This window comes from Pongo abelii, chromosome 5 (assembly GCF_028885655.2).
Source record: "Pongo abelii isolate AG06213 chromosome 5, NHGRI_mPonAbe1-v2.0_pri, whole genome shotgun sequence".
Lineage (NCBI taxonomy): Eukaryota > Metazoa > Chordata > Mammalia > Primates > Hominidae > Pongo > Pongo abelii.
This window is the reverse complement of record NC_071990.2, coordinates 117,578,735-117,705,902: the sequence shown is the minus strand read 5'-3', so window position 1 is coordinate 117,705,902 and position 127,168 is coordinate 117,578,735. Positions and strand designations below refer to the sequence as shown.

The following is a 127,168-nucleotide window of genomic DNA, read 5'->3' as shown; positions in this document are numbered from 1 at the left end:
TCCTATAAAATGGTGGTTCCCCAAGCTCATTGTTCTCTCCAGTAATGCAACCTGCTGTGTATGCAAATATCCATCTTAGCCATCTCTGTTGCCCCTGTAGGGCTTAGGAACGAGGGGAATCAATGCAAACATGATACTCATGCTGTTTGTGCTGTTGTGATTAATACAATTTTTGTCACTGGGCTAGACATTTCATCTCTTCTGCCAATTTTCATGATACAGTAATAGACTATTAGCTTGTAAATAGGGTAAAATAAAATCCCAGACCTGACATTGGGGTAATGAGAGATTAGTATGTTTTAGAAAGCACTGTTCAGTAGGAATGTAATGGAAGTGACCGTCATTGGGGGCTCTGGGTAGCCAGCAAGTTTATGAGGTTAGACTTTCAGTAGACTTGACTTTTCAGCCCTGGTTATTGGAATTTAACTCATTCTCAAGCCTTAGCTAAAATATTTCCTCTTTAATAAAATTTCTGTGAATCTTCCTAGGCAGATCTGTATTCTGAAAACACTTTGCTTATTCTTTTATTATAGTTTATTTTTTATTCCAATTATGGCTAATTGTTTACATATTTGCCTACTGATTCTTTGAGAGTAGAAGTAACATCTTATTTCTCTCCTTTTCTCTGATCCCTTTAGCCTACTGCCTTATAATAATAACAATAAATTTTGTTTATTGAGTATTTTCTAGGCATTGTCTCATTTAATCCTCACAAAATCATCTGGGTAAATAATATGATTATTCCACATTTTACAAATGCTGAAACTGAGATTTGGAGAGGCATTTGAAGTCACATCCTTAGCAGAGGCCAAGCCATAAACCCAGTGTTATCTGCCTCTAGTGTCTGAGCTCTGAATCATGGGATTATAAAGATTCCCACAAACAGTATCCCCTCTCAATACAATCAGCTCTCCATATCCATGGATTCAACCAACTAACTATAGGTCAAAAATATTTGGAAAAAAATTTCGATAGTTGCAACTGTACTGAACATGTACAAAGTTTTTTCTTGTCATTATTCCCTAAACAATACAGTATAACAACTATTTACATAGCATTTTCACTGTAGTAGGTATTATGAATAATCTAAAGATGATTTAAAATACATAGGAGGATGTGCATAGGTTACATACAAATGCTACACTATTTTATAGAAGGGACTTGAGTATCCATGGATTTGGTGTCCATGGAGGGTCCGGGAACCAATCCCCCACAGATACTGAGGGATATTTCTTGAATGGTTGAAAGTAAATATATTAAGGAGTACATGGTGACCCTGAGGGCATTAGTTAATAGGGCTCAAAACTTGACAAGGAGGGTCACTGAAAAGTGAGTTGCAGAGTTTTAAAAGCAAACTGTGACTACTGAATATACAAGTTCATTTCTCACCATTATCAATAATTTTATCAAACCAAGTTTCTCATGTAATATTCTCCTAGCAAAACAAACTATAAAAAAAAAAGTACTTAAAGTACCATAAGGAAACTCATGCACGACACGCATGCATGCCCATACACTTACCATCTGACTTTAATTCCACAGTAACACATGCTATTTGGTCTTAGGTATCTTTCCTTAGCTCAAGGGTTATGGCTACCTACATTCTAAAAGGGAGCATCACTTCTTGTCTTTTAAGTCAGTATGTTCTTATCTTCTGTTGATTATCCCAGAAAGTCCAATGGTCAGCTTCAGTCACCAGATCATTTAAGTGTTGTAGGGCAGGGGTCCCTAACCCCTGGGCCATGGATTGGTATCAGTCCATGGCCTGTTAGGAACTGGGCCACACAGCAGGAGGTGAGTGATAGGCGAGCAAGTGAAGCTTCGTCTGTATTTACAGCTGCTCCCCATTACTTGGATTACTGCCTGAGCTCCACCTCCTGTTAAATCGGCAGCATCTAGTGAGGGATCTAAGTTGCATGCTCCCTATGAGAATCTAATGCCTGATGATCTGTCATTGTCTCCCGTTACCCCCAGATGGGACCATCTAGTTGCAGGAAAACAAGCTCAGGGTTCCCACTGATTCTACATTATGGTGAGTTGTATAATTATTTCATTATTACAATGTAATAATAATAGAAATAAAGTGCACAAAAAATGTAATGCACTTGAATCATCCTGAAACCACCCACCCCCACCCCTGTCTGTGGAACAATTGTCTTCCAAGAAACCAGTCTCTGGTGCCAAAAAGGTTGGGGACTGCTGTTGTGGGGAATGTGTGAGGTAGTTGTTCAGCTCATTCAGAATGAAAGCTAGAGTGCTTACAGTGGTCCAAAGGCTTACATGATCTGTCCCCACCCCCTTTATCTCTCTGACTTCATGGCCTATTTCTGTCTCCTAATTTGCCATGCTCAGGCCACTTTGATTAACCCTTCATCCCTTCAATCTTTGCTCAAAGGTCGCTTTTCATGAGGGCAACAACTCTCCTATCTCCAGTCTTTCTAATGCTTCTTGGGGTGCTCTCCTTTTTCTTTTTTTCATGTATTAATCTTCTCCTTACATACTCAATTATTTATTATTATTATTATTATTATTTATTGTGTCTGCTCTTTCTTCCTCTGCTTCCCCCTAGAATGTAAGCTCCATGAGGACAGAGCTTTGGTTTTGCTTCATTGACATATGCTAGAACATGCCCAGAATGTATCAGACACTCAATAAATATTTGTTGGTTTAAGTGAATGAAATACTAATGAAATCCCATGAATCAATAAGGAAAAGACAGACAAACTAAATATAGAAAATGGGCAAAAGGTTTGAATAGGCATTTCATAAAACAGGATATCCAAATGGCTAGAAAAGAGATGTATAGATGCCTAAAGTCTGTAATGATTAGGGAAATGTCAATTGAAACCACAATGAGAGATACCATTACATAGTCCCCTGACAAAAATAAGTAACTAAAAATACCAAATGTTGCAGAAGCAAGAAGCAATGCGAACTCTTATAGTAGTATAAATGGATACAATCCTTTATATTTGATATGATATAACAAACTGGAATATGTGCATACTCTCATGTTACCACTTATTCCCAGAAATACACTCTGAAGAAACACTTGCTCATGTTTATCAGAGTACAAGTCCATGAATGTTCATACCAGCAGTGCTGATAAGAGCCAGAACTGGGAACAACCCAAATGTCCATCAGCAGTTCAATGGACTACATTATGGTATATTTGAACAATAAAATACCACACAGCAAACAAAATAAACAAATTGTCCTAGACAAAATATGGATTAATCTCTTAAAGACAAAAAGAATATCACAAAACAATTATTACAGCACGACTGTATTCATTTAAAGTTCAAAAACCAGCAAAACTAAGCATGGATAGTTTAGGAATGCACACTTATGTGGTAAAACATTAGCAAAAAGAAAGAAATGATCACTTCTCACTTCTAAGTGGAAAGAGTTGGAATTGTGAAAGGATGTATGAGGCAGGGGTTTCTGGGGTGCTGGAAATGTACATTTCCTTCCACTGTTTGGTGGTTCCATAGATGTTTGCTTTGTAATAATTATTAAATTGTACATAAATGTTGCATATACTCTTCTCTGTGATTTATTTCTCATAATTTTTAAAATGACAATAAATTGACAGATCTTGTAGGGTATTCCTTTCATTTGGAACTTTTTAATGTTCTAGTCCGTGTGGCAAACCATCTTGAAAGAATATACCCTTTTTTGATTTGGATCTTTTAAAAAATCATTTTATGTATGTATGTATTTATTTATTTAGAGACATGTCTTGCTTTATCACCCAGGCTGGAGTACAGTGGCACAATAATAACTCACTACTACGTCAAACTCCTGGGCTCAAGTGATCTACCCACCACAGCCTCCAGGGTAGCTGGTACTACAGGTGCACAGCACCACACCCAGATAATTTTTTTTTTTTTTTTGGTAGAGATAAGATCCTGCTATGTTTCTCAGGCTGGTCTCAGAACTCCTGGTCTCAAGCAATTCTCCTGCCTTAGCTTCCCAGAGTGCTGGGATTACAGGCATGAGCCACTGTGCCAGCCCTGATTTCAGTCTTTTTCACTGGATAAGAATATAATATGATCAATTCCACAGTCCTTCCGTTGCAATTTACAAGAGATATTTCATAAGTAGGTAATGAAGAGGAAGGGACAAAATTAAGTCAACTAAAGGCTTTGCTTTTGGGGTAGGCTTAGTGTGTGAGGTGTGCTAAACACTCAGTGGGAGTGCGCTGCTGTCAAAATAGGCCCTGGCTGCTGCTGCTGGGGCTGACTCAGAGAGGGAGGGTGTCTCCATCTTTTGTCTTGGGAAGAATAATTTATTGTAGGCCACCTGGTAGATAAGATGCAGGATGCTGTGAAATTTAGAGTTCCAAGATGTTTTTCAGCCAGAGACATTTGAGTATTTGGCTAATTCTATTTTCAGATACTCCCCTCAGGACTTGCTTCTTTCGTCAGTTCATTGAGCATTGATACTTCTAGCCATGGCTTTGGTTAAAGCAAGGAGACCATTCTTAATCTTATGCCTTGCTATTATCTTGCCAGTACTCGATACAATGTGGAATCATCTCTTATAACAATGTGGTTGTTTTTCAGCAAATATTAATAGCGGATTCTGCATCTGAATCTCTTTAAACGTTAAGGGTTCAGGACAGCATAAAGCTGAGGATGATGATGAAGAATCATTTGGTAAACCAGCAAATAAATACACACTGAGTGTAGAAATGCTTCTTTAGCCCATGATGCAGCCTGTTTGGGCCAGGCCCAGAGGAGTGGTGACTTCTGCCAAATAGCAGTGACCTTGTTCCCACCAAGAAATAACTTACTGTGTCTCAGGCTCACCATGTTTATTCAAAGCGGTCTTTGCTATTAGTAGTTGCTGAGTTTCAAGATAAAATGTCAAATATTGAGAGTCACTAAGGAGATCTGTATCTCTTCTGCCCACAAAGTCACATGGGCTAGGAAGGGAAAAATCTGACCCAGTAATAAAAACAGCCAGTGGCCACATTAAACTACATCATCTAGGGAGGAACCGTACCCTACGTTTGGTTTTGCCTTTATTGTCATGTAACTTTGGATTAATAATGTAACCTCTTTAACTTTCGATTCCCGTTTATAAATGTGAGTGAGGTGTTTCATGGGTAACCTGGAAACTTGTGAAAATGAAATGAAATAAAAGATGCAAAACTGCTTTTTTGACTGTAAAACTCTACACCAGGGTAAGGTTACTTTTAAAAATTTTCCAATTATACTTTTAATATTTATTATTCATTATAACAACCCCAAAGATCAAAAGTGCATGAAATTAAAAAAAATTCCTGCACCAATCTTAGTCCTCAGAAGGGACCACATTTGATAATTTAGTGCTTACCTTTCTACACTTTATGAATGTGTGTGCATGTGTGTGGGGGCTAGTGGGTGGGGTTAACAAAAAAGGGATAATATCCTACTAACCAGTAAAATACTATGTAGCAATTTTTTCAATGAGGTAAATTGTCATATACTGACATGGAATAATTATATTTTATGTGTAAAAGTTACAGAACAATGCTTATGATAGAGTTTATGCAGACACAGAGTTTATACATGGCTACTTCTGAGAAGAATATATTGCAAAGGAATGAGGTAATTTTATTTTACTTCTCACCATTCTCTACCATTACAATTATTTTCTTAAGCATATATATTTTCACAATAATTATTAAAGACTGTGCAAGAGGAGGTGGAGCATAAATCAACACAATGGAGACAATATGGTACTACTGAAGATGCAAGTATAAGTGATAGAACATAAAAAAAGTTTTGGAAGGAAAGAATGCACAAAAAGATATTGGAGGCTGGGCGCAGTGGCTCACATCTGTAATCCTAGCACTTTGAGAGGCTGAGGCAAGCAGACTGCTTGAGCACAGGAGTTCGAGACCAGCCTGGGCAACATGGCGAAACCCCATTTCTACAAAAAGTACAAAAATTAGCTGGGCATGGTGGCACATGCCTGTGGTCCCAGCTACTCAGGAGGCTGAGGTGGGAGGATCACTTGAGTCAGGGAGGCAGAGTTTGCGGTGAGCCAAGATCTTGCCACTACACTCCAGCCTGGGTGACAGAGTGAGATCCTGTCTCAGAAGAAAAAGGAAGAAGCAATTGGAAAATGAAATAAAGGAAGTAAAAATGAAAGTAGGCATGATATGATTTTGAAAAGCATTCTTCTAGGGAATAAAAAAAGCTGACGACGCTGCTTCTGCTGCCAACTTTCTTGTTACGCATGACTCTCAACAACAGGATATTCCGCCCTGCAAGTTAGTTCTTTTTAACGGCCTTATGCAGGAAACGTAAACAGAAATCAGCATAAGCTTTTGCCAAAAGAGGAAGAAGGGCTAAATATGACCAAGTGCTCAATTATTTTATAGTTTAAAGTTTTTATATCTCATTTTTTAAAATTCAGAAAACAGCCACAAATTTGGGGAATGGGCAGGAATGACAAGCTAATGGAAGACAAGGATCGCTGAAAAGTCCTGGCATTATAAAGTTACAGAATTTTATCTGTAGATACAATTGCTCTCACTAAGTCTCTAGAGACTTTCTATCAACAAATCCTGCCACGTCTATGTACAAAGTCTACCTTGAATCTATCTACTTTTTCCATTTTGGTCCCCATCCTCTCAGTTCAAGTTCACTCCCACCTATTTCCACTGTAGTGGCCTCCTGATTAGCCTCTCCCCTTGCACCCTGGCTCTCCTGCTTCCCGTGTCATTCCTTTTCTCTCAAGAAAAGCAAACCATCTTCCTAAAATGCTCACATGATGAAAACCAAAATCCTTCTCATGGTTTCCGGGCATTGCACACTCAGTCCCTTGCTCAATTTTTTCAGTCGCCTTTCAGGCTTCCAACTCTGCTAACATCTTTTTCACCCTAGTCTTTGCACATACTGTTCCTTCAGTAGGACTGAAATGCTCCTTCTTGCTACCCTACAGGATTCAGTTTTTAAAAAGCTTCCCCAAATCCCTTCTCCCCTAATCTAAATCAGGTCACAATTTGCATTTGTTTGTATGGTATTGGTTTTATCTGTATGACTGAAATGCTCAGTATGACTTTCAGTAGGACCGAAATGCTCCTTCTTGCTACCCTACAGGATTCAGTTTTTAAAAAGCTTCCCCAAATCCCTTCTCCCCTAATCTAAATCAGGTCACAATTTGCATTTATTTGTTTGGTATTGGTTTTATCTGACTTCCCAACTCTGTTGAAGCTGTGTAACAACTACTTGGAGGCTCATACAACTATCCTCTCTACTTTTGTGTTTATTTTAAATTTACCATGACATATAAGCTTTAACACTTTTCCTCTGATCCTATAAACTAAAAACAACAGTTGTTGCCTGCAATTCTCTTAACTACTTTTTCAAATTTCGTATTTTACAAAGTTTATTTTCCTTTTCATGATTAATTTATTATTGTAACCCTATTAGAGTCATAAAACGCTCTAATTTTTGAATGACCACAGCAGGCTCAGCTAGAAGCCCAATGTGCCATCAATTGTGCTATAGAACCAGCTAGAATGCCATAATTTTAAAGTTCCTAACAAGATGTTGTGGGCAAGAAAATGAACTTGAAATTAACATCAGATAACCTAACAGAAATGTCTGAAGTTCAATTGTTCTGCCACTGTTTTTGCTCCAAAAGTCTTTTATTTGAAAAGGACTCTAGAACAAGAATATAAGACTTCTTTTAGTTCTAGTTTTGCTTTGAATGAATCACTTTCTTTGTTTGTTTGTTTGTTTGTTTTAAATAACATTATAAAGAGGTTAAGCTCTATATTTTAATTTCAGTTATAAAATTCCACAATTTGGAAGAAAAAAAGCACTCAAAAAATACCAACGTTTATTTTTTAATAAAGCAATAATTCAAAACAACTTTTTTTTTCTATTCATTCAAAAGGTCATAACCCAGGAGTGCTGTTTATACCAGATGAATCTACAAAGCCAAGAACAGGTATCACCGTATCTCCTTCAGTAGACCTGATACTGTGAGTCTTCTCTTTTCTGTTGACATATTTGTGCAACATGCTGTAGTACTGGCCCTTCGGATTGAAAGTATACAGTGATGAAATTTGCTGCCACTCTTCAATGCTTGGAGTGTTACATTCTTTTGGATGCGAGCCCTCAAAGAAACATTTAATATTCTCTTTCGCCAATTCAGTTGCATGCTCTGTGGCTTTACTTTTAAGGATCTGCTGCTCCTGTTCCAAATAGATTTTCCAGAATTTCAGCTGCAGAAAACTAACTGGAGATAGGCATCGGATGACAGACGTAAAAATCAGAAGAATGATGATAACAACTGCTATCAAGATCCAGCCCAACACCTTAAGAAAACACAACAAAATAGTAATTTAGTTACTTGTTTTTTACAAGAAATTTAAAAATCCTCAGATAAAGTTTCAACTACTCGCCAGTTATGATGATGAACAAGCAACAGTTTTAGGTTTTAATTCCTTAAGAGTAAGGTGTCGCAGTAACCTCCCTAGCCCCCCAGTACAACTGCTTGCTTGGAAAGTCAACTGTAGTCCAAGTTATGCACTATGATTCTGCCCAGGGAGGAGCTCATACCATTCCCTTAGAACTCAAAATGTGGAATTTCTGCAAATCCTGGGAAAGAAGTGTTCATTTTAAAGAACCTCTGAGCTTTCTAAGTCCAGTGGTGGCTTTAGAGCCAGACAAACCCATTTTATTGTATAGACCCCTTTAATTGTAACAATTCTGCTTTCTATTGGCTGGGCAAACAACTTTACTTAGACTCAGTGAAGTCGCTATATAGTGCAGAAACGAAACTATTACTTGTAATGGCAAAACCGCAATTTTGCACCCAACAGAGCTGTTGTGAGACGTAAAAATAATGTAGGAGGTCAAGGGCCTTAGCGCAATATCTGGCACAGAGTAGGCGTGCCCACTCTCACTCCCACTTTCCACGATTCATGTACAGTGCCAGATACTACGGGAATGCTTTTTTCTCCTTTTCATTCGTTTTATTCAGATATTCGCTTGACGGCAAATTAGATGCAAGGAGCCATTCTAGATTTTCTTAGGGCATTGTATATCTGGAGAAAAGTCACCGATTTTTCCCTCACCCCAGCGGCCCAGCGAAAGCTCGGCCCCTCGGCTCCTCCCAAACGCCCCCAGCGCCAGCGGCAGACCTGCGACTGAGCCTTCAGATCCTTCAGGAGGTCCTGCACGTCCGACGCCTTGGCCTCGTGGCACGGCACCAGCGGCAGCTCCGCGGCGCAGTTGCGGTCGCGGCCGAGGCACAGGCGCTGCGCGAAGGCCGCGCTGCCGCTGGCCGCGCACTCGTAAAAGGCGCCCCCGAGCAGCGCCACGGCCACCCAGGTGAGGGGCGCGAGCGTGGCGGCCGCGCTGAGCTGCATGCACACACAGGAGGCGCGCAGCGCCGATCCGCAACTCGCGCGAGCGCTGGAGCAGCAGCCGGTGAGCAGACGCCACGTGCGTGTGCTCAGCACGTAGCACAGTAGGAAGAGCGCGAGCGCCGGCACCAACAAGAAGACCAGGCCGTAGGGCAGGTTCCAGGCGGCGCTGCACGGGCACTGGAACACCACGGCGGAGAAGATGCGCTCCCCGCCCGCCGTCAGCAGGGTCACCAGGCCGTAGCCCAAGGCACTGTGGTGCTTGAGGTGCAGGTCCAGCACCGCCCGAAACTTCTCCATGAGCCTCGTCCCCCGGGGCGTTGCGCACAGGCCCAGATCCTTCTGCCTCTTCGCTGTCCTGCTTGTCAAATGGTTTTGGTGGGATGGGGACCGGGGCTTTCCACTCTGCGAGAAGCAGCTTTTTCTTTTTTTTTTTTTTTTAAAGGGAAGAGGGCTTCTCAGACCTTCCTAAAGTTTCACTTTCTCATTTCAGCCACACCACCTCTGGTTAACAAAGAGAACCAGGCAAACAAACACCCCCAGGACCCTTGACCTCTCTGGCACCTACCCCGTTCCAAAGGCAGAGGCACCAGTTATCTTCCTTGTTCCTTTATTACCTTGTTCCTTTATTACCACCTTGTTCTTTATTACAAAGAAGATTGACCTTGTTCCTTTATTACCACCAATCTGACAGCGAACCAGGAAACTACCCTTCTTAACCCACGGCCGCCAGTTGGAAAAACTGGGAAATACCAGATTTTCCTCTATTGCAGCCACCCTAGTTACTAAGCCAGATCACAGTAAAACCAAATAATTATCAAAAAACTGGTTACTTACGGGAAACATTATTCAAGGACAAATTTCTGGTTCCTCTTTCATAAGCTAAATCAGCAAAGTCCAGCTCAAGTTCTGGTACTTCTATGATGTGCGGCACCCTTTCTGTCTCCCTCCTGGACAGAACCACCAGCCTAGTTCACATTGACTCTTCTCTCCTCTGCCTGATCTCCTTCAGGACATTAGACCAAATATACTGTATTGATTTACTCATCAATACAATGTTCTTTTCTTTCAGATATGTCATAACACTGTCAATGCCTGGAGGAGGGTAAAATTCTGACTCTGACCACCAAGCTGATCTGCACAGAAGGGGATACATGATTATTCAAAGAATACTAGTTGAACCCAAAATTTCAAACTGCAGCTACATCTATCTAACGTTGTTTCTTCCACCTTCAGTTTTCTCAAGGCAGCGTTGTTCTGACACAAACACTGTAACCACTTCTGTGATATTGAGCCTTACTCTGTGTGACTCCAGAGTGAGCTGAGGTGTGCTTGAAAGAACTGAGCTGAGGTGTGCTTGAAAGAACATGGGCTTTGAAGTCAAGTGCATCTTGTCTGTGGTGTGTTTAACAAGTATGCCCCTCTGAGACACAGCATCCTTATTTGTAAAAGAAGGATAATAGTGCCCACTTTTCAAGATTATTGACATGAGTAGATTGAGTAGCATATGTAAAGTGCCTTTACATATAGGGTATGTCTGTTAAATGAATGATCAGTGTGAGAGTTTTCCCCTTAAAATGCAATTTGGGGAATAGACAACAAATAATTACATTGTACATAACTTAAGAATCTTGATGAATACCGAATTTTGAATTTTAAACGAGGATCAATTCAGTGGATAATATTAAGTGACTCAATGACTCTGCTACCTTAAGAGAATTGGTGTACACCTTAGCTGTCTGCTTCACCACAAGGAGAGTATTTGGATATGGAGCTTGGGTGGGCAGTTCACAATGAAATGGTTCTTATTGGTGCCCATCCACTAGGCTTGCCTTATTTTATCTGGGAAGAATAGGTAGCCCATGGAACCAAGTGAATTTTTAGAGAATGGACAAGAAATGTATTATTCTTTTCTTAGTCCAACTTGCCTTCTTAACTACTCCCTCTCCAACACCACCAGCAGGGTGCCAAAAGCGTAGTGCCAAAAGCTGTCATTCCATAGTGATGTGGTAAATAGACATCTTTTTTCTGTGTGTTTAGAGGCCAACCCCAGATGAGGGTCTTCATGGTCATGCAGGAAAGTTGGGGCCCTCTTCTCTGAGATTAGACCAGATACTGCTAGGCTTCCTGTCAACTTGCAGCAAAGTTGCATGTTTGAAGCGAATCACTTCTGCTCTATTATCTTTGAAATTTTTCATCTCCCAAGATAAATTTCTTCCCTTGTGCCTTGAGTAACTCTCCTCTTACTGCTGGACTCTTCTTCACCTCTACCATAATACTCTAAGATGTGTCCTCCCTCCTCCACCCTTCCCATATTCCATCATGCACAAACATCACTATATCCACAACCTTTGTGCAGATGGCTTTATCCAAATCTCCCCTAACCGAAACCTAATAAAAATGCATCCTTCTGTCTTCTTGAGTGAGATTAATTTATTCTCCCACATCTCTCAAACCAAGAAGGATGGCTGGCATTTTCCTGGTTACCTGCTGATAGCCATACCAGGGTTTTACCACTGTGCTGTAATAGTTTATCATCCACTGAGGCTCAAACTAATCAGCACCATCTCCTCTCTCACCTCATTCCTATGGTCTGTTTTCATTCCCTTCATTTATTAAGACTCTAATGAAGTCCATCACCTTCTCTTCTCTGGCTTCTGTATTTAGTCAAGGATTTGTTTGAAATATGTTTACTTACAGAAACTTTTATCTATCAGCCCCCTTCCCCAACTAGATTAATTCATTTGTTAACCAGTTATTAATTAGTTCATTTGTTCATTCAGTCATTCATTTAAATGTTTAATAAACACTCAGAATATGTCAGGTACCTATCAAAAGTGCCTGGTATTTCTGGATACAACAAGGAAGAAGACACAGGTATACTGCCGTCTTTGAACTTTAGTAGAGATGATATAGGAAATGGAGAGGAGGGGTCCTAAAGATTATGCACAGGATAAATTGGAGTTAGAGAGTGTCCTGAAAGAGCCTCTATGAGAAACTGACATTTAATCTGAATGAGTCTGGGGTACAAAGGAGCTTGGTTAGAAAGAAGGCCAGAGTGATGGGAGCATTGAGAATGACAGGCAAGTTGGCACATCATGAGGCCAAAGCTGCAAGTGGAAGGTCAGGTTTAGGTGCTTCATAGACCAGAATATGTAGTCTGCAATTCTGCCTCTGAAACTTATCACAGACTGAGCTGCATCCTGACACATTGTCTTGTCAGCTTGTGTCTCTAAACACCACCTCCTGGGTTTGCTACTTCTGTGCTCTCCCAAACCCAAATCTCCCAGATGCGGTGATCATTCAGAACTTAGTACAGGTTTCTGTAATTGAGAGTCCAGGTTTTGCCTGCCAGTCTGAATGTTTCCCCAGCACTTGGCCTTGAGTCTAGTACCCTGCCATCCACTCCCACCACCACTGGATTGACTGGTTCTAGCTCTGGGTCTATTGAAGGTTCCCAGCCCTCCATACCCAGCTCTGTTCTGAGAGGATATTGCTCAGAAGTTCAGCCCTTAGTGGAAATTGACTAACACCCTAATGGTGTGGAGAGGTAGACTAAATAGTATTTTAAATGTCTTTACACTTTTGAAAGCCTGTGATTTGCTTTAGCTGTTAAGAAATGAGTAGTAGAATGTCGTCAGCAAAGCCTGAGTCCTGTTCTCTTGCTCTCCTCCCTGGACAGCATGAGCTTCACCACTTGCTCCATCTTCTCCACCAACTACCATTCCCTGGGCTCTGTCCAGACACCCAGCTTCATTGCCCAGCTAGTCAGCAGTGCAGCCAGTGTCTATGCAGGCACCAGGGACTCTGGTTCCTGGATCTCTGTGTCCTGCTCCACCAGCTTCTGGGGTGGCATGGGATCCAGGGGCCTGGCTGCAGGGATGGCCAGGGGTCTGGCAGGAATAGCAGGCATCCAGAATGAGAAGGAGACCATGCAAAGCCTGAACGACTGTCTGGCCTCCTACCTGGCCAGAGTGAGGAGTCTGGAGACCGAGAACTGGAAGCTGGAGAACAAAATCCGGGAGCACCTGGGGAAGAAGGGACCCCAGGCCAGAGACTGGAGCCATTACTTCATGACCATCAGGACCTGAGGGCTCAGATCTTCACAAATACTGTGGACAATGCCCGCATCGTTCTGCAAATCAATGCCTGTTTTGCTGCTGATGACTTCAGTGTCAAGTATGAGACAGAACTGGTCATGTGCCAGTCTGTGGAGAGCGACATCCATGGGGTCCACAAGGTCATTGATGACACCAATGTCACTCGGCTGCAGCTGGAGACAGAGATCGAGGCTGTCAAAAAGGAGCTGCTCTTCATGAAGAACCATGAAGAGGAAGTAAAAGGCCTACAAGCCCAGATTGCCAGCTCTGGGCTGACCGTGGAGGTAGATGCCCCCAAATCTCAGGACCTTGCCAAGATCATGGAAGACATCTGGGCCCAATATGACAAGCTGGCTCGGAAGAACTAAGAGGAGCTGGACAAGTACTGGTCTCAGCAGATTGAGGAGAGCACCACAGTGGCCACCACGCAGTCCACCGAGGTTGGAGCTGCTGAGATGACGCTCATAGAGCTGAGATGTACAATCCATTCCTTGGAGATTGACTTGGACTCCATGAGAAATCTGAAGGCCAGCTTGGAAAGCAGCCTGAGGGAGGTAGAGGCCTGCTATGCCCTGCAGATGGAACAGCTCAATGGGATCCTGATGCGCCTGGATTCAGAGCTGACACAGACCCAGGCAGAGGGACAGCACTAGGCCCAGGAGTACGAGACCCTGCTGGACATCAAGGTCAAGCTGGAGACTCAGATCACCACCTACCAACGCCTGCTGGAAGATGGCGAGGACTTCGAACTTGGTGATGCCCTGGACAGCAGCAACTCCGTGCAAACCATCCAAAAGACCACCACCCGCCGGATAGTGGATGGCAAAGTGGTGTCTGAGACCAATGACACCAAAGTTCTGAGACATTAAGCCAGCAGAAGTAGGGGACCCTCTGAGGAGCAGGAGGCCAATAAAAAGTTCAGAGGTCAAAAATAAAAACTTAAAAATTAAAAAATAAAAAGAAATGAGTAGTAGAGTCTCACATTAAGCACAGTGTAAAGCCAATGGTTATGGGTTCCCTTTGGTTTCCTTTAACTGTAGTACTTTGTTTTTCAGCACTATCATTTTCAATGTCAGGAATGGGTTTCAGAAACCACAGAACATTTCTTAGAAAAGAAACTTCTTGAAAGGAAATGCACATACACACTGTGAATCTGAAAGTGTCTTGCAATTGTCTTCATGTGTGCTAGTTCTCAAACATTGTTCTCTGCAGCTCTCATAAGAATACAGACTAATAGCATGACCCTGCTTGAAATATGACTGCTAGATTCTAATACAACATTAATCTTGGACCCAAGACCCTCCAGAAAGAGTAAAATCAAATTAATATTCAAATATCTTAGGTAACATGTGCAAGAAGAAATGCCAGATGCCAAATTAAAAAGTTAGTTTACAAAATCTGACACTCCTACTCCTAAAGGGAATATCTTTCTGAATGTTAAAATTTGTGGATATATTGCTCATGTTAGATAACATATTTGAAAATCTGGAACATGCTATTGTCTTGAGATATTTTAAATGTTTATAAAAGTTTTTCCAATGGAAGTGTAAAGCAGAAGGAGGGAAAGATCAGACCCTTTCCTTGGCACAGAGATGTCATTTGCTAAATGGCAATCCCATGACATTTCAAAAAAGCCTTTTAAAGGTTTTTATTCCTCTCTTAGTGTGAATTTCCTAAGCCTATCACAAGAGTTGAAGTACTTAGTGATTAACACACTAATTTTTGTTCTTGCAGCAGATAATTATTTTAACTCTGTTAAAAGAAAAACCATAGCCAAATTAAATTTAACAGAGTTTAATTGAGCAAAGAATGATTCATGAATCTGGCAGCCTCTTGAGCCAGAGTAGGCTCAGAGAGAATCCCGTGGAAGATTTATAGACAGAAAAAGGAAAGTGACGTACAGAAAACGGAAGTGAGGTATAGAAACAGCCTGATTGGTTACAGCTTGGCATTTACCTTATTTGAACACAGTTTGAACAGTTGACCCCCTTTGATTGGCCAAAACTTGTTGACTGGCACAACAGTAGGTTACAGTCTGCTTACATTACAGAGAAACCTTTAGGCTGAACTTAAGATACGTAAGGAGGCTGCTTTAGGATAAACTTGATTTAACAACTTAGAGAAACTAGATATGGCCAAGTCTTTGTTGACATCATCGTTGCTACCATTGTTGTTGTCACCGCCATCATCAACATCATCTGATACTCTGAGGCTATTAAAGGTCCTAGTTAGTTTTCCTTCTGTGCTTTTTACGACCTATGTCTATTAGCAATTTTGGTGAAACAATGTTTTCTCATTGTCTTAGTCTTTCAGTCTGCTATAACAAAATACCTTAGACTGGGTAATTTATAAACAAAAAATTATTTCTCACAGTACTGAAGGCTGAGAAGTCCAAGATCAAGATGCTAGCGGATTTGGTGTCTGGTAAGAGAGCCTATTCCTCATAGATGGCAACTTTCCTGTGTCTTCACATGGTGGAAGAGACAAGGCACCTCCCTTCAACCTCTTTTATAAGGGCACTAATCCCATTCACGAGAGTGAAGCCCTCATGATTTAATCACTTCTCAACAGACCTCACCTCTTAATACTATTGTATTGGATATTAAGTTCCAACATAGGATTTTTGGGGGGACACCAACATTCAGATCATAGCACCCATCAAATCAAATTGTTATTTCAAAGGTGAGAGAGGATGGAGAGAGAGACAGAGAGACAGACATAGAAAGAGAGAGAGAGAGCCACAATATGTATGTACAAATTTATATATCCACAATATATATCCAGAATATATCCACAAATTTTAACATTCAGAAATATATTCCCTTTGGGATTAGGAGTGTCAGATTTTGTAAATCAACTTGTTAATTTTGGCATCTAGCATTGCATCTTGCACATGATACCTAAGATATGTGAATCTTAACTTGATTTTACTCTCTTTGGAGGGTCTTGGGGCCAAGATTAATGCTGTATTAGAATCTAGCAGTCATATTCCAAGCAGGGTCATGTCATTAGTCTGCATTCTTATGAGAGCTGCAGAGCACAATGTGTGATAGTGTGTAATAGAGCTTTGTTGTCAATGGGCACTTATCGTCACAATCCCAGTTCTCCTGAACTCAAATTTCCTTTACTAATTTATGATATGTGATCAAAGATATGAATTTCCAAAGAAAACAATAATAAATAACAAACAAGATTGAAGAATAAGAATGAAGAAAATAAAAATAACTTAATAAAACAAAATTTTGAGTTCTTCAAATTATAGATGACACTATTATAAAATCTCAGAAATTTAAAGGAACTCTGTGGAGAGGATAAACTGTCATGGAAGATCTTCCCAAAAGGAATGCATCACTTTGAAACTTGCTACATTGTCAAGTTGTAGAGTACTATTTAAATAAGTTATGTAGTATTGATGCATAGAATACAAAGTAGATCCATACCGTTGAGGTAGATCTGTATGTGCTGGTATGGATGAAAAGACATGGAAGACATACTAATTGGAAAATAAGCAAGAACATTTCATGCAATCCATTTGTATACAACAGAAAATTTACTTTTCAAGAAAGCAGAAGAATGGAATCATGTATTGAAAAGAACTGTGGCTATTGACAAATATAGCTCAGAACTGTGGCTATTGACAAATACAGCTTGCTGGAATCAAAGAGGTAAGAAGCTTACTAAAATTTGGGAGAGATTTACAGTCAAAGGAATCACAAGCCCAAGTAGACCTATGGTCTTCTGACATTACGTAGGAAGGACACGCACTAAGAGAATTACACAGTCCCCAAGATGAATATATGCCCATTAGTACATGGCAAAGGAAGATAACAGAAGACCTTCCAGAGAGTGGAGTCCTGAAAATCAAGGAATATTTCTGTATACTCAAGGTAGGGACTTTTATGGCTTTTGCCAAGTGGTAATTTAGTAAGCTTCTTATTTCTTTGATTCCAGTAAACTGTATTTGCCAATATCCACCATTCTTTCCGAGATGTGGTTCTCAGATATACTCTATCATTTTGTTTTCTTGCCCCATCCTCCGTGTCTCTCTCTCTCTCCATCTCTGTCTCTCTGTCCCTCTTTCCCTGGTCCTCCTATCCACCCTATCTTCCTCTGTCTCTTCCTCCCTCTCTCTCTAGATCTTCATGTCTCTCTATCTCTCTCTTGCCATTACTGGTACCTTGAATATACACGAGTCTATGATTTTCTGTGGAAAAGCTACAACTTTAATTTGATCTTTGCCATGTGTATTTATCCAATTGAATACCCTAATTTTATCTGCCCTGAAATTCCTTAATCTATTGAAAGGCATTATCAATAGGTGGAGACACCATACTTTTAATTTTACCTTTCCACAGGTTATTTTACTAGGCTTCATCTTTCAGGCTTTCTCAATTTCTGACTTAGTATTTGGAGTTTAAAGCCTGTTAGGATTTCCAATTTTGCAAGGCCCCAATTTTCTGAAATAGTTCCATTCCTTCTCATGTTTGTTAACAAAGCAACCAATTCTTTTCTTGAGTTTAAAAAGCCTTGTCAAAAAAAAAATAGCTAGTAGTGGTAGGCACGCAGGACTGGAGACGCTGCAGACCGGCGACCCGGAGCAGCTCGGAGACAGTGAATAATAGCTCTTAAAGTCTGCTATAAAAAATGGCCTCTAATAAAACTACATTGCAAAAAATGAGGGAAAAAAACTGAATGGAAAAAGTAAAAAAGTTGAAGAGGCAGAGCCTGAAGAATTTGTGGTGGAAAAAGTACTAGATCGACATGTAGTGAATGGGAAAGTGGAATATTTCCTGAAGTGGAAGGGATTTACAGATGCTGACAATACTTGGGAACCTGAAGAAAATCTAGATTGTCCAGAATTGATTGAAGCATTTCTTAACTCTCAGAAAGCTGGCAAAGAAAAAGATAGTAAAAAAGAAAATCTTTATCTGACGGTGAATCTGATGACAGCAAATCACAGAAGAAAAGAGATGCTGCTGACAAACCAAGAAGATTTGCCAGAGGTCTTGATCCTGAAAAAATAATTGGTGCCACAGACGGCAGTGGAGAATTGATGTTTCTCATGAAATGGAAAGATTCAGATGAGGCAGACTTGGTGCTGGCGAAAGAGGCAAATATGAAGTGCCCTCAAATTGTACTTGCTTCTTATAAAGAGAGACTAACTCGGCATTCTTGTCCAAAAGATGAAGCTCAATAATTGTTCACATTTTTTTATATGTATTTATATATATATAAAATTTGGGTCTTGGATTTTGATTTACTAGTGTGATGAAATAACTACATCCTAATGAAAATCAAGTTTGATATGTTCATTTTGAAAGTAGTGTTGGAAGAGTTGTTGGGGGGTTTTTTGAATCCATAGCACTGGTTACTTTGAACAAACAAAAGCTTTCTGTAGTTGCTTCCTTTATCAGAAAAGAACATTTGATAGCATGGTATATTATTTCCTCTTCATTAAAGAACAGCTTTTCTAAATGTTGGGGGAAATGTCCATAGTCATTACTCAATCAAAACTTGTGTTCTCATAAGCCTAAGGACCATTCTAGATTTTTTACATTTTTTGTGTGTGTATCCATAAAATGCATATGTAAATTTTTTGTTCATTTGTTTTTAAGCATTCACACAAAAAATCACAGGTAAACCCATGTTTCTGAGATGCCACTATTCCAAGCAAAATAAGAGATAATCACTTCAAGTTAAATTGAAAATTTTCCTGAAGCCATACATTTCAAGTGAAATAAGTAATTCTAAATAGGACAATTTAAATTGGATAATTTTAAAGCATCTATAATTGCAGTGGTTTGTTTGCAAAATTCCTAAAAGGAAAAATTTTATCACTGCCATCACAGCCGGTTTCCTCATCCAGATGAGGAAACTAGACAAATGCTAGTGTGTTTTAACTAGCTAAACAAAAGTAAATTAAATGAACATTTAAAAATTTCCCTAGTGTGCCATTCCTTAACAAAATGTTGAAATCCCTGTTGCTACATTGACTAAAAGGTCATGATGAATGGAATATGTAAGACTTGGCTCATTGAAACCTACTCAGATGGTTAGAGATGTTGGCAGTTTAGGACCTGCTGCTACAAATGTGTGAACAACCTTTTGTAATCTAACCTATTGACCTGCATGTTTTTTCTTTACCCCAACTCATTCCTTACATGTAGGCTCAATCTTCAGTTTGCTTTACTGGTTCAGCAAAAGCCAGGAAGAACAACTTTGTAGTAATTAGAATGTTATTTAACTGTATATTGTTTACTTTATTGTAAATACTGGTGAACACTGGTTAATAAATAGTTTTATATTCCTTTAAAAAAATAGCTAGTAGTTGCCAACATACAGTAGACACATTATTTTCCAATCCTTTCCCCTAGAGTCATATTTTCTTTAGCTACATAATCTTCCTCCAAGTTAATACAGAAGTTGGCTTTACCAACCACCACATAACAAGAATTGTCATCTATCTAGCCTCCATTATCAATTTCTATGCTTCCACCACTGAATTGCCAAGCCCATGCTCATATTTTAGGGTTTTTTAATTAATAAAGCACCCTGCTTCAAATACCAATATCTGTTCAGAACTAGCCACAAGGTTTCACCTAAATGGAATGGAAAGAGGAGGTATGGTTCTTTCCCATGCCTTAAAGGCAGAGAACCTGACATGGACAAGTACAGGAAGTCTCCACCACATCTTCTATGACCAGTCTTTCTAAATAGTTCCCCATCCACCCCTTCACCTTTTTTAGCTGCATTTTTTCCTCATTACATGTAGCAGTTTTATCTTTCATTTGTTGCTTGTTAATTTTTGTTCATCTCCTCCACTAGATTATACATTCCAAGAGGGCATGGATAACACCTGACTTAATCCTCTTTTAGTTACACAGGTCTTGGCATAGTGCCTAGGACTTCGTAGGTGTTCAGTACATATTTGTGGGAATAGTGAGTGAATCGATGAATGAATGAATGAGAAGCAGGCTTAGATTTTCTCTTCTCTTACTGCAGAGCCAGCACCATGCCTATTTTATTCAGCTCAGAATGTGAGCCCTTCGGCACAGGCCATGACTGTCTGAGCACATCACACAGCTCAGAATAACGTAAGGAATCTTGAATTGCCAACCCTGTGGAAAACAGTAGGTAGCTTATCCACGGAGGAACAAGGCAACACCAGGAAGAAACAAGGTCATGGGTTAGGATCCAGGTGCAGCTGAAGGGCCACCTGGACACCTACTCCCATCCATTTTAATCAGTCACCAAGCCACAGTGGGGGATGGTGGAAGTGCAGGCCTGGGCAGAACAGGGACTATCGCAGACCTCTTCCTGTTCTCCTTCCTACTCAGCTCAACTGCTTTTGTCTTGTTTACTCAGCACAGTTCTCTTCCCCACTACCCCCACTCCCCATTGTCCACCATCTTTCCATACTCACACATAACTGAATTATTTATGGGAGGGATTTTTCTTTTTACTTTAGCTGAGAAAGCAACCCAAGGGCAAGAAATTTTTTTTTATATTTTACTTTTAGATTTCTTTTAAAAGTTCAAAAAAAAAAAGTTCACCTCCTTTCTTGGAAGCAATGAACCAATCTTGAGTAAGTTTCATTCACAGGTGGATTCAGAGCTTGATGATCTGTGACTGTACTTTGGCATGATACCTGACCTCCTCTGGTAGTGCCAGGCACCTGCAGTACTTACCTTATTAAGGTAATTTAAGTTTGGCTGCTAATAACACTCCCTGGCTCTCCTCCAGACTCCATGACTATTATTCATCCAAGCCTCCTTCAGAGGCTCTCCCTCCTCCTCCCAACCATTAATATTGGTACTCACTAAAATTCGGTATTTTCCGCATACACACCCTGAATAATCTCCTCTTGGCACCACCATCGACTAGACATTGACCTTCAGCAAGCTAATAGATCTCTCTGTGCCTCAGTTATCTGTAAAATGAAAATAATATTACCTGCCTCATTGGGTTGTTGTGAAAATTAAGAGTTGAAACATACAACATTCTTCTAATAGTGCCTGGCACATAGTAAATGCTCAAAAGTGTTGGTAATGATCATTATTCTCTTTTCCTATGGCTTCAACAACCAACTCTGTGTTAACATTTCCAAATATTCATCTCCCTTTCCCAAGTTCTACATGGGCATTTTTAACTGCCTAGAAGATATTTCACTTATTTGTCTAGCAATCACTTCAAACATAAAATAGAACTCAGCTTATGTTACAACTTATTTTTCCTGAGTTTTGATGTCAGATAAGGATATTAATCTTTCAAGCTAGAAAACTCAGGGTCACTGGCGATACCACTCCATTTCTTGTGCAGCTTAAGTCTGCTTCAGGTCCACCCCTCAGTGTGGACCTCTCCTCTCCAACCTCACTGAATGTGGTCCACATTCTCATTACATCACCTCACTACAGTTTATGCCACTCAGTCCTGTCAGATGACTTCCTGACAAATGAATATGTCATTTGTTGTTGGTGGGGATGCAAAATGGTGCAGCCACTTTGGAAGGCAGTTTGGCAGTTTCTTACAACACTAAAATACTCTTACGATATGATCCAGCAATCATGCTCTTTGGTATCTATCCAATTGATACCAATTGATATTTCAATTGAATTTAAAACTTACGCCGACACAAAAACTTGCAAATGGATGTTTATAGCAGCTTTACTTGTAATTGCCAAAAGTTAGAAGCAACCAAGATGTCCATCAGTAGGTGAATGGATAAATGGTAAATAAACTATCGCACATCCAGACAATGGAATATTATTCAATGCTAAAGAGAAATGAGCTATCAAGCCATGAAGAGACATGAAAGAAACAAATGCATATTACTAAGTGAAGGAAGCCAATCTGAAAAGGCCACATACTGTATAATTACAACTATTCTGGAAAAGGCAAAACTCTAAAGACAGTAAAATAATCAGTGGTTGCCAGAAGTTGTGGGGCAAGAGGAATCACCAAGCAGAACCTAGAGGATTTTCAGGGCAGTGAAACTAATCTGGATACTATAATGGTGGACAAATGTCATTATACATCTGTCCAAACATTTAGAATGTACATAAGAGTGAACCCTAATATAAACTGTGGACTTTGGGTGATTATCATGTGTCAGTGTAGGTTTATCAGTTGCAACAAACGTATCACTGTGGTGGGGTGTGTTCATAATGGGGGAGGATATGAATGTGTGGGAGCAGGAGGTATGTGGGAAATCACTATACCCTTCTCTGAGTTTTGCTATGAACCTAAAACTGCTCATAGAAAAATAAAATCTTTTAAAAAGTGAATTTGAGTATATCCTAGAGACTGTTATGTACCATGTGAACGGGATACAGAGTACAAAAGCTCATATTGTTCATAATTGCTATTTTTAAAAAGCTGGTATAAAAGAACTGGTAATAAACATAAAAACTGATCAAATAAACATAAGAATGATTTTAAAAACCAAAGAAAAAATATACAACACACAAGATAAACTGTGAAATAGTCAAACAAGAAAATACTATATAGCAATGTAAATAAATAAATATTGCTACTGGAACAATCAACAAGGATGAATCTTTAAAACAAAACATTGAGCAATAAAACTTAAACACAAAGAATATGTGCAGTATGATTCCATTTATAAAAAGTTCAGAACTAGTCTAAATAGACTGTCTTTTCTGAGTACGTATACATAAGTGAAAAAACTAAGGAACAACAAAGAAGTGATTAAGAATCAGGACAGTGGTTATCATTTTTGGGGCTTCCATGACATATGACTGGGGAGGAGATGAAGGGTTTTCACAATGTTATATGTTACAGAGGTGCTTATAATTATGCTTTATACACTATATCTGTTTTAATGTTTCAGTATTTTTTCCTCATTAAGGATTATATTTCTTAATTTTTATGGCAAGAAAAAGAAAGCAATCCAATTACATTATTTTCCAACTGAAAACTTCCAATACTTCCAGTTTTCCAGAGGACAACTTCCATATCCCTACATTGGCACAGAAGCTTGTCCCAGACTTGCTCCACACACCCCACCCCACACATCTCCATCCCATGCACCCCGGTTTCCAGCACCACTGGCCCCCTTACATTTCGTGTGCATACACATCACAGTCTTCCTCAATACCATGCCTTCTCACTTGTTTTTCTTGCTTCCTTGAATGACATTTCTGTTTTTCACCTGGCAAACTACTCTCTTCCTTTAATACTCAGTCTGATGTAACTTCTTCATTCAAGTTATCTTCAAAACCCCCAGAGTTAGCATTTCTATTTTTTTGCTCTCACACCATTTAAAAAGAAATAACTGTGCGATAGTTCTTGACATGCCTATTGCAACATTCCTTTCCAGAGATCTGTCTCTCCTACTATGGTGGGAGCTCCCAGGGATCCAGGGCCTCTTCTCATTCATCATTGCCTCCCTCAGTGGAGTCAGCTGCTCTCTGACCACAACTATCTTCCCACACACGAAGCAGCCCTGACTACATTGTATATTATCTTTACCTACTTACAGAGCTGTCTCAAGCTATGTTGTACAATTTTATGAGAATTAAAAATGAGATAGTATGATAAGCCCAGCACAGTGTTTAGAATATTTTAGTTTCAGTTACATTTTTTAAAAGGTTTTTTTAAAAAGTAGTGACTCAGAAATGTGCTAGAGGGCGCTGATTCACTGTTTTGTAATAGACGATTGTACTCAGGTAGGTTGTTAACATTTGACTTGCTCATCTAACCAGGAGCCAAAGAAATAATCAGATTTTTAGTAAGCAAAATATCAGCCATTTTAATAAATAAATTAATACAATTTGAGTGTTTATGTCTATAGTTGACTTGAAATTATTTTGGGGAAGAATAAGACAACAACCAGATTGATGGCTGATGGCATGATGTTGCTTGTTTTAGTCCCTGTTTGTATATATCCTCCAACCTAGGGTTTGTACGACAAGCAGTGAAAAGTCAAACAAAGCAGGCAGTGTTGATTTTGGCAGTGCCCCAACTTTCCTTAAAGTAAAGAAATGCCAAACAAAGTGTTTCCTCAACTGTCAAATGGGAAGGCTGAACTAGATCATCTTTGGGGTCCCTTTCAATTCTAACATTCTATAATATATACTTCTAGTTCGTTAAAAAAAAAGAAACAGGTATGACCTCTTTAAAAAACACACACATACATACATTCGACCAAGAATTGACAAAATTCAATGAAAAGTAAACCAAAAAAAATTTTAAATCTGCCTTAACAGAAAAAAAAAAAGAAGAAAAACCAAACTCGAGTTCCGTTTATTCCTTCCATGTAAGGCTGGGTTTAAAAAAGCAATACGAGTGACAAATGACTGACTGCTTGAAAGATGTATTGATTGTGAAATATTTTCTAGTTGCTTCTATATCTCCACATCTTCTGTTAATAATTGTTCTAGCTAAATCTTCTCTTCTTTAGGAGAGGATGATAAAGTAGGTTTATGTTATATAAAGCATTGGTCAGCTGATTGAAAGCGTTTTACAATGACTCCATTCACTTCAACCACCTGAAAAACCACAAACATTTATGACAGAGTCTTAAAAGTCCAGGAAACAGTACTAAATTAAGAGATGGAGACTGTAGACAAATATATTAGTAAATAATTTGTTTTTATGTTTATGAAGCTCAATCAAAGTGACTCACAGTTTAGGTGCAAGATGAGAGTAGACACAAAAAGCGGAAGTCTGGTTTTGCAACTGATTATTTTATGATGTCTGTAGGCTGTGCTGCAAGATCCTAAACTATGACAAATAGTTACAGTAATTTCTAAAATGTGAGGATGTTCAGTAGTCTTTTCTTATTTATTTATTTATTTATTTTTGAGATAGGATCTGACTCTGTGCCCAGGCTGGAGTGCAGAGGCCTGATCTTGGCTCACTGCAACCTCTGCCTCCTGGGACTCAAGCAATCTTCCCACCTCAGCCTCCACAGCAGCTGGCACTACAGGCGTGCACCACCACACCCAGCTAATTTTTGTATTTTTAGAAGAGACAGGGTTTCACCATGTTGCCCAGGCTGGTCTCGAATTCCTGGGCTTAAGCTATCTGCCACCTCAGCCCCACAAAGTATGGGATTACAGGTGTGAGGTACATCACCTGGCCCAGTAGCCTATCTTTAACAAAGATAATCTACTTTGACAATTTGTTTGCTTGTTCACTTAAGTTTCATGAGATTAAAGGCAAACAATTATGGTGAAAGTTTAATAGTTTTGATGTAACTATGCTTATAACTCAATATTTTTAATGATTATAATGTAGCATTTTGAGCACTCTAAATAATCAAAATTCAAGTTTAGAACATTGTTTTGAGTTTCATGCTCTTTTTCATAATTACTGTTGGCTGTATGTCTCTGCTCACAGTTCTTAGCCTCTCTGAACCTAGCTTCCTAATTTATAAGATGGGGCTGTAGCTATTATCTTCCTTACAGTATGCAGAGGTGTACAAATTTCTTCAAACTTTGCTAGGGTTCAGTAAGACTGCTATTATCATTGCTATCTAGTAAGCTCTAGCATAATAATGGTGTAAATTTGGACTAGGCAATGTTTTTATGAATTTTAGCACATTTTATAAAATAAGCCTGCATATGGGCTCATTACATACCACTTAAGAAACAAAACTTCTTTTACAGAATTATAAAATATTCTTTCATTCCCTACTTCTTCCTCTGACATCCAAATTATTTTTTTTAATTAAAAATGACCTATCTTCAGTAGTGAATTCACAAAGGTCCTCTCATCATCCATAAGACTCTTAAAACATGCACTAGGCAACAGGTGCCATGGTTGACTCTCCACGTGTGCAGGTGTGGCAGAAAAGCCAGCTGAATAACCAACTCTCCCAACCACACTGCTTGTCCACACCCTTGACACCCACACCACATTGTCCTATGTTCTCTAGGAAGTCTGCTTTGCTGGCATGGCCATGCTTTCTCAATTGCACAGTGTCAAGAACTCACAAGGCATTCTTATGGGCAATGGCTGAAGTTTAGCAATAGCCTGCTGATTACTGGTGGTTTACAACATCCCACACAAATGGTGTGTTATTTTAAGTTGTGCTTTGGAATCTGGGCTCTCGATCCCACTTGGGACCACGGTGTGTTTAGCAATCATATAAGCAGCTGCTTGCTTACCTTGTTAACATCTGTCTTTCACATGTACCCTGTCCTGGAGATTGAATTTTAGGCCTCCACATAGCTCAGAGGTGACAGTGTTGAAACAGCTCTAGGATCTAGTTGGAGCATCTCTCAGGGCCACAGTTCACAGCTGAGAGGTTAGTGATGTTAGCTCATTATAAGAACTATGTTCTATCTTATCTCATTCAGGCTGCTATAACAAAAACACCATAGACTAGGTGGCTTAAAAACAACAGAAATTTGTTTACCACAGTTCTGGAGACAGGGAAATCCAAGATCAAAGCACAGCAGATGTGGTATCTGGTGAGGACTCACTTCCTGGTTCACAGATGGCCATCTTTTCACTGTAGCCTCACATGTTGGAAGGGACAAGGGACCTCTCTGGGGTATCTTTTATAAGGATACTACTCCCATTCACGAGGGCTCCACCTTCATAACCTAATTACTTTCCAAAGGCCCCACATCCTAATACTATCACATTAAGGATTAGGTTTCAACATATTAATTTTGAGAGGAGGCAAACATTCAGTCTGCAGCAAGCTCAATGTTAAGGTCTTCTGGGACCACAGTCTTCTGTACTCCATTCAGTCATTAATCCACCAATTTATTTATTCATTCAGGCAGTCAATCAGTCAATTCATTAAGCATTTTTTGAAGACCAAATTTTTTTGATTTTGAATGCCAGGCACTGTGTAAGAACCATGTATATACAACGAGCAAGAGACACAATCCCCGCCCTAAAGAATTGTAGTCCAGTGACTTTGTGTCTCCTAAGAGTGAGACACCTAAGGACAGTGTTCAGTAATAGCAATCAGTTTTCAGTTGTTATTGCAATTGATATTTCAACTGTGACAAAAAATTCTGTGAATTAATCTTTCAAAAGAATCACGTCTTCCTTTCATCAGTCCTTTTTGTATCAAAAGATACGGAGGTTTGAATATATAGAGTGCTCTAAGAACTTTCTTCAGAACTCTACTAAATGACCTGGATCCATTCTTTTGTCAGTAACACAAATTCCTTCAAGAGAGGAGTAAAGGAGTTTAGAAATCAAGATTATCAAGGAGACAATAAATAGAAATTCCTTTTATTTTACTGGAGGTCTCTGATCCTGGACAAAAATGGTAAAAGCAGAGACTGAAAAATACAAAGTAAGGAAAACTGACAAGATGTTCGCTTTACACAGAAAGGTACTTCTAGTGTCCTGTTATTACCATTTCTTTGGAAGAAAAAGGAAGTGCCTAGACCACTGAAAACGTTTTTTTGTTCAGAAAAGAATTCCTAATAAATACTAAACACACTTCTCATTATTTAATTTGGAATGTGCTGGGCTGACTGAATGTTTTTAGAAGCTCTTTTCTTAAGAAATTCTACTGAAATCATAGGAACATTCTTTGATAAAGACTTCCCCATAACAAATTTCTACAGATATGTAGAAGGAGCAGCACTTTCACTTTTCTGATTTAGAAAGTACTCCAACTGCCTGCATTAATCACAGGGCTTATATAATTGAAACTATTTCTTTTTTAAATTAAATGGAGTGAGGAAAAGAGACCCTCCTGGCCTGGAGCCTGGTCTACTTTTCCAGTCTCATTTTCTATCACCTGCCACTACATACACACCCTGTACTCCAGCTATACCATTCTAGGTGAAGTCCCTGAACAAGGCAAGCTGAAAATACAAATGGCAGAAATATTTGAACAATTTCCTGGGCTTATTAAGGGATAGCCAGGGTGACTGGAGCAGAGCCATGGAGAAGAGCCATGCTCTTCTTATAATAAATAAGACTCAGACACATATACCATTAGGGATCCTTGACTCATTATCTTTCTGATCAATACTTTCACCAAATATGCATTCCTTTGGCCACACATTTCGCCTGTGGGCTAGGAGTCAAACATTCTTTCTCCAGACTTATTCAAGGAGCAATTGTCTTCTACCCAGACTACGGAAATGGCCTCCTAACCTCTTCCCCATTGGGTTCACTCTCTACACTGAAGCTAAAATTGCCTTTCTAAAATGCAAATCTGATTATTTAAAAAGAAAATTCTTTAATGGCTTGCCATTGCTTGCAGTGATTTCTAAGTAGAGGGTATCCCCTCCCTGCCCCACCTTGCCCCAGGGAGTAAACATATGGAATATGGGGGGCATATCAGAACCATCTCAGGGATTTTTCAAAGCTTCACACACACACAGGTATATGTGGCATCATCACCACCCCTCATCCATGTCCCTTTTGCTCCCATACACATTTCCTATCCCATGAAAATTGCTGCCATGCTTGTCGAGTGATGGGTGTTATGTTGTAGCCCTCACTTATGCTGAGGCATAAAAATGGTTGAGCAGCCGTCATGACAGAATAAAGTCCAGATTCCTTAGCATGTCCTACAAAGTCCTGCACAATAGTCTCCCTGCTTGCCTTTTCAGTTTCATCTTCACCCATTCTCCGTCACACACCCTGTGGGCCAACACCACCGGTCTGGAGAATTCCTGAACCAGGTTTGCTTTTTCATACTTTTTTCTTTATTCTATTCCATTTACCCAGAATGCACTTCTCCCCTCACACAGCTAGTAAATTTCTGTTTAACCTTTAAGAAGGCACCAACAATTACATCTTCAGCCAGAGCCTGCCCCTGGATTCTAGGCTGGTACATCTCCACTTGGATTTTTAGAAAGTATCTTAAACTTAACATGGCTAAAACAACCTCCTGGACCCACTTCCTACTACTTATTCCTCCTGCAGTCAGCCACATCTCAGTTCATTGCAACTGACTCCCCAACTCATAATCCAAGTCTTTGCTGCAGTCTGTGAGGGCATGTATGATCTGATCCTATTCCTATCACCCTCCCCTCCCCCACTCTGCTCTAGCCACACTGGCCTTCTAGTCCTGAATACACCAAACACATACTGAGCTCAGGGCCTTCGAACTGCTGTTCTATCTGGAATGCTCCTCTCTCTAAGATGTCCCTGTGATTCATTCCCTTATTTCTTTCAAGTGTCTGATCATAAGTAATCACATCAGAAACCACTGTTTATGGGACAGTACCAATTCACCACCACCTTACATCCCCTCCCCTTGCTTCATTCTCCACGGTACTTACCACTACTTGACATCCTGCACTATTACTGTTATTATTTGCTCCCACTGGAACATAAACTATACGAGGGCCAGCTTTTATTATTCCTATTCTCTACCATATCTTCAGTTCCTAAAACAATACTTGGCATATAGTAGATGCTCTGTAAACATGTTATTATCATTCGTTATTTGTTAACTCAACTGAAAAGTGATGTGGGACTTCCATTTAAACATACTGCACTCAATATATACATTTCCTTCAGTTGCTTCCTAAAACCCCATTAAATTAACAGCAAATAGATTTTCAAAATGACACATAGAATGGAAGTGGAGACATCAATAAAGCCTAGCCTGATCACCACATTTAAAATTATGGCCTCCTCTTCCCAGTCTCCTTACCCTGACTTTTCCCTCCATAGCACCTATTATCTTCCAGTAAGTATAAAGAATGGGTAAGAGAGCTAGATCTTCATTAGTAGGTAGTTTTAGACCTTATTGTAAACAAGTACACAATATATGTAACAGCCAAAAGAATTAGAAATTGGTTACTTCTGGGAAGTACAAACTAAGAATGAGAAGGGAAGGGACAGATAATTTATTGTTTTGTTTTTTAAATAAGCCTTCTAGTACTATTTTACTTTTTCAATCATGTATGTTTATAATTTATGCCAAATAAAAATTCAATTAAAAAAATCCCAAAACCAAGAGGGAAACTGTATATCCAAGAAGAAAAGTCATAATGCAACTTTGTCTGTTTTTATTCTTCACATAGTGACTACCTGTCTTATTTAACAGAATTTGAACATATTAAAATAGATGACCAAAAACTAAATATTTAGACTATGTAGTGGAACATATGATTTATATCAGTCATTTCTTGAAAACTTATGAGTACCATTGACATTACATGCATAAAGCAAATATCTAGCTGAAACATTGCTGAAAAAAAATACGTCATTTTGCCAGCAAATTAAATAAACTGCAGAAAGAAACTACTTCTCAACATGAAGCTAAAGAGAAGAGAATCAAGCCAATGGGCTTTGCCACGGACAGGGAATACACAGGGAACAGGGAAAGGATCAGGCCCCCCTTGCTTGAGGCTTGCTTTCCTCATCTGTAGATTTAGGGGTCTCAATCAGGTCATCTCAAGTTCCTTAAACTTGCTTAAAAAGCACCAAACTTTGAGTTAGACCTTCACACTTCCCTAACTCCTTTTTTCCTGAATTAAGCTATGACAAAGATGACCATATGTCCCAGTTCACTTAGTATAATCTCGATTTATATCTGTTGTCCTGGAATAACAATTAATTGCTCCTCCTTTAACTCTCAAAGGTATCTCCAGTTGGAAGATAAATTACATGCCCCTCATACCTATGACTATATTCATTTTAATCTTGTTTTATATTTTTAAGAAAACACACGAATTTACTTTTAAGCTTACAAATATAGCATTTCATAGCTTGCTTTCTCTTAACACTTGGAGAAATTTCAGATTCTTTTGTGAGTGGTTTGTGAACTATCAAAAATTTTTTTAACTTGGCTGGGTGTGATGGCTTATGCCTCTAATCCCAGTACTTTGGAAGGCCGAGGCAGAAGAATTGCTTAAGATGGGAAGTTTGCGGCTGCAGTGAGCTATGATCACGCCACTACACTTCAGCCTAGGTGATGCAGAAAGGACCGTGTCTCTAGAAATAAAAATAATTTTTTAAAAACTGAGTAAGTCAAATGTAATTTTTCCTTTTCAAAAACAAATTATTCAGTATGCAAAACATTCTGTTAAGACATATTTTCTTTTTTTTTTTTTCTTTTATTATTATTATTATTATTATTATTATTATACTTTAGGTTTTATGGTACATGTGCGCAATGTGCAGGTAAGTTACATATGTATACATGTGCCATGCTGGTGCGCTGCACCCACCAACTCGTCATCTAGCATTAGGTATATCTCCCAATGCTATCCCTCCCCCCTCCCCCCCCCACAACAGTCCCCGAAGTGTGATGTTCCCCTTCCTGTGTCCATGTGTTCTCATTGTTCAGTTCCCACCAATGAGTGAGAATATGCGGTGTTTGGTTTTTTGTTCTTGCGATAGTTTACTGAGAATGATGATTTCCAATTTCATCCATGTCCCTACAAAGGACGTGAACTCATCATTTTTTATGGCTGCATAGTATTCCATGGTGTATATGTGCCACATTTTCTTAATCCAGTAAGACATATTTTCTGATAACCTTAGAATACGTGGTACTTAAAAACTATGACTAAAATATTTGTGGAAGAATTCATTATCTTAGGTGATACGTTTTAATAATTAAAATAGTTCCAGAACACGGTCTTCCACCTGACTTTGACAATTAAAACAATGTTCTCAAAAGAATGTTCTCTCTGAAGATTCTGGGTCTCATCCACCACCATAGGTCTCATCTACCATCAATTGAAATAAGCTAATCAGTTACAAACAAGGGAATATACTTAAAAAAAAAAAAAAAAAAAAAAAAAAGAGAAACAGGGTCTCACTCTGTCTCCAAGGCTGGAGTGCAGTGGCACAGTCATAGCTCACTGCAGCATAGAACTCCTAAGCTCAGGCAATACTCCCACCTCAGCTTCCCAGGAATATACCACTTTTACTGCACTGACAAGCTCTGTATGCTAGTGATTCTCAAATTTTCTTTAAGGCTAGGACCAAGAGTCCTGCCAATCCCCTGAACAACAGCTCACACATTATCAAATGAACTTGAAACACTCCTGTCATAGTGAGCAGCACTGAAACAGATTCCATAATTGATTACTCAGTTTCAAGGGAGATTTAACATTGCTTTGTTTTCAAGTTACAAAAAGTTCCCTAGTTTTACTCAAATATGCACTATTCCTGATAAAAAACATGTTTCATTATGAAGAGCTGTGATTTGTTTCAGCTTTTTTTTTTTTTTTTTTTTTTCCACTTAACCACTTAAGTCACTGCCTGAGGAAGTTTCTTTTTAAGGAAATAAATACCAGGTTCATTAGAAGAAAAAAAAACCCACATAATTTTAATTCATTTTGTTTTAAAGATGCATATTTTTAAAAAACTGCTTTAAAATGAACTAATACGTTACACTGGATCATGCTGTGGTGACTAACATTGTCTAGCCTTAACCTAATGAAAACAAAAGAAAAGCGAGTTTGGCACTCACTTGCATTTTTCATCTCTGTTAGAAAGTATGTCTCAGTTTGGATCCGAGATCAGGTTTGCTTGGTTACCTCAAAAAGTAATTTTCCCTTTTTTTTCTTTCAAAATTTCCTTTTGATCATTTCAGACAGTTCATCCTTTTGAGTGAGAAAGAGTAAAAGAGAGGAATGTTGAGTGAGGTTAAGTAAACGGAGAATCTGTCACATAAAGCAAGTTTAAATCCTAGTAAGAGCATCCATGCAGGACAAACGGAAGCATTATTCTTTTGAAAACATTATTCTTTTAAACAGTGTGTAATGACATCCTCCCTAGAGACTTTCCATAAGAGGGGAAAAAAATTACTTCCTCAGAAGTCGATTTCTAGATTCCAAGCATAATAAGTGAAGCACAGTTAAAAGTCAAACTTGTGTTTTCTTTATGCAAGAAGGTTCAAATTAGAACTGCAGAAAGGTACTTATAAGTTTCTGCAACTTGTCTTTTGGTTACATACTGGTATTGCTGTGAACTAAAAGAGCAAGTAAGAGGAAAGGTTACTGTTGTTACTTTACACCTATAAATCAGTGAGTGTGTCCTTACTGTAAAATTTGAGCTGAACATATTTTCTGTTTCAAAGGAGAAATATATGACTCAAATATGCTGAATGTATGATAATTTATTAAGTTCCTTTTTCTTATGCTCAAGTAGAAACTATGGATTATTTTTCTAGTATTCTATGCTACTGTTACCTTCTGAGGAGTTGATTGAAAATTTTATGCTTTTAAAAGTCGGGTGCTACTTAAATATCAGAAGTTGGCTATTGTTTTAAATATTTAAAATATGTTTAAACAACAATTAAGGTTAATAAGCAGAGAAAATACTTCTTTTGATTCAAACACTACTTTATATATTTAATGAATACACGTCCAAATAAAGATCTCTCTTCAAAAATTTTGGAAAATGTTAATGCATTTTGAATATAATGGAACAAAGAAGAAGAATACTAGAGAAAATTCACAATTATGATGTTTATTTAGGAAAATAAACTTGAAGAAGGTTTTCTATTAAAAAAACATAAGAATCATATCCAAATTTTAGATTCTCCATCTTCTTTGGTATGAAAATCAACATTCATAATAGAAAATATTTTATTTTGAAAGGTTTAGTTGTTATTGGGTCTACAACGGTTTTCCATATAAGGAAAATACAGTATTAAGTTATCTGTAATCATCTCACTTATTGAACAACCAATGAATGCATACAAGTAACCAAGTATATGTGTGCAGAGATCAGCATCAAGGAAATATTCATTCATAGATAAATGTTTTCTAATAAAATATATTTTAAGTTTTTAATGATCTTCTGCTATCATTTTTTGCTATGTTATCTGAATAGCCATCCAGATCTGTAGTAAAAGATCCTGCTAGTTACATAACTCAAGAAGTACGTCCCCAAGGAAGCTGACACCATCATACCAGGACTTAGCAACATTTATCTTTCAACATGACTATACCATTAAAATTTTTTTTATATTTCTCAGAATTGTATTCTTCAGTCTTTTCCATAATATAGTATATGGAAATTGCTAATAGCATTAAATTAATATTAATAAAACCCAATTCTATCTAAACCTTTTTCTCATAAGAAAAAACATTACTTTAAAAAACAGACTTTTTGTTTCTTCTAAAAGTAGTACTATATGGACTGCTCAATTAGCAATGCCAAATACTTCCAAAAACACCATAGGACCACCAAGCTATTTCTATTGCTTTGATAAATTCTTTTCCTGCTCCGATTTCTCCATGTTCCTGCTTTCTTGTGTCAAAATATCTTCCCTTAGTTTGTTAAAATGAATCCGAGGGAAAAAAATCTGATAATCTGGGGTAAAGAAATTTTTTTTTTGCATAGACTCTTGTGATCACAAAATGACCAGGTAATTTATAGCTTCAGTGCTAACACTGTGATTGGGAACAAGAAGAGTACAACCATAATAAAATACAGCTATCTATTAGAAGAACTGCATAAAGACATCTTTGGCCATGTAGGCTCTGGGCCTTCTGGAAATAAGTCAGTTGCATTGCCAACATGACAAAGAAAATAGCAATGTTCAGAATCAGGAACAACCTGGTATAGGAAGCAGACAGTGATGGGGCCCTGCTGTGAGTAGTTGTCACCATCCGTGCCTGTCCAAACCGGCCTTCAATCAAGCCCCCATTTTTATGTTTCTCGTATGTTACATCTGCAAAATCTAAAAGGTCTTTCATTTCTTCATCTTCATCTATGGGTAGTTCTTTCTGTGCCAAAATCTGAGCTTTCTGTCTAATCTTTTTCTCATTGACTTCAATCTGTGCAAAAATATCAGGGACAGCATCCACAAATTTATAGCGTTTGCCTGCCCTTCGGTTTTTCTTTGACTTGCTTTGCTGCTGCTGTTGCTGTGATATGGCAAAAATCCTGTCAATGGCCTCCTCAGTCTGTCTCTTATCTGAAAATCTCAGCAGGCGCTCAGCAGTCTTCCTAAAGCTAGCTGTGTTCCGGACTCGGGACAGTATCTGCTTCTCCAGCAGCTGAAACACTGGTTTAAAATGCTGCAAGTTCTGTTCCACAATAGCAGCATAGTCCTTCACCTCAGGGACAATGCTGCTCTTGATGGCTGAATTCCGGTCAAACAGAATTTTGTGACGATCAGCAATGACCTGTGCAAAGGCAGACTGTCCTGTGGCCTCACCTGTCCACAGGTACGTGGCGTAGGCATGTTTGCTGGTGGCTACGAACACATCCAGTTGCTGAGAGTCTCCGTGGACGGTGAAGCTCTGAACATCTATAGATGGCCCTATGAAGAGGTAAGCTGCCCTGGTGATGGGACTTCGGAGGTGCATGGTGACATTCACATAGTTTGTCCCGTTGTAGGGATAGCCCCGAGGATATGTCACTGAGGCAAAGGTTGCTTTCTCACTGTAGCCAGTATCGTCCATCCAGTACATTTTATAGAGACCATCTCTCTGCCTGATGAAAGCCCCATGGACACCGTCTACCACAGTCTCCTCAAAAGGAACATCCACATTGTGGAAGAAGCTCGCTGCTGTCTCCAGGGGACTCTCCTCTCCCAGGTGTATTTGGTCTACAAGGAGAAGCAGCTGTGGATGTAGGAGGATGAGATTCCTCTGAACATTCTTCAGGTTGAGCTGGGGGTTATAAGCTCCCACACCTTCTCCTCGGATAAAAACCACCCCATTTTTCTCCTCTGCTGCAATCACCCTCCCCTGACAACTAGCTGCCAGGTCATGCTTGTACTTAGACCATTTTGATGAGCAGTCTTCTGTGACCTGACCCTCCCAGGGAGAAAAGCAGCTCTTTGACACAGCTGGGGAAAACATCAAAACATTGTTGAAGAAGGTGTACTTTGGCCCATACAGAGCCTCAGTAATGAAAGGCACACCATTGGGAGCAAAAGTAAATGAGTTTTGATCAGGATGTTCATGCCCTGCATTAAAATTTCTCCATCCTTTGATCCAATCTTTGTATTTGTTTCTGTGGACAATATCATATATTGCACGTCCCCCCAGTTTTCCAGACTTGAAGGAAAGGAAAGATCTATTGATTTCTGCAGGTAGTGCACTTCCATAAGTCACGACACCCCAGTCTTCAAAATAATGCAGTGTAGGGGTGCCAAAGTCTGGAGGAGGAACCGATTTCAAGCTGGCATCATACCTGAAATTAATTTTTAAAAATTAAATGGTTTTCTGATGGCAGTGAAAGTAACACATAACATGGTAATGTGGAAGATGCGACACACAAATGCTACCCAGAGCACTGGCAGTGCGGAGTGTATTAGGGACAAGTCTAAAAATATCCAAGGACAATCAGTATGCACAAAGGGAAACCCTTGGTGACTGGAAGAGGAATATTTCTTTATCATTTGTGATCCTTAGGTTTGGGCCCGAAATGATTTCTGCTCTAATCTCTACATGGACCATCTTCACTTGATGATGTCAGAGCGACCATTCAAACTACTGGGCCTCATGGATTTAAGCACTTCATCCAGATTTCTGGTTGAGGGGCTCCTCTTCTAGAAATGCCATGTTAGAATCTGGACTCTAACAAGCCTTGAGTTGTAATGAAGTATAGTTCTGCAGTAACTGATATTATTGAATGTTTGGTATTGAAAAGAGTTCTCCCTCAAGATTTTTTTCCTTGAAAAAATAAACTGAAATAGAGGAGAACTTCACATATTAGATAAAATGTATCACCAACACCACATCTCAGAATATAAATGGATGAAGTTTCAGCAAACTGTCTTATATTGAGGGATTTATAATTGTGCCTACTACTGACCAGCCAGATCCAAAGGTTTGGTTTTGTTTTAATCTGCAGATGATGCCATGCTTCTTGGACAATAAATGACTTCTTATTTTCATTTATGATAAATGCTTATTATTAGCACTATGTACTTTTTCCTAAAGTGAATCAATCACCTAGAGTTAATCTTATTGGTGTTTGATATTGACTGTTTCATCTGCTGTTCTAGAGTCTCAGTTTCAAGACATCAGAAATTATATCTCTACTTAGGTCTAGTATAATGTTGGCTTAATTAATGTGATTTAACAAGTGTAGATGTGAGCTGAATTGGCCATCTTACTCTCAGTTTTTGGTCAGTTTGCATATTACCATAAAGGCAGATTTTTAAGTTAGACTTAGCATTAATCTGACCTATTAATCCTGTAGTTAGCTTTTAGAACTCTCTTCGTTGAATATTTAGGAGTAACTTATTTATGGGTTACAGTATTAAGTAATTATGTCATACTCCTGAGAGAACTCAAGGATGGTTGCATCTTAATATGTTTAGTTTATCTATGAAAATAATCTTAAATTGTTGGTTAAACTATAGACACCATTTTACTAATATTTTTTCTTCCTTAATTTTTTGTATTTTGAAAAAAAAGAATAAAGAGAAGCAAACCACAAGAAAGCTTGTTTTGGAGTTGAATGCAAATTTCAACAGCTTGAAAAGACATCAGGGATTAATGATTAGTCAGTTCCCTGTAATTTTGATTTTAACTTATTGGATGCCAACAACATATTTGGCAATACTTTAAAAAGGAGACCCAAGCTCCTCTTTCTGGGCTTAAAAGATTAAGGCAAAAAAATTTACACGGTCCTTTTATTATCAAAGTGAAGCTGTCAAATACTGTCAAACACTTTTAAACACTTTTGAAAATTTAGTAACAGCTTTGCTATTAGAAGATTATAATGCTCCGTTTACCAAAACAAAATATTTTACTACCTTTTTTTGGTGTGATTATCAGAATAACCTAGTCTAAATTTTGTGTTTTGTTTTATATGATTTCAAAAAATGATGTAAAATCAAAACATGCTTATTTATGAAATAGTGCAAGTGTAGGACATCTCTAATATGAGAACCAAAAACTGAAAACAGTAATTAGATGTTAAACATAAAGAAATGTTTCTAACACTACCTATTAGGTACTATGCTCACTACCTGGGTATACTGCACATGTACCCCTGTATCTAAAAGTTGAAATTTTTTTTTAAAAAAGAAAAGTTTCTAAGAGTTTCAAAAACAGTGGTATGAGTTGAATTGAAACTTCATATACTCAGGTGGCATGGAGAAAAGATTTAAAAAGTGTTTTAGTTTTTCTTTTTAAATGCCAAAAAACAAGTGCATAGCATGAATAGTACCCTTGGGTACCATTTCTCTTTAAAGCTAGCCCAATGTGTCATACCAGAGAAATTCCGTGTGCAGAGTGCACCAGCGCTGCCCTTTGGATGGTGTTCCTGGACCTTCCACCACACGGTTCCTTCTGATTTGGTCAGCTAGCCAGTTACCACTGCCGTTACGCATGACAAATTTATCAAGGAACACTAATTGGCTTTCTGGACCATAAAACCAGTTGTAATTTGAGTCCGCAATAGCCACAGTCCTTTGAAACCCTAGGGAAATAAGTTGGAAAGAATTAAGATACATTGAAAACTTCATACTCCTATATAGGTCTAAACAATGATTTTTCAAATCTAGTTGCAAATTAGAATTGCGTAATGGAAGGGATAAAATAAAAGAAAAATCACAATCCTCACATTTTATTCCAGATCAGTTAGTCAGAATCCCTCAAAAGGTCTTCCACATATGTTGTGTGCAAGCTTGTATTTATTATGTGGTAACCTGTCCTTGGTAACATTAGTGCTACACCTATTCCCTGCCTTCCTCATTTTCCAATGTTCGTGCTATACATGATTATATTTGCATATATACATGGGACATCTTCTTGTGCAGTTTGGGCTCCTGAACCTGGAATGAACACTAGCTCTCCCACAACTCAACATACATTCTAGGCCAAGATAATAAAATAACATGCTTCAATTTGGCTTCAATAAGGTGTAAGTTATACTATATATAAAGTTCAGGGGAGAGACTGAGTTTCTACAGGAAGAAAATTTAATTCCTGGAGTAGCTCCTGGCAGTATGTACTGCTGGAAGTTAAAGGACAGAAAATGCAAGGATCATAAAGCCATATATCATTTTTGGAACAGGGAAGAAAAATAAAAGCAGGTAAGACTGGATATGCTCCATGTGTTCATGAAAAAGGAAGCAGCATGGGAGAAAACTCAGCCAGACAAAAAAATTGCTACTAGAGTATCAACTGTAGAAAAAAAAAAAAGAGAGAAATTTAGTTGAAAACGGATTGCTTTAACATAGAACCTCTTCTAAAATGTTACCACAATTATATTTATGTAATTTACAGCTAATGTTTTTGTTCCTAATAATTTAGTAAATGATCTTGTAAGTATACCTTATTTTAAAATGATATTTTTTGATCTTCTACTAGTCTGTGAATTCTTTGAAAGCAGGAGATGTGTTTTATTCCTCTTTGAATCCTCTGCCTAGTACAGTGCCTGGCATACAGATGTTCAATAAAAGTTTGTTTAATTAACACAAACATATAAATGCTGCTCTTAGACATGTTCATACTGTATTTTCCACTTTAGGAAGCAGCCACAGACACAGCTCACAGCAAACACAATTCCTGATGGAGTTAGCCTTTAGATCTCAGCTTAAATTACAAAGCACTGAAACCTCTTAAAGGTCCCTTGCTTTAGGTAGCCTTTGTTTACTAAGATGAATTGCAAAACAGGCCTCTCCTGCATGTCTAAGAAAAAGCAACAAAGCAATATTTTTTTGAATGTAAGTCTAAACTAAATCTTAAAATGGTTCTTATGTTCTGCAATATTTTTTGAACTAGTCCAATAATGGAGATTCTATTAATCTGTAGGTATACTACCAGAGCCAAAAGATTTAAATACTGAATTATTTGTTGTAGGTCTAGAATCACCATCTAAAAATTGCATTTCCTTGGGGAAGGAAGAGGAAGGGGGGGAATCTATCCCGATAAAATTTTTCTTTACAACTTGTTCTAACATCTCAGTCCTGTTTTAGAAATAAAAAAAGTTACAAAGTTCTCTAGAAATGAATACATTATTAAATCATGTATATATTTTTTTAGAGCTAGTTCTCTTAGAAGGCTAAACGACACAGCAATAAAGAAATTACAAGTTTTACAGCAATTATTTTTTGTTTACTTTTCTATACTATACTATTTACTTCAATAAAATATTAAAATACTAAAGATCCAACTTAAATGTGTAGGTGTAATCTTTCATTTTGAATCATGTCTGTATAGTTTGAAAGAAAAGACTGAAAACCAAAAATTAAAATAGGATTGATCAGGGATCACATATAAAGGAAAACTGACGGGTAATCACAAATGTTTATATTTTGCTTGCAATGATGAAGATGAGTTCGGATATATAAAAAAAAGTACTGAGGGGCCTAGAAATTGTATTTAATCCATAACCCTCCAAACTTTAAAATACCTAAATCATAAATACATTAGCCTCCAAAATGTTCTGGCTATATGCAACTCTTGAATTCAGTTTTTCTTTGATTAAAAAAAACTATTTAATTTCAATATGACAAACTCTAAAGGACCTAATTTCTCTGCCTAGTCTAGCTCATTTTCATAATCAGAAAAAATTACAATAGTTTAATGTTTTCACACTTCTGACTCCTTACTATACCTGGCAGGATGGTTCTATACATAAATGCAAAGTGTTGTTTAAGCCACGGATGGCCAAAGTGGTTGATGTTGAAGTGCCTCTGGACGAGAAACATGTATTGGAAGAGTGATCTAGTGGTGTAGCTGCCATACGCAACTCCTTCATAGAGGGAGCCATCCGTCACCTCCCTGAGCAAGACCAGAGATTTCTCCATGATGGTCAGAACTTGTTTGGTCCATAAGTAGGCTTCTTGAAGATATCCTAAAGGATGAAAACACATGGAAGCAATGACTAAAGCCTGTGACAAAGCATAAACAAAAATATGGCCAATAAAACCCTCTGAGTTATCTAACTAGTTTATATTACAAATCGCATTTTGTAAAACTCCAACTTGTCAGTGTATAAATAACATCTTGCAATCCAGGTTTGTGATGGTCCATGATGTAAGTTAAGAAGTTCTTCCTGGCTAATATGGTGAAACGCTGTCTCCACTAAAATTACAAAAAATTAGCTGGGTGTGGTGGCAGATGCCTGTAGTCCCAGCTACTTGGGGGGCTGAGGCAGGAGAATGGTGTGAACTCGGGAGGCGGAACTTGCAGTGAGCGGAGATTGCGCCACTGCACTCCAGCCTGGGCGACAAAGCGAGACTCCGTCTCAAAAAAAAAAAAGTTCTTGACTCTATAAATGAAGAGAAACCCTTAAATGAGTATCAGTCACTTTCCAGTCTTTAATAAACTGTATCACATGTAAGATCACAAATGCATATAACTTTATGTTGGCAAGAGAGGATTTGTATATTAAGATTTTTATTCAGTGTTCCTAAAAATATAATACTTGAAAATATTTTTAAAAGTTTATCTCTTCACGAAACTTGCATCATTATTTTATAGAATTTGTAATAGGCTGCACATATTATAAATGCTAAACAGATAGTCTTCAATTTGTATTGTCATTAGAAGGCAACCTCTTATCCTTTATGTGCTTTAGATTCCAGACGATCTGAAAAGGCAGCACAGTGGGGCTGAGAAATCACTGGAAAGGCAAACTAATAATGAAAAAATCAACTAGGAATCCTGAATCTGCCAAAAAATGAGCTACATGATTTTGTCCAAGCAATTCTTCCATCTGTCACATTTTAATCTCCCCACTGAAAATTAAGTCTATAACAAGTTATAAAACCTTTTAACTCAGAAATGCTAGCTTTCTAGAACTGTTGCACTTAGTTGACAATAACAACACCTCATATTTCTGTAACATTTATAACTTACACAGCACTGAACAGAATCTTAGTTAATCCTTTTAACAACCCAATTATGTACTATTGCCCCAAAACAGAAAGGCTGACTTGTTCAAGACCTCTGGCACATGACTAAAAATGAACACAACTTTAATCTCAACCTAGGTCTTTAGATTTAAGGTTTCGCTTTAAAACATGCAACCCTTGAGAATAAAATTAAGCCCAATGCCTCCTGGTGTGGGTGCAGCCACATTGCTTTACTTCCACAAGCATGTTGACCACGCTACCATGGCCTATTATGTGGCAGGTGTGGGGCTTCCAGAGGAAGCCTAAATATAGGTCCCAGGCTAAGACTTGGCTCCTGACTAATAGGGGCAACTCAGCTGTCAGGCTTGGGTATGCAGAGGTGACTGTTCATCATACCCTGGCCTCTTCTGCCACCCAGCATCATACCTGATATGTCAATATTCTGGGTAGTTTTCAATTTCCATTCTCTACCATTCTGGCTTAAAATTCTAATTATCTTCATCCTTTTCCTTTGTGTCTTCCATCTCCCACCAGATACCAATGTGACTGATGCCTAAAATCAGGTCACTGTTCCCAGGATACCACATTACCTAAATTTCCTTATTTGTTCCTTACAACAACCCTCTTCAGAAGATATGAGGCAATGTCCACCAAAATACTTTGTAAACTGCAACTCTCTGTGAATACAAGGTACTGATATTGTTAACTGAAGCTATACCCTGTATTTTTTTTCTGCCACCCGAATACCTTGCCTGGAATGTTCTTTAATTTCCCCTTAGGTTCTCCTATCTATCTTCAAAGTTACATGAAGAAAATTACTGAAGGAACACTGCTCTCTTGAATTCCAAGTTAATATACTCATTTTATATTTAACCATAATACTTTTCATGGTATCTTTTATTTCACTCTCTGGGGTTACTGTAACTACGGTGTAATCATTTAAACATTTCACACCTGTCTTCTTTCCAACTGATTTCTACCTCCTTCTGTCCAGTCTTGTCATAAGTGTGTGTACTTATGTGGGGGCTCTGGAAGAGTGTCTGCCAGGGACACCATAACTTTAATCAGAAAATAAATGCATAGGAAAATTCCTGCCAGGGCAAAATGACATATTTTGATTCAATCCAAACCAGTATTTTGGGTCACTGCTTATTATTTGGAATAATGTTATTTACAAAGACTGAAGAAATAAACTCTACTCCTTCCCTTAAATAAATACAAATTTATTTAAGGAAATAAAACTCTAGTAGATTGAATTTAGGACCTGAAGCAGCAATTTGGCTCACCTGAGAGATCCTTTCACCATTTCATGATGGCGTCTTTTCACAGGCCTGGGGGTCTATAAATGGTTTGTTAGTGGATTCTCACATTGTTTGCATTTTGATGTTTTAATTTTCTTTTCCTTTCTATTTTATTTATTTATTTATTTATTTAAGACTGAGTCTCACTCTGTTGCCAAGGCTGGAGTGCAGTGGTGGGATCTTGGCTCACTGCAACCTCTGCCTCCCGGGTTCAAGTGATTCTCCTGCCTCAGCCTCCTGACTAGCTGGGATTACAGGCACACGCCACCACGCCCGGCTAATTTTTGTATTTTTAGTAGAGACGGGATTTCCCCATGTTGGCCAGGCTGGCCTCGAACTCCTGTCCTCAAGTGATTCGCCTGCTTTGGCCTTCCAAAGTGCTGGGATTACAGGTGTGAGCCACCACGCCTGACCTGATGTTTTAATTTTCTTTATGTTTTTGTGACAGTAGGGGACAAGGGGAGCTAGCATGAAAATTCACTCTCATAATTAAATTTTGCTTAAGTTATTATAAACGGAATTTCCCTTCTGACAGAGATAACAAAATACAGTAGAAAGAGACTGAACTTTATGGATGGCCAGAAGTGGGTCCAAATCCCAGCTGCCTATATGGTTGATGTGAGAATTGAATAAAATATGGAAAAAGACTAGCACATGTCATATGCTCAGTTAATGTTAGTTTCTTTTCCTCTAAGACCTAATTAAAAGTAAAGGTAGGTTGATGTGACAAGGGAGAAAGCTAGATTTGGGTAAAATCTGATGTTGGATAATCAACAAAATGCTTAATAATTCTCATGGGGAATATAATCGAGTTAAATTCTGTTAGATTTCCAAGCTCCAATTATATATTTAATATTCTCATAATTCCCTGTGATCTTAGAGCTGCTTTTCTTAAACACAGTCTTAATCAGTCATTTATAGATTTCTACAGAAGTTGTAATTTAGAGTTAAAAGAACAAAGAAAATGTATTATTGGCAATTATGCAATATGTTGAAGCAAAGTAGCTACACAATCCACAAAAATTGCTTCCAAGTTGGATGTAAATAATCCAGTTTGGTTGTTTTAAATATTCAGAGGAAAAAATAGTAGTGGTGTTATGATTCACATCTGTGTGCTGGAAATCTTCATTTCAAATAACCAACCATCTGTTTAGCTTTTTAAAATTTCACTTATTCCAGGATGGCTGTCTTCACCGTCAAAATTCTCTGGAAAAATGAATATTTATCACTGACCCTGAGCTGTGAGGATTTGTTCTGGGATAATCATAAGCCATAATTAGATAACGTGCCGGCTAATATACTAGCAGAAAATAAGGAGGAGATGTCCCTCAATTAACTAAGAGATATTGTAGGGACTACTTCATCTCATGGGTTTAGTTAGGATCCAAGTATGAACATGTACTAAGAATGGTTATAAAAATGCTTTGCTCACAACATGGCAACTATGACCTCTGTCAGCTCAGGCATCACCTTGGCTGTGTCCACACACACCTTGATTCATCAGGACTAGGCTTCCTGTGAGCAAAGCCATACAGTTGGTGGGCTGATGATTGTGCAGGTATTGAAATCCCCATCCTCTCCTGTATGAAGTTTCATACATATACCCTGAGGCATTGGCAATCACTTCAAGAAACTTCTCCTGTTGTGTCTTGCTCAGGTAGTTGTACAAGAAGTCATAAGCAGTGGCAAAACCAACCAGGGAGTGAGCAAGCGGGACCTCATCCCAAGGAGCATCTTTCACCAACCTGTAAAGGAAAATAAATCATAGAAATGAGTTCATCAGACTCACAGCTTTCATCACATTTCTAAAGTGTCTATTTCTCAGAACTAAAGGGCACAATTGAAGATATAATCCAAGGGCTTAATGACACACAACTGACTCCCCTCCACATTAGAAACAAACATAAAGTTTGTCTAAAATGTGAAAATTATACAGTAAACAGTTTTCTCTCTCAGGATTCTGGCAACATCAAGATGTTGAGAATTTTTACTTTTGATTTTTTATCCATGACAAGAAGTAGTAGAATATATTCAAAGAGATCTAAAGCATAGAACATGTGTTGGCAGGGCAAAATTCTCTGGAGTACCCATTTAACCAGTGCTCACCCTACTCCTCCTTTTCACTTGAATAAGATTCTCTCAGTTCTATTCTTATGGCCACCTTGCTAAGACAGTTGAACATACGTTATTTCTTCTTATTTTCCACAGCTGGTCAATGCGAAGGTATCGTGTTCCATAATCCATGACTTCTCAATCTGCACAGACCCACCTGGTCGTCACCATGGCGGGAAGCGTGGCAAACGTGAGTAGGAGCTGATTCTAACTCAGAATTTTTACATCCCTCTTTCCCATAAACTGAACTGCACTGCCTTAAAGGTCCTTCAAATATCTTTCTAAGAAGTCTAAAAGTTGATCTTCTGTTAAGAATTACATTGTCATTTTCCAGGAAGCCAAACTTCTGTTTGACTAGCTATATTATTCTGCAAATTAGTGTGTGGCTTGCATTAAGCAGGAAGCAAACAAAGGATCTTTCACAATCAGAATTCTAAGGAATTATCCAGAAAGCCCTTCCCATCTGTTCGGGATGTATTTGAGTAATCTCCGAGTGAGGGAAACAAATCAAAAGTGTGCTGTACCTGTGGGAGGTAGAAGAAAGCACTTAATTAGGGATGAAGCTAAAGCTTAACAATTCTATGCCATGGACCTCTTTTGGCAATCTAGCGAAGCCTTGACCTCTTTCTCAAAATGTTTTAAAATTCATAAGACATAATACGTAAGGATACATGGAAATCTATTATTTTGAAATATAATTATCAATACACATATGTAAAAAATAATAATACAGACTTTTTAAAATTAAGGCATGAAATACCAATATTTAATAGCAGGGATAATAACTACTACAATTTATAAGTGGTAATAAGCATAAATTTTGAGATGTCTATAACAACTGTAATGTGGTATGAAAATATCTGTGATACCTATCTGTAACTTTGCTACAGATCCTCCCAATATCATCGAGATTGGTTATCTCTACTCATGATTGGAAGAAATGTTGGATTTCAGTTAAAGTTAGTAAAAGTTAAGATGTATTAGTTCTCTCAAACAAACCTTATAGACCTCAGTTTAAAAATACTTTAAAATGTTCTGAGACTACCTCTTCCAGATTATGTTTTTCCTTTAGAATTTTATGCTAAAGAAATGGCCTAGGTGAGGCCTTCCCTGGTTACCCTATCAGAATTTCATCATCCTCCCAAAATAATATTTAATTCCCCTTTTCTTTTCTCCCTTTAGTAAATATATGTATGAATATGTCTATGTATATGTTTCCCCTCCTAGAATTTAAGTTCTACAAGGGCAGGACTTTTTTCTTCACTACTGTATTCACAATTGGATCCTCAATCATAGAACAGTGTGGCACACAGTAGCTGCTCAATAAATATTTTCAGAAAGAAGGAAAAAGTGAAGGAACAAACCTATAACTCACTGTCAGCCACACTTCTGGCAGTGATTATGTGATCATTATGAAATCAGGAACTTGGAGAGATCCCTTTATATTTAGTAATAACTTCAGCGTTTGGTTACCATTCAGTGTTTGGTGCTAAAAAGACTGGTGCTAAAAAGATTGATGAGTTTCTTAGCAATTTAGTAACAGACAAAGCTCCCTTGCTCTAGCCAGTCAGCTTGCCAGTGTGTGTATTGTTTGTAAACAGACTATGAGAGTGTGAATGAATTCTCCACTTTTAGGAGGAAAGCAATTCATACTGCACACTCATTGCCAGGGAGTTGGAAATATCATCTTCACTGACTCATGGTAACTGGTGGGCCAGGCAGGGAAGCCAGGTCATTTGTTTCCCAACTTGTGTCATTGTACCATGTCGCGATGCATCTATAAATGGCACTATATACACTGACCCATGATAAAGCTGATGTCAATGAATCGCTACCAGCCAGCAAACCCTCACGTGTGATTAACCAATAAGCTTATTTTTATAGATAACCAGAACATTTGACATAATTCTCATCCTTCATGAAATGTTATGCAAATTTCTGTGAAAATGTCCAAGCCCCAACATGCAGTTTGTTTATTTCAAACAGTTTCCAATTCAATGAAACACTGGCACCCCAAAAGAAAAAAGTTTATGGCACCTTCAGATCTGTCCCTATATCATTAGAAAAGCTGACCTGTAATAGCTGTTATTTCTAAAAAGTTATCTAAATCTTTTACCAACACGAACTTACCCAGCCTTAGATACAAAGTGAAATAATGGAAGAGACTATATTTTACAGTCATAAAAACCAATGGAAATTTGCTCTTAATTCATGGATGGCAGCTGAGAAACTATCTTATTCAATGTGATCCTGACCAGTAATAAATCAGTTCACTGGGAATGGTGGTTAAGTGGGAAATTATTTTTTAAAAAACCATACAGACATTAATTTATGAATTGTGCTTCAACTTAAAATATATCCATGTGTACACAGATTCACCAATCTTTTGAAGGTGAGCCAAAACCTATTCTCTGAATATGGGTCTACAGATGGAGTTTCATTGTTCTTTCCTGCAAAGAACACACATAACACATCACCACAATTTCCAGCTTTGTTTTCTTTATTATATAGGAAGAAATTAAAGATACCTGTGAGGGAATGCAGAAGCCTTCTAGATTTTTATGAGTTTTTCCCTAATATTCTACAAATCTCAATCATACTATATCATGACAGCAATTTTTTACAGTAAGTTATTCCAAAGCTTTTAGGTTGGTTCTAGAAATATTAGCTTTTTCTTTTTGAACTCACACTTTATCTATTTATATTATTAAAACTGTCTCATTACAGGTATTAGGGAAACTGTATTACCTGGTTTGAGAACAAATACAGCTGATAGTTGCTCAGCAGGTTAACTCCACTAGGGGGAACAGAAATAAATGTAAAGTAAAGGGTAACCTACAAGTCGTCCTGACATTCAGCTACCGTGTTACACAAGGAATAGAAGCTAGGTTCACTGGCAAGTTAGTTAAGAGGAGGTTAATTGAGGAAATATTTATGCTATCCCTCTTTTGTAAACTACACTTTCACCCCTTAGAGCAGCTGTTCTCAAAGTAAGGCCCGGGGAGGGGCTTCTGAGACTATTACATTTTAGAGAATTCACAAATAAGAATCATTTTCATAATAACGTAAAGATGTTATATGTTGATATTTGCACTGATGGTACAAAAGCAGTATTAAGTAAAACTGCTGTAACCTTAGCAAGAATCCAAGCAGGAGCACTAAACTGCTCTAGTAGTCCTTGTATGATTTTGCACTGCCATGCACTCAGGTTTTTGTTGTTGTTGTTGTTGAATTTTTAAAGCCAATTTTATTTAAAAATGTCCTTGATGAAGTGGTAAAAATGATTAATCTTTATAAAATCTCAACTCTTTGAGTATACATCTTTCTAATATCCTATGTGATTAAACAGAGTACCAAAGTACAAGAACGTTACAAACAAAAGAAATCATGCACTGAGTTGAGAGCTGAGCTAGCTGGGTTTTTTCATGAAACATCATTTTTACGTGACAGAATGATCAACTGACAAATTATAGTTATTTTGATTTGGGTGTTAGCACAGAAATTTTCTTGAAAATAAACAAGGAAGGCCTGCCAGTTCAAGGAAGGCTGAAAGCCTTTGTTGCCAATGACAAACTTGGAGCTTTCAACCGGAAATAAGAATTTTGGAAAATTTGCATCCACTACCAAGAGCTTAACAGCTTACCAATACTTAAAGATTTTTCTGATGAAATCAGTGAGAATATCAACAAACATGATTTTTATATTGTATAATTAAATGTGTCAACATTCGGTAGACTGAAATAACTCAGTGAACAAACATGCAAAATAACAAAGGCATGATGTTATAAAACCATGCATGGATAAGACAGCCACTCCTAAGTGTAAAATATGCCAATGGATTTTAATGTAAAAAGAGTATGAAGAGTTCATTAACATGGCTTCAGATTCTATACTGCAATTAATTTTTATGGAACCACTACCAGTCAAGTTTTAGTGTAGCGTCAAAGAAGAATATTCACAATTATTTGAAAAGATTATTAAAATACTCCTCCCTTGTCAATCACATATTCCTGTGAGGCTGGATTTTCTTCATATACTTCAACCAAAAAAACACATAGCAACAAATCAAATGCAGAAGCAGACACATAAGATTTGCAAAAATGTAAAACAACACCTTCCTTCTATTTTTTGTTTTAAAAAATATAGTTTGGCTGGGTACAGTGGCTTATGCCTGTAATCCTAGTGCTTTAGGAGGCCAAGGTAGGAGGATTGCTTGAGCCCAGGAGTTCCACATAGCAAAACTGTCTCTACACAAAATAATTTTTTAAAAATTAGCTGGGCCTGGTGGCATGCACCTGAAGTCCCAGCTTAGGAGGCTGAGGCAGGAAGATTGCTAGAGCCCAGGAGTTCAAAGCTGCAGTGAGCTATGACTGCGCCACTGCACCCCAGCCTGGGTGACACAGTGAGACCGTGTACCTAAAAAAAAAATATATATATATGTATATATAGTTATTTATTCCTAAAAATATGTTTATGTTAATATGAAATGAGCTTTAAAAATATATAAATATGAGTAAATGAACAAATAAATGTTTCAAACTTCTCAGTTTTAATTTCTAATATGGTAAACTTTGATAGATACAGCCCAAATAAACAAAGCTGTTTGATGTCCTCATTAATTTTTAAGAGTACAAAGTGCTTCCAAGTCCAAAAAGTTTAAAAACTGATGCTTTGAATATTTTCAAAGCTGAATTTATGTGAAATAAATTAATCTGAACACAGGAAAGAGCTACTGATTTTCTGAGTGTAAGGGTGGAATGTTGGTGGGGAAAGGCATACAGCTTGGTCATGATGTGCTGTGTCTATGAATTAAGTTGTGATTCTGAAAGGAAGAATGAGCCATAACTATTTTTCTAAAGTTGAGCAGTCTCATTAATCCAAACTTTTGTACAAATTTTAAATGGATAGACTGCTTCTATTATCATAAATGCTTTTTAAAATATTATGTACGGAGTATAATAGTAGGCAAAGAAGTCTGTATCACTAAAAATGTGACAGTTTATTTGATTAAATAACCATTACAAGGAACCCTAAAAACAATGTTGCTATCTATTTTTATTGGTATAGATTTGAACTACGAGTGATTAAATGCTTCTATTTTTAAATTTTTCATGTAGTTTTGATATAGACAGTCTATAGAAAATAATTGCCTGTGAAAAGATTAAAATTTAACATTGCAAGGTTCACAGAATATTATTTAAATTTGTATACTGTTGTCTTAGCCCAGGCTGTCACAACAAAATGCCATAGAATGGGTAGCTTAAACAACAGAAATTTATTTTTTACAAGTTCTGGAAGCTGAAGGTCTGACATCAGGGTGCCCGGATGGTCAGGTTTTGGTGAGAGCTCTGTCCCTGGCTTTTAGAAGGCCACCATCTTACTGTGGGCTCACCTGGCCTTTTCTAGATGTATGGTGTGGGGATAGGGCAAGCGTGAGGGAGAGTGCACAAGAGTACAAGCTCTCTGGCACCTCTTCTTATCAGGGCACTTATCCTATCACGACAGCCCCACCTTTAGGACCTCCATCTAAATCTAATTCTCTCCTATAGGCCCTTTTCTCTAAATACTTCCACATAAGGGGTTAAAGCTTCAATATGAATTTTGAGGAGGGTCCCATTCAGTTCATAGCAACTGTCTATTTCATTTACACAAATACTGCTAAAATAAACACTTAGAATAAAAAGAAATTAGGTCTTTGAAACCAAAGATGTGCCAAGAGATCACGCATATTTATTTAAATTAATCAACAGTATACAAGAAACAAATACTAGAAACAATAGGAGAACTCATAATTCCCTTTATAATTAATCCTATTTCCTAGTACTTTTCAGAACCTAACAATTTTATAGCAGGCTTTTTCACATGTAGCTATGCTCCAAAGATCACAATTTGATCCACAGTATAGGTACATCTACATATTTTTTTAAAGTGTATTTAAATGAGACTTTATGATTTGTCAGACCTTTCCAACAAAGGAGGATAACTCCAATAAAATGATCCATCTTCTTTTTCTCATTTTCAGAAAAACTATAGTTTTACCAACCTATAAAATATTTACTTAGTAAATTCATAAAGTAGAAGATTTGTGTTTAAAATCTGATTTTATACAGTAGATAGTTATGGAACTACAAATTTAAGTTAAAATGAAACAAGCTTTACAAAAATTATAAATTTACATTCAGAACACAACAGTGAACTCCTTAGAAATTGCAAACTCTAAAAGTACCAGGGTAGTGCACCACCAGCTTCCCATTTGCCAGCTTTGCTGCAGCTGTGTCTACTGTACATATGCCACACCTCTGTTCACGTGCACTTGGGCACACCATTAAAATACGCCAGAATTAGGTCAACTCTATTTTAAAAAGGTAAATTAGTCTATTCATTCTAAAAGTCTCCTGAACACAGTAACTTGATAGAAAACCATTTAACTTTCAACCAAACACCTTTGTGTGTTTGGAAACAACCTCCAATAAGTTAAGACAGTCATGTATTACCACTCCTTTTAAAAACATGACTAATGCAGTAGTGATTCATCTTTTTTCCCTCCATTTTAAATGTGAAAACTAACCATGAATGTTAAATGTTAGTAATATGTTAAATTTGGTATGGAATTCCTATAAATGTAGCTAAAGGGAAGTGGATTTCTCACCTCTGAGGCCTCATCTGTAAAGCATATTGGGTCTTGGCAGACATTTGCCAAGAGGACCAGATTAAGCCTGAAAGATAGAAACTTGATCTAGGAGGCTGTGAGTGGGTAGTCAGCAATCCAAGGGGAATGTTCAGCTAATCTCTGGCCTGGCTTGGCGTCCATATTCCAAGTGTTTGATCAGGTGGCTAAAGGTTAGCACTGGCATTGTGAAGCAAAATGCACAGGGAGGGAAAGGAGAGGGGGGTGTACTTCATATTAATTAAGCACATGTTATGTGCCCATCATCTTCTCAACTCAACATTAAGTATTCCATCCCCATTTTATAGATTGTGAAAAAGCAATTTGGATAGGAGATTACTTGTTCAAGGCCACACAGTTAAATGGTGAAGCTGAGAATGGAATCCAGAATTATCTGAATTATCTGAATCTAGAATGGTTTTTACTTCTTAGTGAGGGGAAGAACGGTGCTTTCAAAGAAAGTCACCAAGTTTGCAATAAGAACTGAGTCAGAACATGCCAGAGTCAGTGGCTCTACCAAAAGCTAGGCAGAAGGGTCCAAGGGTTCTAAGCCTTGCCATTTTCATGACACCAAGACAGAGCAAGGCATGAGATCTGAGAAAAGGGGCACACATTAGAAGAACAGATACTGCCATTCTGTGCTCACGTGGTTGCTCAGGGCCCACCCGAGGAACATGAGACACTAATCATGTAGATTTCCTGAACAACTCTTTCCCTCCCTGATGAGCCTGCACACCTAATGTACTACTCCAAGGTAGAGTTGGTCCAGGGGATGGTGGTTCTGGTTTGCATCTTCAGAACCTTGGGCCCCTTAAGGTAGTAACAAACACTCTCTTCTTGATCAAACCCTAGCCAGGCTCCTCTGTGCCTTCTTGGCTAGGCCTCAACCTCATTCTATGAAGAGTAAACACTAACATGTTTCTAATACCTCAAAGGTCATATCCCTGAGATGACCCTCTCCCTGTTGAAAGTGTCTGCCTAAGAAACTCAAGGCTTCCAAAAAAATTTGTTTGTTCCTGTCAACATTTGAGGATAGGGTCTCTGTCTCTCAGTCTCTGTGGGAGGATAGAATTCTACCCTCGATAATTGCCACTTAGCAGACGTGTGATTAGCTGGCCTAATCACATGTACATTGACTACCCTTTGTCATTTTTCTCTTTCCTGGCTCTACTAAGCCCCTGCTTGCCCTCCTCCCTTTAAAATGCCTATTCACCTCTGTACAAATTGATGTTCAGTTCAGTTTATGCTGAACTCTTTTCCTTATTGAAATACTTACTACTGATTAAAACTTATCCTTGCCACTTTAGTGTCTGGTATTGTTTACCTTTGACACTGGCCAGGGCTAGAGTACACAGAAGTGGACAATGAGCTTTCCTTTTTCAATAACTACTTTGGGAACAAAACTACTTCCCCTTTCTGGAAACAATTGCTAGAAGGATGAACGGTATGACAGAATGGGAACTCATTGTATATTAAAACATTTTCAGGGAAAATAACTTATTAGCTCTGAAATGTAAAAAAACCATTTCCTCTCACAATTTATATTTCTATATTAATTAAATCACTGGATTTAATATAGCAGTATATTACCACTTAATTTCATTTTAATGCTATGAATTCAATATCCCAAATATTAAATTCTAAAATATATAAAATTTAAGTCAACTTGGCCCCACTCAAGCAGAATACTGAGGAGTCAATTATGCCAAAGCAGACACTAAAAGAAACACATTTTACTCAAATGAAAAGTATTCTAGATGATTTGTAAATAAAAAGAATCGAAGTGTCAGAATATACCAAGTTAATTAAAATAAAATGTAGAGTAGTACTGTTAAATGGGAAAGGGCATTTCCATGTCATTATCTCAATGTTTACTTCGATGACATGAAGTATTATTACCCAAATATCCAAGCATGCCACCCAAACATAATCTATTTAAATGGAATCAAACAACATTTATAATTGTAACTCCTTTTAACTGAGTAAGTATACTTTGCCCTAATATTCAACCTACAAAAGGTGAGAGGAAGAAACATGATAAGTAAAAATTATTCAAATTTAGGAACAAGACCTCTATTTTGGTAGAATGGCATAGCTCAAAAGACTACAGTTAAAAATACACTTACATATCAAATTCTAATGACAAATTCTTAAAGAATCTATTATAATGGAGAAATTTTAAAACCTGGAAAGGCAATAGGAGGGAATAACCAGGTCTGCCTATATTGTTCATGAAAAGTATAATTTAATGATATTTACCCATTTTAAAAAGGAGCTTGATATTTTAAATGTCTAACATGTTTTACAACTGTATGTGTATAATACGTTTCAAAAAGTTCAGCTAGACAACTTGTTGATGTTATCACTCAGTCAATGTCTATGCAAGCATCCAATGATCATGTGAGAAGCCATACAGACAACTGCCAGTTAGCAATTGTCAGTAGTCAGTATGATTTTAAGAAAAAAAAAATAAACATGCAAGAACAGCCAGGATGATGGACAGTGGCCAGGACTGTCAGAGAAGAAAATATAATATATAAATGTTGGCTTGGGCAAGAATTGAGCAGTTATAATAACTGTACGTAGTTGACACATATATTTGTCTTATAAAAATTTAATATAAATTTTATAACACAGAACATCAAAAATATGCCATCTATTTTAAATATAACATGACTCCGGAGGGCAAGAAGTCTATAATGAAGAATAAAAATCTAAAGATTCTGAACACCAAGTATTTCCCAATGAAAAAGATTTAATCAAACTATCAACCTTATAGTGCAGTCAAAAAGCTACACACACACACACACACACATACACACACACACACACACACACACAGTGGCCAATTAGCTGTTTAGAACCTGTGACAGGCAAAATAACAGTCCCCCAAGAATCTGTGCATACATTACCTTCCACTGGGGCAAAGGGACTTTTTAGATATGATTAAAAACCTTGTGATGGGAGATTATTCTAGATTACCCAGGTCGTCCCAATCTAGTCACATGGGTCCTTAAAAGCAAAGAATCTTTCTTGGCTGTGGTCGGAGAGAGATGTGACCATGGAGGAAGAATCAAAGAGATGCAAGGTTGCTAGCTTTGAAGGTGGAGGCAGGGAGCCACAAGCAAAGGAATATATGTGAACTCTAAAAGCTAGAAAAAGGCAAAGAAAAGTATTCTGCCCTAGAGCTTCCAGAATAAAATGTATCCCTGCTAACACCTTGATTTTAGCCCTGTGTTACACTTCTACAAAACTGTAAGATCAATCCGTGCTGTTTTAAGCCACTGAGTATGTGGTAATTTGTTACAGCATTTGTATGCATTTTTAGGCAGTCAAGGACCACCAGAGATTTGTGGAAATCCCATAATAGGACAAAAGAGACCCAAATGAACAAAGTGATTAATGCAGCTTGGGAGAAATTAAACCATGCAGGCAGAAAGAAATTTCAAGACAAAAGAGCTCTTGAAATGGAAAACAAAATAGCAGGAAGGTAAGTGCAATAAAAGGGCTGGGGGAAAAGTTGAAGAAACCTTGAAAATGCAAAAAAAGTAAGAAAATAAAATAGAAAACAGGAGAGGAAAAAAAAAAAGAGGACTGGCCCAAGAGGTTAAACATGTGAAAAAGAAGAGAGGAAAAAAAAAAAAAGAAAGAAAAAAGAAAAAAAGGGAAAGAAAAAGAGATCCAAATATATCAAGGAAAATTGCTAGAACCAAAGGGAATAAGTTTCCATATTGAAAGAATACATGAAGTGCACAGTACACAGACTCATCTCAAAACAAGATACATCATCCCGTAATTTCGAAACACTAGTAACATAAAAAAGATCCTAAATGCTTCAGAGTGGAATATCAGGTTTCATTCAAAGCATCAGGAAGAGTGGGGTCAGACATCTCAACAGCAACACTGGGCACCAGTATACAATAAAACAATGACTCCAAAACTCAGAGAGACAATTTCCAGACTATAATTTTATATCCAGCCAAGCTACCCTTTAAACATGAGGGAAGAAAAAACACATGCAGACATCCAAGGTCTCAAAATTTACCTCTCATAAAGCCTTTCTCTGGAAGCCAGTGGAAAATATCTCCACCTAAATTAGGATGTATATCAAAAAGAAGACATGGCACAAGGAATCCAATTCAAGAGAAAAAGGAACAAAGATGGCTGTACAGCAGACCTGGCTGCAAGCAATCCACATCCTAGCATGTCAAAAAGCTGCAGCATTACTTCTTCAAAAAGATGAATTATTTTTAAAAAATGTCTTATTAAGAATGTCTTGTTTGAATAGATAGAAAACTTACACAACTGGGTGAGAGTCTGGCTGGTCACTAGAGATAAGCATATAAAAAACTTACCAAATAAAACAAAAAGCTATTACGAATCCAAGAGAAAATAAAGAGTTGTACACACATTGAAAGGTCATTACAGTATACAATATAGTTCAGTTGTCAATAACTTTTGCCTTGTTAAAATATGCAAACAGGCTGGGTGCGGTGGCTCACACCTGTAATCCCAGCACTTTGGGAGGCCAAGGCGGGCGGCTCACCTGAGGTCGGGAGTTCGAGACCAGCCTGACCAACATGCAGAAACCCCATCTCTACTAAAAATACAACATTAGCTGGGCGTGGTGGCGCATGCCTGTAATCCCAGCTACTTGGGAGGCTGAGGCAGGAGAATTGCTTGAACCCAGGAGGTGGAGGTTGCAGTGAGCCGAGATCGGGCCATTGCACTCCATCCTGGGCACAAGAGTGAAACTCCGCCTAAAAAAAAAATGAGCAAACGCTTGATATTCCTCTCATTAAAATTATGGCATATTTATAAAATAAAACAGATCTATATTGTAATGAAAATAACTTATCTGTGTCAGAGTGAGAGAGAGATGATGCATTTGCAAGCCAAGGACACCAAAGATTGCCTACAACCACCAGAAGCTGGGAGAGCAGCTTGGGATAGTCTCTCCTTCAGAGAGCCTCCAGAAGGAATGAAGCCTGTTGACATCTTGATTTCAGACTTCTAGCCTCCAGAACTGAGAAAGAATAAATTTCTGTTGGTTTAAGCCACCTAGTCTATGGTATTTTGTTACAGCAGCCCTAGCAACAAATACACTGACACTAAAAAACCTGATCGGCCATTGCTGCCATCTTGTACCCTCCCCATCATCTTCCTGTCGCTGCCTGAACACTCAGTTACTCCCATTTACTTGAAAGAACACTTGCCTAATATTCTGAGAACATGGCAGGCAAAAGGGCAAAGAATTACTTGGGGAATGAAGTTTCAAAATAATGAGGGACACTTTTTCACAATGGCAAAAACCGTAGTCAAATCGCCAATTTTTGCTGCCCTCATGGTGGGAAAACGTCAAATCCAAAGTGAGGTAGGCCTGGAGGAGCTAGCATACGTGAAATGATATTTTGCTGTCTCTCAGAGTAAGGTTAATATATTTACCCACTATTCCTGTTTTTAATGTTTTATGAAAAATTTTCTTTGATAATTTGCTTTTTAAAGGTTTTGCTGAAATTATGCAGAGCTTCATAAAATCCAGAGGCCTTTTTAAAACAGTGAATGACTGTGGCTGATTTTACTCTGGGTGCAGTAGGAAATAATGCTCTGCACAGTTTATTCCATTCAGCCCTGGAAACCTGACATGTAATCATTAATCACAGGCCTGTACTGTTTCTTAATGAAATAAAGATGCTTCCCAATACATTTTGAGAATAAGCATTCTAAACACTAGAATTATAGAATAAAGAGGGCATCTTAAAGAGTGGAATGGTCTCCTCAGTGGAGATGTCCAAGAAAGGATATTGGGTAGGAATTCTCTGGAAAAAATTTTGTATTTATCAGAATGTTAGGCAGGGCTTTCAAACTATAAATATACTGTGAAATGAATATAATGGGTTGCAATCGGCATATTTTTAACGGAATGAAATAGAAAATGAGGACAAGGCATAATTTAAATGCAAGGGCTATTTCATGAAACATTTATTTACATATTTATATATGTAAAGTTGAAGTTATGTGTGCATCAGCTTGTGCGTCCACTGCACTACTATTTACAACAGCAAAAACACAGAATCAACCTAGGTGCCCATCAATGGTGGATAAAGAAAATGTGGTACATATACATTATGGAATACTAGGCAGGCATAGAAAAGAATGAAATCACATCCGTCGCAGCAACATGGAGCTAGAGGCCATTATCCTAAGCAAAGTAATGCAGACACAGAAAACCAAATACCACAATACCGCATGTTCTCACTACTAAGTGGGAGCTAAACATTGGGTCCACATGGACATACAGGAAAAAAAGACAGTGGGGACTACTAGATGGGGGAGGGAAGGAGGGAAACAAGGGTTGAGAAACTTCCTATTGAGTATTATGTTTACTACCTGGGTGTCAGGATAAATTGAACCCCAAATCACAGCATCACATAATATACATACTATGAAACTGCACATGTACCCCCTAAATCTAAAAGTTGAAATAAAAATAAGTAATGTAATAAAATTGGAAACAAAAATAAAATTAAAAACTAGAAACAAATAAAAAAAGTTGTCTGTATTGGGTTGTTTGTTACTGTAGGTCACAGTGAAAAAGTTTCAAAGCCACTGTCTTAGAGGGTAAATGTGATCCAAAATAAGCCACCCATCAGAGGCATACTGCTGGCATGGAGGGCTGCTTCAGTGGGAGGAGCTGTGTTGAAATCCAGGCTGCCCAGGCACTTCACTTCCCAGCAGAGGGTCTGAAGCCAGGAGTAAGACAAAATTCTCACCGTGAGATCATCAGGAAGGAACCCAGGAGACCAGAGAAGTTCAGAATGTTCAAAGTAGAGGGCAGATGGTGCTGTATGAAGGGTGCAGACATGAAGACACTAAATGGGCTCAGTCAATTCAGGAAGGAAAACATAATTTGTCATGGTGTGGAAAAAAAAAACAAGAAAAACATCCCTTGACCTCCAAAACAATTTTGTTTGGCTTTGAAGCCATTTACGTTCAAGAGAAATAATGAAATAATGCCTGTGACAACACCCTGAACCCATATTTATTTTTTGTCCTGGGAATACAGTTTCAAAGAATATGTCTTTAAAAAGTAATTTGGCAGTAGAGTGGACAAAAGTCAATTTAGAACTTTTGTGAATTGTAAAAAATGTTGTGGGGTATAGTTATCTCCTATGTTGCCAAAAAAACAGAATAAATAAATTTAAATTATGAGCCAAACTTGTGAGCTAACTTCAATATGCCCCAGGCATTAAACACATTCCCCAGTTTGAGATCTAGAGTTACTGCTATACTGAAAATAAAAGTTGACCCCAAATGCTGAATGTAACCATATTGTCCCAACTTCTCTGACCAAGTGACAGGTTATAGTAGAAAAGCAGAAGGCAAAAGATTCAAACTGGATTCAGTAATACTTTAAAATATTTCTCATATCAACAGGCTCTTGGAAGAAGGTAAAATAGTAAACTTCATGTGGTTTCTAGAAATTATGATTTAGAATGGGAAGATGCTGAAGTTAATATAAAATATTAGCAGTACATACAGATTTTATTCTTATCTCTTCATTTCCCGATTTTTTTCTTGTAATAGTGAATTCACTGTAAATGAATCACAGATATGAACTAAAAATTGCTCACTAAGTTGTTACAAGCCCTAATAGCTATCTATACTTCATCAGGAACCTTTTTTCTTTTTCAACTTGAGAAGCAGCAGCACGACTCACTCAAGCTGATGCCCTCCTCTCAGAGTGCAGCCTGCACAATGTTTCTTTGGCTCCAGCTCCAGAAAGTGATTTGAGGACACCCACGTGGCTGCAGTGCTGTATCAGCACCTTGACTTCTCGTTCTTCCAGCTATTCTTCATTTATTTATTGTAGTAGGATAACTTGAACTAAATATGATCTTCTTTGGACTTTCTACATTTTTCTATCATCAACAGAAAGGATATATATTGTACCTGAAAGCATATTTCATATTGGATACATTTTTTTATGACTGAGACACACACACACACACAACACACACACACACACACATACACACACACACATTCTTAAGTTACAATGTACCACTGGCAAACAGGAAGCAGCTAAAAATAAAGCTTGAGAGATATAAATTGGATATCTCCTCTTGGGCCCACAGGCACTTCAATTCTGTATATCCAAATCCAAACCTTTATTAGCATTCCTCAATAGCTCCAAGTGTTAGAAGCCCTCTGAGAGATCCCACCATCCCATTAAGAAAATTCTTTGTCTCCTTTGGCCCTCAAATACAATTGTCAAGTCTTATGAATGCTAATTATTTATTACTGGAACTTACCAATTATTTCCTATTCTAGGTTTTCATTTAGATAAACACCAAAGGCCTATTTAACTTCCTGGTTTGACATCGGCAATCTACTCCCACAACGAGATTCTTCTTCTTCTTCTTTTTTTTTTGAGATGGAGTCTCGCTCTGTCGCCCAGGCTGGAGTGCAGTGAGCAATCTCGGCTCACTGCAAGCTCTGCCTCCTGGGTTCACACCATTCTCCTGCCTCAGCCTCCCCAGTAGCTGGGACTACAGGCATGTGTCACCACGCCCAGCTAATTTTTTGTATTTTTTTAGTAGAGACGGGGTTTCACCGTGTTAGCCAGGATGGTCTCGATCTCCTGACCTTGTGATCCGCCTGCCTCTGCCTCCCAAAGTGCTGAGATTACAGGCGTGAGCCACCATGCTCGGCCTGTAGATTTTTTTTTAAAGCCTTAAAAGACATTTAAAAAATGAGCAAGATTAGATGATAATGCCTAGAGATGCACATTTGGATGAAGTATAAGGGAACACAAGGACATGACAACTGTAGGCATTGGGGCATCAGGGTAGTCTTTGTGGGAAGGGAGGGAACTGGGACTGGGATGGGGCCCATGAAGAGGCTTCAGGGAGTGACTGGCAAAGTTCTATTTCTTGACCTGTGTTGTACTTACCAGGGTGTTTGCTTTAAAATACTTTTTCAAGCTACACATTTATTCATATAATATTCTACTTTTATTTTTCAATGAAAAGGTTAATGTACATTCATAAATCTGATCATGTCACTGCCCTGTTACACCTTTCAGTGGCTTCACAGTACTTGTTAAAAAAAAAAAAGTCCAAGCTCCTTTATATGGTAGACAAAACCTGGCAGCATCTGGCTCTCTACCCAAAGCCTCAACACTTGCTAGTTTCCTCCCTACACTAAATTTTCAGTTCCTCAAAAGCACTCTGCTTTCTTTTATCTCCAGGCCTTTGTACAGCAGCTACTTGTGCTTGAACAGTCAAGCACAGCTCCTTTTTCCCCTTCACGTGGCTGGTTCCTATCTGTCCTTCAGGCCTCAGCAGGAAAGCCTTCCCTGATGCTCCAATGTTGGGCAAAGTATTCCTAGATCTTCCCATTACACACTGTAGTTTCCCAGTCATAGCATTTATCCCACTACTAGTATTAATATGCTAATAGTATTAGTATTTATATCTTCCATAGACCAACAACTCCAGGCAAAACAGATACATAACACATCTTGAAATTTTTCTATCTCCAATGCCTAATAAAATACCTAGAACAGAGCAAGTATACAATAAACTTATATTGGCCGGGCGCGGTGGCTCACGCCTGTAATCCCAGCACTTTAGGAGGCCGAGGTGGGCGGATCATGAGATCAGGAGATCGAGACCATCCTGGTTAACACGGTGAAACCCCGTCTCTACTAAAAAAATACAAAAAATTAGCCAGGCGTGGTGGTGGGCGCCTGTAGTCCCAGCCTACTCGGGAGGCTGAGGCAGGAGAATGGCATGAACCCGGGAGGCGGAGCATGCAGTGAGCCGAGATCGCACCACTGCACTCCAGCCTGGGCGACAAAGCGAGACTCCGTCTCCAAAAAACAAACAAAGAAACAAAAAACAAATACAATAAACTTATATAAAGTGAATATGTGCATACATTTATCGATAAATGAAAATTGCCTTTGGAATCAATTTATAAGAACACAAAATATAAGTAGTAAAGATAACGATAATAGTTAACACATTATGCTATGTACTGTTTCATTAACTAATCCTCCATAGTATGAAGTATATATCATATATATCCCCAAATTACAAATGAGGAAACTGAGCCACAGAGAAGCCAAGTAACATTCTCAAGGTCACACAGCTCATAAATGTAATTGGAACACTGGCAGACTGGCTCCACAGTCCTTGCTCTTAATTCCAACAAACTATTGCCTCCCCTTGCTTAACAGCACCGCCATTCATTTCAAAGACTGAAGCAGGTGGTTTAAAGTGAATAAAAACAAAACTCTGTTGTAGTTACCTGATAAGAAGCAGACATGGATATTACATGCATGTAAGAAGATGAACACCAAAATTTAAGGGATCAGGGAGGAGAGAAGGCCAGGTGCAGGAGGAGTACTTCAAAGACAAGGTAATCTGAGATTCTCTGCTGAGCTATGCACCAAGATGTCAAATCCTGACATTCTTCCTACTGGCCTCCAAGTAGGTCAAAGGTACAGTGTCTCTGTGATTATAGGCTGACAGACAAACGGCTGATGACAGGCAGGTCTTCAGAGTGAAAGTGAGACCAGATAAATATGAGCAGCCACATTACACAGGGCACCAAATCAGTTTCAAAGTTGTATACAGATCCAGGACTTCTGCTCTCAGTAAGCTTAGACTCTCAATAAAAATAAGACAGATCATTCATTCATTCATCCATCCATTCATTCAATATAATTAATTAGTGTATTTGTGGCCGGTATACCATATGTGGCTCTTAGAACCCCCAAAAATGCTGGGGCTACCCTCAGTAAGCTTATGTGCCAGTAGGGGAGACAAATAGACCAATAATTGCAGTGCAGGCAAAACAACCTATAACAGTTTTGCATGGGTTCCTCGGAACATATGAATCACACCAGAGGGCGGGTATAGAAGATGGAGTCTGGAAGTTTTCTAGAAAGAAGTTTCTTTGGAGCCGAATCTAGAAGATGTACACTCCTGGTCAGAAAACCAGGCAACCCAGTTATGACTGCAAACGAATGAATTAAATAAAAAGTAACTATAGGAATTGGGACGGATGAGAGGCTAGAGAACATGTAATGGTGGAAGAAGTTAAGGTAGATCATACAGTCTGGATAGGGTTGGAGAGAAAGGTGGAAGACAAGGTATAAATGAGTCTGTAGGCAGAAAGGCCACCTCAGGGCTGGTCTGCAAACTCATTACTGCCCAAACTGAAGGCAGAGTTGAAAATACCAGTGCCACATGGTCCAACTGGACCATTGGGAAAACCACACATAAATACCTATCAGTGAAAAGCTTTAAAACAATAAAAATCACAAAATTCTAGAAAAAAATGTAAAAAGTCTCTAAGCTCTGGATGGGTGACAATAGATTGATCTCTTTTATTTATCAAAGGTACTTTTTCCTGAAGAGCTCACTTACATTCAAAAATGACAGAATCACCAACAGCAAAATGCATTCATAGAGTAGCAAGAGTGAAGAACAGAGCAAGGGGAGGGAAGAGAAAAATGACTATGGGTAAATAATGAGCATAGTAGTAGCAGTGCAGAAGCCACAGAACAAGTAGAAGTGGAAGATAGTGAATTTGTAAGAATCAGCAGATATGGCCAGGAGGTCCTAAAAGTTACAGTAATAACTATACACCAAGATACCTGCTAAGGGTATCTATGAGCCCTTGCAATGTAATAGGGACAGAGAATTTTGAAAGTCATCTGTCCATACAGTTGGCAATATCAACAAAGTGAGACAAATAAAGTAGATAGAAGAAAGAGAGTGACACAAAAAGACATGTAAAAAAGTGAACCATCTTTTCTCTCCCACAAACCACTCTCTCCTCCCCATATTCTACATCTCATTTGGGTATCAATATGCAACCAGTCACCCAGGGCCATCATTTATGCCTCCCTCTCCCTTACAATTTAAATTTTAGTACATCTAAGAATCATATAGAGGACTTGTTAAAAATGCAGGTTCTGTGGCCTACTCCAAGAAGATATGATTCAGTGAGTCTGGGCGAACCCCAGGAATCTGTCTTTTTAAGGATACCCAATATGCTGAAAGACTCACACTTTAAGAAAGAGTGTCCTATATCCGATCAATCTCTGTGTAGATTTTCAGTCTTACATGTTCTCTTAAATTTATACTTTCTTCTCCCCACCCTCACTGTTTTAACTGTGGTCTTCATTTCCCTCCTACACTAATATTATAAGCTTCTAACCAGTTTCTTTTTTCCTGAGTCATCCCTTCCAAGCCATCCTAAACACAAAGCTTTCTAAACCACAGGCTTATGTGGGATAAGCAATGATCTGGCCCCCGACTATGGTATCTCCTCCCGTGCTGTCCAGAACTCGCATGTTGACACTGGAAAGGAAAAGGAAAGATGGATGAGAGAGACTGTGGTAAGCGTGGCTGAAATGTGTTCCCTTAACGGACGTGGCAGAAGGAGATGAAGAAGTAAAAAAGCCATTCTTAAGATACCTAAGGTAAAAGGAACTACCTGGCTTTATAAAGGACTCCATGAGCATACTCATGTCATTATTACTCTCAAGTTACCATTAGCATGAACTTAATGTCAGCAAGACCCTACATCTTAAGTGGTGTTAGGCGTGAATATTTTATCCAAAAGATAAAGCCAACTTTTAAAAAGTGATTATGAAGTGTCAATGAAAGAGAATACAGACATATATGCGGCACTTGCGAACTAACATTTTCCCTTATGATAATGAGGCAAGACATCAACAAAATTCAAACATCACGCTTGCCAGATTTTTATGTTAGAAAAATTTAAGACCCAGATTGTAAAGAATACATGAAACTTAATATATTCATGTTGCCTTTGTTCATATGGGGTGAGGGGCACTGATTTATACCCCAATTAAAGAGGGATGAGAACTCCTCTGGCCTTGAGCACAGTTCCCTCTGACAACTCTGAAAGCCCGCCCATGTTGCATTTAAAAAGGTATCAAATGACACTGAAAGGGTGGGAGGTAGGTGAGCAAGTGAGTCACTCATCGCAGAGATGACTTGAGGGTCATACCAATACTGAATCTTAGAGTCAATAAACATATCTTACAAAGAAAATTAACTTCGGATTTCCTTTCAATCAGGTATGATTTATAACTGTCATAACATTTTTAAAGTTATTGTTAGAAAGAAGCATTATTAGAATGACTTTATCTTCACCTGCATTTGAAATAGATGGGGAAGAGTTTAAATTAGTTGAGTGCTAACAATTTAGGTAAGCAGAACATCCTATTTAGGGTGCGACTGTGCACCACACAACTGTCCAATGGCACTGTAACCGGGCTGCTCAGCTAATCTGTACACCTGCCTATGCCTCTCCCTCGGGTCCTCTTCATCTGCTTCCTCCCACCACAGGGCACCTGACCTTGATTCCTGTCCAAGAATCCATTTGTAACACTGATGGCAACAACCTGCTTAATAAATGGCATTCAAGAAGTGAATTCCCAATGGCTGTGTGTTTCTGTAAATTTTAAAGAATCTGATGGTTGTAAAAAGCCTCCTAAGTTATTTTACCCTTCTATAATATTTTTAAGTCTCTGCAGCAGGATAAAAGGGATAGCTTCCCTTAGGTCACAGAATGAAAAGAACAGAGAAAAAGAGAGGCAGAAAGAGTGAGGGGGAAGGGTAAGAGAAAGGAAAAAACATGAATGAGAAAAAGCCAGGGGAATTAGGGGCTGGGTTTTCTGACAGCCCAGCATTTGTCTCCACGAGTCCACTTTAATGGATTCCAGGTGCATTTTGGGCTAAGCCGCCCAGCCTTCCTCACTGTAAGGTCATGAGAAGAAAACCTGATCTTTTTACTCACAGGGCTGTGGCTCCACATGTTGAGGCCCAGCTACATCCTCCCGGCTTTTGATTCTCAGTCTTAAGTTGCAATTTTGAGAAGTAAAAAACCGGAGAAGCAGCTGCAGAGAACTGCATTTGAAGCCCAGCAGGCAATGCTGAGCAAGGCAGGCACAGTCCTCATTTTCATACGTACAGCAATGAAACTGGTTCATTTCAATATGCTGGAGATTTTTCTTTTTTCCTCTTTTTATATTTTATAATTATATTTTACTTTTGCAAATACACCCTCAGATGACACCATCCAGAAGTTTGCAATCACAGGCAAGAATTTAATACTCAGTCTGTTGCAAAAAAAAAAAAAAAAAAAAAAAAAAAATACAATTACTTCTCTGTCCAAAAGTTCAACTTTCTTTGTTTCCCTCACCAGTTCTCCTGATTTCCTGTAGCTAACTGGCTCCAATGCAAGAATGAAGTAATTTCTTTCCTCTGTGATTTATTTTCTGTCTGATGATAAGTAAGGAAAAATACTATAAAGAGAGAACCAATGAGTCACAACAAATACTTTTCAAAAACACAACTCGAGTGACAACATAGGTAAAATGGAGTACTGTGTACCAAGAAACTTAGCAAGAATAAAGTTATATGTTCGTACCTATTTCTGTGTAATAATAACAAACTTTTTAGTAAAACTATGTGCCAGGCACATAATGCTAAGAGCTTTATATGCATTACTTCATTCAATCCTTGGGATGACCTTGTGTGGGAGGAATAATTCATATTTTACAGATGAAGAACCAAGTTTACAGAGTATAAGGAACCTGTCAAAGGACATGTGGCTAACACAATGGCAGAGCCAAGATGCAAGGACAGATCCAAAGATCACTGGGGCAGACCTGTTCCTCAGGGTTTACAAATTAAGACAAGGAGCTGCGAAAAGCCTGCTGCTTGGAAATGGATGCTGTATAATTCTATGTTATCAACTAGGGCTTGAACAATAAGTGCTCTCAGTTACAATCCTATCCTAAATCTCTTTTAAATGCATTCATCTTCCCATATTATTAAGTGAAATATGGTAAACTTAACTGCACCTTTTTTAAGTGATTCAGGATCTGTAATGTTTTCCAATAATTATTTGAGTACATTTTGTTTGTTTTGTTTTTAGCTCCGGAAAATCACTAAGAATTTGCTGAGGAGTGTAATGTTAAGCTCATAGCAACCCATCTACCAAGAGCTTGGCTAAGATTCATAATGTATAGGGAGGCTGCCTGGTGGACATGCAGTCATTTCATTTTTCTACACATGCAAAATTCTACCAAAGGATTAAGCTAGATCAGGAAAAAAGTAGCCTGGGCTACCCCATATATCCATCCTTTTCACCACCCCCACTCCCTCCCTGATCAAGGTTTTAGTAAAATTTGCTTTGGAGATCCTCCATCGAGGGATACACATATGAGCAAAAGAGGCATGGTCCCGCTCTCAGGTCAGTCTGGTGTAAAGAAATAACACTGTGCAATTCATCATACGTACACTGCAAGGATGAGAAGCCTGTGAGGGTTCTTCATAAAAGCCCTATAGGAAACTTCCTTCTGATCCTTAGGCCAAGACTAGTCAGTTCTACAGAGTAACTGATCCCATGGTCACTGTAAACTTCAAAATTGACTAAGCCTACTTTCTTTGCTACTAAAACCAACCAACCAACCAACCAACCAAGCAACCAAACCCCTCCGTGTCCACTTGTGGCCCACTCATGGTGCGTTTTAGATGCCTTTTAGCAACTGTCGCATTCCTTGTCTAGTCAATGTCGCCAGTCTTTCCCCCCTCTTTTCTTTCTCAGCTACTTCTAATTCGAAGCACAATATTTTATGCTTCTTTAATCTTCTAGTGGAAAAGTTACAGTAGAAATAAGTTATGAAAATTTTAGGAAAGTAGGATAAAATAATATCTACTTTATTATCTAAAAGATTAAAATAATATCTTTTTATATTTTACTTTTAAAACTAAGTTCAGCACAAGCTTAAATTACTCTGTTACTTTTACTGTAATGAAGAATGTGTGTTCCTAAGCAAAAGGGAGAGAAACGGGGGAGAGCTTCTGAGATAGGATGCGAGCACCTCTGAAAAAGTAGATAAAGCACATAGATTAGTCTCATCATTCTGCCGTGCCCAATCGTCTGGATACTGAGAGACACACACAATAAAAATGCATGCTGTTATTTTTCAATCACCATTATCATTATAAATCTATGAGATTCCCGTTCTACTTTGTAGGCTATTAGATGGACAGAGTACAATTGAATATTTTCCTTTTAACGTTTCTGCTTCAGGATTCTTAAGTGAATCTATAGAGGTGAACTTTAACCTCTTTATTTACTATTCAAATGAAATGAACCCCATTAATAAATTTGTATGCATGTATACCTCATAGGCACTTCTTTATAATACCAGACAAATGACACATCGTTACTTTCCACTAAACCTTCTTCATTGGTGTTAACATTAGATTCTTGTATACATTTTAAAAAGGGCCCAGGGGAGCATCAATGAACATTTTAATGGAAAAAGCCAAGGGGAAAATTTTATGAGTTAAACAGATGTTCTAGTTTTGAGAGCAATTAAGATAAGTAAAATCCCAAATGGATACTATTTCCTTGGAGCCTACATATACCAAATTATAAACCAAACAGGGTCTAATTGCTAGGTAGGTAAAAGAACAGCATCAATAATTACCATTATTGTCATTATTCTCATTTACTGAGGGCTTACTATGTGACAAGAACTGTGCTAAGTACTTTACCTTGATTATTGCGCTTAATCTTCCTAGCAACCCTATAAGGTAGATAGGGTTGTTACTGCCACATTATACATCAGGACACTAATGCTCACGCAAATTAAGAAAATTAATCTGGAAAGTTAATTAAGAAAATTAACACAGCTGAAGAGTGAGGGAGCTGGGATTCAAAGGCAGTGTGACTCCAGAGTTGGTGCTTTTCTACCATACTAGAGTGCAGCATGATATAAATGTTTAAGTCATGAATGAAAACTAAGGAAACTCCTTATGAAATGATCCACACACTCAATTCTGAGCAGAGAAAATATCCCTAGCTTAGGCTTTAAGAACCCAATGTTTGCACCCTTTGCCATAGGTAAAAATTATAAAATTACTGGGCTATTTCTGCATCTTTGAATCCCCAGCACCCTAGCACAGTGCATGATACACAGTAGATGCTCAATAAATATTTGTTGATCAAATCAATCAGTGAATGAACATAACTTAGTAACTGGCTTTCAAAAGAGTAGAAATGCTCTTCAAAGAAAATGGCAAATGCATTCAGCCTGATGAAGCTATTGTAGAAAGTTTTTTTTTTTACTTTCATAATATCAATTATTGATCTCTTTTGTAAATAACAGCTAGTTTTTTGTTTTTGTTTTTTCTGAAATCAAATATAGGTGAATTATATCCTAAGACAATGACAACACTCAATTGTATACTTCTTGGTGTCTAGTGAGAACATGATTTAATGGAGCAATTGAAACAGAGGTAGCTGAACTGTAAAATCACTGAACATTGTTTTAAATTATTACAACACATAATTGTGTTGTAATTGTGTTCAACCACAAATCTAAATGAAAGTTCAAAAGTCTAAGAGTTGGGTGTGGTAGTTTTTAAGGAGTTAAAATTTCTGTGAAGTTATTAAACAGCACAACTTAATAATAGTACCTGCCAAAACAAAATGTTCAAGTAGCTCAACTTTCTAAGCCAAGTTCACTTTTGGAACTAGAAACCAGATGTAAACGTAAATTCTCAAGATTTTACCTTGAAGGTCAAGAGAAAGAAGTCAACTGTTCAGCTCTATTAAGTCAAAAATTGGCTTTTAGTTTACTAGATAATGGCCTAGAGTTATACCTATTTCTATCAATATTGCCATGAACAAAGTACTAGACCCCTTGTAAATTTCTATACACCTCCAGTGATCAATAAATCTGGACTTGTGGAAACTATGTAAAAAATTATCATATTTCTTTTAAGTTATTTATTTCTCTTTTCATAGAAGGAGTCTCATCCTAATGGCAGCATTCATTCATTGGTATTTATATACCCAAATATTTTACATTATAATGAGAAAACTGTACTAGTCTTGTACAATTCTCATGTTACTGTATTGTGCTAAACAATCTCCATCAAAAATGGTATTTCACAGTCCATTACTTTCTTGTGAGATTAAATACACGGTTCTCTACAGGCACTAACTATCTCTGGAACATTTACTTCAATTTCTTAATTTGCCAAAATCCACTTATCTAAAACAAAAAGGACTTTAAAGAGAAAGTACCCTTCTAGGTGACAAAGGTTTCTTTCTAAATAATGTAAATATGGTTGCCATTTTAAACTAATTGAACAAATCAATTAGGGAGTTACTGTAGCATTTGATAATGTAATCTGGTAATTCAAATATTAGATAAGTTTTCATACATCTTTTCTTTCTTGGTGCCAAGAATAGAATAAGATCAGTTAATGTCAGTCAAAGTCAGAAACAACTACATACATGGCTAAGCTTTGAAATAAATCAAATAAAAAATTCTTTTCAACCTATAATATTATAAACTTCAAAATGACTACATGTACTTAGCAACAGGGCTAAAATATCAGCTCTGATATGGATTTAATGCCAACTCTTGCATAATACTTTTCATTACAAAATTCCAGAAATTTATCGGAAAGCTTGCAAACCACCATCCTTCACCCCGTGATATGTTAAGATGTAATTCACCATAGCATTAGGTGCATTCACTGATTTTTTTCTAAGTATTTAAAATGAGCTCTCTCTAGCCCTATGACAAGAGGTAGCTTACGTAATTTTTTAAAAAAATTTCATACAATCTGTAAATTCTTTCATTGCAACTGAACCATAAATGTGTATTTAAAAATTGCATGAGTAAAAACATCTGTAGAATCCCTTGTTTAATCAACTCATCCCATATCTGTTTGGAAGCAAATGAAGCATTAATTATAAATTAATAAAATAAATTTAAGCTAATCAAAAAGACAGGAATTTGTTCTCAAATCTTAAACTTCTGAAACTAAATTATTATGTAATTAGAATTCCTCACACAATTACACAATAATGTTGGTTTTCCTACAGGTCTCAGAAATCTGCTGGTTATTGGAGAGGATGTGTTTATAAATTGCCAGTCAGTCCCATCCCATTCACATTTAGTTCCTTACGATCATAAAATGCAAGTAAGTTGTAATTACTTGAAATGTCTTGCTGCAAAAAGTTTTAACCACTTGGGGTCAATCAAACCTAACACCAGATGATAGTAATATATGCATGTTGAATATGGAGGAAAGAATTCTCAGCAATCATGATGATACTCTTTACTCAATTCAGCGAATTATTTTTTCTTTAGATTAAGCTGCATCTAAATATTTTCCTTCTAACTTTAAACGTGGAAGTTACTACATCTTTTGAAACTAAGGGCCATTCATAAGACTGGCAACACAAATAACAAATAACACCTCCCCACAGACACATACACAAAGAGGTATATGAAGATCTGGCCGCTGAGATTTCATATGGATTTGTTTCTTTCTAATGCAGAGTTACTACAGTAAGAAGAACAAGACAAAAATCTACCAACTAGGCTGCGCTGCCATCCTTTCCATGTAGTCTTTGGCCATGTCTCGGGCTTCAATGTTCTCAGGATACAGCACACAGAACATTGCCAAGGCACCCAAGTTGTTTCCATAAATTTCATTCCAGCGAGCACTGTAGTCCTTGGGATCCCAGGGAGGGAGGTATTCCAAGGGGCTGGACAGCATCGTGTGCACAGCCTCCGTGAGGCGGGCTGCAATGTGCTCGTGCGAGCTGGCAGCCCTGCGCTGCAGCTCCGCCACTTCTGCCCTGGAGAAGTACAGCATGGGATGGCTGTCGTAGTTGGCATTGGTGAAGGGAATCATGACTTCTGGGTTCTCGTCGGTGATGTAGGCTGACACAAAGCAAAGCAAATATATGAAAAACACACTGGGAGCACCCCGTGTGTGAGTCCTCATCGTGGCATCAGATCTCCAAATCTCCAAGGCAGCCAAACCATCTTCGAAAGATCCTATGTGAGATAAAAAGGAAAAAAAGCGTCTGTCAGCCAAGGGAACGTGGCACAGGTGTGGAAACATATGAGAGGTAGAAACCATATGTGAAAATAAAGCTTACGAATTTAGATTTTTAAAAATACAACAAATTAATTAGGAAGAAAATTACTAAAGTTCTGATTTTATAGAGTTAAACATACTATATCAGAATTGTATTCATTATGGAAAACAGAATTTTGGACTTAGGGAAAATGTATAATATTTGTTCAAGTAAGGAAAAAATTATTCTTGGTATTCTTCTCACATAGTATCATGCAAAAAACATCACATTGTAAATTTTTTTAGACATTAATACATAAACCACAATAACCAAAAGCTGGTAATGAACAATCATCTGGGAATCTTTGAGCAGACGTTACAAAAAACCAGAAAATCCTGTATTTCTTACTACAGCCTCTTTCACTGTAACTTATCTCCTTTTCCTAACATTTCTGAACCAGGGATTAGGATCAATACATCTGTAAGCAGACAAAACATTATGAATAAGGTTAAATATCCTCTTTATGTGAGCAGAAGGTGGAAAGAGAGAAGACAAAGGCCATGTAAACATCTGCCAAGACCGTGTATTTCCTGGGCTGACATCAGCAAGCATGTAGTGAAGACCAAACACAGTGCCACTGGGACCAGAAACTGACATGCCTTCATTCAGAGAATAAAATCCCAGAATTAAAAGGCTGAAATAACATGGGTGCATTTTCCCCTTATTATCTGAAACTACTGTCTACTTTTTCATTTGGCATATGGGATTTTGGTGTCATTCAATAAGTGAGAAATGTAAACAAAGTTCACATATTTTCTTAACTACTTGATTTTTCTTCAAAGCCCCTTTTTTCACTGGCAGATTTGTGCACTGGTTAAAAGAACGTCTTTCAAATGTAGAAACACTAGGAAAAAAAAAAAATCCCCAAAACCTCAGCCTAGTCAATGTCCCACATCTGGGATAAAGCAGGCAGAAAATCCCCCAGAGGAAAGTCAGGGAATTCTTAAAATTCCTAAGAGGGGAAAGGTTATAGAAAGCAGACCAGAAAAAGACAGTTTTATGTAAATAATGAACAGTGGTTTTCAATTATTAAAGGGAGAAACTGATGGTGGAAAATCAACCTCCCAAGCTGAACACAAACTGTTTTTCCAAGGAAAAACTGCCTCATCATATTTAGAAGAAGAAAAACTAATAATTTAACAGATAATGGAAGATTAATCCATATTTTCAACTTGCTGTGTGTGTTTCCAAGAAAAAGGCAATGAGACATCATTTGAGGGTGCTACCTTATTCTGGAGTTTTTAAATATTTCTACCTATACATGAAACTCGATGGCAGTGGTTTTGTAAAACATTTTACATTTATTTCAAGAGCAGAACTTCTGATAAATAAAAAATTAATATAGCCATACTAAATAAAACATATGAAATAGAAATAACTCTTGGACTCTGCCAGTATTATGTCTAGCACCCAAAGTCTCAAGGCAGCTGGCAGGCTGGATCCTTCAAGGTCAGAGACCCAGCCAAAAGAAATAGTCTTCTGTGGTTATGCCTGAGGAGGGGTGTGGTCTCTGGCAGCACACAGAAATGGCTGGGTCTGAGGTAATGCTCAGTACCCCCAGGGGCTTATTCCTTGCTCCATTTAGAGAACAATATACCGGCCAGGCACGGTATACTGGCCAGGCACGGTGGCTCATGCCTATAATCCCAGGACTTTGGGAGGCGGAGGCGGGCGGACCACTTGAGGTCAGGAGTTGAAGACCATCCTGGCCAAAACGGCGAAACTCCGTCTCTACTAAAAATACAAAAATTAGCCAGGTGTGGTGGGGGGTGCCTGTATTCCTAGCTACTCGGGACGTTGAGGCAGGAATCGCTTGAACCCGGGAGGCGGAGGTTGCAGTGAGCCAAGATCTGCCACTGCACTCCAGGCTGGGTGACAGAGAGAAACTCTATCTCAAAAAAAAAAAAAAAAAAAAAAAAAGAGAATAATATACCGCTAACGATTATAAAAAAAATCCTGTATATATTAAGTCCCTAAAAGTCTAAGTCTGCATGCTCTCATCAATGCAATCAGCACTGTGGGGGTTTTAGACACTTTCTCCTTTAATTGAACCCCCCCACACACCCAACGTACATGCAGTGAAAGATCCTTCAACTACCGGCTTTTGAATGTGTGGGAGCTCAGGTGGATAGGGGAGTGGCTCCAGCTATGAGCATATGGGTAAGAAGGCATTAATACATGGAAACTAGAATTTTTTCATCTCACATTCTGTACAAACTTCCCCAAACGTGGGTAAGGTTAATTCATCATGTTCTTTGTCCTCCCCTATGCAACCACACTCCCATCCAGGCACAGAATCACTGTATATTCAGGACTGCTCCAAAGAGTCCCTCACACTGTGCGGCCTACATGCCTAACTCAGCAAAACTCACAATATGACCCCTGCCACTTCTGCCACATTGCTTCCGGTTACATAGGATATGCCTGAATATATTTAAACCAGAAAAGCTGATCCTGAAGCACAGAACCTCATTAAGATGTTGTTTTGGGAAGGATGCCATCTCAACATGCCAACTGTTATTGAAAGTTCTCTAGCTATTACTTTGAATTAGTGCAAGGGAGTCAGAGCAGCAAGGTTGTGCATTACTGTACATTTAAAATATTAATTTCTGTCGGAATACCACGTTAGCCAATGCAGAACCCATAGAGATTCTGCAGAACAATCATCTATGAAGACTGGGGAGAAAGAACCCAGGCATTCTCAATACCACAAATGGTGTACTACCTTCCCCATGCCCCACTCAGTGTGCTCAGCCCCCAATGCTCTCCCAGCTATTAAAGCTTTTGTCGATTCACCCAAAGAGTTGATCTCTCCTGTATCTAGCACATACCTATATCACACTGGACTGTTTCAGTTGTTTACATGCAATGCCTCACAGAAGGTGAGAACCTTCTTCCTCTACGTATCATGGAGCTTAGCACTGAATCTGGCTTTTAAAAGGCAGCATGCTGGCTGCGCTGAACTAAATCCCTGGGCCTAGCTGTTGGTAGAGCAGACCTCATCACTAAAATAAGCATGGAGAAATTTTGTTCCCCCTTATTTGAAGCCAAGGCAAGTTTGGAACTTTCCAGAAAAAAAGTCCCTCTAGGAAACTAATGGGAGAAAACACGTATGAAGCCTAGAAACTTATGTAGCCTAAAAACTAACCACTAGTTTAAAAAGAAAAGAAATTAAACCTAACTAAACTCTAACCCAAACTTGTTTTAGGCTGGTAACCTAAAAGAGGAAGTAATATCCATCCATCATTTTAAATCTGTCTAGAAAATTTCACTGAAAAATCTCTATTTCCAGTCATTGGGTTTTCTCTTTGACCTTCCACTCTAGACATTGTGTGTGCTCACTGTACAAAGAGAAGAGCCAAAATTAAATGAAAGGAGTGTTTCAAGATAATTTTAGGTGGACCAAAAATGGATAGGCTTTACGTTAATTTTACGTACTTATTTTAATGTGCATTATGAAAAACTATACTACATCAAACCTGAGATTTCAACAGATATGCAAAACTTCTGTTTAAAATATATTTAAATTTAAAAGTAAAAAAAAGTAAATGGATATGGCAAAAATTGTTGAAGGTGGTACCTGAATAACTATAGTTTGAGAGATGCCAAAAAACTATAGTTTGAGAGAAACAAAGGGCATTAAAAGCTAATGAGTTTACGGGAATGGTCAGCCCCAACCCTCCCACTTTTTTTTTTTTTTTTTTTTTTTTTGTGACGGAGTGTCGCTCTGTCACCCAGGCTGGAGTGCAGTGGCCCGATATCGGCTCACTGCAAGCTCCGCCTCCTGGGTTCATGCCATTCTCCTGCCTCAGCCTCCCGAGTAGCTGGGACTACTGGCACCCACCACCATGCCCAGCTAATATTTTGTATTTTTAGTGGAGACGGGGTTTCACCCTGTTAGCCAGGATGGTCTCAATCTCCTGACCTCGTGATCCACCCGCCTCAGCCTCCCAAAGTGCTGGGATTACAGGCGTGAGCCACCGCGCCTGGCCAACCCTCCCACTTTCAACACTATGAAACAAACACAAACACACATACTATCTCAAAATGTGCCTTCTGTCCTGGAGAAATAAGTCTGAACTTCAAGATGTTTGTGCGTGATCTCTCAAGCTATTCAACCCCTAATTCATTGTGTTTCAGAAACAGCAGAGCACTCCCAGCCCCTTTAAATCTTTAAGTTGCACTTGGCCCAGTTCAAGAGCATAGCATTTTCAACATGGCAAAATTACCAGCGACTCTCAGCAGCTGATGCTACTAATAAGTAGTTTATCTACAATTCAATTCTCAGGCTGTTTCTGAATGATTCTATTCAGCATCACGTCCCCTGAAATTCTCTTTTTCCTCTTCTAACTCTACAACTTTCATGACCCACTTTTTCTTCCCATTCATTTGTCTTATGTCACACAACTTGGATAGTAAAACATTCCTAAATCTATGAGGTAGGAGGATCAGTTGAGGTCAGGAGTTTGAGAACAGCCTGGTCAACATAGTGAGACTCCATATCCACAAAAATAAAATAAAATAATTTAAAAATTAGCCAGATGTGGTGGCATGTGCCTGTAGTTCCAGCTACTCGGGAGGCTGTGGCAGGAGGATTGCTTGAGCCCAGGAGTTCGAGGCTGCAGTGAGCTATAATTGTGCCACTGCACTCTAGCCTGGGTGACACAGTGAGACCTTGTCTTTAAAAAAAAAAATCACGCTGTTACTGCTATAATTCAGATAGCAATTTGATCATCTCTCTGCCTGTATATATTCGGCAGTCCAAGTTTAGCATTATGTGTAGGCCAAGCTACGTGAATTATGAATTATAATTACCTTAAGCAGATCTTCATAAAGCAACAATAGGCCCCAAATTATTTTGCTGTAATTCTGGTTCCAACAATCCACTGCAGCTATTATGATTCAGCAGTCACACAGAAAAACTTTGTTTCTGTGATCCTAAATGCTTTTCACATATTTGATCTTTTACTCTTCAATAACTTAATATAGCAAAATAGTATTATTTGTTCCACAATAAATTTCAGAGAAAGAACTAGAACTTGCACCTCCTAAATCCTAAGCCAAGATTCTTTCCTTTAACCAAACTAATTTGTGAGAATGTTCAATAACATTACAAGTTCCATTTTTTTGCCATCCTTACACAAAGAAAGCACAGAAGAGTATGCTGAGAAGAAAACACTCAACACTAAACTAGTACATCAAGTTTCAAAAAAGATTTGGGTTTCAAATGATCTGGGACTGTTTATAGAATGAAACAAATGGTAGTACAAAAGTTCTTTCAATTCCACAGGCTTCAGAAAACACAGAAAGTATAAGGATGGAAGAAAGAAATCACCCTGTAGAAAGTAAAACATGCCCCAAATTAAGATGGATTAAAAAACCCTCTTATAATATGTGCCAAATTTGAGGAACACAACATAATGATCAACAGTATGGGGCATGGAGTTGGGCAGACAAGAGCATAAATCTCAGCTCTGCTGCCTCCTAGCTTTGATCAACTGACGTCCACTCTCAAAACCTCCCTTCTGTCATCCACAAAATGAAATATGCTTCATGGGGTGATTAGACATGTGTGATGCACTTAGCATAGAACATGACATGAAGAGCTCAATAATATTTATAAAAAGGAAGATGTTTCAGACCTGCAAGATTATATTAACCTATTGATAAAATATTTTATTTGAAAGAAACTAAATCTTCATACTTTACAGGTAAAAATATAAGAACCACAGATGCTAACTGACTAGGGCCAGATCATACTGCTTATTAGAGACTTAGTTGAAATTGGAACACAATGCTTCTGACTCTTCAACACATCACTCACAGTAAGCTCATCACTCACTGGAAAGGAAAGTATACGACCCTTTAAATTTTTCAAGTATTTGTTAGAGGTTTTGCCCCAAAGAAAAGAATAATAGATTAAATGAGCTATTAACTAAATTTTCTTCCTAGGGTCAGTAATTTAATTCTTCATATACAAAAGGCGACCACTTCTTACTTTATTCTGTCAGGAGAAAGCCCTGCCGATCTAACAGTGGCTGGAAAATACAGTCTCTGGCTGGAAAGCTGTTTCTTAGTAACACATTTATATTATGGAAGGAGTACATTAAAATTTAGGGGACACCTGCTGCCACTGCAAGGTGGATAGGTTAACCTCAGTCCAGGATCTAGTCCTGGCTTCATCACTGCCATCAGTATCTCAGCTGATCATCCTGGAGATGAGATGCTACTTAATGTTAGGCTTCTCTACCTCTCACATATGAAAAACCAGAATGTCAGCATATTCGTTTACCATCAAGCAGATTGGGAAATATTTTCTGGCTTCACCGGAAACCAACACAGTAAGTGAATTATTAGATAATTGTCTGGTGAACAAGGAAAGAATCAGAACAAAGGCAATGGGAAAGGCCCTGAACTTGGGGCAACTCGACCAGTTAAGATCGCTACCATAACTTCATTTGAAGGAGGCTGCTGAACCATAACTTCATTTGAAGGAGGCTGCTGAAATTGCCAGGAGCTGTCACAGATATCCTTGGGGTATCATTAAAGACAAAATTTTAAAAACTGAGTTGTAATCATATTTAGAAAACGAGAGTGAAATATATATCCCCTATAGCTCCTGCCACCACACCCGCCAAGCTCAGCCTAAGAGCAGCTGCTCCAGTTTGCTCAATTTAATGGATGGGCCCCATAGTTAGTTACATGATTAGGAATAACTCCCACACTAGAACCAGTGTGCCCATATCCATGGCAAGATTGAACAGGCAGACCCGACAAATGAATGTTCCTGACGTTGCACCCTCTCCGATGGAAAACAGGCAGATGTTGCCGAGGTTAGGCACTGTGACTCGCTTGCTTATGCTTCCATTTAAGTCCAAGTTCCCTTCTCCTTCAGGCCTCCAGTGAAGTTTTAGGAAAACCCTGATTGCCTGAGAGCATTAGGATATACTAGACAGGGCTGCATTGCCTTCTCTGATCCATTTTAGGATTTAACTCTCAGAGAAACCTTCCAAGTGCCTTGGGGAACACCTTGCTGTGGTCTCATGTACTATTTCACTGTTGCCACATATTTTAACAATACTAATAAAATGCATACATTTTAAAAGGTCTCCTCACTTTTCTATTTAGGTTGTATTAAATGCATAATTAAAATAATTTTTTAAAGAATGTTTCCTCAATACCAAAATAAAACCTTACATGTTCTTGGTAAATTTTTGTAGTTAAATAAATCTAACCTTATTCTTAAATATGTCAAATCCTAAGAAAACCTATGGCTTCAGTACTGCAGAATCATTCCCTAAAATTATACTCCCTGATATGTAAAGCCTGTGGACTCAGACAAAAAGGAAAATCTTAAAACTGAGAGCCTTTTTTTTTTGAGACGGAGTCTCGCTCTGTTGCCCAGGCTGGAGTGCAGTGGAGCAATCTCGGCTCACTGCAAGCTCCGCCTCCTGGGTTCACACCATTCTCCTGCCTCAGCCTCCCGAGTAGCTGGGACTACAGGCACCCACCACCACGCCCGGCTAATTTTTTGTATTTTTAGTAGAGACGGGGTTTCACCATGTTAGCCAGGATGGTCTCGATCTCCTGACCTCGTGATCCGCCTGCCTCAGCATCCCAAAGTGCTGGGATTACAGGCGTGAGCCACCGCGCCTGACCAAAACCGAGAGCTCTTAATCAAAATCAAGAATACTCTTGCTCCCTAAAAGGTAATTTCCAAACAAAAATCCACAATATGAAATGATAGTATATGGAACTTCCAAGAATTTGCACACGCTGCTGAAGGAGTAATTAGAAACCTGAGGCCACACAGCAAAACCACACCATGTATAATAACAGTGTTCACTGCCTTAAAATACAACATTAAAAAAAAAAACTTTAGGTCAGGCTTTTATTAACTGCAGCTCTGTACAGTCAAAGAACATTTCTATCATTGTCCCCTGAAAGGTTTTCATGAAGATACTACATTTTTTCATTATATAATGTGAAGCCCACTTTCTTTGTTATACCAGTGATGGTAATTGTATAACTTCCTTATATTAGAATAATTCATGTAAAATACGTTTAAAATGCTCACAAACATTTTCTGATGTCAAGTCTGAAGGCTTCCTCCCCCATCCACCAGAGACCACCTGAGTGAGAAATGTAGTGGCTATCAAACTAAATTCATAATTTAGTGGTAGAGGTTAGCCTGGTGCATGTTACTACTAAACTACAAACCATTAGTATCCAGCTTTTCAGAGACTGGTTATCATTTCATATGTAGAAAAAAAAAGTAAAATCTGTATTATTTTCATGGAGGCAAAGGGAAACTAGGGTAGAGATACCAGTGTACAAAAGTCACTTATGAGAGTACTGGTGCATCTAATTTTGCTTACAGAAGGCCAAAAGAGAAAATGAAATGGTTATACTTTCTAAGATAAGCTATAAATAAATTCTAGCTTATCTAGCAGTCTAACAATTGAAGATCTTCTGATTAGTATTTCTTTAGTACAATTTTAGTTGATTTTCTTAATGATGGTTTTAGAATACACTATTCTAAATTATTTTCAGAATTTTTTATTTTGATATTATTTTCAGAAGTTAATATTGAGCATAATTAAGTGTATTTTTTATGCTGAATCGCTTAAAAAGTAGTAATTTTTGCCTGTTATGCTTTGCAGTGCATTGTGATCCAGTATTGGAATATCAATTCCTTACCCAAGTTGGGGATAATAATTTCTTATAAATACCAATAAATTCTACTATGTATTGAAAAACTATTAAATCCAGGAATTATGGGCCAGGCACAGCAGCTCATGCCTGTTATCCCAGCAGTTGGGAGGCTAAGGCAGTTGCAGCACTTGAGCCCAGGAGTTGGAGACCAGCCTGGGCAACATGGTGAAACCCTGTCTCTACAAAAAAATACAAAAATTATTTGGGTGTTGTGGCATGTACCTGGGGTCCCAGCTACTTGGGAGGCTGAGGTGGGAGGATTGCTTGAAGCTGGGAGGCAGAAGTTGCAGTGAGCCAAGATCGCCCCACTGCACTCCAGTCTGGGTGACAGTCTCAAAAAAAAAAAATAAATAAAATAAATAAATAAAATAAAATAAAATAAAATCCAGGAACTATGTTAGGCATTGAACATAAAAAGTGGGCAAGAAAATCTACACCTTCCCTAAATAACTATAAATAAAAATATAAGAAAATGATGCCTCTGAGGTTTTTTTTTTTTTTAAAAAAAAACTGTCGTACTGTATTACTCTGCCTGAAAATAAAGATGAATAGTCAGTCTCCCTTAGTTCAAAGCAATTTATTTAACCTATTGAACTTGGCCACTAAAGAAAATTTGCAATATATTTTTAAAAAGTTTCTCTAAAGAGTAAAAGATTTTCTATAATGGTCTGAAGGACAAGCTATGGCTCTCTCAGCAATAGCTCTAACCATGAAAACACTTTTGTGGCATTACTGACTACAAAATAAAATATAGAAAAGAGGATGAATAAAAATAATGAAGCCAACAGCTAAAGCCCAACCCTATACAGTTTCAAATAACAGTTAAACTAAACTACAAAATGCTTCTGAAAACCAAAGTAAAATTTTTCTTCCTGCAATAGATTCCTGAAGGCAGACTGGTGAGATGGTTAAGAAGGCTGGCATGGGGTCACAGTTGTTTGTCTCTGTATGACTTTGGACAAGCTATCTAAACCTATTTCTTCATTTAAAATAAAATGCTATTTGTCTCACTGACTGGTTGGGAGATTAAATGAGGTAGCACCTTTAAAGCCCTCACCACGTCATAGTAAGTGTTTTAAAAAAAAAGAAAAAGCTAGTTATCATTCACCTCAAAACACTATCAGTGGTTGAGGGTGCAAGCTGGAGCCAGACTTCCTGGGTTTGAATCCTAGCATCATCACATCCTTACCTACATTCCTGTTTCCTCCTCTGTAAAATGGATAAAATAATAGTACCTCCCTCATAGGGTGTCTGTGAAGCTTAAATTAGCTGATATACTTAAAGCATTAAAATGGTGCCTAGGATTTAGAAAGTGCTCAATAAATACTAGCAGCCATTATCATCTTCTCAATGAGAACATCGAGGTCAGTCCAACTGAGGGGGAAGTGCACCATGACCCCAGGAGGAAACACTCACAAAACTATCACTCAGAGAATGCTATTTTTAAAATATGTACAATGCATTGTTTATTCTCAACCTTGCAGTCTCTTCAGGAAACTAAAAATATCAAATATTTTGAGAAATATAGAATATTTGATGACAAAAGTTTTCTTCTTCTTCCTGCTCAACTGCATATTTATAACTTTCAGCTAAATATTCCAAGTAACCAAACAGATCTGAGGAAAACAGCAATTACCAATCTATTTCTTCATCAACCAAAGTCTATCTACAGATAAGGCTAACTGATTCACCATACCGATAAAAACATGCTTACACAGTCACAAAAAATCCTAAATGAAGAAATATAAGTCCTGATGAAATGTAACAGATGAAAAAAATTACTTATAAACTTAAGTATAATTTTTTAAAATTTTGATGTTTAATCAAAATACATTTTCCACTTTCCACAAATGCCAATGTATATTATCTTTCAACTGGCAATGTAACTCCCTGAATCTGTAAATTAAATATCTTTAATTCTGTATCACCAATTCTCCCCCTTTGATGTTTACATATGTGACTTCTTTTCTTACCAGTTGTGATGGTTAATTTTATGTGTCAACTTGACAGAATCATAGGGTACACAAGTATTTGGTCAAACATCATTTCTGGATGTGTCTATGAGGGTGTTTCCAGAAGAGAGTAAACGGAGTAAAGCAGACTGCCCTCCCAATGTGGGTGGGCCCAAATAGAACAAAAAGAGAGGGAAGATTTTCTCTCGGCCTAACTGCTTGGGCTGGAACATCTAGTCTTCTCCTGTCCTTTGGCTGGGATTTACACCTACAGTGTTCCTAGTTCTCAGACCTTTAGATTCGGGCTGGACCTATTCCACCTGTTTTCCTGGATCTCCGGAGTGCAAATGGCAGACTGTGGGACCTCTCAGCCTCCATAATTGCAAAAGCCAATTCCCATAATGGCCAATTCGCATAATCTAGCCAATTCTAGATATAGATAGATAAACAGATGTAGGTGTAGACATGAAACTACTGGTTCCGTTTCTCTGGAGAACCCTAATATACTAATTAAAGCTGCTCAGGCCAAGCCCTTTTTCAAATTCCCATTAGAAAAACCCAGTATCCCTTTCCTAGTACTCACTCTCCAGAATCTCGCCAACTAGGATAATACACCACACTCTTCCTCTTCCCTGACACTTTGGGAAGTTAGTTTCTGGGATACCATATTCTCCTGCTTCTCTTAATACCTCTGTGGAAAATCCTTCTTATGCTTTTTTCCCAGAAAATTTTTACTGCTTTTACTGTGCAAAGAATGTGTATTTCACTATCATATTTAATCCCCAAAATTATTTTATGGGTAATTTTGTTGGAAATAGACGAGGAAAGTGAGATTTAGAATGGTGAAGTAACTTACCCAGCATTGTTCAGTGAGTGGTCAGGTTTATTTTTGATTTCAGGTGTGTCTGAGTCACAGTCAAGATTTTAGCCATTATGCCTCGCTTCCTTTCTCCCTGCAAGCTGCCTGCAGTGTCTCAATCCTGGGACTTCCCACAGGAATATGGCTGCATGGCCGCACATGGTCATTTGCTCACTCCCATGTCCTTCCTCATAACCTGCCATCTAAGGTGCTCATTTATACATCTAAAACTAAATTCTTCCAATCAGAACTTTGTTAACACCTCTTCTTCACTACATTTTCTCAAACCAATTATTTGGAAATCATCTTCATTTCTTCCCTATCCTTTTTCTTCCATTCCAATTTTCTCACCAAAGTCATGCTTTTTTTCCTAAGTACTGTTTCATTACTCTGCAGTTTTTCAACAGATTCCTGAGACTGTTCCAGAATTCACCATCAACCTCCAGGGTAATTTTCCTCCTTTTGACCTTTTTCCTGAATCCAATAAATATCACATATACTTGTGGGTTAGTTTCTCCGTTCCTCTAGCCCTTTGTCTGAAAACTCCTATGGATGAGTCATGACATTGATTACAGATTTTTCAGGGGAAGTGCCCCACAAAAAAAGTACTACTAACCTCACTTATGCAATCTAATCTGGTTCACTCATTTATGAATTTAGCTAAACTGTTCTTGACATTATGTGTATTTTTGATATGTCCTTATATCATATCTTCTAGGATAAGATACTATAAGTTTATTCTCTAATAGTAATAATGCCTCTAAGAAGCACTAATACAATGTTTAAGGATCTACTATGTTACATGGGAAAGGGTTATATTAGCAGACCTGAGTTGCTCAAACCATACACATTCCCAAGAGAAGTCTTCAGGACTGGCCCTTTACCAGCTCATGAGAGACGAGCCCTTGGAATATTCTGCCTGATAAAGAGTTTTTTATACACTCGAGGCCTTGGGTTACATGGCAGTAACAGTTTAGTTAACTAGGTGATTTATGATAAACTCCTATCTTTGCTCTGGAGAGGAGTCTGAGTAGCTGAAGTCAGTCACATCTAACTACAATAAAAGCCCAGGACACCAAGGCTCAGGTGAGCTTCCCTGGCTAGCAATGCTTTGCATGTGTTGGCACACATTGTTGTTGTGGGTACAACTCCAGTAGGAGTGGACACTTAGAAGCTTATGCCTGTTTTCTCCTGGGCTTTGCCCCATGTGCCTTTGCCCTTTGCTAAGTTTAATCTGTATCCTTTGGCTGTCTTAAAGCATAACCAGATGATAACAAATGTTGTAAGTCCTTCTAGTGAATTGCCAAGGCTGATGGTGGTCGTGGGGGCTGCTTCCCCATCCATACGCCCTTTATCTTCTTTTTAGTTAAATCATCTAAGTTCCTGTTAGAATTATGAGTGGCTTGCCATAATACTTTGTCCCATTATAAAAGAAAATGTGATACTTTCACCACATCTTTCTCTTTAGTTAACTTTTGCTATTTTTCTCTGACTTACACCCAGAAAAATGACTAAGAATGTTGCTGTTGAAGCAAAGGACAAAGCAGAATATACTGGACTGACACATTTTTTTTAAGGCTTTGGGAGTATTCCAAAAATGAAATATACAGATGGTAAGCAAAGGGCTAAAAGGAAGTTCATTGGAAAGTAATTTATGGGCATTAAACCTGTAACTGCAGTACACTTGATTGAAATAAAAATTGTATATATTGGATGAGTATATATGGAGTGGTGCTTTTATTACTACACATGAAGTTCTTTTACATTCTTTACTTATATACAAACATTCCTCATTCTTCCAGACTTCAAGTACTCATCAGTGATAAAATTTACTTTTTTTGTTGTTGTTGTCTTTAACATTTTCAAACATTTTTATATGTACTTATTTTGATTCTCACTTTTGTCTCACAGATGAAAACCTGTGAGTTCTTTGGCATTAAAATCCCAGCATACTTTTCAAATGTCCTCCTATGAATCATAATCAACTCAGAATACCACAGACTTGGTTTGTAAAACAATGATACATGATGTAGTTAACCCAAAGACGTAGGCACTTCCTTCTTAGACTTCCCCATCTCAGTTACTGGCAACTAATCCTGCTAGTAATTGGACGCAACCCCACCCCCTCCTTTTGTCCCTTCCCTATTTCACTCTCCATATCCAAACTATCAGCATATTCTGTTGGCTCTACTCCAAATCCGTCCAGAATCCAGCCACTTTTACCACCACCATACAGCCACACCATGTCTTGCCTGCAACAGCCTCCAAATTTGTCTACCTGCCTTCATTCTTACCTCCCTAAGATCACTCTCCATATAGGAGCCAGAGTGATCCTGTTCAATCCTAATTCAGAGTATGTCACCGCTCTATTTAAAACACTCTAATGGCTTCCCATCTCATTCAGATAAGCATCAAACTCCTAAGCATTGCTCTTAAGGCACTAAGCAGCCTGGCCATACTGCCTCTCTGCCTTCATGTCCGACTGTCCAGTCTCTGCTCCAGCCATGCTGGCCTCTTTATTATTCCTGTACACATAAGGTGTGCTCCTTCCTCAGCGCCTGCACATTTGTTCCCTCTGCCTCGAATGCTTACCCTAGGATATCCATGTGGCTTGCTCTCTCATCCTCTTTAAGTTTTTGCTCAAATGTCACTCTCTCAGTGAGGTCCGCAAAGACTACCTTATTTAAATGACATTACCACGTCCAACCATCACCATTCTCTAGTTCCCTCCTGGGTTTTATTTCTCTTCATGGCACTTATGACCTTCTAATCTACTATATAATTTACTTATTTATTTTGTGTGCTTGGCTCTCCCATCTAGAATGTAAGCTTCAGGAGGGCACTTTGCTTTCTGCTATATCTCCAGCACATAAAAGTGTACCTAGCACTTAGTAAACACTTAAAAAATATATATTAGTTGGATAAATTTAACTGTGTCAAGAAGTAAACTTTTAAGTCCTCAGAGATAACTAAACATATAGTTATACAGCTACATAAACATAATTACATGAAAAGAAACAATAAAAATTTGTGTAGGAAGACAAATCATATGGAGATAAAATGTACTACAATGTTCGAACTCTGAAGGTTACTCTGAGTGATTATCACAGAGTTTACTGAGAGCCGTGATCACAGCCAGTGCCTTCCCAGCCTCCCCCAAGGCACAAAGCTCCCACTAAGTCCACCTCAGGCTGCTAGGTCTAGGTGACTTGCTTTACCCCCAACTTTCGCCATCCCATTATTAGCATGCCTAACTAACATGCCTCTAATCGCAGACCACTGCCTGAATGTCTCATTATTTCCTGACATTCCTAGGATAGTTTTCATGAGTTCTCTATGGGTCTTTTTCTAAATGCCACCTCAAAATTTTCGGCCCATCTTGCATGGGATTAGGCACCTCACACTCTCCCTAGTCTATCCATGTCCAGACCAGCCAAGTCTTCCTTTCTGCTGAATGACTGTTTCTGTGCTGACTTTTATTTAGGTTGCTCTGTTTTGAAATTTAAAGTGATTCCCTCATGTCCCCATGTCTAATCACATTCCCAAGGATTGTAATTATTATTTAATGGTTTGGTATAAGGACTTGATTAGTGTTACTATTTGCAAATTTAAACAATCTTTCTGTACTATTAACTTTTATCTAGAGAATTCAAAAGAGTACTCTGTAATTATTATTTCCTCTACGTCTATACGATTGCTATTATTTTGTGCTAAAAAAACTTACTATAGTGTATATTTAAGTCTACGAAATGTTACTAGTCAGGAAATAATTTTTGAGGAAAAGTAAAGCTCTAGTAGACTGCTGGAGACTACATATACTATGTAGAACAAGAGAATAATTTCTGAATTGATGGCCATGGGTACACAGGACAAATAACATGCTCCTGCAGAAATATTCCAACTCAGTTCCACATCTGTAAATTGGGGATAGAAATATCTATCTCCCAGGACTGTAAGGAAGATGAATGATAATATGAGCAAGGTATCCAGAGCAATGACTGGCATATGAAAGGTGCTTAATAGGTATGATTATTTAAAAAAATTAAAAACTCCAACTGAGGGCCTGAAATATGGCCAGATATTTAATGCCCATGTCTGTGTGCACGTACAAGTTCATTAAATGTTTAATGCAGAGTCTATATCCTTATCTAGGTGAATAAGTTGTCCTTATTTCATTCTGTCTTAGCATCCTGCTCTCATAGTGTTAGCCCCATTCTTGGCATCTCCTAATCTAGGCATATACTTCTCTCTTGCTTGCATACTTCTCCAACCAAATTTTCATACCCACTCTACCCATTTTTACCCCATGTCTATTCACAGCCAGATTCCCCCTAGCTACTTCTCTTCTGATCAAACCTAATGGAATTCCTCTTTGTCTATGCTGGAAAAAAAACTCCCTTTTGTACTAAACTTATTTTTCAAACTCTCTTCTTATGTCTAGCCCTAAATGAATGTAGAAACTAGAGGATCACCTGTCAGGTGATTCAGAATTTAAATAAGGTGGAGTTAGGGAACACTTAAGATCCTTCCAAATTACAGATTTTATGAAACAACTGAGTCTTTCAATAACAACTTGTATCCAGTTGTGCTCTCCCATGCAGGCCAAATCTCATATCCTACCAATTCACAAGCAACATGGAGACAGCCTCTTCAATTCCTGAGAGAGCCTAGTTCTCTAAATAACTCTAGGTGTGACTCTCCTGAAACTTTTATCATTTGAAATCACCATTTGTCCGTATACTCTTTTAAACCTTCACTGGTAATTTCTATCACTCTGGGGATATTTCTAACTTTCTCAGTGACTTAAGGAACCTTGATCCTATTTGTTCACTTACCTCAATTCCTACCATAAGCCTGGGGGTAGGGCAGGGAACAATTTCTCTCTTGCCACACAGCTGCATACCTACTCACTTATCATCTCCAACTGACTCCTCAGTAAAATCCTTACCATTGATACTTCGAGAGTTTTTGCCCCTTTCCACAAGCATTCAGTTCTTCCTTTGTCACCTATACATTTGGACAGTGACATATCATCCAAATTTAGAGAAGACAGAAAGTATGTGGTATAAGTATAATGTCTCATTTATCTTAATGTCCTTATCTCTAATCCTAGACTGAAATAAGTCACAGGGAATGTCATACTGGAAAGAAGGAAGAAAACAAAATATCTTTTCAGGAAATAGGGGGCACAGCAAAATCCCAAAGCCCTTTATGGCAATGTCCATTAATGTGGCTACGTAGGGGAATGGTGTAGGCCCAGGCAGAAAAGAGACAGAAGAGACAACAAGCTCATTAACTGATCATCATATAAACCTACAGATTCCTCCTCTTTTCTACAATCCTTTTGGCATATCATGGCCATGTTATGGTAGGCTGGAAATATCTGACTTACAGTCTGTTATAGGTTAAATTTTGTTCCACAAAAATTCATATGTTGAAGTCCTAACCCCCAAACCTCTAAATGGGACCTTATTTGGAAAGAGGGTCATGCAGATTTAATTAGTTAAGATGAGGTCATATTGGAATAGGGCAGACCCCTACTCCAACATGACCAGTGTCTTTATAAAGAGACACACACACACACACACACACACACACACACACACACAGAGAATGCCATGTGAAGATGAAAATAGAGATTGGAGTGAAGCATCTACAAGATGAGCATGCCAAAGATTGGGAGAAGCCATCAGAAACTTGGTAAAAGGCTTGGTACAGATTCTCCTTCATAGCCTCAAAAGGAAACAGTCTGCTGACAGATTTTTAGATTTTAGACTTCTAGCCTCCACCACTGTGAGACAATAAACTCCTATTGTTTAAGCCACCTTGTTTGCAGTACTTTGTTACAGCAGATAATTAATAGAGTCCTAGCTCTAGAATTTTCTCATTTCTAAAGTAAGCATTGTAATTCTTACAGTATCTACAACAATGAACAATAAAGTGCCTTTATTGTGCTTGCCAAGTGCCAAGAACTATGCTACATATTTCATGTAGATTGACTAATTTAATCCTTACCACAGCCCCATAATGCAGTTACTTGTATAATTTGTATCTTCACCTTTTGAGGTGATGGAACCTGAGGCACAGAATAATTAAGCTACCCAAGGTCCCATAGAATGTGAAGAAGCCAAGACATAAATGCAGGCAGTCTGATCAAATTACCCAGGAAATAACTATCTTTACAAATCATAAAGTCACCATTTTCATATCATTTCCCTACTCAAGAGCCTGTATTTCCCTCAGCAAAATGAGCAACACTCTTGTCCAAGAGCTTTCATAATCTAGCTCTGGCCTATCTTCTCAATCTCATCCCTCATTTCCTCTCTACATAAACTCCCCCTTCAGACTTACCTGCCCATCTTTGCTTGAGCATGACTCACATTTTGTTCCTTTATTCCCTATGTTACTCTCTTATCTGCTCCACACCCAACGTGGTACTTTTCTCATTCAAAGAACACAACACTCTTTAATGTAGCCTTCTTGGCAACTCCATCCATAAGCAATCTCCCCTGGGAACCCATGTATGCACTGCTCAATATTCTTTGAGAATTCAGGGACGCTGCCAGCCATGAAGGTGCTTATATCATCTTATAAAATGATAGAATAAATATTTATACAAACACTAAAATAAAATGAAGTTTGCATAAGAATGACAAAGTACAACTGAAATTTACAGAAGAGCTGACACTTCTGGCTAAGGTGAAGAAGGAAGGATGCACTGAGGAGGTAGTATCTGAATTGGGCATTAAAAAAGGGTCGGTAAGAATGTGTACAGATTTCACTGTCTCTACTATACACTTAGTACTAATTATGTGCATACTGAGTTATGTGAATATACATGTTATCTTCCTGTCTCACATTTATTATTTCAGTCCTCTCTGGATCCAAAAGGGATTTGATCACCAACTCAGGTATAAACTGCTGGGAGGCAGGGTCTGAGACTTCTTTGTCTTCCTTGTAGTGTCAAACACCTTTGTGGAAAATAATAAAGAATATACAAAGAAAGGAAGGAGAAAAAGAGAATGTCATCAATGGAGATAAGTGAATTCTCATGACTTTTCCCTGAAGTTCTCCTTGACCTGGCAGCTGCTCCATATCTGCTTGCTCCTCTTCTTGTGCCTTTGCTCTGCTGGCTGATCTGCTTGTAGTGCTTTCTCCTTTCCTCTTTTTTGTATAAAATCCTCTGAGACCCAATTCATTCTCCCTCTTCTACCCTTGGAACCTCTTCCTTCCTGCAATCCTACTGCATTTATGTCCATTCGGCACCTAATTGTTCTCACAAAGTTTCACATTCAGTTATTCTTCTCCAACCAGATTTTATAGCTCCTAAAGGCTGGAAACTATGTTATATTTATTTTGCATGCCTTCCCCTCTTCCCTCCACCTAGACATCCCCTCAAACACAGAAGTACCTGGCAAATACTTACTCAATGACTAAATCCTTTCAGTATGTCTATCACTAAAGTAAAATATCCTTTCATCTGATTCTCCAAGTTCAAAAGTACATTGAGAAAAGTTATATATCAAAACATTCATTCCCAAGTAACACAGATTTATCTTTTCTAAAACTTGCAATCACTGAACCAAACATCAGTGGCTTCACCAACAAGAAAAAAAGGTGTAAGCACACAAAGAAGGATCTGTAATATAACCACCCTAACACCACTAACTCCACTTCCTTATGTGCAGGGTTTATCATTTTATGGCAATTTGTAGTCTAAATACTGCCATATATAACCTTTCTTAAGAAAGAGATATTGGAAGTGGTCCAACAATCTGAAATTTGCAAGATGAAATTTAACAAGTTGAGGTGAAATTCAACTTTTAAAGTTACCATAGCAGACATTCAAATGACATTTCTTAATTTAAATTTTATACAGAATAATTCTATGCAAGCCACATGAAGTCTAAAAATTTTAATCGTGAATATCTTGGGACTGTAACAAAGCACATAGATAATGGGATGAATCCACCCTGAACAATACTTGTTTCCTTAGAAAAAAAGGTGGATCCTAAATTTTCACACAATAGTTTAAGAAGGAATAAACTGAACTTGCATAACAGCAACAGATCAATTCCTATTTTGCTCCCTATTTCTCTTGGGTTCTCATTAAAACCAAAAGCTCTAACTTATGGAAGAATTAAAGTAAAGATAGAGGAGGAAGAGAACAAGGAGTAATCTGGAAACTAAAGGGGCCAGCAAAAGACATTCTTACCTAAGATAACTTTGGAGGTTTTCAATGTTCCCAAGAATCAGTTTCTTTTGAGAAAGGTAATTTTGAAAAGTATTTTGAAATTGCTTTCAAGCTATAGTCTATAAAACTAACCTGAAACAGAACTCGAAATGCCTAAGACATTAACTTTGCTGAGCTCCATTTCTTGGTATCCTTCAAGCCCACTGACCCATTATCAGCTCAGAGTGCATTTTCCAACACCTTATGCTGCATCAAAATGAACTTGCTTTTAAGATACTTCTATCTTAATTTCAATAAGCCTAATCTTGATATTAGAAAAAAACAGAACCACAGGCCTAAAACCATGGGATCAATTCTGCTGGAGATTGCATCTTCCTAACAAAATAAAATAAAGTTAGCATTCTATTTATAAAAACACCATTATTGTTTTTAACCATAAACACTGCAATAAGAAGCATGGTATGACAGAAGTTTCCAGGTTCTTTCTGACATGGGCAACACCCATATTTTAATCACATGACTGATGAATGCCCCCTACATTCATGCAACCACTGAGATCCTTTCCCTCTCACTACCAGTCTGGTTCTACCATAGAAAATGATGTAGAGAAGGGTAAAAGACAAGACTTAAAAAAAACAAGGTTATCTAGAATAAAAAAGAAATGTGGATGGGGACTTAAGGTGGTGATGGATGTGTTAATTAATTTGATTGTGACAATCACTACATGATGCAAATGAATATCAAATAATCAGGTTGTATACCTGGAATATAGATAATATTTATTGTTAATTAAGTGTTTCTTTAAAATTGTTAAAAATAAAAAAGAGAAATATGGAGGAAAAATGACCTGTTTGGGAGAAAACAGATTAAGCCGGGGATGGAGGAGTTTTGCAATGTTTACTTCAATGAAAGATTGATCTTATATATGATCAATATTTAACCAGTCAATAAATACTTTGTTCTTATAAAAATACCAAGTAGAAAATGTAAAGGCATCTTCTATATAAAACATTAAAATATTTTTTTCTACATTCACATATTTAAATCATTTCTAATTTCTAAGATTTTCAACTTCAAATGAGCAGAAGTCATAAATTAGAGCCCCGGAAGATAAATTTAACATCCCTTCAAGGCAACCCCATTTAAACCTTTCTAAACAGAAAAGAATTCAAAGGTCTTTTTCAGAAATCCATCCTAAAGGATAAAAGCATTCAGAAAAACTTCCCTGTATTTACCATAAATCCTTCTTGATGCTTGCTTTAAGTTAATTTCCCCCTTCTTTTCTTCAGGGAAGATGGAAAACAGCTGTTCAACGTTCCCTTTCAGGCTACTTTTTTCCTTCCTGACAGGTCCCTACCCTCCTTGGGAGAAATGTAAACACTGCAGGTGATTCCAAAATCCAGTTGGCCCAAGCCTGATTATCCCTGGGGTTGGTGAGCCTGCCCCCATTCATACCACCTGGAATGATATCATCAAACTGCAAAGGCCCCAGGAAAAGATTTTTCCCCAGAATTTGTGAAATTCTAGAAATCCATTGGATATAGTCTGTCCTCACATATATTAAAATGACAAAGATAGCACAGCTTCAAGAATAAAAGTTTAGTCAGAACTGTCTAGAAGGTAAACAAGGTTGTATTACAGCCGGGTACCTTGGTCTTCACTACTGCTGTACACCGTGTCGGGTATTGAGCGCACCTTGGCATAAAATATTTTTAAATGACTTACTGATTTTTATCATGAAATTCCTGAGTATTTGTCACTGAGGCAATTTTCTCAGTGACAGAAACTGTCATTTCTCATTTCTAAAATTGAAAAATTCTAGAAATCCCTTTCAGTACCCCAGTCTAAAGGACTACTCTATAAACAAGCGTCCATTTCTAGTCAGTTATTTCTTTAAATGAGCAATGTATATGGATTCACGACGTCATCTGCAGATTACTGCATTTTATAAAAAAAAACTTAACACAACACTAATGTTGCTACCTACTTCAGGAACTGCTAACAAACATCATTTTTCTTGCAACAGCCATTTGACAGCAACAATAAGGCTGATATATTGCCTTCGTACTTCATCAATAAAAACATTACAGACCCACAAGCTTGGTGAGCCTATTTCCTTTACAAATTCCTTTTTAAGAGTTAGGAAATGCTGATTCAACTTTGTTGCGGTATGTTTGTATGCATTAAATGCCTATTATTTAGTAGCTAAGTTTGTTATTGTTATACATGATAAAAAATGCAAAAGCCCTGACTTAAGCAACAAACACAACTTTAAAACTCTATGAATATTTCAGATGGAAAGATTTAAAGGACAGCTTCTTAAACTGACTGTATACCTATTCAATTTCTACTAAAAGAGCATGAATGCTAATTTAAACACACACTGGGGATTTCTATATGATTATTCTGCTATCGTTCGCACTAACAAGAGAGGAGAGAAACTATTAAGTCTAGAAATAAAACTCAAAAGGTGGGGGTTGGCATGCAGACACATACATTCAGTTGCCAACTCTGACTCTGTCTTGGACAAAGCAGATGAACATAAATAATCTACAATGGATATGTCACATATATGTAATTGAAAGCCAACTGCCTATATGTCTTTTGTTATATTTTCTCTAACAAGACTACACTTACCTAATAGGTATAACTATTCCCAAATATAAAATGCCAAAGCAAATTATGCTTATTTGTTAGTATTGTTCACAGCTTCTACATATTACCGAAAGGCAAATTCTGTTCTTTCAGGACTTATTTACTAACATTTGATGACAACACTACCAAAATCATGTTTACAAAATATTCCAAGGGAGCTGAAGCAAACAGAAGAAAATCCAGTGATAATCAGTACATGTTAAATTTCATATGTTATTCTGAATTAAAGACTGAACAAACTACTCCATTCAAGAAATACACAGATCACCTCAATAATCTTTTCTTCTCTTTCCAAATTAAAATCATTCCCTTCTTCTTTGTGATCTCTAACAGGCTCTCTGAACACTTTTCCTCCAGCAGGTTTATACTCTTCCGGGCATCTGAAAGAGGATCTGGAATCCACACCCTCAACAGGCTGGAACTTGCCTACACATGGCAGAAGTAAGCAACACAATCGGTAAAGGTAAAAATCCTGAAGCCAGCTAACGAGAACTGAGCAATCAGCCCAGGGCTTTGCAGGAATTAGAAGTGGCCCCACAATGGAATCCTCAGAAGGCATGAGAAGAGATAGAGAGAAGTGGAAGAGGAGGGGGCTGCGGAAAGGGGGTCTGTAAATAGCCAGTTACATTAGTCTAGGAAGCACATAAGCATTTTAGGGAGCTGACGGTTCATGGGGAGTAGTGAGTAGTAAAAGGGATAATAAAGTAGACAATAGGAAAATAAAATGTTAGAGTCTTTAATAATATGAATTTGGAGTCACAAAGGATAAAAGTAGAATTAAATGTGTAATTTAAGTTAATCTTCTATTTAAGGTACACCACTAATGACTTGAAAATGAAAAACAAGTCTTTTACCTTTAGTATTTCCATTTCCATACCCCTAAAACGAGGGTAAGACACTAACTCTATATCACTGTCCATTTCTACTATGCTAAAATATTAAAATATTTGAATTCTTTGAAAAAAAGTTAAATGTACTGGGCAATTTCAAAATGCAAGAATTTATGTAACTGTATGTTCAGGGATTTTCCTTTACGGCAATTATCTAAATGCATATGAATTTATAAGCGAGAGTTTATTAATAGTAATGGTCCCTCTATCCTATGCACAATACCTTCTATTTCTCTTTCTAGTTTGATTCTTTTCTGCAAGACTTCAGCATCAACTAATCAAGCCACTCTTCTATACATAACTAGAAGTTGTGAAACACTAAAGTGAGATGATAGAAATTTGGGATACATTTATTTACCATACACATAAAAAAGACTTTGAGGCAGGATCTTGCTCTGTCGCCCAGGCTGGAGTGCAGTGGTGTGACCACAGCTCACTGCAGCCTCGAACTCCTGGGCTCAAGTGATCCTCCCATCTTAGCCTCCCAAGTAGCTAGGAAGAAAGATTTTTCTTTAAAGAAAAATTATTTCAATTAAACATACTATCCACTTAATGAACAGTTTAATTTTTAAAAGCATATTTCCTATTAGAATGGGGCATTAGAGTTGAGAAGACTTTGTGAAACATACATTCTTCACTATTGTTATCATCAAATGGTAGCATCGATCAGTACACCTCAAGAGTTTGGGATTTTAATCTCCACTTCCCATTCTAATTCACCATATGAATTTCATAGGAAAATCATTTTCCTTTTCAGTACTCTGGGCTTATATATAACTTGCCTCATTGCCATGTTGGGCACCAAGTTGAGGTATAAGGAATTTTGCTGTGTCACCCAAACATTTGCTGGTAATTTGGTGCTCCCAGAGAGTTTTATTATAGCAATCACTACAGGGGACGATAACATAATCCCATGAGAAAACCTTAACATATTTGCTATGGTTTGAATAATTGCCATCTCTAAAACTCATGTTGAAACTTTACCTCCAATGTGGATGTGGCAGTATTGAAAGGTAGGACCTAGAGGTGATTGGGTCATGAGCCTCTACCCTCATGAATGATTAATCCATTCATAGATTAATAGGTTAATGGATTCATGGGTAATCACGGGAATGAGACTGATAGTTTCATAGGAAGAGAAACCTGAGCTAGCATGAACAACTCCCTCACCATGTGAGGCCCTGGATCACCTCGGAACTCTGTAGAGTCCTCACTGGCAAGAAAGCCCTCCCCAGATGCAGCCCCTCAACCTCGGACTTAGGCTCCATAACTGTAAAAAATAAATTCCTTTTCTTCATAAGCTATCCAGATTCAAGTATTCTGTTATAAACAATAGGAAATGGAGTAAGCATTTAAGAACTGTCCTATCCTCTTCTCAGGCACATTCTTTTAGTAGGGTTATGTCACTGAATCTCTTCAAGTGCCCTACCCACTCCTTCAGAATAGTAAAGATCCAGCCCCCTCAGAAAACAGAATAATAGTATCCACTATAATGAATTTCCCTCTACCACAGATTCTGGCTCTCCCCAAAGGCTGCCACAAACACATCCTAAGTCAATAACAGTATTTCTCTTTTTTTATTTGGGGAAGGGGCAGTGGGGTGGTGAAAAAGGATAATATTTACTATATTTATGATTCAAGTATGCTAATGGTTATGTAATATTAATATATGCTACAACCACAAAATGCTAGTCTTTTGGGAGTTTCTTCTGAAAAAGGATCGGAATCCACACCCTCAACAGACTGGAGCTTGCCTACACATGGCAGAAGTAAGCAACACAATCGGTAAAGGTAAAAATCCTTTGAAAGTTTCAGGTTATGTAATATTTAATATATGCTACAACCACAAAATGCTAGTCTTTTGGGAGTTCCTTTTTGAAAACAAAGATTACCAACATACTAAAACCCAAATTTAAATATTTTTTCTTTTTTTCTCTACAATTATTTATTGAAATAATACTATTGAGTGAAAATCATGCAATTTCTTTCATGCAACACAGTGTGATCCAAGATAAGTGTAAATAAATACCAAAATATTGTATCACAAGTAACATTAGGAAATGTATAAATATTTTATTGTTTAATTGCAAAATGCACTTTCATCAGTGATCTTAAAGCACTTTTTCAGAAATTAAAAAGAGACTATAACGAGGCACTGGGAAGCATCTGCGAAGTTAAGAGCTTTATCTCATGGATGACCACCGGGTCCTCTCAGGGCAGCACTGCCAGATATTGAGCCGGAGAGCCCATAAAATCTCATTGAAAGGAACTGTATTAGCTTGTTTCTGAACTAATTTCGTAAATACTAAAGCAGATGTACACACAAACAAACATTAGTCACTAAGATGGTCCTGATCTCACATAGCAAACCTAGCTGATGTCTCACCCAGTGCTTTTTCAACAGGTCCCCAAGATCAGGAGGGACAGCCTCTATCTAGCAGGATCGAGAATGGAACCTAATAACCCCATCATAGCAACTGCCTATACTGTTATCAAAGTATCTCTTGGTCAAAGTTTCTTTTCAGATGGAGTCTTCTTCTGTTGCTCAGGCTGGAGTGCAGTGGCATGATCTTGGCTCACTGCAACCTCCGCTTCCTGGGTTCAAAAGATTCTTCTGCCTCAGCCTCAAGTAGCTGGGACTACAGGCGCGCGACACCACGCCCAGCTAATTTTTTTTTAATTTTTAGTAGAGACAGGGTTTCACCATATTGGCCAGGCTGGTCTCGAACTCCTGACCTCGTGATCCACCTGCCTCGGCCTACCAAAGTACTGGGATTACAGGCGTGAGCCACCGCACCCGGCCCCTTTTTATTTTTTTAATTCCCCTTCACTTGGTGACTGTACTTTCAGTATTTTTTAAACTGTCAAAATGTACTTTGTAGGCCAGTGTTTTTATTTAACTAAAACTTCATAAAAACTGATACTGACGTCATATACTAGTCAATGAAAAATAACTCTTCCCAAGCTCAAACTTGGGAAGTGCTGCTTATCGATGTTTCTCAGGTTCTGCATTAGCAGCTCCAAGAGAGCTAAGGCTGATCTCATATACCTCTGTATGTAACCTAGGTAACCAGCACTATCTTGCACTTTTTGCTGAACCCACACAAAGGGATCACTAGGTGATGGAGACATCAAATTCAATCTGTTATCTTCTCCATTTTTACTAGAACAGACCATACCTACATACTTCAAAAAAGAACTTATATCTGTATCGTGACCGTCAAAGGAAGAGGTCACAATACAGAAATCTAAGTATTTGCATGAAACAAATACTCAGATAATCCTATATTTTATTTTCTTCCATGCACATTTTTTGTGATCCCATTTAGTAATATAGTTAGAATACTCTATACAATATTGTATATCACTATTTCACATAGAGATTATCATCGAGAATTTCTTTTTTTTTTTTTGAGATGGAGTCTTGCTCTGTCGCCCAGGCTGGAGTGCAGTGACGCAATCTCGGCTCACTACAAGCTCCGCCTCCTGGGTTCACGCCATTCTCCTGCCTCAGCCTCCCGAGTAGCTGGGACTACAGGCGCCCGCCACCACGCCCGGCTAATTTTTTGTATTTTTAGTAGAGACGGGGTTTCACCGTGTTAGCCAGGATGGTCTCGATCTCCTGACCTCGTGATCCGTCTGCCTCCGCCTCCCAAAGTGCTGGGATTACAGGCGTGAGCCACTGCGTCCGGCAGAGAAATTTAAAAACTTGAGGGAATTACTGAAAGTTTAAATTCTATAATGTGAAAAATACTGAAAATATGTATAAGTGAGAAGATCTTTCACGCATTTAACTAACAATGCTAAACCATGACTTTCTAAACCATGACCAACGAAAAAATTTTTAAAAAGAACTTTATTACACGAAGATTCCTAGAACTAAAAGCGTCATTGCCTGACCTAAAGAATTTCAGGTAAATGAGGTTCACCTCCTGATTTTAACCAAAGGCTTCGGTTTCCATCTGAATGCCAGCCGGCTTAAGAGGAGGCTGCTGTCTTAAAGGAGCAATATAAACGAAAAAGTTCTCAGGTCACAAACTTAGCTCAGATTCCAGCCCCGACAGATCTTGAGCCCATGTGGCATCGCTTTCAGAGCTTCCCAGTCTGTGAGTCAAGCCCCCGCCCCCTCCCCTCCCCGGGACTGCCTCGGGGATGAGGTTTACTAACAATTTCTCCGACTGCCGGCGGAGCCCAGGAGCGCTGGAATCCAGCGTCTGGGAGAGGCTTGGGAAGCTCTTCCTCGGCTTCCGCAGCCGCAAAGTAGGGTTGCCAGCGCCAGGATCGGCACACACGCCGCCGCCACCTCCCCAGCCCCCAAATGGCTGGTGTACGGAGGGAAAGGAGGACGCGAGGGTGTGCCACCCAACCCCGCAGAGTGAAGCCGAGGCCCCAAGGACCGTCGAGGAAATCGCGGCTGGGCCGGCCAGATCCGACGCACGGAATGCGATCTCCAGGTTCTCATCGTGTTCCCGGCTCGGCGCTCGGCGTTCAAGGGGATGGGGAGGGGCGAAAAGCTGCCCCTCAAGGCTGCTCCGCCGCCGGGGAAGCCCGTGGCTCAGGCTTCACGCGTCAGGCGCTCTCTCGGAGCCCAGCCGAGCCGGGCCCGGGCGCGCAGCCCGCGGCGCTTCGCTCTCAGCCGGGGACGTGGCTCTCCGCCTCCCGCCCGCGCAGGGACAGCTCCGAAGGCTACCCGCCCGAAACTACCGAAGAAAATTGCGCTGCGCGCCCCAGCTAGTCCCTTGCGCGCCCCTCCACTTACCGCTCCCAGCCGAGGCTTCGTTCTCTTCGGCGTCGCCTCCGCAGCCTCCAGAGCCAGCTCCCGGTCCTCCTCACTCCAGGGCGCCCGGGCTCCCGGCCCCCTCCGAACCGAGCCCTCCGCGCTCCCGCCGCCCCATGGGTGCTGGTGGGCGCCGCGCCCCGGGATGCGCTGCTGCAGCCTCGGGCGGCACTACTGAGAGCCGGGCCGGCGCGGGCGGGTAGGTGTGGGCGAAAGGGGCGGAGGGAGGGAGGCGGCGGGCGCTGAGGCTCCGCTGGAGGGGGGAGGAAACCGCAACGTCACCAGAGCCCGAGGAGGCGAGGATGAGGAGAGGGAAACGGGGATCCCCTCCCCCGGCCGAACCCCGATCGGAGGCCCGCCCCGCTTTCTCCCGCTCCTCCTCTCCCCTGACTCGCCGCTCGCAGCTGTGCTCGGCCTTCCACGCCACCCGGCCCGGACTCCACCCGCACCCCCGCCCGCCAGGCCTCTTTGGCTCTAACTTGTTCTAGTTTCTTAGGACTCAAACGCTTTGGGTTCGAGAATCACACCCAAAGGAAAGGTAACTTTTGGAGGCCCAGGGGGAGGAGCTGATGCTTCCACACTACTCTGGGAGAGGAAAGCGAGGAAGACGTTAAAACTCTTACTACCGGGGCTGGTGCCCACTCCAGTCTGCCTCCTCCCGAATAGTTACTGCCTCTTTTCTCTCGAATTCGGTTTTACTCTCTTCTCAAAGAGAAGTTAGTGGGAGGGGGGCCTTTGGGGGGGTCACCTATAGAGAAGCAGTTCTCTTTTTTACTGTACCAACAAAATACACTAAATCCAAGCGCACCGAACCCTGCAAACGGAATAGATTTTAATCATAGAAGGTCAGGAGCAAAGCATTTAATGTAGGCAGCTCACAAACGGAAATTCATCTTACGCGGTGGCGGGGTGGGGTGGGGGGGTTGTGTGTGTGAGGGAGAGAGAGATCCCTCATGCACCCAAGTTCAGGTGGAGCATTTGCAACCTTGGTAGTCACAGCCTCTTGGAGAAGAGTCCTCCTGTTTTCCAAAAATCAGCCACTGTGTTCAAACACGCTCAGCCAGGTCCAACCAGGCCCCAGGGAGATGTCAGGTAGGATCAGGGCCATAACCTCAGGAATACTTTGCCCCCTCCACCTCCACCCAGTGTGTGCATGTAACCTACCAGACCTAGATTGTACAGAAGTGAAAGATTTGTAGGATACTTACCCATTCATTAGAATGGGAGATATTTTACTGGGAGCAGTGCTTTTCTCCATGAGTTCTGAAGGGCACCTCCATCCAATTCCCCTGTCCTCAGAGGTTCTCACTTATATTTGGCCAAATAAGGAAAAAATGTGGATGTCTCAGTTTATGCTTCTGTTTTTCAGAAATTGCATTTAAGAGGAACTCCTTACAAACAGGTCAAGAGGAAGTGGTACTATTAAATTTTTTTAAATGTTCGCTCAGGTAAATCACTAATTTGCATAAACTTCTTGATGCTTTAGGGAAGGCCTGTCGAGGAAAGAAGAGGGCTCTGGAAACTGGAACTAATTTTCGGTTCAGATCCAAACTTTGCTTTTACTACTGTGGGCCTTAGAAAACTAACATCAGAACCTCAGTTTCTTCATCTATAGTGTAACAATGTAATACCTTGTTTGAACAGTTACGGAGAGGATACAATAAAAATAGCTAATGTTTATTGAGAGTTTACTACACCATATCAGATGGCCACTGTGCTAAGAGACTTACATATACTAATTCAATTATTAGAATAAATTGTGAAAGTGTCTAGCTGTATTATGTAATCCGTAAGTGTTAATTTCCATTTATCTTCTCAAATTTCAAAGAGACTTTAGAAAAAACATCTGGTTTAATTTACGTAACCTCTCAGCAAGTAGTAGTCTAGTTCAGTGATTCTCCAACCTAAAACTTTAGAATCAGCAGGGGAGCTATAATAAATTCTTTCCAATGGGGACCCCCACACAAGAACAACAAATCAGAATCTCTGAGGTTAGGGTCTAAGCATCAGCATCTGCGTTTTAAAATCTCTTCCCAGATGATCACAATGTACAACCAGGATTGAGAATTCTTCAAAGGCGGCAGTACTGACTGTCATTTTCTCCCCTTTACCCTCACACCCCCACAATTTTGCTTTTGAGTGACCTGCGAATTGGCCTCTGTATGACATTCACTTTGTGCAAAGCCCCTCCGCCCCTCCGCCCCTGCCCAACCCCATTACAGTAAGTCTCAACAGATCTGCTATTCTGCTGTCTGGAATCTACAGGATACACCTAGCCTTGATTCCACAGGAGAATACTTCAATTTACCTGGGTACATATTAACTCCATCAGCTTTTCTTCATCCATAGGAAAGCTCTCAGGAGGAGATTTACTTTGCCAAGATCTCTCTCAAACCCTGATGCCAAGAACTGAATTCAAGGTTTCACCCAAGTGACAAAGTAGAAAGATGTTTAATGGCTTTGTTGTAATTACTGTAGTTCCCTAAGTATATCCTTGGAGCTTCTATGGCAGCAATATTACCCAGCTGACTCCATATTACAATCTACCAAATAAAACCTTAAAGTGTTAAAAGTTTAGTTGGAGAATCACTGAACTAGACAACTACACTCAATGCAGTGTTCAGCACTTTACCTGTGATTCTACTGAAGTTTATTGTGTTAAATTAGGCCTCTTAGCTTGTTGACATGTTGGGTATCATTGATATAACTGAGTAATTCTACCTCTCAATTTCATGACCTCTGTAAATCCAGTCTGTATGCCATGCCATCATTTCAGTTCTCATTCTCAGGTACCTTCCTCTGCCAACTGACACTGGATTTGCATGCTACTGATGAACATTCTTATCAGTTGAGGACCCACATGTTACCTTGTCCTATTTTTGTCTGTTGTCCCAGGGTAGCAGCCTGTGTACATGGGTACATGGCACTTTCGTAGGAATTAGAAAAAGGTACCCCCACTCTCATCTTAGCTGAAGGATTAGGAAAAAGTGACCCCTTACTCCTAGATGCAGCTCCAAACAGACAGCAGATGAGCTTTGTCTATTGGATGTCTTTGCTCTACTGTAATATTGTCAAAAAACAAAGGAAATGACTACTTAGTGAATTGTGGTTCATGTCTACAAAATTGTGTCTTCCTTTTCTAAGTACCCAGATGTCATTTTAATAATAGGTTTATTCATTTTTTTCAGTATCTGTGAAAAGTTTTGTGCCTTGGTTTCAGACTAAGGCAAAAACTGGAACTCCATCTGTCCACCTCCAGTTTTTTAGTGTTCATCTCCCTCTATGCTGATTCTAGCTGAGAGTCCTTATTGGTAAACTCTCCTTGCTGAGACGGAAATCTACTAGGCAAGAAGTTAAGCTTTAGACAGCTAGGACATATTTTCTTACAAGCTTCTTCACCTATCTTTTCAGTTAACTCTTTGAAAGTTTATTTTATCCCTTACATTTAATGGTTTATTTTTACATAATAGAGAAGACAAAAAAAGGGAATTAGTTTTGTTTAGTCATCCATTTTATCTCAAGCAGAGGCATCCCTTCCATGTTCTTCTTGTCTGAACAAAACAAAATATTATTTTTTGTTGTTGTCATCCTTAGTTTATTCTTGGCTTTAGCCTAAAATAGCAGAGTAACAATATTACAGGGCTGTTACAGGTATGCGGCTTCTGTTCTCCTCTTGAGTTTAATTCATTAAACTAAATTTTAATCTGCCTTTTATGTTTTACTAATCAGTCTGGTCCATGACTATACATGTGCTTCCATTCTTGAAATGCTTTTTCTTTTTCTTCCTCAGGCCAAAATTATTCTATTTGTAAAACTGCCTTACCCTGCCCATTCTCTCATCTTCAGATCACAGAAGTAAGATCATTTTGGTTTGCTCAAGCCATACTGCCCTATACTTGTACTTACTGATTCAGCGATAATCTCCTGAGCTTTCCCTTCCATTTCTGAGCATTCAGCCCTGGCCAGACATCCTCCAGAGGCTTCTCCAGGCTTCCTTGCTCAGGCCTCCCTCCCTGCCTTTCTCAGCGCTGACATGATCTTCTCCATTACCAAGACTGCTCTGCTGCAACTGCTTCATCTCCAGATGACTCAAGCTTCCTGGGCTTAGTTTTCATCTTTAAAAAAAAATGAAACATTTACCTACATTCTTAATCATAATTGAATTCCACCTCCACTGCAAGTCACAATTTGAGATTTCTGCAGGTACATACTTCCTGGCCTCACAATCTTCTAATAGGTCATAAAATGTACCAGGCACGTCCATATGTGTCTCCTTTTATCGTCACAGGCACTGACTGATGAGGAAACAGAGGCTCTGAAAGTTAAAGTGAATTTCCCAAGCCATAAATGGTTCAGACCACATACGATTATGTTTTCTGATATAAAATCTAGGATCCTTCCACTAAACCACTTGGCCTAGACTAACTTTTTGTGTCTAAAGCCTCATTTACAGTTTGCGTATCCTGGCCTCAGTTGAAAGCTCTATTCATTGACAATTGACTTTTGAAATGGATGATTTTATATCACCTCTTATTATAAACTACCCAAGGTGTCCTAAACACCTTCCAAATTATAATATTGTTCTCTGAAATTACAAAAATTACTGATATTTGTTACATGAATGAATGAAATTAGATGTTTATTCTTTTCCTCAGACTTACTGAATAGACCAAAAGGAGTGTAACATTTAATATTATAAGCTCCTTCATGGTGGAGACTCTTCTTCATTTCTATAGCCATTCCTCATATTTCCTGGCAGAGGGCACATTTATTAAATTAGAATTCAATTTTCAGATTGTGGCTGTGTCCCAGTCTAGATACAATGGTGGATAATTTAATGTGTCCATCAAATAAAAGCATGGACTTTGAAGTTGAACAAAACTAGGCTGAAATCTAGACTCCCTGTCACTAACCGTGTGACCTTAGGCAGGCGAATCATTTAACATTGTTGAGTTCCACTTTCTCATCAGTAGGATTTTGATATGCAAACTTTTCTCATACAGTTTCTGGAAGGAGCAAACCGAATGTTTTATATAAAATACCTGCCAAGGAATGAGATCTCAATAAATAGGTGTTTATTGTCACAACTTAGAATGCTTCTAGGGGCTGTCAATGAGAGATACACCCTTTAGAATCAGTCTTGTGTGGACTGGAACATGCCTAGGCATTTTTCAGGCAGGATCTGAACCAATTAAGGTGAGTGATACCCTACCTCTCACAACCCTGCTAAAAGTAGTTGAGGTCATGCCAGTTTTTGCAATAGTTTGGAAATCAAGCCTTCTGTGCTCTTCAGGAGGAGATAAGGATTGTCGTGGCAGTGTTCTATAATAGTAATTCTAACCCCTGGGTGCATATTAGCATCACTTGGGAGAACCAAAAACACACCAGTGCCTAGTTGTACTCTTAGAAATTCTGATTTAATTCCCTCTAGGATGAAGTCCAGATATCCCATATGCTTTTAAGGGTACGAGATAGTTCCAATGTGCAGCCAGAGTTAGAACCAATGCTACGTAATGGTGCTTCCCAAACTTTGCTGCACATTAGAACCATTTGGAGAGCTTTAAGAACTTCCGGCCGCAAGCGGTGGCTCACGGCTGTGATCCCAGCACTTTGGGAGGCCGAGATGGGCAGATCACGAGGTCAGGAGATCGAGACCATCCTGGCTAACACGGTGAAACCCTGTCTCTACTAAAAATACAAAAAATTAGCCAGGCGTGGTGGCGGGTGCCTGTAGTCCCAGCTACTCGGGAGGCTGAGGCAGGAGAATGGCGTGAACCCAGGAGGTGGAGCTTGCAGTGAGCCGATTGCACCACTGCACTCCAGCCTGGGCGATAGAGCGAGACTCCATCCCCCACCAAAAAAAAGAACTTCCGATGCCCCAGTTATAGTCTATACCAACCATATTAGAAAGTTTGAGGTGTTTAAAACTCTGTGATTCCAATGTACCAAAAGTTTGGAACCACTGTTTTATAGAGTGTTACTAAATAGGCTGGGTGAGGTGGCTCACACCTGTAATCCCAGCACTTTGGGAGGCCAACACAGGCAAATTGCTTGAGCCCAAGAGTTCGAGATCAGCCTGGGCAACACGGCAAAACCCCATCTCTACTAAAAACACACACAAAAAATTAGCCGGGCATGGTGGTGCACACTGTAATCCTAGTTACTCGGGAGGCTGAGGCACGAGAATTGCTTGAACCCAAGAGGCAGAGGTTGCAGTGAGCCGAGATCACACCACTGCACACCAGCCTGGGCAACAAGAGTGAAACTCGGTGTCAAAAAAAAAAAAAAAAAAAAAAAGTGTTACTAAACAGGTACTTGAACCAAATGAAGTATTAATTAGAGAATATGTTTATTTGCCACATTTCTTCTGGTTTATTAATTATATAAAATATTGTGAAGATTAGTTTTTATTAACTCAAGCTCACTAATGTATTTCTTTCTAAATACTTTTGTTGGATATGCAGTTTGGGAAAAATAATATTTGATGTCAATACTGGCTGAACTAGTGAAGTTGACTTCATATTGCAGTTAATGTTTCACTTCAAGTTTCTGCTGCCTGAGTATTACACATAGTGAATTCCAGTAAAACATTTAACAGCCAGGCCATTCAGACTTCTCCTTCTGCTCAGGCTTTTTCTTCTGCTGATGAGATTACCTGTGTCAGGCAAAGAAAATCTTGGCTATTTTGCATTTATAGTATCTTTTAGATGGGAAACAGTCGACAGTTTGCTGATGTTAAGTATGTAGTCTAGTGACATGTTTCTATATCCTTTCTCACCAAACTCCAAAGAATACACACTGGTTCTTTTTCCATGTTTTCTTTCATTTTTGATTTTTTTAATAGTGCCATTTTGATTTTGCCATTTTTACTCATCTTGGCCAAATGGAAAACACTGCCATTTTAAAAAAATGTTAAAATAACAAAATTTAAAAACCCAACAGTTTAACAAACAAACAAAAAACACAGCATTCCTTAGAACTATTTGTCATCTAAGTGAGAAAAGTAGAAGGAAACTTGGAATAATTATATTCTAACCATTTCGTTTTACAAAGAAACCAAGGTTAACATAGATGGGGACTGTTACCAGTTTTTGCTGCTAATTAGTTAGAAGTGGAAGGAGAAGTCAAGCCTCCTGATTCCTAGCCAGATTTTCTTTTTCTTGCTTCTCCTTGCTGAATCATTGGCCAAAAATGTACAACTAACTTCTCCTTTTGGGAAGCGCATACTTCATATTAACTCTGGCAATTTATGAAAAAATGTAGATTCATTTCCTCCATTAACAAAATGTCAGTGCCTAAGAAGAAATAAGGTTTATTTTTGGAAGAAATCAAGTGCTTACTCAGAATGTGCAGGGGATGGCACCTTTCATTTAGCAGCGTTAAGCTCAATGTGTTATGTTTTACTTATGATGTAATTTCTCCCCTGATATATGAACAATGTAAGTTCACATCACTGCATACGTAAAATCACTATCTAACTAAATGCCTGTCCTTGAGGTGAAATCTTTAATAAACTTTCACCCATCTTGAGTTATTTTTCCTCTCATTATACCTGGGAATTAAGGTATTTAAAAGTTCTAATAAATTTCCATCTTTTTATTGCATGAATCAATTTTCTGAATTTCCTGTTATTATATAAGAAGGCTGACACTTGATAGCAGTGCTTCTGTTCATGGTAGGCAGATTAATGTTGTGGTGTGAAGATCAGCTAACTATCTATCATATATATATACACACACACACAAAGCACACACATATATATGTGTATATATATGTATGTTTTAAAATCTCACTTTCTGATCAGTCATTAAACATTTGGCAAGTATCTATCATATATACACACACACACAAGCACACACATATATGCATATATATGTGTGTGTATATATATATTTAAATATCTCACTTTCTCATCAGTCATTAAACATGCGGCAAAAAAAAAAGCAACTGTTACAAAGTAGAAATAGACATAGGATACAACAATCTTGGATTGCAGTATAATGGAAAAGTTACTTTAAATGAATCTGCCTGAAACTGACAAATTTTAATGTTGTCTAGGGGGAAATTAGTGGGTTAATTCTGGAAACTGAAAGTTCTAGGTTCGAGGACTAAATTGACCCTAGAATAAATTCTGTTTTTACTTCCCCTATACGTTTGGAAAAATCAGCAGTAGCATAAACCATGATAACTTGGGAAAATCACTTAACTTCTTTTGAGTCTTAGTGTTCTTAGCTATAAATAGAAGAAAGCATTCTACTTCGTTTGTTCTCAAGTATGGTTATACTTTAGGACCATCCAGGAAACTCTGGGAAAATAAATGATGCCCTGTACTACCTCCAGACAAATTAAAATGAAATTTCTGGGGGGTGTGGCCTAGGCTAGAGGTGCTCAAAAATATGGTCCATGGACCACTGGTATTAGCATCACTGATTCATTAGTCAGCCTTGGATGCCACGACAAAATACGATAGACTGAATGGCTAAAACAATAGAAATTTATTTCTCACAGTTCTGGAGGCTAGGAAGTTCAAGATCAAGGTGCTAGCCAATTCTGTTTCCGATGAGGGTTCTCTTCCTTGCTTGCAGACAGTAGCCTGTGTTCTCACATGGCCTGCACATGGAGACAGAGCGATCTCTCTCCCTCTTCTTATAAGGCACCACCCTTATGACCACATTTTACCTTTCTTTAATCCTAAAAGCTCTATTTCCAAATATGGTCACATTGGGGGTTGGGGCTTACATATGAATTTTGGGGAACAAAATTCAGTCCATAGCACTTGAGATCTTGAAAATTTTCAGACCAATCCCAGATCTACTTAATTAGATTCTCTAGGGGTGAGGGCCAGGAATCCATGTTTTAACAAACTCTGCAGGTGATTCTTATGTACATTTGAGTTTGAAGACCACTGGCCTAAGCCAATAGTTCTTAACACTTAGACTGTATATTGGAATCACTTAGGGAATTTATAAACCTTTGATACCTGGGGCCCTATCACAGAGATTCCAGTTTACCTGTTGCAGGATGCACAGTCTAAACAAGTTTTACAGCTTCTGAAAGCAAATCCCGTCTGAGAACCAATGGTGTAGAATATCTCTTGAGGGTCTTTGCAGTCTAAAACGGTATATATTTAAATATAATGACATACACAAAATATGTATATAATACAATACATAGTCTAGATAATTTTCATCAGAAGGAGGATGATAGAATAGCTCTATTTTGTAGCTTCAGATACGACTCATATTTGTTGTCAGTCCCTTTTCATTAATCACTTGATGACATAATGCATTAAACAGGAGCTTTTTGAGAAGTACTATTGTGAAAGTACATTTGCTAAATATAAGCTTCTTTATTTTTCAGTAAAAATCAAGGATTTATTTGATAGTTAATGTGTTCCTACTGCATAAGACTAAATAAGGGTTTGGAGAGCAGCCAGAGGCTTATGAGATACACACACACACACACATACACACACACACACTTTTTTTTTTCCAGAGATGGGGTCTTGCTCTGTTGCCCAGGCTGGAGGACAGTGGCAGGATCATAGCTCACTACAACCTCAAACTCCGGGGCTCAAGTGATACTCCCACCTCAGCCTCCTGAGTAGCTCGGACTGTAGATGTGCACCATCACACCCAGCTCTCTTGAGATATTTTAAAAGAATCTTACAAATTGTGAGTCCAGGAATAATTCTGGAAAACAATCTACTTATTTTGTAAATCTCAAAAAAGCTCATTAAGCCATATAAAACTAAGAAGCTATGGGTATTTCTTGATGTTAAAACTTATATTCAGCCGGGTGCAGTGGCTCACACCTGTAATCTCAGCACTTTGGGAGGCTGAGGCAGGCAGATCACGAGGTCAGGAGTTTGACACCAGCCTGCCCAACATGGTGAAACTCCACCTCTACTAAAAGTAGAAAAAGTTAGCCAGGCGTGGTGGTGCACACCTGTAATCCCAGCTACTGGGGAGGCTAAGGCAGGAGAATCGCTTGAACCCAGGAAGCGGAGGTTGTGGTAAGCTGAGATTGCGCCACTGCACTCCAGCCTGGGCAACAGAGCGAGACTCCATCTCAAAAAAAAACAAAAACAAAACAAAAAAAACTTCAGTTATATAATTTTAAAATCTCTTTTGATATCAGAATATAAATGGCTCTGATAAAAATTATAGATGTAATTTTCCTCAAATTTTACAATAGCTGTAAAAAATGGCATCTTAAAAAATGTATCCCAAATCATCAGAACTCTGACCAGTGAATTTAATTGTGATGCAGTCAGCACAAATATTAGCACATAAAAGCAGAAAACTCAACTCATAGTTTTTCTTTTCTCCCCAAGGCACGCAAGCCATTAAAAAAAAATTTTTAATGTCAAATTCATCACAGAGGAATAAGTAACTGAAGAATCAAAATTAACTATCATCCTTAAAGTGCTGGGGCTTAATAGGAAAGTTATTAAAAGTGGTATTTGAGCATTTGACTTCATTAGAATTCTCTTATGATGTGGCCAAGGTGGTGACCTTTTCCAAATTTATGTACATATTAAGTATCCATACTAATGTTACAAAGGGACTGAGAGAGTTAACACTAAATTGGTAAATTCACTCAAATATTCATGCTGTATTTAAAGCGGGATAATGGTGTCACCTTTATTTTCAAGTCTTTTAAAAACTAGCTTTTGAATATTTTTCCCATGTTTCAATAAGCATAATTACCAGGAAATTACAAATGAAATATTAAAATACATGTCAAGATATGATTTTTTTTCCAGATGCAGATGCAGATAAATATTCCTTACCTTTTTAAAAATTTTTTTAAATTTTAAGTTCCAGGGTACATGTGCAGGATGTGTTTTATGACACAGGTAAATGTGTGCCATGGTGGTTTGCTGCACCTATCAACCCATCACCTAGGTATTAAGCCCAACATCCATTAGCTGTGTTTCCTGATGCTCTCCCTCCCCTGTCACCCACAGGCCCCAGTGTGTGTTGTTCTCCTCCGTGTGTTCTTATCATTCAGCTCCTACTTATAAGTGAGAACATGCGGTGTTTGGTTTTCTGTTCCTGCATTAGTTTGCTGAGGATAATGACTTCCATCCATGTCTCTGCAAAGGACATGATCTTGTTCCTTTTTATGGCTGCATAGTATTCCATGGTATAATATTCCTTCTCTTTAAGCAAGTTTTTAAGTAAAACATAATTTTGTGCAGAATCATTTGAAAATAATGTTGCCATATGAACTGTGCTTTCTTTGGATGCTACTAAGAATGACTATGGCTTAACAAGCTAACCTAAGAGATCTTGCCTCACAAGTCAACAGATGCCATTTTGTGAGTAAAATGAGCTACATCAACACTTAGAACGACAGATGAGCTAACATATGCTTGAAAAGTAATGGAAGTACTATAGATTCCTAATTTGTAATAATATTGCAAAGCCTATCTGTTTCCACTTAACCATATCACCTGTCCTATACACTGTACTAAAATTAATGATCTGTATTACAGTTTTTATTCTGAGTGTGAAAGAATAATACTTTGTTTGTCCCTGATCTATCAGCTGTTGTTCTCTGAAATTTAAACCTAGACAAGAAGCTTCTAAATTTTACTAATATTAAAACAGTATTTGCTATATATAGGAAACAAAAGCTATATAACTACAGTAGTTGAACTAAAATTATAAATAGGAAGAAAAGTATATTTAAATTTGATCACAGATGGTTGACAACAATTACTAAAATCCTTAAGACTTACGATTATCCCTTTTCTAATCTCTCTACAGTTAAAAAATAATAATATGGAGGTTTATAAGGAGGAAATTGTGAAAGATATAGATGCAAGCCTACAAATGCTTGTATAGTAAGTGTTCCCTATTTAGTCCAGCATGAAATCATAAGAATTGTTATGTACTTTAATAATCTATTTCTGAGAGTTCCCTTAAGGCAGATTTTCTTCAAACCTCTTTAAACTAAAACTAATATGGATAGGCAGATGATAAATAGGAAGACAGATGATAAAGATATAGAAATATATATATTAAAGTTTCAGAAATCAATGTTTCTATTTTTTATTTTAGTCTATTTCATTAAAAAAGAAAGAGAATTTGATCAACCAAATAGATTTCAAGACCCACTAATAGATTGCAACTTCAAGCTTAAGAACATTGCACTGAGGTTACTGTGTATGTGTAGAGAGATACTGTTCATGTTTACTTTCAAAGTTTAAGGGTATAGACCTCCAAGTACTATGAAACTGAAATAATGACTTCTGAATGCTTTCTAACCTACATAAATCTGACTGATAAACACAATAAAGCATCAAGAAGATGGCTTGATACTGTAGCCAAACAAAAGGCAAAAGTAGAGCCAACTTTGATTAAATTCAAACACCTTGTGGCATTTAGAGGCATGCTCATATTGGCAGGAGAAGCAAATAGATAAGGTTTAAAGCAATACACTATCTTTGTTTGTCCAAGGACCACGTAGCTCTTCCAATAGGAAGATCATTTGTTTATGAGGCACAATAAGAAATTTTGCAGTAGTTAGAGTTGTAAGGCACCAGAGGTTCCCCACAGCCTAGAAGCTATCAACTCATCAATAAAAAGGTCCACCTGGTTGATCCAGAGTCTTCAGTTCCTGCCACTGGGAAGGATACTTCCAAGAACTGCATTTTCTACCCTATACCTGGCATATTCCATCACCACCTTGTCTTAGATTTTTATTAATTAAAGAATAACTCTTCCCCTCAACAAAGCTCCATTTATAAATAATTGTATGGCACTAGTATTTATGCCAATGTAGGCTGCAGTCTGCTATTACAGATGGTACTGATATTATATCTCCAAACATGACATGTTCATTTATTACTATTCACAAAGTGAATGTCATTGCCCTAGATCTCTATGATCAGAAACAGTCAGTAGCAGAAAAAACAAACAAACAAAAAATCACCTACAAATCATGTAGGAAAGAGAGTCATGATCAGGAATTTTTGCTGCATTGGATACCAGGCTTTGAAGAAAGGCAAAGAAGACTTGCCTGCCTTCTTCCAGCAGAATTCAACTAGACAGTAAAGGACTGAAATTGAAAGTATTTTTGTGACCTGTTCTAAGAAATCATTAAAAAATCAGATTTATTCACATACTCTTATTTGCCTGGGGACATTTTAATTTATCAGCGACTTGGGTTAATTACTCCCTATAAATTCTACACTTGACAGCTCAGCTTAAACCTGAGGCATTCAGAAGGAAATACATCAAAATGCAACAGACATGGGCCAGGCATTTCTATGCATCTGCACTGACTTTGAAAAATACACACACACGCACGCACATGGATTTTGATACATTTTGGGACATATGTGCATGAATCTCAACTGGCTTGGAATCATTGGGGAAAGTAGATCCTTTGCACCCTTCAGAGCAGCAAATATTTCTGTGGCAGGGGAAGTAGTTTCTAAGTATTTTGGATGCTTACTGATAACATTATTAAAGTTCTTACATATTTTATTAAAGATGAGAAAGAAGAAAAACTATTTTTTGGCTTAAAATAACTGTTATATAAGCAAGGCTCTGCTGATGCCATGCAAAAAGATACCTTTTTTTTTTTTTTTTGAGATGGAGTCTTGCTCTGTCACCCAGGCTGGAGTGCAGTGGTGCGGTCTCAGCTCACTGCAAGCTCTGCCTCCCGGGTTCACACCTTCTGCCTCAGCCTCCCGAGTACCTGGGACCACAGGTGCCCACCACCATGCCCGGCTAATTTTTTGTATTTTTAGTAGAGACGGGGTTTCACCGTGTTAGCCAGGATGGTCTCGATCTCCTGACCTCGTGATCCGCCCGCCTTGGCCTCCCAAAGTGCTGGGATTACAGGCTTGAGCCACCGCGCCCGGCCAATAACTTGTTTTTGTGGCTAAAGGGCAGGAGCCAGGGAGGGGCTCACCACCCATCAGCACTTGATCCTTCTAACTAGTACTGGAGAAGAAGAAACATTGTTCTCTGGATGCCAGAGAAAACCAGAATGTTAGTAAACATGGGGGTGGGAGAAATATTATTAGTGAATGTCACACCACTCAAATAAGTAGAGTTTGTTTTTTGGAACCATGTTTTGGAAAGATACTAAGGCCTCACTTAAACCATAGCTCCGTGTGGAGGCAAAACTAATAATGTGAGATGGTGAAAAGAGGAGGCATCTGCTCAAGGGTGTGACTATGGTTCTATAGTAATGAATTTGGACGCATTAGTTATGCAAACAGAATCTGGTGAGCAGAGACTACAGCAGGGGCTATGAGTGGTGAGGCTTTCTATGCCTCAGAATTGTAGGAATCCTAAAACACTCGGTGTGGCTACTGTCGCCAAAGACAAGCAGCATGGGAGGGAGAAGCTAGCATTGGATGGAAATCCAGAGTTGTGGGATTCGGGAACATCCTGGCTCTACCAACAACTCAGGTTACCAGAATAAGCCACTTTACCAATGGGGTACCTGTTTCCTCATTCGCAAAGTGAGATAATTGTTTCATCTACAAGATTCCTATAACTTTAAAATTTTATGACTCAAAGTTCCTGAGCTATGGAACCTATGCCTTCTAGATCAAAATTGTCCAGTAGAAATATAATGTAAGCCACTTATGTAACTTTAAATGCTTTATTGCCACATTAAAATATGTTTTTAAAAAGATGAAATTAGGTCTTATAATACTTCCATGTAATCCCCATGTCCAAATCATTATCATTTTAGTGTAAGTCTTTGAAATCTTGACTAGCTATGCATACTTCAATGGACAATAGCCACATGTGCCTAGTGGCTACTGTCTACCATATTAGATATCATAGCTCTAGGCAGTTGTGTAAAGTTCACAGGATGGGAGCAGGAGCTACATTTCTCTTTGATGCTCTGAGCCATAGTTCCAAAAACTAGAACTATTTACCAAAATTACTGGAGGAACTTAAAAATGTCTGAGCCCACCCCATTACCTTGGCCATGGATCATGTCTTATATCCCTCTAGGTAAATCTGAAGTGCAGCCTGTCCATACCAGTCTACAGGACAGCGTTTAAAAGCCTCTTCACTCTGAGCTAACAGCCTTCATGCCATTCAGGGGTGGGTTGAATAAGGGAAGCTATAGTCATGTGGTTAGCATCCTCTTCAGGGATCCTGTAGATAGTTATTGGGCGAACTATGTTTTGTCTAGTATGTGAGCTGGAAGATTTCAACACTAATTCTATGACAGCGTAATTGTCTTGTTATTGAAGGCTATTTAACTTTTTCAAGTTAAAATGTATTAAAGAACGCTTTCCGTGCTACCTGCAGAGGGGTCCATACGGTGTTGTTCTGGATTCCCGTCGTAACTTAAAGGGAAACTTTCACAATGTCTGGAGCCCTTGATGTCCTGCAAATGAAGGAGGAGGATGTCCTTAAGTTCCTTGCAGCAGGAACCCACTTAGGTGGCACCAATCTTGACTTCCAGATGGAACAGTAAATCTATAAAAGGAAAAGTGATGGCATCTGTATCATAAATCTGAAGAGGACCTGGGAGAAGCTTCTGCTGGCAGCTCATGCTATTGTTGCCATTGAAAACCCTGCTGATGTCAGTGTTATGTCCTCCAGGAATACTTGCCAGAGGGCTGTGCTGAAGTTTGCTGCTGCCACTGGAGCCACTCCAATTGCTGGCCGCTTCACTCCTGGAACCTTCACTAACCAGATCCAGGCAGCCTTCCAGGAGCCACGGCTTCTTGTGGTTACTGACCCCAGGGCTGACTACCAGCCTCTCACAGAGGCATCTTATGTTAACCTACCTACCATTGCGCTGTGTAACACAGATTCTCCTCTGCACTATGAGGACATTGCCATCCCATGCAACAACAAGGGAGCTCACTCAGTGGGTTTGATGTGGTGGATGCTGGCTTGGGAAGTTCTGCGCATGCGTGGCACCATTTCCCATGAACACCCATGGGAGGTCATTGCCTGATCTGTACTTCTACAGAGATCCTGAAGAGATTGAAAAAGAAGAGCAGGCTGCTGCTGAAAAGGCAGTGACCAAGGAGGAATTTCAGTGTGAATGGACTGCTCCAGCTCCTGAGTTCACTGCTACTCAGCCTGAGGTTGCAGACTGGTCTGAAGGTGTGCAGGTGCCCTGTGTGACTATTCAGCAGTTCCCTACTGAAGACTGGAGTGCTCAGCCTGCCACAGAAGACTGGTCTGCAGCTCCCACTGCTCAGGCCACTGAATGGGTAGGAGCAACCACTGACTGGTCTTAAGCTGTTCTTGCATAGGCTCTTAAGCAACATGGAAAAATGGTTGGTGGAAAATAAACATCAGTTTCTAAAAAATAAAAAATAAAAAATAAAATAAAATAAAATGTATTAAAGAACAATGAGCTAATGTAAAACAAAGGAGGTCAGATTGTACTTTGCCAGGATGTGTCCACTTGTTGCCTTGATGGAGCTGCAGCTGTAGTTACAGATCTACTTTTGAGCCTGCTTAATATTTGCATTGTAGACTGGTTGCTCACAATCTTCCTAGGACTGATTCTCACCTTTGAGTGTCTGCAATTTAGTATTAACAGACTAGTTGAGGTAACATATCAAATTGAGCAGTCCCATAATGCTTTTATTTTACTGACATGAAAGAAGTTGGTATATGTATTGGAAAATTCCCTTTTAGACTTCTGAAGTCATTTAAGCATGGACAAAGGAAGCTACTCTACTAGGGCAGAAAACAGAAATTAGGCTAAATGAGTCCTAGCCAGCATTATCCTAAAAGGAAAGGAAATAGGAGTCTGTGGCCTAACTGGAGCAGAAGGCTTAAAAGTATCAGCTGAAAAACAATTGGTAAATAAGTAGTAACCTGAGGCTTTACAGTCTGGTCATACCTAAACTGCTCAAATTAGAAAAATGTGAAGGTTTGAGGAAGGTACACAGAAATTGTGAGTCTCATATAATGCTGGTGGAAGTATAAATTGGTACAATACTTTGAGAGAGGATTCGGAGAACAAATACGTAATATCTTTAAAAGGTATGTAAATTTGCATCCAGCAATTCCACTCATTAGAATATATATGCACGTATGTGTGAAACTGTATGTATGCAAAGTTGTTCAACATGATGTTGTTTAAATTAGCAAAATACTGAAAACAACTCAAGTGTCCAATAATAAAAATGCTTAAATGAATTACGCATATAGGTATGTGTGCCTTTATATATGTATGTGTCTATGTAAAAATGTGTGGTGTGTATTATATATGTGAATGAGTACAATGAAATTGACACCAATGTCAAGTTTGGAGTATTTCCATGGAAAGCACATTTCATTAAAAAGCCAATTACAGATTGGCTTTTTATAAAACCTGTCACTATTTTATTATAAAACCTGTCACTATTTTATTATAAAAAGTAATGTAACCAAAAAATATAATTATAGGAAAAGCTGTGGGAAAATAAACAGAAAATTATAATTTTTATATAGATGTTATAAGAATGCAAGTAATTTTCATTTCATTTACATAATTATGAATATGGATTTCATGTTTCTGCCCAGTCGGGTCTGTTTTCAGATTAGACCCATTCTGAAGATAAATCACCTCACCAAAAGCCGGAAGATACCATCCTTTCCTTAGATGGGAAAAGCAAGTTTCTTGAGCCCCTTCCCATTTTGACAGAGTTGTAACTGAAGTGCTTGTAAGGCCAGATTGTATGACAATTCCATGAGCTTCCTGGTTCCCTTACTGTACAAACCCTCCACCCACTCTCCCGTAAAATAACTCATGCCTTTTGAGACAGCATGAGGGGGTGACTCTGTTTCTTATACCAGAAAAAAGAGCCTGACTCAAGAACAATGACTGACCTCCAGAGCAGTTGTAAGGTCCACATGAGGTTATGTTGTTTAAGCTCCTAGTAGCACATAACACACAACAGGCTTTCAATAAATATTACTTACTGTTATCCCATCTCCTTAAAAACTTTTAAAGGGATTTTGCTCATTAGATTTATATAGTCTGGGTCAACATTTATTTAACAAATCTCTAATCCTTGCCTCATATCTCAAGGACCTGAACTAATATTATTATTTTTTTCTTTAAGAGAAAGACTATATTTCAGGAAATATTATATCCAAGTATTGCTATAGATATAGGTGTACATTTGGAAGCCATCTGAAGTCTAGTTCTTGAAAGTGGTATCATATCACTCTTTAAAAGTAGATAGGCATTATAATTCAGTATCTGAAGCCTGCTTGCCTCTACTCTAAAATATTTTCTAAGGGTCTCAGTATATGACATAGGAGTATGTTTAGATTGATTATAAGATTTTTTTAATTTAAAATAATTACCAAATTGTTTTACATCAGCCATTAAAGCTCACAAAAACCAAACATCTTTGTAGACAATCTCTCACCAAATGAGAACAGTTATAAAATAAGCTAGATATCTGTCTGAATCCCCTTATGTGACAACAGTAAGTGTCCAATGGTTGGAGCCAGTCAGATCTATGATCAAGTAACAGCTGTGCAATGTAGTTGTTCCATAACCTTAGGCAAATTTACTTAGCCTCCCCAAATCTCAGTTTTCTGGGAATATCAATGCCTCATCTTTTGAGAGTATAAGAATGAGAGATAAAGAATGTAAAGTGTTGGACACAATGCTAGGAAGTGTAAATGCTCAATGGTAGCTAGTATTATTATGATTGAAACAAAGTTTACTTAAAGAACCTTACTGAGAAACCTTTATAAGATTTTTCTGGAAATTAAGAGGGCACTCATGAAGAAAGATATTTATTCCAAGTAACTACCTATGACATAAACAGATTTATTTGGAATACTACAAAGGAAAATATCCCTTAATTTTCCACCCAATATTACCTAACACACACATGCACAATTCCATCATGACTACTCCCCCTTAGCAGTCTTTTCATTTTTCCAGAGCAAAAGTAGGACATAAAGTTCCTTCTCCTGAACCAGAAGTTAGAGGTCATCGTCAGTTCATTTGGAAAAATATCCATCAGTATTTACACACACACAGACCCACACACACAAACACACATTTACTCCTATGTATATTTTAACTATAAATTAGTAAAGACCTAGATTTTAATAGTTAGCTAACATAAATGAATGAGGTAGTGGGGAAGCCCAACCACTTATGACCACAAGACTCATATCTCTCTCTTACCCTATTAAGGGACTGTTAAGTCCCTGATGGACTTGTCTGACAAACACATTCCATAGTCATACAAATCATTCATTCTGGAAGAGAGAAAGAGAGAGAGGAAGGAGGAGGGGGGAAGGAGAAAGAAAGGAGGAAAGAAAGGAAGACTTCATGTGTGGGGCATGTATGTGGGGTGGGCTGGAAAGCTAGGTGAGTTTTGGAAAGCCTATTTTTTGCCCACCCAGAGCTTGCCCAGACTTGCCCTAAGGCTGTGTTGCAAAATGGGTAATGATTTCTCTGCCAGGTCTGTTATTGGAATGAGTAAACTCTCAGACCTAAAATTTTTTTTTTCTTGGCCATCTTATCCTTCAACACAAACATCTGAGGCTGTGGTGGTTTTAAGTATGCTCCTCAAAGCATCCCAAAGTTCCTGTTTCTTATTTCTCAATTTCTTGATGTTTACTATCTGGTTCAAGAGCTACTGACCTCTGCCTCACCCAGCACTAACCCTGTGGATTTTAAGTCCTTAGGCATTTCAGAACCACTGTTCCAAGCACAACTAACCTCCATTCAGAGTCTAGAAATTAGGATCAATAACCTATGCAAATTCAGCACCATATTGAGAGATTCTTCTGGAGCAGGTATTTTATCATTTGAGGAAGCTTTGTGTTTGGAGAACGCTTGTGATCAAGAGAAAAAATGGTTCTGACCAGCCATTTCAGTTGAATTGATTCTTGGACACAGGAACAGGATAAGTTAAGGTCTGAAAGGATTGGTTGTACCAAGGAGGGCATGAGTAGATAGATAATAGTTGACTAGCTCACACAAATATATGGAGAGTGGTGATTCTAAAAAAGTATAAACACTTAAAATCAAGAAATGTTATAGCTAGACATCTAATTGGTTCCTTTCATTTTACATATTTACAGGCAGAATTGAGGTTCAGAGATATTAACTAACTTTTCCAAGGGTTTGAGCAGAGACTGAAATGAGCCTTGTTTACAGGCCAGTGTAACCAAGGAGGTTACACAAATTAATAAAGATTTAATATCGGGATTTAAATTTCCCATAAACTAAAGAGTACCACTGTGGGATAGAAGAACTGCAGTTACTAGAAAGGTGCATGATAAAATGTAAAAGACAACTCTCCAGGTTCTACCAAAGTTGGGATAAATATTCCTTAAGGCCTTTGTCACTATTCATAGTTCACCAGGGAGCTTTCTGATTATAAACAAATTCCTAAATTCTCTGAGTTTAGAACTGGAATACTCTAATACTCTGATGACCGAAAAGACTATTTTAATCAGCAAAGACTGCTTATTTGAACTAGGTTGATAAAGTTGAGTTTCTAAAATCACTTACTGAGGACTTTGAATTCATGAAAAACTATCCAAGATGGTCAATATCCCTTATTCTTTTTTTTCCTCTTTGCAGAACATTATTAAACATTTCATTATTATGTAGCTATTTTATAATGAGGTAAAAATAATAGTTATTAATAAATAACAAACATCACTATAATAGAGTGGAATAGAATGTAGTTGTGATATATTTAGCCAATAAAAATATATTATAATCAACTATAAAGATGGTTCCTAGGGATTTAAATGTTAATGTTACAACTTACTAGCATATTTCTTAAATAAAAAAATAAAAGTTTTAAGATGTGAAGAAGTATCAAGTTCATTTTTTACCTTCTACTATACTCAAAACAGACCCTTTGTTTTCTCTCACAGGTACTGCTGCCAAGAGATCTCGGTATGAGACAGCCAAACTGAGTCAGATGACTGTTCTGTTAAAATAAGGGTTTCAAGACTGTAGATTCATGAGATGGGGATTCAGTGAAGGAAAACATTCCCATCTCTGTTACAGGAAAGTTATAATGGCGTTGAACTATTTGGAAGAAAAGAGAAAAGGAGACAAAGAAGCAATCTTGCTTAATCACAACAAATGTTCTATTAAACACTATGTAAAAACGAACTATAATAGCAATAATATTAGTCAATTTGGGAGCTTTTTAACAAATGAACATTCTTTTTTAAGACTGTAAGTTCTATGTAAAGTAATATAATGCAGAACAGAGACTAGAATATTTCATAAAACAGAAGGACTTTCAGGACTTTTTTTTTTCCAAAAGGAAGATATGCCAGGAAAATCTTTATACAATTAAATAGTCTATGTTCGTCATGTCTAAAGGCATGGAAAAGACCCAAAAGCTATTTTTTTTATTACTTGGAGTCAGAGCATTTGGTACCGTACACGTTTAGTGAATATACTTGCATGGAACATAACTCATCTTTGAGAATATCACCATAGCGGTACGGACTTGCCTGACCTTTAGAGAGTCATATACTTTTCTGTCTAAGGAATAGTCTTGAATATCAAAATTACCAAATGAGTACAAAACAATGCCTGCCTGACTGGGTTTTTTGCTCCCTCAAAGAATAGACAATTGTGTCAGCTGGACTTTTTTATGATTAATGGGGTAATGATGGTCCTGTTTAATACCTTTTCCTGAGATAATCTGGGTGGAAGCTCATGACCCTGCAAATTCTAAATTTAATTTTCAGTTTGGGTTACCCAGAATTCACTAGAGTAAGCTTTTGTGATATGAAAAGAAGAGATACAAGTTCTTTTCTCTGAAGAGTTCTCATGTAATCATGCTTTTAAAAAAAGAATTTATTGCCACAGAAGTTAGAAGATTTCCACTCTATAGGGAAATAAGTCAGTCTTAGAATAATGTAGGCCCATACCCATTGATCTTCATACTCTTCCTCAACCATATCATCTTGGGCAGTTTTTATTAAGGCATACGAAATGGCCTGATCACTTTTCAGTTTTCTTACTATCCTGTTCTCTTATGAGCTAAATCATTTTGACATAGAAAAAAAGCAAGATATAAAATTTAAAAATGAAACTAGATTTGAGCTAATTAGCCTCTTAAAATTATAAGTTCAGATTCCTAAACACTATAAAAGGGAGTAGTATATTTAGGTATTTTTTTTAAAAAGACTATGCAAGTAAACATGAAATAATTAATATATAAGTGATTCTTTTAAAGGTAATAAGTGGTGAGCTTTTGGTTATGGCCAAGTGAGGAGACAAATTCTCTCTGTAAAAAGCAACTATAAAGCTGGATAAAATTGACAAAAACAATCATTTTAGCACTCTGAAAATCAACCAAAGGCATACAACTTGAGAAGCGTTTAGGCTTGAAAAACTGCTGAATATAAGAATAATGAGAACCTGTGGCATTCTAGCCTGAAGCTACTCACATATCCTCCCTCCCTTCCTCCTCACTTCAGTAAGGACAGAGGTTTTGTAGAAGGAGGCCAGGCCATGAGGATGGGCAGCTTCTCTGTCACGATCAATGAGAGCTCACTCAATCTGGAGTGATGAGAAACGACCACTCCCAGCAGCATATTTGGTAAAAGTGCTGATCTCTGAGGTGGGTAAGCAGGGAAAGCCAATGGCTCTACTAGTCTGAGGCTGTAGTCACAGTTGGTGAATATTTCTCTGGCTGTGTATATTTCCTGGAGAAGGCCCGAGCTAGTCACTCAATCCTGGCTACCCCTGAATTTGTTTGCATAAAAGAGATAAGAAAAGGTCCAGTGGTAAGTAAAAGCTGGAGCTTGAGTCAGCTTGAAAGCACCTGAACTCTGAGTGAACTCCCCTACCACATAGAGATCCTTTGGCAAAAGACAGAAACTTCATTGGCTCAAGTGTTTCAGCACAACCTCTATCCAATCACTAAGCCATACTGGCACGGGAAAACCTTTAGGAATCCAGTTTTAGAGGTGTGTATGTATGTATATGGGTGCGTGTGTGTAGATATACATATATATGTATACATATCCATTATATATTAGTGTATATAAATATCGATATATATGTATATGTATGTGTTTATATATATTTTTTGTTATACTTTATGTTCTAGGGTACATGAACACAACGTGCAGGTTTGTTACATATGTATACATGTGCCATGTTGGTGTGCTGTACCTGTTAACTCATCATTTACATTAGGTATATCTCCTAATGCTATCCCTCCCCCCTCCCCCCACCCCATGACAGGCCCTGGTGTGTGATGTTCCCCACCCTGTGTCCAAGGGTTCTCATTGTTCAATTTCCACCTATGAGTGAGAACATGTAGTGTTTGGTTTTCTGTCCTTGCGATAGTTTGCTCAGAATGATGGTTTCCAGGTTCATCCATGTCCCTACAAAGGACATGAACTCATCCATTTTTATGGCTGCATAGTATTCCATGGTGTATATGTGCCACATTTTCTTAATCCAGTCTATCATTGATGGACATTTGGGTTGGTTCCAAGTCTTTGCTATTGTGAATAATGCCACAATAAACATAAGTGTGCATATGTCTTTATAGCAGCATGATTTATAATCCTTTGGGTATATACCCAGTAATGGGATGGCTAGGTCAAATGGTATTTCTAGTTCTAGATCCTTGAGGAATCACCACACTGTCTTCCACAATGGTTGAACTAGTTTACAGTCCCACTAACAGTGTAAAAGTGTTTCTATTTCTCCACATCCTCTCCAGCACCTGTTGTTTCCTGACTTTTTAATGATCACCATTCTAACTGGTTTGAGATGGTATCTCATTATGGTTTTGATTTGCATTTCTCTGATGGCCAGTGATGATGAGCATTTTTTCATGTATCTGTAGGCTGCATAAATGTCTTCTTTTGAGAAGTGTCTGTTCATATCCCTTGCCCACTTTTTGATGGGGTTGTTTGATTTTTTCTTGTAAATTTGTTTAAGTTCTTTGTAGATTCTGGATACTAGCCCTTTGTCAGATGTGTAGATTGTAAAAATTTTCTCCCATTCTGTTGCCTGTTCACTCTGATGGTAGTTGCTTTTGCTGCGCAGAAGCTCTTTAGTTTAATTGGATCCATTTGTCAATTTTGGCTTTTGTTGCCATTGCTTTTGGTGTTTCAGTCATGAAGTCCTTGCCCATGCCTATGTCCTGAATGGTATTGCCTAGGTTTTCTTCTAGGGTTTTTATGGTTTTAGGTCTAACATTTAAGTCTTTAATCCATCTTGAATTAATTTTTGTATAAGGTGTAAGGAAGGGATCCAGTTTCAGCTTTTTACATATGGCTAGCCAGTTTTCCCAGAACCACTTATTAAACAGGGAATCTTTTCTCCATTTCTTGTTTTTGTCAGGTTTGTCAAAGATCAGATGGTTGTAGATGTGTGGTATTATTTCTGAGGGTTCTGTTCTGTTCCATTGGTCTATATCTCTGTTTTGGTACCAGTACCATGCTGTTTTGGTTACTGTAGCCTTGTAGTATAGTTTGAAGTCAGGTAGCATGATGCCTCCAGCTTTGTTCTTTTTGCTTAGGATTGTCTTGGCAATGCAGCCTCTCTTTTTGGTTCCATATGAACTTTAGAGGAGTTTTCTCCAATTCTGTGAAGAAAGTCATTGGTAGCTTGATGGGGATGGCATTGAATCTATAAATTACCTTGGACAGTATGGCCATTTTCACAATACTGATTCTTCCTATCCGTGAACATGGAATGTTCTTCCATTTGTGTCTTCTTTTATTTCACTGAGCAGTGGTTTGTAGTTCTCCATGAAAGGGCCTTCACATCCCTTGTAAGTTGGATTCCTAGGTATTTTATTCTCTTTGAAGCAATTGTGAATGGGAGTTCACTCATGATTTTGCTCTCTGTTTGTCTGTTATTGGTGTATAGGAATGCTTGTGATTTTTGCATACTGATTTTGTATCCTGAGACTTTGCTGAAGTTGCTTATCAGCTTAGGGAGATTTGGGGCTGAGACGATGGGGTTTTCTAGATATACAATCATGTCATCTGCAAACAGGGACAATTTGACTTCCTCTTTTCCTAATCAAATACCCTTTATTTCTTTCTCCTGCCTGATTGCCCTGGCCAGAACTTCCAACACTATTTTGAATAGGAGTGGTGAGAGAGGGCATCTCTGTCTTGTGCCAGTTTTCAAATGGAATGCTTCCAATTTTTGCCCATTCAGTATGATATTGGCTGTGGGTTTGTCATAAATAGCTCTTTCTATTTTGAGATACGTCCCATCAATACCTAGTTTATTGAGAGTTTTTAGCATGAAGGGCTGTTGAATTTTGTCAAAGGCCTTTTCTGCATCTATTGAGATAATCATGTGGTTTTTGTCTTTGGTTCTGTTTATGTGCTGGATTATATTTATTGATTTGTGTATGTTGAACCAGCCTTGCATCCCAGGGATGAAGCCAGCTTGATTGTGGTAGATAAGCTTTTTGATGTGCTGCTGGATTCGGTTTGACAGTATTTCATTGAGGATTTTTGCATCAATGTTCATCAGGGATATTGGTCTAAAATTCTCTTTTGTTGTTGTGTCTCTGCCCGGCTTTGGTATCAGGATGATGCTGGCCTCATAAAATGAATTAGGGAGGACTCCCACTTTTTCTATTGATTGGAATAGTTTCAGAAGGAATGGTACCAGCTCCTCCTTGTACCTCTGGTAGAATTCGGCTGTGAATCTGTCTGGTCCTGGACATTTTTTGGTTGGTAGGCTATTAATTATTGCCTCAATTTCAGAGCCTGTTATTGATCTATTCAGGGATTCAACTTCTTCCTGGTTTAGTCTTGGGAGGGTGTATGTGTACAGGAATTTATCCATTTCTTCTAGATTTTCTAGTTTATTAGCGTAGAGGTGTTTATAGTATTCTCTGATGGTAGTTTGCATTTCTGTGGGACTGGTGGTGATATCCCCTTTATCATTTTTTATTGCATCTATTTGATTCTTCTCTCTTTTCTTCTTTATTAGTCTTGCTAGTGGTCTATCAATTTTTTTGATCTTTTCGAAAAACTAGCTCCTGGATTCATTGATTTTTTGAAGGTTTTTTTTGTGTCTCTATCTCCTTCAGTTCTGCTCTGATCTTAGTTATTTCCTGCCTTCTGCTAGCTTTTGAATGTGTTTGCTCTTGCTTCTCTAGTTCTTTTAATTGTGATCTTAGGGTGTCAATTTTAGATCTTTCCTGCTTTCTCTTGTGGGCATTTAGTGCTATAAATTTCCCTGTACACACTACTTTAAATGTGTCCCCAAGATTCTGGTATGTTGTGTCTTTGTTCTCATCGGTTTGAAAGAACATCTTTATTTCTGCCTTCATTTCGTTATGTACCCAGTAGTCATTCAGGAGCAGGTTATTCAGTTTCCATGTAGTTGAGCAGTTTTAAGTGAGTTTCTTAATCCTGAGTTCTAGTTTGATTGCACTGTGGTCTGAGAGACTGTTTGTTATAATTTCTGTTCTTTTACATTTGCTGAGGAGTGCTTTACTTCCAACTATGTGGTCAATTTTGGAATAAGTGTGATATGGTGCTGAGAAGAATGTATATTCTGTTGATTTGGGATGGAGAGCTCTGTAGATGTCTATTAGGTCTGCTTGGTGCAGAGCTGAGTTCAATTCCTGGATATCCTTGTTAACTTTCTGTCTCATTGATCTGTCTAATGTTGACAGTGGGGTGTTAAAGTCTCCCATTATTATTGTGTGGGAGTCTAAGTCTCTTTGTAGGTCTCTAAGGGCTTGCTTTATGAATCTGGGTGCTCCTGTATTGGGTGCATATATATTTAGGATAGTTAGCTCTTCTTGTTGAATTGATCCATTTACCATTAGGTAATGGCCTTCTTTGTCTCTTTTGATCTTTGTTGGTTTAAAGTCTGTTTTATCAGAGACTAGGATTGCAACC

The 127,168-nt window shown here is 38.4% G+C and overlaps 2 protein-coding genes, 1 long non-coding RNA gene and 4 pseudogenes across 4 annotated transcripts; 5 read left to right on the top strand and 2 right to left on the bottom strand.

Annotated features, from left to right (window-relative positions):
* Window positions 1–7,833: 7,833 nt before the first annotated feature.
* Window positions 7,834–10,659, bottom strand: CALHM6 (calcium homeostasis modulator family member 6). The gene is made up of 2 exons (XM_054558071.2): window positions 9,152–10,659; window positions 7,834–8,323 (listed from the first exon to the last, which is right to left on the bottom strand). The coding sequence occupies exons 1-2, from the start codon at window positions 9,674–9,676 to the stop codon at window positions 7,901–7,903; spliced, it is 948 nt and encodes a 315-aa protein (XP_054414046.2). The 5' UTR covers window positions 9,677–10,659; the 3' UTR covers window positions 7,834–7,900.
* A 2,370-nt stretch (window positions 10,660–13,029) lies between these two features.
* On the top strand, window positions 13,030–14,354 carry LOC100451340 (keratin, type I cytoskeletal 18-like; annotated as a pseudogene).
* Window positions 14,355–18,105: 3,751 nt separating this feature from the next.
* LOC100939587 (chromobox protein homolog 3-like) lies at window positions 18,106–18,673 on the top strand (annotated as a pseudogene).
* Window positions 18,674–33,848: 15,175 nt separating this feature from the next.
* On the bottom strand, window positions 33,849–115,704 carry DSE (dermatan sulfate epimerase). 2 transcript variants are annotated; one of them, XM_054558062.2, is made up of 6 exons: window positions 115,604–115,704; window positions 71,717–72,185; window positions 44,965–45,218; window positions 40,930–41,169; window positions 38,580–38,787; window positions 33,849–36,546 (listed from the first exon to the last, which is right to left on the bottom strand). In XM_054558062.2, exons 1-6 carry the CDS (start codon window positions 115,617–115,619, stop codon window positions 34,788–34,790), a joined length of 2,946 nt encoding a protein of 981 aa, XP_054414037.2. In that variant the 5' UTR covers window positions 115,620–115,704; the 3' UTR covers window positions 33,849–34,787. The 2 variants fall into 2 exon arrangements, with proteins under 2 accessions (XP_054414037.2, XP_054414038.2); XM_054558063.2 differs by lacking the exons at window positions 38,580–38,787; window positions 40,930–41,169; window positions 71,717–72,185; window positions 115,604–115,704 and having other exon boundaries at window positions 44,965–45,047.
* Window positions 45,687–72,905, top strand: LOC129060051 (uncharacterized). Its single transcript, XR_008526393.2, has 3 exons — window positions 45,687–45,775; window positions 71,681–72,240; window positions 72,669–72,905. It is a non-coding gene; the product is annotated as an uncharacterized LOC129060051 (long non-coding RNA).
* LOC112133776 (serine/arginine repetitive matrix protein 3-like) lies at window positions 99,697–100,488 on the top strand (annotated as a pseudogene).
* Window positions 115,668–117,313, top strand: LOC112133775 (small ribosomal subunit protein uS2-like; annotated as a pseudogene).
* The last annotated feature ends 9,855 nt before the right edge of the window (window positions 117,314–127,168 follow it).

What these genes read in the sequence shown, in the direction of transcription:
- CALHM6 (XM_054558071.2), bottom strand. Translation starts at nt 9,676, where the DNA reads ATGGAGAAGTTTCGGGCGGTGCTGGACCTGCACCTCAAGCACCACAGT. An exon ending in ATCTGAAGGCTCAGTCGCAG is followed by an intron (nt 8,324 to 9,151) that starts GTCTGCCGCTGG and finishes TGTTTTCTTAAG; the next exon opens with GTGTTGGGCTGGATCTTGAT.
- DSE (XM_054558062.2), bottom strand. An exon ending in GTATAGAACCATCCTGCCAG is followed by an intron (nt 38,788 to 40,929) that starts GTATAGTAAGGA and finishes TTATTTCCCTAG; the next exon opens with GGTTTCAAAGGACTGTGGCT. An exon ending in CTGCACACGGAATTTCTCTG is followed by an intron (nt 36,547 to 38,579) that starts GTATGACACATT and finishes AATTAATTTCAG; the next exon opens with GTATGATGCCAGCTTGAAAT.